This window comes from Accipiter gentilis, chromosome 13 (assembly GCF_929443795.1).
Source record: "Accipiter gentilis chromosome 13, bAccGen1.1, whole genome shotgun sequence".
NCBI classification, from domain to species: domain Eukaryota; kingdom Metazoa; phylum Chordata; class Aves; order Accipitriformes; family Accipitridae; genus Astur; species Astur gentilis.
In genome coordinates this window covers 31,532,183-31,675,793 of record NC_064892.1, presented here as the reverse complement: position 1 = coordinate 31,675,793, position 143,611 = coordinate 31,532,183, and the positions used below count along the sequence as shown (strand labels likewise).

At 44.0% G+C, this 143,611-nt stretch overlaps 3 protein-coding genes across 11 annotated transcripts in view; all 3 read left to right on the top strand.

The window, feature by feature from the left end:
- Positions 1 to 11,231: 11,231 nt before the first annotated feature.
- RUBCNL (rubicon like autophagy enhancer) lies at positions 11,232 to 34,953 on the top strand. Of its 5 annotated transcripts, none has more exons than XM_049815722.1 (16): positions 11,232 to 11,332; positions 11,803 to 11,913; positions 14,093 to 14,201; positions 16,505 to 17,173; positions 21,547 to 21,629; positions 24,743 to 24,950; positions 25,830 to 25,934; positions 28,200 to 28,242; positions 28,607 to 28,739; positions 29,149 to 29,294; positions 30,115 to 30,179; positions 31,274 to 31,512; positions 32,253 to 32,314; positions 33,584 to 33,737; positions 33,851 to 33,941; positions 34,475 to 34,953. In XM_049815722.1, exons 2-16 carry the CDS (start codon positions 11,842 to 11,844, stop codon positions 34,585 to 34,587), a joined length of 2,292 nt encoding a protein of 763 aa, XP_049671679.1. In that variant the 5' UTR covers positions 11,232 to 11,332; positions 11,803 to 11,841; the 3' UTR covers positions 34,588 to 34,953. The 5 variants fall into 5 exon arrangements, with proteins under 5 accessions (XP_049671679.1, XP_049671680.1, XP_049671678.1 ...); XM_049815721.1 differs by lacking the exon at positions 11,232 to 11,332 and adding an exon at positions 11,403 to 11,589; XM_049815723.1 differs by lacking the exon at positions 11,803 to 11,913.
- Positions 34,954 to 69,727: 34,774 nt separating this feature from the next.
- On the top strand, positions 69,728 to 120,003 carry LCP1 (lymphocyte cytosolic protein 1). 5 transcript variants are annotated; one of them, XM_049815729.1, is made up of 17 exons: positions 69,728 to 69,791; positions 99,482 to 99,572; positions 101,301 to 101,452; positions 102,159 to 102,288; positions 103,550 to 103,682; positions 104,260 to 104,341; positions 106,214 to 106,379; positions 107,573 to 107,715; positions 109,416 to 109,439; positions 109,782 to 109,877; positions 110,406 to 110,601; positions 113,535 to 113,613; positions 113,814 to 113,928; positions 114,770 to 114,903; positions 115,910 to 116,033; positions 116,929 to 117,053; positions 118,499 to 120,003. In XM_049815729.1, the coding sequence occupies exons 2-17, from the start codon at positions 99,506 to 99,508 to the stop codon at positions 118,629 to 118,631; spliced, it is 1,899 nt and encodes a 632-aa protein (XP_049671686.1). In that variant the 5' UTR covers positions 69,728 to 69,791; positions 99,482 to 99,505; the 3' UTR covers positions 118,632 to 120,003. The 5 variants fall into 5 exon arrangements, with proteins under 5 accessions (XP_049671686.1, XP_049671687.1, XP_049671685.1 ...); XM_049815730.1 differs by lacking the exon at positions 69,728 to 69,791 and adding an exon at positions 86,910 to 86,932; XM_049815728.1 differs by lacking the exon at positions 69,728 to 69,791 and adding an exon at positions 89,643 to 89,839.
- Positions 120,004 to 131,831: 11,828 nt separating this feature from the next.
- Positions 131,832 to 143,611, top strand: part of CPB2 (carboxypeptidase B2) — an 18,335-nt gene continuing 6,555 nt past the window's right edge. Inside the window, exons 1-7 of the mRNA XM_049815744.1 lie at positions 131,832 to 131,952; positions 135,989 to 136,064; positions 138,802 to 138,926; positions 139,014 to 139,122; positions 139,645 to 139,746; positions 140,248 to 140,352; positions 142,849 to 142,965. Coding sequence (XP_049671701.1) covers positions 131,882 to 131,952; positions 135,989 to 136,064; positions 138,802 to 138,926; positions 139,014 to 139,122; positions 139,645 to 139,746; positions 140,248 to 140,352; positions 142,849 to 142,965 — 705 coding nt within the window. The 5' untranslated portion in view covers positions 131,832 to 131,881. The remainder of the gene's footprint in view (positions 131,953 to 135,988; positions 136,065 to 138,801; positions 138,927 to 139,013; positions 139,123 to 139,644; positions 139,747 to 140,247; positions 140,353 to 142,848; positions 142,966 to 143,611) is intronic.

The window sequence follows — 143,611 nt, the reverse complement described above, 5'->3', positions numbered from 1 at the left end:
CATAATCCACAGACTCTAAATGTTAAATGCTCTGAAAACAACACAACCTCAAGCCCTCCTTCACAAAGCTTTCTCCCCTATTTAGTAGTGTTCAGTACTACAACCCCTAGGTCTAGCTTCCTCAGTGAACCCATACCTGCAACAAGCTACTCTAACTAAGGAGAGAACCAGGCTGCAAGACACATATTTTGCACCAAGTGTCCCCCTGAAGAGCTATTAGCTGCTCCTAATCCATTTTTATTTGCATGTATTCCCCCGACCCCATAAGATGAAACTCATTGCAAGCTAGACTGCTGGTTGACGTTGTGAAATGAAGAGATTTCGTTTGGCTTTTGGCCATTTGCATAGATCTTATTAATGAGAGTTTGGATCTATTTAAATTCTGTTTCCAGCAGACGCCAGAGCCAGGATAAACTCTGTACTTGTGTGCACACAGTGAAGCTCAGTGACGAGCCTGTGCTTGAAAACTTCAAACCCAAACTCATCTGGCAACCTGGGCACACCCGGTATTTTACTCTTCCAACTTCTGCCACCCACCGCCCACCATGGATTTACAAATTGGTCTCTAATTGACAAATAACTAAGTAGACACCTGGATTCTCTTTTCTGTGTTGTGAAAGAAACTGCCTTTCTCAAAACCGGTTGCCCTACATCTTGCAGGCACTTTAGATTTTATCTGGACTAAAGGATTTTGCCAGCTGAAGTCCTGCTAGCACAGGTTTCTGCTGGTGGTTTTGAAAAGCTGCCCAGAAAGGTACCTTGAAGCAGCCATGGAGAGTGGTAGGAGATATTGCCATGATATCTAGCAAGACTCACACACAGAGTGAAACTACACACTAGGGTGGGCTAGTCTGAAACCTTATTTCTTAAATTCTTAAATTTAGTTTGTTCCAGGGCAGTATGTAAATGGTTCTGCAATTTTTAGGGTCTGAAATAGGTGGTGTGTGCCAGGATTCGGTTTCACTGGTATAAGCTGCACGCACAGTAGGAAATTTTTTTCAGTTTAACTGTACCCATCTAATATTTCAGCAAAAATTTTCAGCTACAGACCTGGCCTGAAAAACAGCTGGTTTTAATATCTTGGAAAAATAATGTAGTCTCATGCAATGATATTAGAAACAGCTGATATTCTCATTTATGCAGTAAAAGAAAATTAAAATAATTTGATGTGGTACTATGTATAGTAGTACCTAATATGCTATCTCAATACTATTAAAGTGAAATTTTGGCACTCCTTGTCATTCTTTTCCTTCCACAAAAAAAAAAGGCAGCTAATTTGTTAGCAAAATTGCCATGATTTCTTGGAAATGTTTTTGTTTCGACAGAGGGCATTTTTGAAAGAAAATAATACAAATGGAAAATCATTCTGACATGGTCAAATTAGCAACAAAAGTATACAGATATTTAAGGGAGGTTGATATACATATTTAAGGGAGGAAAGCAGAAGGCTGCTGCTGCAAAATATTTATCCACTGGCATTCGGCTCTGAATTTAAGAGAAAGTGTCAACAATATATAATAAGAATCTACCTTTTACAGGGCATGTGATGATTTTGAGTTACAGCTCAGCTCTCCAATAGATTTAATGGGGTTAAGCAAGAGTAAATACTAAGCCAACAGTTATAAATGGTGCCTTGGAAGAAGCAGTTGAAATTATAAAGGCTCAGGCACTGGGTTGCTTACGCAAGTGTGTGGCTGCTGCAAAGGTCGTTCGCTGTGTACCACTACATCCTCTTTTTCCAGAGCACATCGACCGCGTTTGCAGCATGCTACCCAGTGGCTGCGCGCTCCCAGGATTTGGTTTAGCACCTGAGCCCTGAGAAGATAGTCACGATCCGTGAAGTACCGCAAAGCCTCAGCTCCTCCTGAAAGCAGTGGGATCGAGAAGCTCAAGAGCCCTGCAGGGTCAGACCTCCCCAGTGGCCCTTCCAAATGTTCGGGAGTTGAAAATACTGCGCAGTTCATCCTGCAGGCATGGCTGGAGCTTCAACAACAGGTCTACAGCACCTAAGAGATCTCCCTAGCAAGATTTTCTCATTCATTTAAGTTAATTATGGCCTCAGAGGACATGGTTACACAGACATTGTTTTGAATGGCAATAGTGCCTTATGGAGCTCCCATTCCCCTTGCAAATTCTCACGCCTGTGTTGTCCCTTTACCGAGGCAAATAAGGTGTGTGTGTGCAGCTGCGTGGTAAACTGATCTGGCTGGAAAGCAACCTCTTTTTTTTCTGAATCATTCCAGGCTGTCTCCGTTCCACTGCTTGGTTCACCACCTCGCTGTGCAAGCTGCTGCAAGGGTGTTTCAGGCAGGCGATGGGAACAAGAAGTCATGAACGGAGAGGCGAGAATCGAGCTGGTAAAGCAGCTTAGGCAGTGCTACCACCACATGTGAAACGAGGGTCTGATGCTGTACGTGTTGCAAGGAAACGAAGGGAGACACAATAGCGTGCGAACAAGTGCTGGCTTACAAACCTCTGGCACAGACTCAACCATGTGCAGGACACTTTAAGGCCAAACCCCAAATCCCTCACATAGCTGTTACAGAAGTCCTTGGGCCACACGAAGAAAAGTGGGGGGAAATCAGAGCTGTAACTAAATTCGGTGAAGTTAGGTCACCATATAAGTGACTTCAGCAAGGGAAGTTCTCATGATGTGTCTTGGTGAGGGAGAGACAGCGCAAAGCCTGCAGCTCACACGCTTCTTGCAATTAACTCTAACCACGCATGACAAGCCAGGCCAGCCTCATTTCTACTCTCCCAGTTAGTGAAATGTTTTAAACAAAGTATTCATTCTTTAGAGGCTGGAGCTAGGACCCTAGTTTAGATGTCTACTGTGTAGGTTTCTGATTTCTTTTAGCTGTTTCCTCTTCGGAGGAACTGAATCGCATCCTAGACCTGCACGAGCATCAGCTTGGCTGGCGATGATGGGCTCGGAATCGGGGATGGAGGTGTTGGGTGAAACGTCTGGCTCCTCATCTGGGAGATGGGGTCAGTGCGCACAGCCCCCATCCTGGTGCCGTGGGCTGGGTACCAGCCCCTGATGTGACAGGATGCGAGTGGGAAAAGTGTGAGTGAACAAACTCCCCAAAACCGCCTGCGAGGGCGTTTGCCCCAAAGCGGGTCACGCTAAAGAGGAAAATAACAATAATGAAGTTTGCTTAAGAGATGGCCATCAGCTGGATTAAATAGTAACCAGGAAATTACCAAGAGACTTCTGGGGGAAAAAAAAAAAAAAAAAAGAAAAAAGAAAAAGGGAGTCAGCTTCAAAAGAAGTCTAAACAAAGCATGCGTGTTCATGGTGAGGGAAGAGAAACCTGGCCTGACGATGCGAGACATCGGAGACATTGCCTCGTAGGCATGGGGTACATGAGTTATGGGTTCCTGTAGCTCCGGGCATGTGGGAGGCATTTGAAATTTGGGGGATTATTCACAGAAGGATGTTCAAGCATTTGCAGGTGTTTGTCAACATTCTGGATTATCTGTTGTACTGCTGATACTGATCCTGTATGTGTAGCACACAATGATCAGGTGATTATGTGACATTAATAAATCAATGACCAATTATTAACAAATCTCTGTGATTGAAAGCATGTGAGTAGAGCGGTTTTTCCCTGTGATGCGAACTAGCAAATTCTACCCTTTTCCCACTGGCAAAAATGCAGACTGGAGTGGAAGTAAGGCTAAAAAACCTTAAATGCAGGTGTATTCATACAGTTCATCCCTGAGAGAACCCTTCTGGAATTCTGAACTCCTTCATAATTCTGGATTTCTCTTCTTTTTCTCATCTAGCAGCATTTCATTGTCATTCAAGGCAGACAGGAGCACATTCATTAGCCTAGATCACATGAATGTGTCTATGTGGGAGGAATTTAGCTCCATAACAATGCTGATAATACTATTCTACTGCATTTTTCCCTCTATATTTGTAGTAATAGGCCAGTTTGGATGTTCTGATAATTTTTCCCATGTAGGAAAACATCAGTATCATACGTGAATTTCACTAAATGTTTTGCTTTTGTTTCATGCAAAAAAACGAGCTTTCTCCATCATTACTAAATTCAATGATGGTCCTAAGGCTGTTTTTCCATTTTGAGTTAGAACTACAAAGTTTCAGCATATTACTGATAGTTGTTTTTTTTAAACCAGCACTTCACTGCGAAGCATCACAGAATTTCCGTGTGCGTGTGTGTGCACATTTCATCTATGTTTAGAATGGAAAACCATTCATAAATACCAGGTAATTTTAAAAAAGCACTTTTGGTTTAGACTGTGTTTTCTCATTCCTTGGTACCAGATTTGTGCTACATCATCACCTAAGAGTATAAATTTCATCTGAATGAAGTGCAAGCACACAATACCACTAGTGTTGTGGTCTCTGGGGGCTGGCAGATGGTACCTGATCCACTGTAAAATCTGCTTGGACAAAACGGTCTCTGCAAAATATGTGTTACACTTCAGCCGGCATTATGGTTTTGTACCACTGTGTGTCAAGTAACTGCAGTGGTTTTGATCCAGTGCTTTGTGCTTTAGGACCCAGTTTCTCCTCTCATGGAACTGCAGCCTTGGATGGAATTCAGGTTCCATGAACTGGGCCACCACCCTCAATAAGATGAAGGGCTTCTTGTCTTCATGAAAGCCAGCCTGTTCTTCACCACTGCATCATTTGGTCTAATAAAAGATATTACCTCTCACTGTAGGCATTGCCTCTCTTTTAAGCACTTGACAGTTCAAAAGTTTCCTTCTCTGAAAGAGCATCTTGACATTTCTATGTTCTCTATCACCAGAATAGTGTGTGAGCGGAATATGTCCATTATATGAATAAGACCGTTCTATCACAACAAGAAAACTTCTCTGGGAAGGAGCCTTCAACTGGATTGCTCCCACTGGGTTTGCCTGGGTGAGCAGCCGTGTCTCTGTACACTCCTCGTGATTTCCCAGGGACTCTGTGTGCACAAACGCTATTCCAAAAATGAGACTTTTGTCTCTGCCTGCAATATGAACACCACACCAGTTCATAAGTCAGTCTAATTAAACAAATGCAAGGCTGTCCTGGAGATAAAGTTTAACTGCTTTTGCAAGATTTGTTTAGTTAAACAATTTAGTGTTGCAAATACTGAAAAGCAGAAGTTAATAAAATAACCTCAGCACACGGATTGGTTCATGTTACAGTTGAAAGGACAGTGGATGTCTAAATAGCAGAACTCCTGTTTAAAAATGGAAGGCAGAAGTTAGCAAATGACTAGTCATCTGTTTCAAAGATGCTGAAGTGCGAACATCTGCATTTCCATCAACATTGTTAACCGTGATGAAATGTACCGACTGTAATTACCATCTACGGTGAAGACAGAATGCTTGGAGGAAAAAAGAACTTTTTTGTTGAACTGGTACACATCTTGTGTACTTTTCCATGTAGATAATGACCTAGAAGCTTGATGACAGAGGCAACAGCAAGTTATCTTGAAGCAACTGAAAATATTTTGTAAGCCGATGTCACTTTTTTTGCTTCTGCTGCTCAATCATTCAGCACTAATTTCTTTTTTCATGACACTTTCATACTCTTTTTTTTTTTTTTTTTTTTTTGGTAACAAACAACAGATGTCACTAGGACTTACCTTACAAATTGATCTTTTAAGCAGCAGCCCTGCTCGCTTAGGAAACGGCATGAGAAGACACTACAGAATGCTCTCCAGCATTATGATATGGAAGCTTTCAAGGGTCTGCCTGTGACAAGTGAACATCTCTCAGCAGCTGCTCTAACATTTTGCAGGGTAAGACATCCTGTTCTTCCAGCATGTTGCCTGGGAACTCCTTCCAGCACATTGCCAGAACAGATGAAGCGTCACTTCCTCATCATGCAGCTCCCCAATGCAGCAGTTACACAGTTCAGACGTCAGAAGTCAAACTTGTCATTCTGGGAATAAAACATTTATCACTTATCAGTTGGGTGCTGAACACCTGAACAGAAAAGAGCCTTTTTGTTCTGTTTAAGTGAGGCTGAGACCTTAATGTAAATTTGGTGCACCAACTTCACATTTTCATTTGACTTATGTAGTTTTCCCGAATGTCCCACCAAAGACTGGAGGTATAGATGCTATGTGTATCAGGCTCACCTGCTTTAATGACTTGCAGTGACTAATCCTACTTGATCTTTTCCTTTCTCTATTTGCAACTCCGGTTCTCAGCATTATTTCGGGTGCCTTCCTGCATTCTTTAATTAATGCAGGTGAAATAATTTGATTTGCTACTGAAGTTTTGTCAGAATACCAAATTCTTTCCTAGCAGTAAGTTATTCGGCATCTGTGATCGGCAAAACAAAAAAGGAAAACCCATCTTTCTACAAGTGACTAGTCTGGTGATACAGCTGTAGTTCCTTGATCCCTTTTCTTTAAAGAAAAGGTTAAACCTTTAAAGAAAAGGTTTAACAAGCAACCAGCCCCATATTTTGCCCTCTTCTGCTTTTTCTTCTCACATACACACACAATTCCTCATCTGTATCAGTCTTGTGGATCTGTGCTGTACACTGGATTGCCAAATAATGAAATTTAATAAGCTAGAATACCTCTTTATTTTTTCCATTTTAATGTGTAGTCCGAATTACAGTGGCACTGGCAACTGAAGGAGCAATAAACTGCAGAGTATATGTGGAAACACATAGCTATGGGACAAGACAGGTGGCAGCAAGGACAAGAACTTCTTAAGCCAGTTTTGCCATCCAAGAAAATATATGATGTATGTACTCAGATGGGATATGGAGAAGTACAGTCCACATTAACAGTATCTGCTCTCTCTCTGGCACACTTTTGTGCCAAGAAAATCCACCGTCATCGGCAAGCAATGTGGGAGCTTGACTCTTTAACCACATAAAGAGGACTTAATGCAGTCGAGAGTGAATTCTTAAATGTCTCCATTTCCTGTGTCTTTAACCTCCGGTGTGATTCAGCCTTCTCCCTTTTTCTACTTAATCCACCCTTCCCCACATGCTTTACTGCAGAAATTGCTATGCAAATGATGTTTCTAAATTATTGGGGTTTTTTAGTTGTACTCATAAGGAATAGTTGAGTCCTGAGCTACACAACAGGTTAAAACCAGAAGTTACTTAAATATGCATGTACATATGGTATTTTACTGACTTTAAAGACACCGTATAATCCTTGCCTCAGCAGTTGTATTGGTATAGAGTTTACTATTAAAAACATCCAGAAGTGATGTTTTTTCAACTGTTTCTGATGTTCAGTTCACAGCTACAAGGATGTTGTGGTTTAACTCCAGCCAGCAACCAAGCACCATGCAGCCACTCACTCACTCCTCCCCCCTCCCAGTGGGATGGGGAGGAGAATTGGGAAAAAACCCCAAAGCTCATGGGTTGAGATAAGAAGCTTAATAACTAAAATAAAATGAAATATAATAATAACAATAATAATAAAATATAACAACACTAATAATAATTGTAATGAAAAGGAATGTAAAAAAAAAAGAGAGAAATTAGACCCGAGAAAAGATGAGTGATGCACAATGCAATTGCTCACCACCCACTGACCGATGCCTGAGCAGTGATCTGCCCCTCCCGGCCAACTCCCCCCAGTTTATATACTGGGCATGACGTCCTATGGCATGGAATATCCCTTTGGCTAGTTTGGGTCAGATGTCCTGGCCATGCTCCCTCCCAGCTTCTTGTATACCTGCTTGCTGGCAGCGCCTGGGAAACTGAAAAACCCTTGACTTAGGATAAGCGCTACTTAGCAACAACTAAAACATCAGCATGTTATCAATCAACATTATTTTCACACTAAATCCAAAACACACCATACCAGCTACTAGGAAGAAAATTAACTCTATCCCAGCCAAAACCAGGACAAAGGATTAGCCTTTTCCCAAGATGCCAGGTTTTCCCATCTGCCTTGAAATGGACAATACTGGAAAGCCTTTACAGCCTGATTTTAATGGAAAACTGCAAGGTCTTTTCATTTTTCTTTTTTTGACCTCCTGAGTCCAGCTCTACTCCTCCTGAGATCAGTTCCATGCTGTCCTTTTCTCCGCTCCATGATTTCCACTGGTTAAAAGGACATGTGGACACGCACTTGATTCTGTCTTCTAAGGACAATCATTTTGCTCACTACAGGGTCTTTAAAAAGAGCTTAATCTCATCTAAAACATGAACGTGTGTTAATTACGGCAGTTGCATAGTACTAGTAATGCGCAGAGTCAGAGTTCCTGAGCGGGAATGGCTATGGTGCCTTCAGTCGCCTTGCCCTTCCAACTTGCGTGGCTGAGCCACTCATAAAACAGATGTCAAACCACTAGCATTAAATGATGTTGTCACAGAAATTATGGTCTTTACCTGTATTAGCACTGACTACATATTTGTAAAGAAATATCCACCAGAACAAAGCAGGACATGCATTGATCTGACGGAGATGTGCCACAGCACCGTAAGGTCTACCAGCAAACGGAGGCTGTGGTAGCTCGCTCAGGAGCAGCGTGGCCAGCCACCCAGCAGCTGGGTGGAAAGCTGAGGACACTGTCACAAGCTGTCACCCTCTGCCAGGGTACCAGCATCCTCAGACATGTTTTGTATTTTGACTGGATGCCTGTAAATTAGCATGTCTGGAATTCTTTAGAGGCTCAGCTGACCAGGAATTTCCTGGATGTATGTTTGGCTTGGGATAGTTATCCTATCCTTGTAATTATTTTGGTTTTACATGCAATTATTTTTACACTTCCTTCTTTTAGCATATTGGTGATATTTTTAACTTTAAGCCTATCCCAGGTAGCTCTTTCCTGGACAATTAGGAACAATGAGTCTTTATCAAGGGTAGAATTCAGTCATTCTGCAACATTAGCCTTAAAACTTTAAAAGTAAAAAAAAGGAAAAAAAAAAGCACCTTTGGGGCTTCTCTGTAGAAGTCTTCCAAATTATTGCCAAGGTTGAGCTATTTTAGTTGGGTGATTAAAAATACTCCTTTCCCTGATTTAAAAAGCGGGCCTGTTTCTTTCACACAATTTGATGTAAACATTACAGTAAACATTACAGAGTCAACACTGTCTTGGGCCCTTGTCAGAAACAATGCCTCAAATGTGTTTAAATAAACAGTATTAGAGACACCAGGGATATCTGCTTTCAGTTCTCCCCAGTATACCCTTTTGTAGCTCACAGATCTCACTGCGGTATATATCTTGGCTACTGCTGAAGTTTACAATCCATTTACTTCCATGCCCAAAATGTGGAAAGCAGGAAGATCCCTCTACAGTGAGCTCTTAATCCACCGTCTCTGCTCCCAACCTCATTCTTCTGGTTTTTGACATTCTGCTGGAAGCTTTTGGGCGGGTTTTTGCTGATGCTTTGCATTGTGGCATATACCCTAGACAAAGTAACTTGTTTTTTTCCTCTTCCTAAACCAATGCGGGTCATTCTAGTATTTCAGCAAGATGCCAGTTTGGTGCACTCTGGTCTTGTTGAGTTTCCACCTTGTCAACTTTAAAAACAGTCTGGCATTTCCTTCCTCTTTTTCCTTGTGATTCTGCATCTGCCTACTTTTCTAATATTTCTGTTGGTGACATCCGCGAAAAGTAGAGAGGCTTTTAGTCTCATCCCAAGCAAAGACTCTGACACAATACAAAGTTCCTGACAATGCACATATGCATAAAGACAGCAGCACAGAGAGAAAAAAAAGGCACTGAATGGATATGAAAATCTTTGAAACGCTACCACAACCTTCTTGCACAGTATTGCTTTCAGACGTATTTAGTATTTTGCATTTGTGTAACGACTTTCATGTAGGAAGTTCGGAAAACTTTATGGGAACAAAGCACAAATTCTCTAGCTGATTTTTGCCAGACTTTAGTAAGAAATCCAGCAGAACCATGAATAAATCTGTAGCCTTTCCCAGCTTCCTACCTGTTCTTCCCCACCTGAACATGTAAGTTTCTCAAAAGTAGAATTTATTTCTACACATAGCCATGTGAAATTACCATTTTGTAGCTGGGAATTTGAAACCCTCACCATAGGATAACATCCAGACCAAGTTCAGACAACTGTGCAGCTTGGCCAGCGGCTACCCCTAAATTTCCACAGCCCAAATCCACTGCCCTATTTACTGCCCAAGTTATCATCTGTGTTTAAAAAGGGAGGCAAACACTCCAGAACATTTTCAACTGTTTTGCATTCTGTTTACTGCTTCTACTAACTTCTGCATGGTACCATCTGGATTCTGCCTTTCTACTTCCTCATGGTTTGCAATTTCCTATGTTCCCGCACATATTTTTTGCATTTTATGGACAATCAGCCATTTTTCAGCTCCAGGAGTACAGCTCAGCATTCCTTCACTTTATTTTTAGCCCAAACCGGCTGCTAGAGAACTGCAGTTTGCTAGCTTTGAGCCCGCTAACGCAGCTAACTCAGAGACCTGCCTGTCAGATGGCTCAATCCCTTTCTAAAGATAAGGGAGAATAGATTTTTGTCATTTTTAATGTGCCAGCTGGTTGTAAACCCTCCGATACAGCTGATCCTGGAGGTGTGTCTGCACATGTTGCCTGCGGGCCTCACCCTGACTGAGAAAACACCCTCCACACACACCCAATTGACTTACCTCGGGTTTGTTTGGTTTTAGAATAGAACAGACTGGACTATTTCAGTTGGAAGGGATGTAGGACGACCATCTAGTCCAACTGCCTGAGCAATTCAGGACTGACCGAAAGTTAAAGCACGTTGTTAAGGGCATTGCCCGCAGGCTTGGGGCACCGACCACCTCTCTAGGGAGCCTGTTCCAGTGTTCGACCACCCTTTTGGTAAAGAAATGCTTCCTAATGCCCACTCTAAACCTCCCCTGGCGCAGTTTGAGCTATTTCCACACGCCCTGTCAGTGGATCCCAGGGAGAAGAGCTCAGGACCTCCTTCTCCGCTTCCCCCCCTCAGGAAGCTGTGGAGAGCAAGGAGGTCGCCCCTCAGCCTCCTTTTCCCCAAACTACACAAGCCCGAAGCCCTTAGCCGCTCCCCGGAGGTGTTTTCTGGTGATTTTTGCATTTGTTTGCGCCGGTTCTGTTTGATTTCGTCTGCTTTCCTTCTCCCGAAGCGCCCCGGCAACACCCAGGGCTTCCCCCCCCCACCGCCCACCTCAGCCGCCTCAGGGACCCGCGCCCCGCCCCTCCCCTCACGACCGCCGAGGCCCCGCCCCCGGGGCGGCGCTTCGTTCCCTCACAGCGGGAAGGCGGGCTCCCGCCGCCGCCGCCGCCGGTGGACGATCGCGGTGAGGCGGTGGGACCGTCCGCTGCGTCCCGGCGGGCGGGATCGAGCGTTGTTCGCCGAACCGGAGGAGCCAGGAGCCGCGGTTGACAGGTGGGGCCGCGGGGGAGGCCGGTGTCTCGCAAGCCGCCGCTTTTTTTTTTTTTTTCCCCTTTTTTTTTTTGTTTTGTTTTGGTTTTTTTTTTTTTTTCCCCTCCGGATTAAACGCTTGCGCTACGCGGCTTTCCAGCGCCGGGTTTTATTCATGGCCGGTGCCTTTCCCGGGGCCGGAGCACCGGGGCTTTGTCTCTTCCTCCTCTTACAGCAAACGGTGGGGTGAGACGGACCGGTGCGATCCCCTTATGCCTGTGGTAGGCATTCCCGTTGTGTTTTTTTTTTTTTTTAAATAATCCTAAATTAGGCTGTTTCTGACAGGTTTCCATTGTTGCCGCGCTCTGCTTCTTGGTAAGCACGCAAAGTCAAGACGGGAAACAGCTCGGAAAATTAAATGTAGAGTCTGTGAAACACATGGAGAATCGCGGTTAACGTGGTCGCGACTGTAATCCTTTCTCTGTTGCTTCCAGGTACTTAACAACAACAAAAAAAATGCATGTTTTCCCATCATGTCTCTCCGTGCAGTAGCTCTTGCCAGCTACAGCAGGACAGAAGTCTTCAAGCAGCCCTGCTCCAAAAAGGTGAGGCGAGGAAGGCATCTAGACCTTGGCTCAGGGGTTTCCTTAGCTGGGGGCACTTTTTTTCAAAAAAAAAAAAAGCTTTTAGTTGTCCGTGGTTGTGGTAAATATTTTTAAATGCTGGCGGTTTTGTTACAGAGTTATTTTTGGAAATACAGTCCCAATACCGAGCAGGGAAGGGCTGTCTCATCCTATAAAAGATGTCAAATTGTCAGTGGTTTTTACTGGTTATAGCAGTGTTGTGGTACTTTTCGTGCATCTCTGTTGTCATATTTCCTTATGAGTGCTCTTTAATTGCCTTTTGGGTTTGTTTTGGTTTTTTGTAGTTTAATAGTTATATACTAAAGGAGTTCTTTCTCAATCTGATACAGTTGAAATCATAACATCTTGAAAGTAAATGGAAATATTTTATCTGAATTCTCAGAACACGGGTTGCTTCTGATAAGATCTAAGAGATAGGAGGGTTGCTTAAAAAAGCCAAAATCTTAAAACTTAGCACTCTTCGTATTAATGCTTACAGATAAAGTACTTGCATTCACCCTGGTGTCAGGCAGTTGTGATGCTTGCATCCTAACAGATAGAATCTCTTAACTGCTGATATTAAAAACAATTTTTTAGAAAATAAAAGTAAGTAATAAAAAATGAGTGCCTGTAAGAACTACTTTATCCAGTCACATTGACAATATGATATTTATATGTACAAAGCCTGCCTACCTGATGGGCTCTCTAAATTACTGCAGAGGGGAAAAAAAAGAAATTGCTATCACAGACACTGGAAGGAGTATTTTTCTAAGCACTGGCATAATCAAACACTAAATATTTGAAATTCAGCATACTATTTTTGGCCTGAAATGTTATTCTTCAGTTAAAAGGGAAATTCTTTGTGGGTTTTAATTTCTTCTGCTTTCCGTCAGCCTGAAGGGTATCTGGACTAGATCTGCTCTGAGTCATCTTGCTCTCCGACCGGACCACATGGGGAATGGAGAGGTCCACACAGGGTGGCAAAGGACAGCGCACCTTTTAACTCCCTTCTCTTTGTATGGGATCACAGGGTGCAGGAGAGGGCCAGAGGCATCCTGGGGATGCTTCTGTGTGGAGACATCTCACCGATGTCTGTGAGTGGGGAGAAGGCACGACGTACGCCTTGATTAAGTGCCTTTTAACGATGTGCCCATCAGAGCATGGCACCTCTTTGATTTCCCTGGTTTCTGTGATGTGCTCTGCAGGTCCATGACAAACTTGGGGCACTGGAGAGAGAGCGGGAGACAAATGTATGACCCTCACAAGGAATTTGTGAGCTTGGGGAGGAGACCTGTTGCTTTGCTGTCCTGGGTGCATCTTACTCCCTCGTTGGAATTAGTCCCTGGGTATCTGCGCTAAACTGCTTGCCCTGGCTGAGCTTATGCTGGTTTGACAATATGGTAAATCCAGCTTTGGGTTTAGAAATACCAAATTGGAAGCGTCATGACCACACAAAGCGAAACGCTGATCTGGTATAAGCCTGCCTAGTCAGTTGAAATGCATTCAAAATTTTTGTCAGCTTATACTGGTAGGCTGTATGCCAGGTCAAGTATTATCTATTTGTGTCGCTTCTCACTTTTGGCTGGGTCAGCCAGATCTCTGACATTGAACCACAGGTACTATGTTCTATCAAATTAGGCAGATGTGATTATGTGACCACGCTTGCTCCCAGTCGATACAGCTGGGAGATCAAGCAGCACATGCATCAGGTGCTTGTGGAGTCGGAGCCTCGTAGATTTACCTCGTAGCTTGTATGCATCCAAACAGGCCTGTGCTTCCAGCTACAGATTGGTGGTTCCTTGAATTCTTTTCCACTTCATTGCTGTTGTTTTGACACATATATAGACATCTGATTCAGCATTTTATCTCGCATATGCCTCATACACGTTTAATATTCCTACCTCCTACTGTGGAGAGTTTCTTTTGGTCACGTGCCTTCTGGAGTGAAATGCAGGATGCAGAGTTGAGATGCCAGTGCTCTTCAGGTGGTGCGTGCTTCTGGGGAGATTTTCAGACAACCAGAAATACAGGCAGTGGTTAGGTGACTGTCGGCAGGCCTTAGCATGGTGTTCTTCCTCCTGGGATGTCTGTGAGACTAGAGGTATTACCAGAGTACTGTTGTCTTATAACCAAATTGTCTGCCTGTGTGTTCTTGTTCTAGCTAAACCACGAAAGCCTAAAGGTGGCTTTCAATGAGTCAGCGTATTCTTCAAATCCCTCGGCGAGGATTAGCTGCCTAGCTCCGACACCTCAAATCTCCGTTCTCTCAGGTACGCCAATTTGTTCTAAAATGCCTCCCTCTGGGGAGCTTTGCTGGTGCCTGTAGTGCTAGCAAAAGCTATCAGTGTTTGTGTGCACTAAAGTATAGTCTGGCTGGAGAGGGAACCTTGCTTATTGGCTTTGAAGATGGAACAACATTGAAGTATATTGCACGGCTTGAAAGTATGGGGTTTGTTTGCCTTTTAAAAGTAGTTTGGCCATTTTAGTTACGGTGTCATTTTGAGTGCTTGAGTGAAATACTTGAATTGTTCAGATGATTCTTGGCAGGTTAACTCCTTGTTCGTTCAAGAAATAGCTTTTCGGATTTTAACAGATTACCATAATTACTCACATGAGTATTAGTTGCAAAAGTGGACTTGAGATTTTTTTTCTTATTGGAACCAACATTCTGGTAGTAGCTTAAAATGTGGGTTTTGGTTTGTTTGGGTTTGTTTTTTTTTTTCTTCTTAAGCTTGGCAGAGCAGAAGCATGATTTAAATTCTTAAAACTTGTTCTTTTTTCTCTTACAGTCCATTAAGAACAAGTATTTAGCAGAGTAAGTCATGGTTGTATGATTAGTGCTAGAGATGCTCCATGATGCTGGAGCAGTGGAGATGACAAAGGATGAGAGGGATGGCAAGGCTGCAGGGATGGGTTTTGCAATAGGAGAGCAGAGCAAAAGAGTTGGAGACAGTAAGACTAAATATTTACACAGAAAAGATGCTGTTTGCAGCCCAGGTTAAGGTATTCCTGTGCAACTGAAGTGTCAATAGTTAGCAAAATTGCTTTCTTTTCCTGAAAAGATTTAAATAAGTTTGTTTGAAAGTCAGCTAGCTTTTATTTTCCCATTTCTGCACTCATGCTGCCATAGCTGTCTATGTTGGCAAGGTGTTTCTTTCTAATTGTAGCCAGTAAAATGTGCAGTTTTGCTGCTATTTCTGCAAGACCTTTGTCCTGATAAGTGGCAGGTGGCTGGTCCCAATCGCTGATGAACTCCTTAGCTAATTTTGAGCTGGCTTTACTAGGGTGGCATTGTTAGCAGTTCTTGTGGTATAGCTTACACATGAGGTTCTTAATAATTTTTTCAGCTTTCCCTTGATGAGGACTGCTCTTCATATAGACTTGCTTTTCCAAAGTACGTGGGGATGTTTGTTTCGGTTTTGATCCCTTCATTAGTAAACTTTCTTATCATGCAGTTTGAGTGCATGCTGGCTTCCAGGTGAGTGACTCGTGGAGAGGTTTACTGTTTTCCATTGATATATGTCCAAGGAGAGCAACCTCTGGGCAAAGTCTGCAGCCTGCAAGACTTGCTGCTTTTTTCACCAGCGGTGTTTAACATTCCTTGTGGTCCTAACTAAGAGTTCTTTGCCCTGGAAACGAATCTTCCTGATTGTATCTATTCTTAGAATTTTACAACCAACTTATCTTCCCCAAAGAAGACAGTTGTTAACTTCATTGTTGTGATGTGGTTGGTAGTTTCTTCTTGAACATAGACTTTGTGTCTAATCTCTCCATTGCTTGGGTGATGGCAGTTCCTGCAAGGCTTTTTGTTCAAGGTATAGGACTTCAGTTTATTCTTTAATAGCTACTGGTGGGAGTGTGCACTTCTACATTAGGCTAATGTTGCCATGTTTGCTGCTAAAAGCAGTTTTCCATTTTCTGTTGAACTAAGTTTTGCAGTAGATCACGTAGGATGTTGGCAGGCAGTACTTTTGATTCCTTCAGAGATGTTATAATGAACTCACTGTGACAGAGCTAATTTTCTTTATGGGTTCACGTAAATGTTGCCACCTCTGTGAATAACTGACTGAAGGTTACTTTAGCCTTTTCCACATAAGGAGTGTCTGAACTGAAACGCTCAAGCATGTGACCTTTTATTAATAAGTGTATCTTTTTTTTTTTTAATTCCTGCTCTATTGATCCTCCATATGTCTTGCTATAATGTGACCTTTTACTGGCAATAGAACCAGTACCTGTACAGGTAACTGTACCTCATCCAGTTTTGTAGAACAATGATGTTTTTGAGCATGCTGACAATTGGTCACCATTAAAGTCTTAACTGGTTGTGTTTGGCTAGCAGCAGCATACTTTACTGTTGGTTTATTACCTAGCTTTATCAATGACAGAATTGCTTCCTGACTGCAGAGAGCAAGAGCTTTCTTGCAGAAAGTGGCAGCAGAGAGTGGTGTGTGAATTCAGCTCTTTCCTGTCTTCTTACTATGTCAAAAATAACGTGTGTTTTATTCACGGTTGTAAATTAACCTTTTCTTAGGATTGTTTCCTAAATTCTCGGTTTCTTCCCTTTTCTGAACAGACGAATACTCAAGGCCAGCAGTGATCGGACATGCTGGAAGTTTTGGATCATACCCAGACAGTGCTGAAGCTATCAAAGACATTCTCATGTCTGTTTTAAATGCATCTGGTTTGAAGCACTCTTTGGTGCAGGAGCAGACTACAATGCAGGGAGCTGAGCATCTGGACAGTGACATGGAACAGTGGGAAGAAAGCAGCACTGGGGATAGCCGTGACGACAGCGACAGTGATTCTGCACATCACAGCGCCGCTTGTACACAAACGGACATTCGGTTTACAAGGCACCGAGCGTGTTGGGACAACACGCACTATGATTCCTCTAAACCTTCGCTGGATACTTTCTTTTGTCCCCGTTACTCTGATGGGGATCATGCTGCTTCTTCCTTGAATGGTTTCACTCTTGCAGACGTGTCCCCTCTGAAGCGGGACTGCTTTACCCAGGTGACATTAACAGGAGGCACTGTCACATCAGCTGTCGTGCATTCTGGAAAAGAACATTATACCTCCCCTGAACAAGACTTGACTTTCACAAGGTTTCTTTCTGATTCAGCTGTTGGTAAGCCAGCAGATCTGTTGAAATACCCTGATGCTTTGGAGCCTGCGCCCATCAGCAACAGTGACAGCAATTCTCCCAGTGGACTTTCCCAGTCAGAGCCAGTCAATCAAACAGGTAACTTCACAGGTCCATTTTTGTTTTAAGATTTCTGTGCTAGGAAAGACAACTGTAATTGAAATGGGCCTTGTTTATGGTGATTGCAAATTAGACAAATGTTATCGTACAAAATAGGAGAGAGGGGAGAAAGAGAGAGCTTAAAAATGAAGAAGAGCTGGAGGGTTGGACTTGGTGAAACAGGAGACACTCGTGCTTACAGTAGTTGTCTGTTTCATGATGCAGAAATGCTTCTGTAATATGCAACCTTTGGTAAAATGTAAAAATAGCTGAGCTGTGAGCAATGTAGAACATCCACTGGCAGAGGCTTCCACCAACTTCATCTTGTCTTCACCGTTATCCTTCTTCCGAAAGCAGACAGCATGGATGTGGCCGTTTGGTCGTGATTCATTGGTGTGTGCAGGCTCCCTGGGACATCTCCTTGTGTTTGATGTGAGCTGGAGGAGAGGGAGTCCTTTGATTCTGGCATTTTGGAGGCAGGGCATTAACATCTGTTCTCATTAGGCCTAAATTGGCTTGTGCCAGACCTCTTCCCACCATCTCAGAGACACATAGCCCCATCCGATACAGATCAGGATCTTTTTACCCCTCGCCACTTTCTGACCATATGGATATCCCGCATGTTGCCTGTGAGGAGACGCAGACCGGGGGTTCCTAGCAAAGGGTGCCTTCTGTTCCTGCTGTGGCAGGGGTCTCAGGGCAGCACAGGCCCATAGGCGAGGAGCTGTGTCCTCAAGACAGCTGGTGGAGCAACCAGCTTGGCCTCAGGGCTGTGTGTGCCTCCAGGAGGCCTGCTGGCCTTCCTGCGCTGTCCCTGCCCCTTGGCTAGGACAGCAAAACAATCCCCTCGTGTTTAATACCTGAGGTTGATACGAACAGTCTTTGCTACAGCAAGATGAAGAATTTCTGTTTTATTTATAAAGGGTGTTACTGGTATCTGAGGGCTTATTCTTACTAGGTGCTGAGCCTTGGAAAGATGGTGCAGCTGAGGCCTGACTTTCTGCTGGAAAGAAAGCAAATAGCAGGGAGCACTCAGTCTGCCTTTGTATTATAAATAAAAATGGCAGAGGCTGGGTTGTTTGTGGTTTTGTGTGGGTTTGGCTTTTGGTTTTTGTTTTTTTTTTTTTTGTCTTCTTCCTTTGGTCAATACTAGTCATAGTGGTGACGCTCCTGCCAAGCTCTGGTCCTTCCTAGCTATTAACTCGGAGCTCCTCCAAGGCCTCAAGCTGGCAGCAAGATCTCAAATAGGCACGTGCCATTTGGAGGACTGGGAGCTCTTAATAATAACAACTTTGTCACCTGGGATAGGCTGTCGTCATCAGTTAATATGGTGACGATTATGGTGGTTTCCTTCTGCTAGGTGTTTTGTTGGCCCCGTGTACCTGAGAGGTGCCCGTCAGGGTGGTTGGAGCCAGCTGGGGCCAGTCGTGCAGGTTTGGGTATCTGGGTCTGGAAAACATGGCCCAGGCTCTTTGTGTCAGCGGGGACCGCGAGGCACATGTGTAAGAACAGATCAATCATGCGTGACTCGATCTTCTGGCACGAGAAGGACGTGTCACAAGCTTGCGTTGGGTCAGTAATGCTGCTGGCTCTCCAGAAAGCAAATGAAGGAATATGGTTGGCAGGTGACTGAAGAAGTAGCATCCTTGATTTTACTAATAAATACTCCTCACAGGAGCCAGGATCCTGTTAGACACTGTGCAACGTGGTGGGCTCTGTCTGCGTTACACTTTGTTCTGTATAAAGTGAAAATTTCTGTATTTCATCGTTCCTTGTTGCTTCCAGCCATTTAACTCGCCACTGGGTAGCCTGGGGTGAGGGCAGTGAGATCTCATTCTCCCCTGCGTTGTGTGGGCCTTTGAGCGTAGGAAAAGCAAATGGCAAACTGAAAAAGAAGAAATAAAATGCCTGATTTGAAGGCAGGAATTGCACAAGAGCATCTCCTGACTTGCCATCTTTTCCATTGCTGTCTCAGAGATGGTGGTTTCTCGCTTTTGTTTCTCATAGGAGAATTGGCGAGGGATGCAGAGGACATAAGAAAATGACAGAAGATGACTTAAATCAGCATAAATAATTTTTTTCAGCGGGATTTTCTCCTGGTCCTCTGAGACTCCTGTTAGGCCTTGTTCATACATTTAAGGGCCATTCTCTGGTGGCCTCATGCAACCTTCTTTCTGAAGAGGCTCTGTCACTGTTAATGAAGAGCCTGTGACTGAACTTGGTGTTGTCCGGGGGCTCTGTTGTGGTTGGTGCGTCACTGGCAGTTCACAGGGCTTGTTCTTGCTTCTAACCTCTGTGTGCGTCAAGGTCACTTCCTTCTGTGGCTCTTGAGGGCTCATTCCCCAGCCCCAGCAGCCTCCAGGCAACACTGCTCAGGAGCAGAAGGGCAACCAGATTATTTTTTGCATCAGACCCAAAGTTGCGTCCCATTGCTGGATGCGCTGGGCTCCTTCCCTGCACTCCTTCTGACTTTACGTTCTTTACACTTAAAGATGCAAGAGGTAAGCAAAAGAGAATGCTCCCATTAGATTTCAAATTGATATTTAAGATGAATTGCATCTTGTATTTTAAAGAGAAAGGAATAGTTTTCCCATTTCCTTATTTCTGTTTATTATTTTTAGTTCACAGAGTAATGTTTGTTATCTTAACTGATGAGAATGTAGGCTTTATCAAGCTGTAGAGTCTTTAGCACTTCCCTGTACTCCCCATACACTGCTTATCCAGTAAGATGAATCATAAAATAGGCATTAAAATAACCTAATTGGGTGATTAAATCTGTTTTGAAAAGTCAGATCATCAGCTTTTCCATTTTTCCTCCATGGTATACACAATGGAGGTATTAATAATTATGTAAAAAACACTATGTCCATGTTGCTACGCTGGAGCACAGTATTGCCTTTCCAGCCTGATGTCACTGATGCTCTGGGCAGCGTAACATGGTTTCTATAAATAAGGCAATATAAAGAATCTAAACTAGGCCTGAGAGTGCCCTTTAGTTGGAGAAAAAGTTTTCATAATTTCTCATATTTTGTGGGACCTCTTTATCCTTTCTGTGACTTAAATAAATGTATGAGTGTTTTTCTGTTTTTGTTTTACAAAAAGCCTTTGATTAAGCCGTGTTATCTGCAATGGCTTTAAATGGCATGTGTGGTGGTAGCATTTAGATACGATCTATTTTATCCTGTCAACATCATCACAGTGAAACAGAAATTGTTTGGTTATAAGTTCAAAGAAGTAATAAACAAACACCAGTCAGTGTTAAAACAAACAAACACCCCCCCCCAAAAAAAAAAAACAAAACCCAAAAAACAATCTCAACAAAAAAAATCCCAAACAAAAAACCAAACCCCCAAAAAGCCCAAACAAAAAAAAAAAAGCAAATAGAAAACCAACAAACAGGAGTCATTTCCTTTTGTGTCTCATTAGTGTGAACATCCATAGACATTATATATAATCCTTGTCATCCTTCCAGTAAATTTCTTGTAGCAGTGGTTGTGAGTGTTTTGAAAACAAAAATGAGGGCTTGATCTCACACCTTAAATTCTCTGGGGAAGAAGATGGTGACTATATATACATACTTATATATAAAAAGCAATCCATGGTACATCTAGAGAAAACCAGATGTGTGCTCTGCTGCACAGTGAAAAGATCTTAACCGGAAAAAGAGATGAATTTTGTTTCACGTGCTCATTATACTCAGCAGCAAATGCCAGGAAAACAAAACTGCTATTCTGGGAAGCAGGGAGTACTGTGGCTAATGCGTCTGCCCCAGTTGCACGTGTATTACCATGCAGTATGGGTTGCATTTGGAAACAGGAGGGAGATTTCCTCGAGGTATGGAAACATAACTGCAAAGTTTTTTCAAACTTGCTATAGTCACACAATGCCAGCAGTGATTCAGAGAATCTTTTAAGGCTTATGCATCTCTCTGCATGCCCAGACAGCAGTGAGATTTCTTTTTCTTCCAGCTATTGTGAATGAGCAGAAAAGCAGTGTTAGCTGGCTGTGTTGCAAACTGCAGAGCGTTACTGTAATCCCAGCCTGAGGTTCTGGCTGTGGTTCTGCCCAGCAGCTCAGGCCGTAGCTGGGAGAGGGCTGGTGTTGGGAGCAGAGCGATGCTGTTACCGCACGGCATTTAAACTGCGTTTCCCTGGTAGTTGATACTCATGCTTCAGGTTGCCAGGGTAGTTCAAATGCCAATGTGTTCCTCGCATTTCTCTCTCTTTCTTCTTGACTTCCACCACAACCTCCAGCCCCAACGGTGTTCAGTTTGGGGAAAGAAAATTTGCTTTGCTTTCTGGAAATTACCCTGCATGCGTCCTGGGAGCTGCAGAGAAAGAAGTAACTCATAAAAGTTCTTGTTATACCCACAGGTTCTACTTCTCTGAACATAAGTGCTATACCGTTGAATCGTTCGTTGCAAGACATCTGCATGCTTCCAGAAGATGTGGAGAAGGTGAGGACAATAAAGATTCCTGTCGTCGTTTTTTCTCTTTTATAGTGGCAAAACCAAATGACAGGAGGCATTTCTCAATAACAGAACTCTCTGATGGACTAGTCTTTACAAATACTGTATTTTCCCTCTTCTTCCCCTCTGTGGGTGAACCTACAAACATAAAATGCCTATTTCTTCCTTTATTTTTACTCTTAATCCATTCATTAAATATTTTAATTATTTTAAAAGAATGGAAATATTTTAGAGCACTGTATACTTCTGCTTTTCGTTCTACCATTTTTCCACAAATTCCTTGAGACCAAACTTTAAGATTATTATAGTCAGTTTAAAGTTATGTTAGGATATGTTATGTAGAATTTATTGCAACTACATGCATATGTATGACATTTACCTCATGCTTTTTCTATGAGGAGATAGGGAGAGGTTGGCTTTTTTTGTGTGTGGTTATGATGAGTATGTGAGATTGCTGTAAAAGAATTACAGTGTGATTAACAAGTACAGTAACTGTAACATTTGCAGTAATTTAAGCAGTTTCGCACATAGGCAGCCAATTTGAGCTTATAAACAGAGATAAAGATGAGAAGATAACGCTGTCACGCGTAACTCGGTGTGCTAAATGTTAAATCTTTTCTAACAATTGGAAAAGAAGGGTTAATGTTATAATTGGTTATCGCAATGGGTAGGATTTAAAACAAAAGAGCTTTCAAAATATGCCTAGAAAAGGAGATTTTTTGCTGGACTGTGGATGTGCATGTGGTCCTGTGTCCTGGGCCCAAGAGGTAATCATCATTGTGCACAGCACTGGTTTTACTGGAGGGGCAAGTTCTGCTTTTGATTTGAAGCTCTCGCTGTCCCTAAGGTGCATTTAAAAAACAAACAAGCAAACAACCCCCTGTCGTCCCTGTGTCCCTGTTCATGTTGCTTTTTGTGAAAGGAGAGAATGTTTCTCCATCTGTAATATGGGAACCAAAACCAAAGTAATTTGCTTTCAGTCACCAGGAGACCAGTGAGTAGATGTCTGGATTAGAAACCACAGTCTGAGAACTATTGAGTGAGGCAAGATCGCATCAGCTACTTCTCCTTTGCAGGTGATTGGGGCTGATGTGATCACAGGTTAAAAGATACCAAGAGCTCAGTCCATTATGAGTGAAGCTGCCTTTAAAAAAAACCCAACAAAACAAAACAAAAAAAAACCCAACAAACCAAAACCCAAAACAGTTTCAGGTTGTGAAATAATCTCTTTGAAATTTAGGAGACTGAAAACTAAGGTACTTGTAGTGTCAGCAACTCCGAGCGTTGTAGTCGTGTGCCAGGAGGGAGATGGGCCAGATGATCTAGAGGGACTTTCCACTGATGCGAGTGGGAGGGAAGAGAAGTGAGAAGGTTGGTGTGTCACAGCTGAGTTGGGACTGCTTCCTAGGGTAAGGGACTGCTTCCTAGGGTAACAGACTTATCAGGAGGCAGAGCTGAAAGCTGATAGTCATGCTGAGTACAAGAATGCCTGTATCCTGTTCCATCTTTTTGCAACGCAGCTCTCCCAGGTACACTCATAATTGCTTTTTATCAGTGGGACGTGCCGATATGCTGAGCTCTGCCAGTAACTTGGGGTTAAACAGTGCCATGCAGTCTTTTTGAATCTTCAAAGTAGGAGATGTCGTCTTTATTTCCCAAAAGGCAAAAGGCTGTTTAATTCTTTATTTTGCTAATGGTGTGTCCTGAAGCTCACTGAAAGTTGTCTTGGGAGAAACTGGGCACCAAGCTAAGTGATGTTAATCAGTGTTAGGGAAAAGATAAAAGTCTCTTCAAACACCCACAGGGACTTGTGGGCTCTCTCTCATGTTGAGATTAATCTCTTCTAAATGCATTTGGCTGTGGAGAATAAGAAAGCAGTGATGTCTGTTGTGGTCCTTAAGATTTAGCTATTTGTAAACACTGATATCTGTCTCCATGCTTTCCATACAGGCTGTAGGGGATATCACAAATACTGACGCCAAGCGGTACAATTTTCTAAGCATAAGCCACTTTTAAAAAGCTTTAATTATTCTGCACTCAGAATCTCTGGCCTTAGATGCTGCTGTGGTTTTTTAGATGGAGGTTTAGCTTTGCACAATGCAAACGCGTGCGGTTGAGGGGAGAGGGGGAGAGTATCCTGGGCATCTCTGGGTTTCCATCCGTGCATGTGTGTCTCCATGATGCATCCACTTTTGAGCTGAGCCTGGGCTGGGAAGCTGTGCCCAGGCCAGCAGCTGTAGCACAAGTGGGGCTGGTGGGATGCTCTGTTAGACCACAGGGAGCAAGGGATGCAGCAGTGACATTAAAGAGACTGGATGTCTCAGTGGTGCTGGAGGTGACTTTACAAATTTCCTTTTCCCAGAGAATGGGGGACCCGGGCAGGCAAGATGGTAAGGGACACCATGGGGAGGGGCTGCCTGGCAGGGAAATGCTATGGTGAAGCTTTGAAACATCTACCTTTTATTTAAGGTGGTGTGAACCCCAGGGGAGCTAGGTTCCCACTTATCACAGACTTTCTATGCAGCCTTGAGTTGACCTCGTAAGCTCTCTCGCTGCACATTCCCTACTTCACTGCCTTAACTCTTAACACCTGAAAGCATTTTACTAGCTTCTATACTACCCACCACCTGAAGTTCTATAGTCCTTTCAAAACTTTCCACTTCTGACCCCATCCAAGTTAGCACGCGTGCAAAACTGCTTGTACACACTGACTTGAAATTAAATCCTACTGAATAAGTTACATGGATTCACACTTGCATACTAAATAATATAGTGTAACTAGAAGACTATGTCCCTAAAATGCATACATATTCATCAATTAGGCATGTAATCAAGTTTCTTTTTATCTAATAGATGGGTAAGATAAAAGTAAATTGTATGTTTTAATCAAGGTCGAGAATTATCTGGGCAGTTGCCTTTTGCATGTTGTCTCTGAATTTCCCTTGGGGTAGGGGTTTTTTGTGTTTAAATGAAAGGTGAGATGGCGTTGCATTTTCATTTCTTAAGTTGAAAATGTACAGGGAAAAATTATATATTTAACTTCATCTTAAGGAAATATAAAATATGCTGTGTACTAATGAGTGTTCTAATCTTGTGTCCAGGAAAACGCGCACTTTTTTGTTGCAGATATGATCATAGCATCCCTAGAAAAAATGAAATGTAATATCCTAAGCCAACAAACAGAGTCCTGGGGTGCTGAGGAGACAAGTGGATCAGATGGCAGCTATCACACTGATTCGGAGTTATCTTCTTACCCTGGAGTGAAGAAATCTGATTCTTCTGTTGCCTCGTCAGACAGTGGTTACGAAGGCAAGTTACTTAGTCTATAATGCAACCTTGTCTGACAGCCTTTGCCATTTATTTTTGCACAAGAAAATACTAAATGAATTTGGGCATTGCTTGGAACCAAATCCTCTGTTACCTTCTTTGGTCTCTTGGGAGCTGTGTTCCCTCAGGATCATTATGCCACAAGTATGTTCCCTGAGGGTCAAATTCTTCCTTTTGAATGCTCACATCTGTGTTTTATTTATTATAATTAATTTTTTTTTTACATGAAAAAGAAAATGTAAGGTTGAAGGGCCACATGCCAAGCACAACTCTCCATAGATTGTGCCTGTAGTTGGCTGGTTTTCTCTCTGCTTAAATCCTTTTTTGCAGGATTTGAAGCTTGGCTCTGTCCTTCGGTGCTTACTTCTGCACTATGCAGATCAGGCCACACAACTGATTTCAGTGAAACTGACCAGAGTATTCATTCACATATAATTTCAGGCAAAAAAATAAATGCTTCTGGCACTATAATGCTTGAGTCAGCCCATGCATTTTTAAGTAGATTTTAGTCTCTTGATTAATATTGATCTTGGTGATAGAACTTAAGTCTAAACGATGTAACTTCTGGGGAAAAATGAATGGTGTGCTTGCATGTGAGAAGTGGAGAGACCACTGATAATATAAAAGCTTTTGGTTTAGTCTCTAGAAGCTTCTTCCTAAGAAACTGAGGGACATGCTGTATGACAGTCTCCCAAGAATTGGCTTTCTGTGTGTGTATAAAAATAAATAAATAAATTAAATTGCTCTATAAGTACAGCCTGTGTTCTAAAGTTTTGGTAAGCGAAGACAAATATAAATATAACTGCAGCTACTCTATAAACGCTGGAAATGTTTAACTGGTGTTGCCTTTGTTCTGGACAGGCTGCGCTTTGCTGCCTGTCAGCTCCCCAGTGCATCTACCATCACGTCATGAGATTACTAGATTTCGCTGCCACAGTGACTCAGAGGATGAATATGTAATTATTGGTAAGACTTTAAAACTATACCTGCAGAAACAGCTCTATTGCATTGTTTGGAAAATCCATTGACTTAGTAGATGTTATTGCAGGAGAAATAACATGAGAAAATGAGAAGAATGATGTATGCATGACTCCTTATTGCAACACATGCAGAAATAACTGAGTAGTGCAGGATTTCCTTTGTACAGAAGGATATCTTTGCTGGTTTGAGGGTGTGATGGGTTGACCCTGGCCGGATGCCAGGTGCCCACCAAGCTGCTGCTCTGTCACTCTCCTCCTCAGCTGGGAAGAGTGGGTCAAATTCTTGAGGGGAGAGAAAATAGAATGGAAGGCTCATGGTTCGAGATGAGGACAGGGAGAGATCACTCACCAATTACTGTCACAGGCAAAACAGACTCGACTTGGGGAGATTAGTTTAATTTATTACCAATCAAATCAGAGTAGGATAATGAGAAATAAAACCAAATCTCAAAACACCTTCCCTCCACCCCTCCCTTCTTCCTGGGCTCAACTAGACTCCCGAATTCTCCACCTCCTTCCCCCAGCGGTGCAGGGAGACAGGGAATGGGGGCTGGGGTCAGTTCATCACACATTGTCTCTGCCGCTCCTTCCTCCTCAGGGGCAGGACTCCGCACTCAGCCCCTGGTCTGGCGTGGGGTCCCTCCATGAACTTCTCCAGCGTGGGTCCTTCCACGGGCTGCAGTTCTTCACGAACTGCTCCAGCGTGGCCTTCCCACGGGGTCACAGCCTCCTTCAGTCATCCCCCTGCTCCGGCGAGGGCTCCTCTCTCCACGGGCTGCAGGTGGAGATCTGCTCCCCCACGGACCTCTCTGGTCTGCAGGGACACAGCCTGCCTCACCATGGTCTTCCCCACGGGCTGCAGGGGAATCTCTGCTCCGGCGTCTGGAGTATCTCCTCCCCCTCCTTCTGCACTGACCTGGGGGTCTGCAGGGTTGTTTCTCTCACATATTCTCACTCCTCTCTCCAGCTACTGTTGTTCCTCTGCAGTTTTGGGGGTTTGGTGGGGGTTTTTTCCCCTCTTCTTAAATCTGTTCTCCTGGAGGTCCTACCACCATTACTGATGGCCGTGGCCTTGGCCAGCAGCGGGTCCGTCTTGGAGCCGGCTGGCATTGCCTCTGTCGGACGTGGGGGAAACTTCTAGCAGCTTCTCACAGAAGCCACCCCTGTAAACCGCCCTGCTACCAAAACCTTGCCACACAAACACAATACAGAGACTGAAATTATGTCTAAGGATTAAACCCAATGAATGTGGGTGAGCAAAGTGTGAAGCTGGCACAACCTCAGCCAACCACAGCAGCATTGTTTGAGAGAATTTAGGACTTGATCATTTCCTAATTAAAGAGGTTAATTAGGTTTTAGGCAGCCCTCGCTCTGCTTCAGGACTAGAGCAGAATATGTCCCCTTATGGTCACCAGTGCACTGCTGCTTTTCAGGACTTCCTGAGTTTCTTTGGTTAGCTTCTGTTTTTTACACACACAGAAATAGAAACTCTTAAAAGTAGCCTGAGCAACATTTAATATTTATCTTATTTTTTCCTGTTAACAAATATTCTTTTTTTACTGCTCCCTTTGGTTTTAGAGATTCACAGGTTTTTTTACCTGCTCTCCCTAATCTAAGAATGAAGAACTAGCTCCCAAAACTGCATTTCTAGTAGGAAGAGTTATTTTTGATACGTATGAATGGGGAAGCATTTGTCTTGAGAACGATATGCATGTCCAAAACTAATGCTACCAATGCGAACATATTTTGTCTACATAAACATAATTAAGTAGTGTGTGATTTAATTCCATTAATGTCACCTGTTACTAACACTTTTATAGCATTAGCTGGCATGTTTGTGATCAGTGTCTCCAAATATCTGTCAGTGGCTGAAAAAAATTAATGTGTGCTCTATTGGTTCTGTATATTATTAATGTCTAGTCCCTTCTGGTTGGACCTGGACTAGCAGGCACTTAATCTCTCCTTACGGATTACCCTGCTCTTGAAGGGAGGCTGTTGGTGATGATAGGATGCATTGCTGTTAGGAGTACTCTTCATCAGCGGATGCAAGAGATCTGCAGAAGAGATAAGACTTCTTATGCCTGTTTGCAACCAGGGCTGAGGTTGTTTCCCACATCTAGCAAGGATGTTGTAAAGATGAATATACTTGAAATTGACACCATGGTAACATAGAGGGTAGATTTAAACCAGCGCTGAGTAACATAAGCTTTGCTTCTTAGATGGCTTGATAAAATTTTCTCCTTTACTGCAGAACTTGAAGACCTTGAAAATCTGTCTGTCTCCCCAGATGAAAGGTATTGCTACGTATCTTTACTATAATAGCCCGGTGGCACTACCTTTTCTGCTGTACCAGCTTTCTGGTGACTTGGCTGGCTGGGGCGGGTACAACGTGGGAGTGGTAAATTTGGCCCTCCCAAGGAAGGGGAAGGAATGTTGCTTGACAGCAAATGTCTGTGGCGCTTGGCTTAGCAGAGCGTTTCTCTGGTCCCGGAGTCTTGCTGGAGGGTGGTTGCTGTGGCTCTGCAAGGGCCTGGGTGTATCAAAGCAAGGGGATAGGAATGAAGGGATGGGAGAGACGTTTTCAGGGATGCAGAAGAGGCAGCAGAGCTGCTGCTGACATGCTGCTATTTTTCACTGTCTGTATTGCTTAACTTTCAGATCATCTTTTGAACCAGGCAGCAATTCTGCTGAAGCCACAGCCCAGGAGTTATGCAGAGCTTTCAGAAAACACTGGCTGCAGACAGACTCTGCAGTTCAACTGTCTGGTTGCCTGAGCTCATCTAAGCAGAGAGTGAGTCTGAGCCGAAAACAGCGGGCTCTTTATTTGGTTCCCCAAAATAATCATTGTCTCACTGCAGCTGCTTCACTGTTAGGGAAAGGGGGAAGCTGCATTTTAAAAAAAAAAAAAAAGAGAGAAAATAAATACAGACAAGTACTTACAGTGTATTAGTTCACTTTAGATACGCTTTTAGAAATTTTTTTCTCTTTAGCTATTTTCAGCACATTTAAGATGTGCAGTTGTGAACAGTTGGGATGTACTTTCTTCTGGGACTGAGGTGAGGGAGTTTAACTGATGGGGACTACATGCAGGTGAAAACTGAACTTTAAAATCCTGGAGTGTAAAGGGAGATGTTGCATAGCATTTAACACATGTCCAGCTGATGGGCTGTTCATCCTCACAAGTTTGTCTTTCCCAATAGTTGGTGCTGAAAGAAGAGATTCCAAGAGAGCTTGAGTCCAGTTTGAATCTGGCTGAAGAAATAAAGTTCATATCCAAATTAAGAGGATCTTCTGGCTGGGCCCCACCAAGATCGCAGATTATATTTAATATTCACCCTTCAGTCAAGTAAGTCTAAGGGATCTGAGCATTGTCATTTAGTACAGCATGGGGATTTGTCTAAAACCTCCTGAAGTTGATGGAAGGAGCCTGGGTGATTTAACAGAACCTAAGCTTAGAGCTAATGCATGACACAGCCTTCTGCAGTGTCTGTCACCAGCTTCACTAGAAAGCAGATGGCATCTTTTTCCCTCTGTTGGCACGTCCTGATTAATATGGCACGTGGCCTTTTACAGATGATAATACACATACTGTTTGGTGTTACGGTGGCAGTGTGCTTAGCTGGACTCCTGAAAATTTCATTTTGCAAGACTACCTGGAGAATATTCCTAAGAGTTTCCCCACATCCCTGCTGATATTTTATGGGTAGTAGGTTTTCAGAAAGGGGAGAGAAAACAGCTTGTGTTTGGGGCAGCTATTGTCTCACTCTACATAAAGTGCTGTTACATGCACGCAGTAGGCAAACTGGCCAATTCCCTGTGTTGCTGCAGGTCCAGTTGCTTTTTCAGTTGCAGATGTGTATTTCCCCTCTCCCTCTTGATATTGGTGCCACCTTAGGAAATGGAAAAGAATTTAATTCTTGAAAGAAGCCATATTTAGAAGCAGTAGTCGGATGGTGTATTCTCCACAGAATAGCTTAGAGACTTCCCACTAAAATGACAATCTGCATCTCCTTCCAGAATCCCTTTCTTCATGTGGGGGAGTAGGAGTCTGCTCCTAATCTGGACATTTTTGCTGATGCTAGTGTAGCTTTCTTGCACTTTGGGAGAATGTTGATTAAACTATGTTTTGGATGCTGAAAGGTGTAACTGTTTGCCTCTGTATGCAGGAGAGATGCAGTGGTGGCTGCCCAAAACTTTACCTGTGTTGGTTGTGGAACCCCGATAGAAAGCAGTAAGTATTACCAAAAGGTAAAAAAACCTAATAAGTCCATTACTAGTAATCTGGCTATAATCCTCACCAACATAGATGTACTACAATTGTCAAATTATCTGAGCTAGAAGGAAAATCTCATTGTTGGATGTACCTGCAATAATAAATCAGGCAGTGGGATCTTACCACTGCCTGGAATTTCTCATTGCGGACAGAATATGACACTTGATAGGTGCCTTCTTATGTACAGTAAAAATTCATGACAGTCAACAACAAAACAGGAAAAGCTATTAAAAAAAATAATCAAGCTTCCAGGCTGGAAAGTGCTGGTTTTACATATTCCAATGTTTTCTTTCATTCAATAATTTTTAGTCTGTGCAAATTTACACATTTCCAAAAGTCTCTTTTTAGAGACCTTATGGAAGCTTTATGCAAGCTTATGGAATGTGTGGTTTAAAACCTTTTTTTTTTCCTTTAAATCTTGATCACAAAATCTTGCTTGTGTTTTATTTGTGATATTTTGTGAGAACTGCTTGAAAGCATGATGATTTACAGGTCTGACAACCAGACCTCACCTAAGAAATCTTTGAAGTGGCTTTCGAGACTTGTTCTGGGTCAGCTCACAAAAGAGCAGCGTTTGTGATGCCCTGTAAAGTGTCAACAATCTGTGATGGCACATTAACTTGAGCAAACCTGAGATGGTGAGATAGCTGAGAAAAACCCACAAACCTCTTTATATGAAAAAGTATTATAGAAGTGTGACTTCAAGATCAGCTTGTTCCATTTGGTGGAAGTATTTTGTTGTGTGTTTTATCTTGTGTCTCTTTTTTGTGGGTAAAGCCAACTATGGTTTCTCTTAAGATCTCATGGTGATAAATATAATCAGTTCAGTTTGACAAAGGTGGAAATGAGGAAAGGTTTCTCTTCTAATGCAAAGTACAGACCTTGTGCATGTGTTTACCACAATAATAAAACCCCCTCCTTAAAAAAAAAAATAAATCCCTTGCCCCTTACTCCAGTAGATCTGAGTTATTTAGACAGAGTAGGCATACAGACAAGAGGTACATCCCATAAGTATTACAAACAGTCACAATTTCATTGCTCTCTACCTGCAGAATATATCAGGAGACTCCGCTATTGCGACTACCTGGGGAAATACTTTTGTGACTGCTGCCACAGCTATGCCCAGTCTTCCATTCCTGCTCGAATACTTTTGAAGTGGGACTTCAAAAAATACTATGTATGCAACTTCTCCAAACACCTACTGGACAGCATATGGCAGCACCCAATTTTCAATGTGTCGTGTATTAACAAAGCCCTCTACACAAAAAGTAAAGAAATGGACAGGGTGAGGGTAAGTGTGGCCGTTTTTTTATTGGGAATTTGTGGGTCTGAGACTTTTGGGAAAAACTCCTTAGGGCAGATTGTCTTTTGCCGTATGTGTATGTGGGAAGGAGGCAGAGTTGGTTTCTCCGCACCTGGATGTGTCCCATCACCACTTCTGGGACTTGCCCTCTCTGCTCTCAGATGAAGAGGGAGGAGGGAGAAGATTCCAACCTATGCCAGAGGTCTCATTTCCCCCCTTGTCTTTGGAAGGCGTTTCCTTATTGATTTCCAGTTTTAGTTCATGGCGAGGAGCTGGGCTCCTGCAGTAAATATTTACTTTTGCTTGGCAATTGGCTGTTGGAAAACTCTGGAAGTTTTGAATGACTCCTTAATTTTGTGGGCCATTAGAGAAAAAACCCCTGGCTCATCTAAGGGCTGTACCTCCTACAGCTTAAGGAAGGGTGCAGTTACCTGTTCTTACATGGGTTTGGGTCTAGCATCTTGCTGTGCTGACATTGAGCCATTTGTAGCGTTAGGAATTGCTTCCCTTGTCAGTGAATAAAGCAGCCTTTGCCTTCCTTGGCCTTTTGTGCATTGGAAAATCCATTTGTTTAATTCTGTGCTGAGTGCGAAGTTCCTATTTTTAGGTGTGGCTTGATATGCCAACAAGGGTTGCTGACTCAGATAGTGGTGTTCCTCACTTGTGAATATATAAATGCAATCACTTTTCATTTAAAAATTGTTTTGGTTTTCCTCTTCATCTTTTAGGAGGTGCAAGAACAGCTTTTTCATTTAAAAAAGCTTTTGAAAACCTGCAGGTTTGGTGAAAGGTATGGACTGTGACTGTGCATGAAAAATAGTTTATTAAAATATACCTAAGGTGCTTATAGAGCCGCCTTCTCCAGAGGCATTTGAGTGCACTTTTAAATGAGTTAATATGATCATTAGAGAAAATGCTGATAAATAAGCTTCCTTCTATTGTACTCAAATCTTGAGTGAAGAACAGGTTTTATGTGATAGCTTTCTGTTTCTTTTAACATACTTAGACATTCGGGTTTAAATGTTGAATGATTTTTGTTAGCTGTATAGTTTTTCCTACTCTGTTCTTTTAGGTTCTCACTCAGTCTTAAAAGGTCAAAGATACTTATTTGTATCTCTGACATGATTTGTCTTTAAAAAAAAATAATTAACAAATGTGTTCCTTGAGGATTTAAAGATTTCTTCAAGAAATCTGTCATACTGCTCAATTCAGTTTATTTTATAAACATATTCAGATGAAAGTAGTAACCAAAAGTGATAAATACCAAAACATGGCCTTGCTTGTTGCTTCAGATTAAAGATTTATGGTATTCACCTTCCCAAACTATGTGCATAACTAATAGGTAGATGTGTGAATGATAAAATCTTCACTGCAGAATTGCTGACCTTTTAAAAAATGAACATAAACACAATAAGCTTTAAAAGTAGATGCTGTTCTCTCTTTGGCATGGACCTCTTTTATGCATTAATTACTTGTTGTTCACCAAAATTAAATAGAAATGTATTTTAATGTTTCTCTTCTGAACAACCACCTGTGATTCCATTACAGAAAGAAGCATTAGGATCCTCACTGTGCCTCCTACATTGGTCATAGTTTAAAAGTAATAGCTATATTTTCAGTGTTCACCCACTCAGTACAAGCATAGTTTCACCCAATAGTGACCTATGTGGGATAAAACCCCTCAAAGTTCTCTTTGCAAAAAATAAATAAATAAAAGTAAATAACCGTAGCTTATTGCATTAGATGCTATATGGGATTTTACCTACTGTTCCTGAGGTAGGAGAGAGCCCTTTACACGTTATTTAAGAATTGCTGGGATAACTGCACATGGCAACTCCAATGCCTGAGGAATGCACGTTGAAAGCAGATTTTTTATTCTAAATACCAAATCCTCCAGTTTTTGTTAATGTGATCTCAAATTGGGAGGGGAGGTAGGATTTAACATAGACTTGCCTTATATGATCCCTGGGTGACTAGAGAAGCAAAAGAGGCTTATTCTTCAAATATATTTGAAAAACAACTTTTTGTAACTTGATTTGTTTTTTGTTTCTCTTTGCAGCGTACTGAAAGAATTTGAGCAGGTTCCCAGCCATCTGACAGAGGAGCTGCATCTCTTCTCACTGGATGATCTGGTGAAGATCAAACGAGGGCAGTTATTGCCCCTTCTTAAAGATATTCTGAAGAGCTCTACCTCCCATGTGGATGGCTGTGAGGTAAGGAAAAGCCAGGGCTCTTAGTGTCCTAGTGGCTGCTAGTGTGAGGAATATCCCTGCTGACATTCCCAAATAAGTTTTTCTTAGATTAAATCAACTCTTCTGTTTTGTAGCTCTGTCAAGCGAAGGGGTTTATCTGTGAATTCTGTCAGAGCGCAGATCTGCTCTTTCCATATCAGATTGCCAAATGCAAAAGGTGCACAGGTATGTTCCAGACCAAACATTTTTCTTTCTTCCTCGGGGAGGATGTTGGTGTGTAAAACTATTCAGACTTGTTTTAGGAAAACATTGAGAACTTGCTTCACTGAAAGCGTGTGTATTTGAAAACCTGCATGTGTATTTGAAAACCACGGATAGCATATATCTTTGAAAACCAGCCTGTGGTAGCTGTCTTGCATCAGTGAATTCAGAGAGGAAAACCCAGGGACTTGCTTGAGCATAATCATGGCTGCGGTGGGGGAGGCTGTTTTTTGGGTCTGCACATGAGATCCAGCCTGGGAAAGTGCTATGCTGCTGCTATATGAGATCTTGCCGACATTCATGGTAAATCCTGCAAATCTTACCAAAATGTTTAGTCATAGTTATTACAGTGGTTGTTGTCACGGCCTGGCACTGCTTCTATTTACTTTTATACTTGGGTGAACTAGATAGAACGTCCTTCAAGGAACACAGCTATTGATTCATTTTTCTAATTTGTTTCTTCCTGAATGTTAAACTGTGCGTGTATGGATAAACAGAGTGCAAAACATGCTTTCACAAATCATGCTTCAAGTCTGGAGGCTGCCCCAAATGTCTGCGGATTGCAGCTCGGAGGACGCTTTCAGAAACTCCGTCACTGGTGCCTCTGTGAAACTGGGTTCTGATGACTGCTGATTTCAGAAGATGCTCAATGCCAAATCTTCAGGTGCCTGACTAAGAATTAAATAATGTTGTTTTAGACATTGCTATTTTTAATGTGTGTCTCCTTTATGGGGGGTTAAAAAAAAAATACAAAAAAAAAAGGGGGGGAGAAAAAAAAGAAAAAGATTATGTTAATATCATTGTTGAAACTCCTTTAGGGCGAGTTTTCATGTTAACTGGTGACAGAAAGACTGGATGTTAATTCTGTGAGCAGCCTTTTATTGCTATGTTTCATCCTTGTATGTAAGATTTTTAATATTATATTTTTCCATATAAAAATTATTCTTCTCTGTAATTCTGCAAATAATGTATAGATAGTAAATGAGTGTTGGAAATCCTTACCTGTGTCGGACTTTGGATATAGTGATAGGGAAAAGTGGTAAAGTACAAAATCATTCTCGCAAAAGCTCCAATAGAAGAACCTTGTCTGCAAGTTTTAGGCAGATGCTGGTCTGAAATTCTGTTCTGACAAATGCTTAATGTGAACCAGTGGATTTTAAGCTTCTTTTAAACGGATGTATGCAACAGCTTGTGGTGGGTTGAGCTTGGCCTGCTGCTAGATGCCCACCCAGCTGCTCTCTCACTCCCCCTCCTCAACAGGACAGGGTGAGAAAATAAGATGGAAGAGCTCGTAGTTCGAGATAAAGACAGGGAGATCACTTACTGGCTACTGTCATGTAGCAAACCAGACTCAAATTGGGGAAAATTATATTTATTGCTAATCAGAAATTGAGTAGGGTGGTGAGAAACAAAGACAAAAACTTAAAACAACTTCCCCCTACCTCACCCGCCCTTTTTCCCAGGCTCAACTTCACTTCTTCATTCCCAACTCTTGTACCTTCTCCCCTGCCCCAGGCAGTGCAGGCGGATGAGGAATGAGGGTTGTGGTCAGTCCATAACAGCTCCTCTCTGCTGATCTCTCCTCCTCACGCTGTTCCCATGCTCCAGCATGGGCCCTTCCTATGGGCTGCAGTCCTTCAGGATAAACCTGCTCCTGCGTGGGTTCTCCAGGAGACGTAGGTCCTTCAGGAAATATCCACGTGCTTCAGTGGGGTGCTTTCCACGGGCTGCAGGGGAATCTCTGCTCTGGTGCCTGGAGCACTTCTTCTCCCTCCCTTCTTCACTGACCTGGGTGTTTGTACTGCTGTTTCTCACTTCTCCCTCCCTCCACCGCTCCTCCTCTACCTATGTGGTGTTTTGCGCTTTCTTAAATACATTTTCTTCAAGGTACCACCGTGTTGGCTGAGGCGCTCCGCTGTGTCCTGCAGCGGGTCCATCGGAGCTGGCTGGAAGCAGTTGTGTCTGGCATGGGGCAGTCCCGACCTCTTCACACAGAGGCCACCCTGCAGCCCCCCACTGCCAATACCTTGCCCCCTACACCCAGTACACCGCTCTAGAGGTTTTTTCCAGAGCACTTAGAAATGTGAGGAGAGGCAGGGAGTGAGCAGGAGAGGTGCTTCTCTTTTAAATCCACCCTCACGCTTGCAGACGGGCATCCTTGCCTAAAGGTGAAGTGCTGGAAGTTGAAAGGAGCTTTGTTTCCCAGCCTGGTTGGTTACTTGTGATGAAAGCAGCTGAGGAAGCAGCCCCTGCCTTCAGAAACCCAGAGCAGCTGCTTGAACCTGTAAATCCATTTTTCTGTTTGTGCCACATATGAAGTACCAAAGAACAGAGAAACCCCAGAAATTGGAAAGCACGTGCCAAAGTTCTGATCTCTCCAATGGCGTGCTCTTAATATTTTGAATTTGTTGTTCTCATTTTGTGTTCTTCCTCTCCTCACCTGCTAGCTCCAGCTTTTAGCAAGGAGATCAGTGGTCTGTGTAAGTTCCCTTCCACGGTAATGCTTACAGTACTAGTAAGCTCACTAACTTCCATTTAGCTATTTTTTCTGTGGCCAAAAAGAGTTTACCTACTTACTGCTCAGAAGCAAGATTCTAATCTCTTACTCAAGAGCACCAAATGGATGCTGATGTAGGGTAAGACGTGGTGAGAAAGAGCCTGCTTATTCAGCTGACTGTATTTAATGTTATGCAAGAGTAAATTCTCATTTAAGTTGGGTGCACATCTAACTGAATCACATGAAAGGCCTTGCTGTAGGGATTTTCTGCTTACAGAGGAGCTCACTTGAATAATCCTTCTGTGGGATAACCTGCAGGGCAACTGAATACATCTTTTTCATTATTCATGAATTTAGAAGAGCTGATCTGGTTTCTGGCTGTGCTTTTCACAAATGTTCAAGTCTCACTAAACAGTAGTGGTAAGCAGGAGGGGGAGCGTCAGAGTGAGTTTCTTGCGTCAAGTGTTGATATTTTACATCCATTCAGGCCAGTCCGGGTTTCCATCGAGCCTGTACAGCTTATCCTGACTAATTATTGTTGCATTCCACAATGTGTGTTGCAGTAAGAGAAGATCCTCGATAAGTTTGAGGAGCTGGCGGAAAGTGGAAGACCCAAGAGCATCAGCACGCCTATAATCCAAGTAAAACTAGTTAAAATGTTCTGCCGCTGAGGCTAAAGAAAGAAGGACCAAGTTGCGAGGTGCCAACAGGCTGGTCACAAGTCGGAAGGAATAACAGAGGCTGCAATTTGCTGCTTTTGAGGGGGTGGTGCTCTCGACTGTTAGGTCTAGAGGAGGGTCATACCAAAACCACATTCATGTGGGCTGGTGTCAGCATGAGATACTGCAGGAACACACTGAGGCCGTTCACCCTGAACCTCTTCTCCGGAGAGAAGCAAGACATGGGTGACCAGACCTGTAGCCACAAGGTATTCTCAGTGCTGAGGTGAAAGTTTCTTCCTATTGGCTGCTATCCTCAGCATAAAGCACCCATGATAAACCTGAAAGCATGCGCTGTATATTTTGTATTTGGTGATAAAAGTGGATTGGACAGGAAGGCATGACTTCCATGCTACAAACCCTCTAGGTGTCTTCAGCCATGTTCTTTGAATCAAGTTGTGAGACTCATTAAGCTTCTTAGATCAGTACTCTGTTCTTCCTGAGCATATCTCTAGGGATAAGTACTGAGTTTGATCATTTTTGAGGGTAAACCAGATAAGGCAGATCCAAGGTAAGAACTTTTTAAGAAACAAAACCTGTATGGCTGCAGTGAACTTCTTTGCAGGAAGTAAAACCCTACAATTGGAAGCTCTGAATTCCTTGAGAGAAGACATAGAAGGGTTAGGCTGTCTTGCCGAGGAGTTGGGCCAGTTCAAAATAAGCAGCCTGCTAGCTAGAAAGTTGAACATGTTTCACAGAGAACAGTGACAAGAGACGTGACTCTTCAGCTAGGGAAAGAAAGGGAGTTGTCGCACCTTTCTGCCTCGCTCCGCAGGGAGAAGTCAGCTTAAGACAGTTTTATTAGTAATTTCCATAGAAGCAGGTTTTCAAAGGAACACAATACCAATATCCCCCTCTTGCTGCTAACAATTTTATGTGCTTTTCCACTAGTTATTTCTTTATTTGTTGTATTTTTCTTCTTAGTTTCAGTTGTGAGTTGTCTGGAGGTGGAAGTGCTTTGCTAAGACTTTGTGCAGTGCGTTGCAGCCAGGAGCTTTCATGATACATCATACAGCTGTTACTGTAAATAATAGAATAATACTAATTGCCAGGCGTAGTACGGACTCACAAATACAGGTCTTATTGCAACTGTAAGCAAGTGGGTCAAGTAATTAAGTAGTTTTATGGGCCCATCTAATTCCAGGGATGTCTGTCACACCCATTCACTTTAAGAGAAGAAAACATCTATGTGTTTTACGAGAAATGGTATTTTGTCTGGTTTTGCACACAGAGTACACAAACTCCTTCAGCAGAAGTCTTCTACCTCTTGATGTGCCTATTTCCATGTTTTTAATTTTTTTTAAAGGAAGTTTACCACCATGTACCCACATTTGGTCTGTAACTGCTGCTTCACACAGTTTTTCTTTTAGGCCAGCAATCTGAATACTCTGGAAAACATCCCAAGTCTTCTCTGTAAGGTATCCGTTGTACTTAACGTGGTTCAGCATTGACATAATCATTGGTGTCCTTTGGTCTAGAGCATTTGCTCTCCCTCGCTATTCTGAACAAAGCTACAAGACCCTTTCATTTTGTACATGTAAGCACCATGCTCGATCACACATTGCGTATCTGTCTGACCACAGACTGAAAAGTCTTCCAAAGATTGCAAAACCAGGAGGTCATTAAGGGAAGTTTGACCAGTAAAGGAGGGAGAGGAGCAGTAGGGAATAGATTTACAAGAAAGGCTTGGGTAGTCTATGCTTTAGTGGAGTGTGGAGAGAGCTGTGCCAGACTGGCAGTAGTAAAAGCAGTTCTGCATCGAATAAATCATCCTTCCTGTCGACAAAGGATGATGATATTTTACATTTGACTAGATTAAAAATAAGAATGCAGGTTAAATCTGTTACCAGTAGATTAAACTTGCCCAGGTCTGGTCTCTGGTACTGAGGGCAGATGGTGCAAGATGGGCCAAGTTCAAATACTCTGCACTTTTGTTCACCGTAGGGTCACCGAATCCAATGTGCCTGTTGTGAATGGCCCCGTGTCCATGCTAATTCCTGATCTGTATTTGCTGCCATGTGTCAGAATTGTGCCACATTTAGTCTTAACAATTTGCCAGTGTAGACGTCCATGATTTAATTAGAAAAAATCTCTGTGGCTGTCATTAGTTGGCGTAAACACTCGTACGCTCAGGAAAGTTTACAGCTTGGTAGCTGCCAATTCCTCACCTTCCACAAAATGCTGGCATCTCCCTAAAATTATTTTTCCCCACCAAATTGCTGAAGGTTTTTTATTTTGGGGCTTTTGACTGAGTATGTTTTAAGGCAGAAGAAAAAGGAAGTATTTTTTCTTTCTCCCCACTATGCAGATTTCCCGCCAGCATATCATTTAAGGTTCATTTATTTGCAGCCAAACCCAGTACCAGCCTAATAACAACCACTCCAAGGATGGGGCTGGACAGCAGGGCCATTTGGGGGCCAAATAAGATCCCTGAGTGTGCTGGATATACAGGGGAAAGGGTACCAAAGCATCTTCTGCCTGAAAAAACAGCTGGTTTTTACAGAAGAATCGTAAGCGGTTGAGGAATTGCCCAGCTGTTCTGGTGAGCAAGAGCCCGATTCTCCATGACCCTCATGGACTTAAGGGTGAATATCTGTGGAAATACCGTGGGGTACCCGTGTAGGTGCAGGCATCGGTATGAGCAGATCGCCACATAGACAGGGAAATCTGACTCGAGAAGGCAGCAAGAGTTAGACACCAAAGGAACACAGCGTCCAGCTCGAGGGGTTATATCCATGGCACGGATTTTTGTGGTGACAGTGCCCATTTCTACTGGTGCAGTGCAAAGGAAGCCAGACACCAATGGCCTGGATCCCATAAAAAGTGCTGAAATCAGGATTAAGGACGAACCGAGTGAAAAATTGCAGTCTTACGGCAGCCTTAATTTGATGCTGCTTTCCAGTAAAAATTTTTCTGTTGCCTGGAGATCTCCTCCTCCTCAGGCCCTGAATTGCCCTAGTCTGAGCAGCTTAATTCTAGTTTCTTGCCTGTGTCTGCCTGGGACTTGGAAACGGGGAATTCTGCCTGAATGGTGGACAGATGCTCGCTATAAGAGAGAGCTCAGGGAACAGGATGAAATGCTTGTGGAGCATCTTTCAGTGTCAGCTCTTAGGTGAAAAGATAATTTTATTCAAAGTGCCTGTCTTGTTCCCCAGCACTGTGTTGCTGATGCTGGGAACGGTGCAGGGTCTGGACGCACTCAGAGCTGTTTGAACAACGGGCATTTGCAGGAGCTGAGCTGGACTGATTTTTGACAGCTGCTCCCGCTGTCCCTGTGTCACTTATCTGAAAGGATCTGACTTGCCTTACTTCCCCAAGCAGCAGCAGCAGCACCAGTTCCTCTTGGATTCGTTTCTCTGCTATTTTAGTCAAGGCCTTTCCATTGAGGCAAAACGAAACTGAGAGGTAGACCTCCAACGTCACCAGCGCCTTTTCTCCTAGGCCTGTTTTATTTACTTTCTAAACAATTTTTACCTCTTTACAGCTCCGATGAATTTCTTTGAGATGTGTTCCTTATGATAAAATAAATAATATAATAAAATACTTTTGCTATTCCGTAAGCGAAGGCTGACACTGAGAAAGATGTTAGCAAAAAAAAAAAAGGGGGGAAGCAAATTCGTTGAGGTGTTGCCAGCCTAAAGAAAAGAAAAAGTGCTGTAGAGTAGCACAGACAGGTCCTTGGAAAGACCTGCCTGCTGCCTTAGGAGACAACACCAAGAAGCATTCCCTGGAAGAAGTCGCAGTGCCTTGCATAAAGCAGAAGGAATGCGGTGTTGTGGTCACTTCAAAGCCAGTCAGTGACTCTGCTGAAACGCTGCTGTTGCTCATCAAGGAGCGTGGTGTGGGAAAGGAGAATTTATTTGCCTCACCTGGAACTGGGAGCCATTCTACTGTGCTCTCATCTCGGTCCAACAGTTACTGTAAATCAAGCTCCCCCTCCCTGGATTCTCAGAAGGTGAAACTAAATCAAAGTGAGAATGGTTTTACTGGAATAGGGTATGTTTTCAGGCCTCCTACACATTTCATGGATGAGACGTGAGTATGTGCTGACACAGCACAGAGGATATATCCATGCTTCTCCTATAACAGAGGATTTCCTAAGCTAACTCGGACCCTAGTAACATCTGGCTGCAATAGCAATGCTCCTCTTACAGGAAAAAGCCTTGGCACAGCATTTTCTTGTGCCAGCGAAGTGCTCATGTGGCCAGCGTGTCGTGCTGTCTCATGCTAGAAAAAAGTTTGTGGGTCTATGACTGAAGCAGAGCACCGGGGCTACTTAGAAGTGTAACAAAAGATTGAGAAGTCACTGAAGTAGGAAAATACGGTGAGATGATACGATGAGCAATTGGAAAAAAGTGTTTGCATCGCTGAGCTGAGGCTGAAACAGCCCTGAGGAAGTTGATGGTACAGATGGAAGCACACCCCAGATCTAGACCAGCATCCTGAGCAGAGGAGCATCTTTCTTCTCCAACCCTGAGAGACACAATGATGGAGACAGACTTTCTCAGGAAGGATGAAGTGCACAGAGAAGGGTGAAGAGACCCTGTCTGTTCCCTATAGTGAAGAAAAATTTGATTATCTTACGTTTCGTCAATTTATTAGTTAACACCACCACTCGTCAGCCTTCCCTCTCAGACTCTGCTTAACGTGGAGGATCTGGTTGCCCCAGACTCCCCTCCAAATGCCTTCGAAGACACCTAGCTCGCTCTCCTTGTTGAATAGCACTGTGTTTGCTGTAGCAGGGCTCCTTCAGCAAGTCCCAGCGGTGAGGCACGAGCTCTGTACCGGAGTTAGACAGGCTGGACCCCCGCGACCCCGATCCCCAGGATTTCTGTATTTGTCAGACTGATGGGAAAGCAGAAATAACTACCAGCATACTCTACACACTTCCTATTTCAAAACTGCTTTCTGTCTAGTTAATACACGTGCTTCCCCTTTTAAAGAGCAAATGTGCACAACTGCTGCTTCAGCTGGAGATGGCCATGACACTTCCCCAAGTCCACCTTCCAGTTGCTTCTGCCAGGAGATGGGACAATCCATGAATGGCCCATCTACTGGTTCTGGATCTGGCCTCTGATGCTGGGTCCAGGGCCTGTCTCCGTGACGGTCTTGTCCCAGCAGTGTGCTGAGTGCTCAGCAAGGGAAACTGATGACCTTACTCTCATTTTTTCCCAGCAATTTTCCTCACATTTTTGTCTTCCCAGATCTCCTTTCCACAGGGAAACTCCCTAGGCCACCCTACCCCATCCTTTCCTCTCTGAGTTCCTGCGGGAACGCCGCTCACTCCTACCTTCCCAAGGGTTCCTGGCTTCCACAGCCACACCTTTTCCCTCTAGCTCTTCCTCCCCTCTTCCTCTCCTCTTCCTCTAGCCATCTGCCACCAGTGGTTGTCCAGAGCCTTCAGCATTCCCTCCTTCACCCCTTACCTGCCAAGAAGGCAGAAAGCACACCTCGGTGCCTGCAGCTTATTGCCTCCCGTCGCGGTCTCTCCTGGGCACTCAGGCTCAAGTACTGCCCTGCTCTCTATCCCTGTTCCTCCTCCAGAGCAGCAACCCGGCACATTTTCCTTGAATTTCTATTATTTTCCAGCACATATCGCATGAATTAGCCTTTGACGATTACTAAGAGACTTCGCTTTCTCTGTGACTGAAATCCCCACCGCTCTGCCAGGCACCCTTTCACCACTCCTCCTTTCTTCCAACTGGACCTGACTGCCAGTGAAGCCTGAAACACCTTTCAACAACTTAACTATGACTCTGTTTCCCATTGACCCTTGTTCACCCACAGAACTTCCCAGTCCAAGGAATTTAGAATTCCACTCAAGCTTACAGGAAAAAACCTCTTTCCGATGGTGTAAGACTGCACTAGCTCACACTTTTGCTTCCCACATCCTATTGAGGTCAGAACACAAGCACGTGCTTTTTTTTTTTCAGAAAAAGGAATTGATTGTAAATCTTCAGATTTTATAATCCAGGGAGTCATACCTGCTCTAGATCTAGAAATGCCGTTTACCATGAAAAAAATGACACTTCTTTGTCTTCAAAGGTGGGCTGTGACCACATGTCCTTAGGGCGTTATTTGCCAAGTCAACAAGTCCATTGATGGTTCCAGTGTTTTATATGCACTGCGTCTTACCAGGAAAACAAATGCTGAAACCCTGCCAGCGCCTAAGGGCAGATTTCTCAAACAAAACCCATCATCCAAATTTGACAGCAGATGGCACAAAATTTACCTGCTGGTCCTGCCGCTCTGCTGTGTCATAGATCATTTCAAGCACTGCTCGTGCAGGGACAGGGGACACCTGGTATTTACACTTGGTCGCTAACTCATCCGGACTGACCGAGGATGTTGTACAAAACCCTGTCTAACGAATAGACGACTTGTGGCTGCACAGGACTTCTCTCCAGAGGTCTGCCTGAGTCAGGGGAAGGAGGAACAATAGGAAGGTTGCTGACACTGAATCATTTCTCTTTTCCACCCCAGTGAAATAAAAGCTGACCCAGGGATTTCCTGCTTTTTGCAAAAAAAAATCTTTCTCTCCTCCCTCCTCTCTGCTAAGCAGGCATCAGTAGGAGGGTGGGGGGGAAGAAGGGGGTGTCGATCCCCGTGTTTGCGCTATGTCATGCATTGCTACAGCATTTGGCACCTGGAGGTCCCAGGGTCACGCTGAGGCTGAGCGGCACGGGTGCCGCTCGAGCAAGAGACTCTGGCACGGCATATGACCTGCCATGGGGGGGGTCATGCACTGGAACTGCAGGAAATTGTGAAATTTTTACATAAGCTTGAGCTTCTAGTTACGTGTGATGGTTGTAAGCTGCTTGTAGAAACCCCGGGTGGCCAGTCTGGCATTTAATGGTCAGCTACGTGCCTGCACAAGTAGGGATGTCGTCGTGCCAGGTCCTGGGCTTCTCAGCCACAGGCAACTGGACACTGAAAAATAAGACACCGCTGAAGTTTTGCCCTGTGCGCTGCCCGAGGACTTTGCCCTAAGCCAAGATGAGGGACAAGAAAGGAACGAAGAGGGGTGTGTTTCACATGTCGGTCAGAAAGATGTGCCCTGACCTCCCAAGGGATTTGGCACAGTTCACGGGCAGGAATACTGAGGAGAGCAGTGACTTGCATCTGTTCACCACCTCCTTCTCCCCCTGCTTCAAGCAATAAAGCAGAACCCTCAGTTTTCCTCTCGTTGTGAGAGGTGCGAGATGCTTGCCTAGCTGGACTCCAAGAGACGGCTCAGTGTCGATGGCACAGGAGATGGGGCCGAGAAATAGCCGAGAAAGTACCTAAGTGCGCCGAGACCAGTGTGAGGACAAAACCGGGAGCAGAGAAGCGTGAAAAAAACCAAAAGCTCAGAACAGCAGGAGCAAGTCTGTTGGGAGTTTTGTAAATCTGATGGGGCAACGCTACGGTGCCGTTAAGCACAGATCGTTGCAGGTTTTTTTCCTGTTGTAAGCCTCACTTCGCTCCTCCTGCGCGCACATCTTGCCTAACGCACGACCGGGCTGCGGCACGTGGTTGCTTCCTGGGGGAAAGACACGTTCCAGAACAGATCAGGCCCAGCCCCGTGTGTTGGCCTCAAAACCCACTGTATTTTACAGGCACGAAATGCCACGGGTGTAGCCACACGACCAAGGAATGCAGGGCACGCTCCTCCGTCATTGTTTTTTCCTCCGTAAGCAATGGGAGAGGACGTGCCTGGCCCAAATCCTCCCCACTGGCTGGGCAAAAATCAGTGCCCTGGGTGTATGTCGCTCACAGCTACCTTATCCTCTGCATCCAAAGGGAAGAGCTCTTGGAATGTCTCGCTACGCCATCCATAGTACCTGAATCCTTAAACCACCTTCCAGCTGGCCGGAGCAGCAAATTGAGAAAGGACTTGAAATAAAAACGTTCCTTCTCCTCTAACCCTGCCTGCCCGTACAGGTATGTCCACACACACACACACACACTCGTGTTTAAAGGTGCAGGGCCCAATACAAAAACCATCCAGAAATGCAAAGTTTAACTTTGGCTGAATTACAACCGCTTGCGTCAAGTCGGGCCACATCTGAGAAGTGGGAATATTGTGTATTGATCACCCAGGAACAAGCCATTGCTGCGCTATCTAAACATGATGTGAAAGTCAGAGTTATATTTTTAATGATCTTTTGATAAAACAAGATAAAGATTTTTCTTCCGACCTCACCGAGGCTTTGTTCTCTGCCTTCGTGATGCACAATTTCAAAATCCCGAGTTAGTGGGAAGATCAAACGGAGATCCCCAGCACAACCTGGCTGTAATTTTAAGCTTTTCCAGCCCTCTATTTTTGAGGGCTGTGTAAGCACGAGCTTTGTACACAGGCCGTCCCATGTAAAATATGCTGCCTATGCTCCAGCATGTGGGTCAGATGCCTTAAGTTAGTTACACTGCGGTAAATACTGCTAGTAAAATGTTCAAGTATATTTTTAGGGGTCAGATCTCCTCCAACACTAGCTTTACGTTTAAAGGTGTGTTTGGAAGTGCCCTGGGTGAAGAGGAAGGCAAATGAGGCTTGAAGACTTTCACAGGGGAGATGAGAGAAGCGTTAGTGTCGAACTGGAAAGCTGTGAATTCCCAAGCAGCAGCTTTGCTTTTGATCATAATTTTCATTTCACTCCGTCCCAGAAACTTCAGAAGAGGACTTGCTCCGTACGCCTTGCTCTGCCGGGTAAGAGAGACTGTAAGCAAGTCAAACAGTTTAAGCCTCGATCGTGTCACCATCTCGCCACACCGTGCTGTTATGTATAAAATCAATAAATAAAAAAAAAAACCCCAACCCAGTTTCGCAAAGCTTTCAAACTTCACGGGAAAAGAACCACTAGAGGGGGCTGGTTGTCCATCACTTAATTTCGGTTTCTACACTGCAGGGGAAGGTACAGCGATGCTGTCTCGGTGCAGGTTTGTGGGCAACGCAGCCCTAACAGACACCACCAGCCTCCGCAAACACTCCTCACTTTAGCAGTAGCCACAAAAACCCCAAAACCTGCCCAGAACCCAGAGTCTTAACCTCAGCCTTGTTGCCTTGCTGTGTTCATCCCAAGGCAGCGACGACCATGCGGACCAGCAGTTGTAGGGTCTGCAGAAGAGCTGCGCCAAGCTCCGGCTCCTCATTCTCACATCTCCAAGCTTGCCCACCTCTCTTCCTATCGTCCCTCAACTCCTTTGGCTAGTCACATTTTTGAAAGACAAGCCGAGTGCCAACTCTCGCTGCTGCTGCCAAGTTAGCAAGGCGGAGATGTAACCTTCTGCCCCTGGAGCCCGGCGGAGAGGCTGGGAGTCTGGTCCAGAAATCCTGAATGCATCTGGAGCTCTTTCAGTCTGGGGACACTTTCTATTAATTAGCCCTGGGAAGCTTTACAGCCGTTCCTAAAATAATGGAAGAAATCGCTTAAAGGTATTCCTAGAGCAGCTCAACGTTAGCGAACGTCTTTTCTTTGGAAGACACAGGGCTGTTGGTCCTTAAACGGGTATCGAGTCAGGCAGGAGCTGACACAGCCCAGCTCTCACTTGGAAACCAGAGAGTGAAGCAGTGCTGCACTTGAGATGATAATCATAATAATAAATAATAATAATAATAATATCAATTTGCATGGAAGACAATGTAACTGCAGCTCACAGCTCCTCCTCCGCCAGCCAACTCCAAGCCCAGAGAACGGGAGGTCATATATGTCCGTGTTTATCTGTCCCTGCATCCCACCTTGCAGAAGCACGTACTGTACTCTGCAGTGCCAGAGTTCATTTTCCTCACCATGAGCAGCCAGGAGTAAGTAAGAGAAGACCAACGGCTGCTGGTGAGTTCACTGGGGATCTTGCTAGTTCCTGGATTTGGGGATGTTTTAGAATTGTTTTGAATTTCAGCCACGGGCTCTTCAGCGCGCACAAATCTTCTGGACTATATCAGTCCCAAACATCTTTAAAGAAAAATAAAAATCTCCTTTCCTCCCGTAGCATGGAGCTTTTCCCTCCTGCTCCTCTCAAAATCACAGGGTGGTTGTTCAGATCACCGGCTCTATGGTAGGCACTGAAACTGCTGTGGTGTCTAAATCAATTTTCTACTCTGGTATGTGAAGGTTTAACACTTAGCAAACGGCAGTCTTCACACAAGTGACACACTTCCCTGTTTTCTGTGTTTGAATAACACTTATTTCAGATCTTCTCTCTTCACTGTAATGCCTGTGAGTTCTACTAAACCTCTGAATTCCCTCTTTTCAGTTCTCTTTCTGCTACATCCATTCCTGCTTCTGCATTTAAATTTCTCTAACTTTGCTCCCAGTCCACACTGCTGCCTATCCCCGTTTCTGGCAGCCGGTCTGTAGCTGGGTACTTGCCCTGAGAGAACATTTCAGCTGAGTTAACTGACTCCAGCGAAAATCCCAGCAGAGACAAAGCGGTCTGAGGTTTTTTGCTATAATTAGTATAACAAGTGGAAAAAGAGTCACGGAGCTACTGTCATCCTCCAGCTCCACAGAAACCAGATTTCAGGTGCGCTGAGCTAACAGAGTGCAGCCTAGCTGCATCCTTGGTTTGGCCTTTGTCCACAGGCACCTAAATTCTCCTTGCAGCTCCCTGAGGCACTTGAAGACTCGTTGCTGCACATCCTCGGATGGGTTGCACACCTTCGGATGGGTTGCACACCTTCGGATGGGGTTACCGTTCTGTGGGAACCACACGAAGACAGCGCTGAGTTCACTTGGAATTGCTGAGGAGGAGGGAGAAGGAAAAACTGTGTTGGCACAACCGTGCAAAGGTTGGAGCACCTACCAGGAGGTGAGAAGCGTTCCTTCTTCAGCTGAGGTGGTTTCAACTCCTTGTAACCACACCGCAGCAGAGCTTACCAGCTTGATGTTACTGATGCAATTTATCCGACAATTATTTTGGGACAAATTCTGTGTCACTGGAGCAGAGGTGTCCATCTGTCCGTAGGAGTGCTTGGGTACAAAGAAGGTCCGTGTCATCAGTTTTTCATCTCTCCCTTAGCATTTCCCTCTTCTGTCTCTGTGTCCCAACTGCCTTTACAGTGTCGTGTATAGAACTTCCACGGAAAGCCTTGCCCGTCTTTCCAACCTCAAGTCACGCAATATTAAACGGCTCTTAAGACACAAAACAAATCCAAGGCGCTTCCAGCTGAAGGTTTTGGGCAAGTCCCGTGGGGCCAGACCAGGAGGACAAGGCAGCAGTCCCTTTCCCCTGCTCGGTCCAGGTTGTAGCCGTCGGCGTTCCACAGTCAGGGAAGACTCAGGCACTGACTTCAGAGCATCCAAAGTCCATTACAGACCCGTGATAAAAATCCTTGAACATAAAAAATGTTTGCCTTGGAATAGGCACAGGTACAATGGTCGTGACAGAGATCAGAACAAAATCCTTGAAGGGCAGCTGTGAAAAAATGCTGGATTTTTGTCATTTAATGAAAAGACATGAAGATCTGTTGCACTTAATAAACCTGCATCTGCTTAGTTGCCAGCTGGGGTTAAACCATGACAACCTGTCTTGTTAAGTGAATGATAATAAAATCAGGGGGTTGTGGGTTTTGGTTTTGTTTGTTAAAATGGCAGTTGAGTTTCACTATTTTTGTATATTGTATCACTTGCACTGATACAACATGGGAAACAACATAAAGCATCAACTAAGCCCTTACCGAACAGCACTGTGGTTAAGGGGAACCAAATCAGAAGTTGGAGCTCTGATCCCAGTTGTTGCAGGCTGTCTTCATCAGCAAGTCACTCAGGCAAGGCGTTGTTTGTTTGTTCGTTCGTTTTACGCTTAGAAAAACATCAGGCATTTCAGATTTGGGGGCTGGAACTCATTAAACAAATATGGGGTTTTTTCCTACAGTAAAAAAAGATATGTATTTACAAGAAATACCAAAATTTATTTACAAGACATTCTACAGCTTGCAAAAATGTTGCAGTTTTGACAAATCGGTCCTAGGTGTAATTTGTAGTCCAGGAAAAAAGTTACCCTTTTTTTTAAAAGCAGTGACACGTATTATGAAGTAAAATGACATATTGCTAGCACTGCGGAAGAATCTGATCCCTCGCCAGGTATCACTGGAGGAAACACAGGGTCAGCATATAACTTCATTGATTTTACATGGGGCTGAGCCTGCCTTTCATTTTGATTCAACTATGTATTCATTGGTATGAAACAGAGCATTCAGAGCTGAAAGCACTTTAAGAAAGGTATGGCAACAGTGCACAGCAAGTGATCCCATCACTCCAGCTGAGTCCCAGGTTGTCCAAGAGAATAACATAACATGAGATCTTGTATTTCTGAACTATTTCGTCCCACTCGCAGTTCCTCTGCTGTAATCCAGATCACTTTCCACAAACTACTGGAGCCAAGCCTCTGTCTGAGACATGAAGCTCCTATGGCGTGATGATGAGCAGGCATGGAAGTAAAAGGGAAGCCTTCCAAACCTAAATATGTTCCTGTAACGTCGGATGAGCCAAAGTCCTTTGCCGTACCGTGGTCCGCTGCAGCAATCACGGACAGTAATGGGGAAGAAACTGGGTCAACAACTTTGCGTCATCCTTCTGAGACTATAGACACCCCCCAGCAGTTCAACCTCCTCACTCACAAATGCAAATTAAAGAAATTATCTGGCCTCAAAATGACTATGGTTCATCGCTGGAGCAGGTGCTGAAACCTCCTCAGCTCTGTTTTAGCAGAGGCCCACACTATTGCAAAGTAGTAATTACTCCAGCCTTAATGCACAGTCTGCATGGCTCCCGTGGGGAAGAAGGAGACAGACACGTCAAAAATAGAAAGATGTACTGCACAGTGGAGTGGGGTGGAGAGAGAGGGGAGAAAATGATTCTGCAATTCCCAGAAATGGAGCCGATATAATTTTTGTCTCGGCTGTAAGCTTCAGGTCCGAAAGGAAGCTTCCAAATAGATGCAGCCACAACGTGAAGCTGCATCAAACATTTTGTCTGTAGGACACTCACCTGAAATACAAGAAAGTATCTGCACGCCTGATAAATCTCCTTAAAAGTAGTTTCATGTTCACTCAGATACACTCAAAATCTGAATTGAGCATACCTGCATGGAAACCATTATATACTCCATGTTGGGTAATAGCAACCTTTGATCAACATTAATGTCGTGAAATTGTGGACCAAGTATGAACTTCCACTTTCCTAATACTCGTACAACTACTGATTAGGGGCCATATGTGCATATTTCTTGCTTACAGTACTCCGCGGGGGGCAAGGGAACAGGACATATTTCTGTATTACTTACTCATCCAATATTTTTTTAATATCTTCTGTGAAGTCTATGTATCTTTCCTTCACGTTATTTCTGGAGAAGCGAAGGGCAGCCAGGTGAGTGAGCTTCTGAGGTTGGTTCTGAATCTTTTCATTCCACAACAAGGGGTGTATGAAGTTATTTTCTATTCTGAGGAATTTTAGTGGAAGGTTCAAAATCCCTGATGGCCAAGCAGAGAGCTGGTTCTCTTTAATGTTTGAACATTTGAGCTTTCTGTAATTTTAAGGACCACCAGGCATTTATAGGCTGTTCACACCATTTCCTACCTTGACCACAATTATATAATGTCCTAATTCCCATTTGATGAATTAACAAACCCAGATGGCATGTATATATAAAATGCTATGTATTTCTCACAGCGCACTTCATGTTCTAGACACAATTGTACATACAACATTTTTCTAACTATAATTTAAATACCTGGGTTGTCTAGAAAGACAGGGATGGGTGCCTCTGAACACATTAGACACGTACACAGAGAAATCAATGTTCAGGGCAACAAACAGCAACAACAGTCTCGTGTATGAATAATTCCTTTTCTACAGTTTCTTTTGGGTGGGTCCCACAGAGCTACTTTTTAATTCTTATCTCACCAACACTGCTTGAAAACAACCACACATGGTTTAGAAATACATTTTCTTTTTTCCTTATCATACAAATCAAGTGTGGTGCACATATATGGCCCAAATGAGAGAATGATCATATCTTGCATGGTGATATTCAACTTACAGCTGTCATCAAGATGCTTGCAAATAGTGGGTGGCTCTACTCCATCCGCAGCAATTTCAGGTATGCAATTATCATCTACTGGTTTTGTTTAAATGAGCCTCTTGCGCAGGACAGGAGGACTAAGAAGGGAGAGAGAGGGTGCAGTGAATCTTCCCAATGTATTCAGTGATACAATTAATATCCAAGCATGGTGCACAGCATTATGAGGTACAGACCTGGTTTCATTTTATGCTGCTTATATAACTGAGGTTCTTGACGTCACCAGGAATAAAGCTAATATCATTATTATGTCCAGATACTAGAGATCTTCTAATAAAAACAACCTACAGTGAAAGAAAACAGAATGATGAATTAGAAACACAAATGACCAAGAATCATGTAGTCAGAATAATTTAGGCTGAGGGAGAACTCTGGAGGTCCTCTAGTCCAACCCTGCAGCTCAAACCATTTGTAACTGCTACACAGTGTGTAGGCCTCTATGGTTTTTACCTAGTATGGAAAAGTACGATGGCTTAGCCTACTTTCAGCATCCAAAGCCGTGGTCCAGCTCTGCCATGAGCTGAGATGACCTCTAGAGGTATTCTCTCCACTCGGTGTGGACGCTGAGATGGGCGCCTCAGTCAAATATCTAAAGCCAGGAGGATGAAGCTAGGTCTTAGCATTCCAAAATATTCTAAAAAGGGACTTTTGCTTCTGTACTCCTGAGTCTCCACAGGACAGTCAAATTTAAATGTATTGACTAAGTTTTAAAATGCTACCTATTTTTTACTGCTAAAAAAAGGCAGACAGTAGAGCTAAGAATGGAAGCCACAAGACCATTCTTCCTCACAATGTTTTCAGCAAGAATGTTTATTTACTGAAAATGAGCCACAGCCCACTAATACGTTTATGTAGGGAAGATAAAATATGGCAAGGTATTTTAGCAAGCATTACACTTAATTTTCAGTACTTCTGTCTTCTGCTACTATGAGAAAGTCTTTTTTGTTCGCATTAACTGCGTGGCTAGAATGGAAATTAGCGAATGATTATATTGTAGGTCAAGACAGAAGTCCTTGTTTGTGCTTATAAATGCTGCAATCCTCTCAGTTAATAAAAAATACCTCACCCAGAAGGAAGATGTGATGGCAAATTGAAGGAAACTGTAAATTTCTTCAGTGACTTCAGTGTGTGAAGGGATTTCTCTGATGGGGTTGTTCTGGAACACCAGGACTTGTAAGTTTTTAATATTAAACACCTGAGGAGGGAAGGGGACAGTGAGCGGAAAAAACAATGGCCATCCATCACAAAGCATGTCACAGTTCTGTTCAAGTAGTCTGTATTTCTAGTATCAGGAAACTATGCTGGAAGAACTGGGAAATAAATATTGTAAGATTAGCTAGTACAAGTACTGTATACATAGATCTAGCCAACTGCGGTAAGCATTACTGCAGATACCGTGTGAAATACAATTCCCAGTCACTTACTGTATCGCTTAAAATACCGTGATGGGGAATTGCAAAGCAGAGCTGCTAGTGCTGCTGGCTGTAAAGACTGTCCAGCATTTCCCTTTATAAGCCTTGGCCTTGTTCCTGGTGTCACATCCTAACTTTTTGAGATTAAATTCTCCATTTTTATAACGTCTGCTTGAAGGATGTTTTGGCTAAAACCATAGGAAAGGAAATCAGAAGAATATTTTGTTTGGTCAGCATTTGAAAAAAGATCTAAAAAACCAACCTGTTAATATTTCCTGCTTTTGAAAGGGCAGCTTTTTTCAAAGCATGGATCAAAACCACAAAAGGAGCAGTGGAAGTTTTCAAAAGAGAGGTTTGACTATTAGAAGTACCTTCATTTAAGTTACTTATCTGACTTTTTAAGGTCTTAGATTGTTGGCTGCATACAGATGGTGAGTCAGAAAGGCAGCGACGGGGAGTATTAAATTTTAGAAAAGTTTGAAAAATACTGGTTTAGCTCCTTAGTTCAAGAGCCCTGTGCTCCTGAGGGAGATATCTGAAGCATGGCAGTGCTACCCCAGGCTTGTAAAAAGAAGGAGCAGGGAGATGTCCAGAGTCCCCTAAAATGGACATATCTGTCGGCATCACCAGGAATTTGCTTAAACCACAAATGTTTGCAAAGTATATATTCAGCCCATGTTCACTGAAGCTTTTCTAGGTTTTTAGTAGCTTCTCATTCCTAGTGATTGTGTTGACACTAAGGCTGCTCTAATTGAGATTTTCCCTGTAACTGCAAGTGTTTAGCTGCTGCAGATCACGTCTGGATACCATAAGTGAGCTGGCCAGGCTGAGACCACTGGGAATTGTAGCTACAGGTTGCTGGGCTCTGGGGGAAGGTTGTGGATAAGGGACAGCAAGACCCGTGGGAGCAGACAGGAGACCAGCCATGAATACTTCTGTGATTCTTACTAATTACCAAATAACCAAAAGGGTAAAGAAGTTGAATATTGTACATTATTGTTTTTCATTTCTTTTAAGTATCTGTGCTATGCCACTGATTAAATTGTGACTCTTTGAAAGTTTTTTTAATGTCTAAACTGTAAAAGTTCAGCCTTACGTCATTTTAGTGAAGTCATGGAATATAAGCAGCACATACCTCTACAGGAAAGAAGAGTAAATTATCGAATGACAAGTTAAGGTAGACCAAGGTGTCCATTAAAGGCGTCAGGTGGGGAAGGTGAAACAAAAAGTAGGCCTGAAAGATACATAAAAATGGATCAGCTTCATTAAAGAAACCTCTCAGCCTTTTCATTTAAATGCAAAAAAGCAACATCCTTAAGAACAATTCCTCAGATTTACCATGAAACAAAGCCCGAAATACACAGTTTGATTCCCCCCGTGGATGGAGTCAGCTTGAGCAGTGTCAACGATACGCCTGAAGGCCATATTAGCATCGCAAAGCCCAGCGCACTTGCCCCAAAATCCTTCAAATAACCTGTTCTCTTTTCCAAGGTGGACGCAGCAGACTGCACCTACGCTGCACAGCACTGGGCCACGGTACCCTCTCTGCTTTCGTGCATAATTACTATTTTGCAGGGAGGGTTAGCGGGTGACAAGCGCTAAAGCTTTCAATCGATATGGAAAAAAGGGGACAAATCACGTGCGGTCTCGTCCATACTGCCTACGAGGTTGGGCTCCTGCGATGAACCACAGAGTTTTGGGGTAGAGGAAGGAGTTTGCTCACACCAAGAAAAAATGGGGACGAATGAGTATTTTTGCGATGTAGATGACCAGGGAACCGAGACGTAACAGGGCACAGAGAACGCTGACACACAAGCTCTACACCTGCAGTCCCTGAGAGCAGCCAGGTCTTCTCTCTCATCAGTGCCCTCGTTCAGGCTTTCCTAATTGTGCGATGAAGTAGGTGGCCCAGTTCTGCAGCTGCCTCTAAGCTCTGTCATTTTGGGCTTGTATTTGCTTTTTATCCCACTGTCGTGGTTTAACCCCAGCCAGCAACTAAGCACCACGCAGCTGCTTGCTCGCTTCCACCCCACCCCAGTGGGATGGGGAAAGCATTGGGGAAAAAAGTAAAACTCGTGGGTTGAGATAAGAACAGTTTAGTAGGACAGAAAGGAAGAAGATAATAACAATAACAGTAATAAAATGACAATAATAATAATAAAATATTTGGAATATACAAAACAAGTGATGCACAACGCAATTGCTCACCACCCCCCGACCGATGCCCAGTCAGTTCCCGAGTGGCGATTCCTTCCAGCCCCACTCCCCCCAGTTTCTATACTGGACGTGACATCACGCGGTATGCAATACCCCTTTGGCCAGTTTGGGTCACTGCCCTGGCTGTGTCCCCTCCCAACTTTTTGGGTCCCTCCAGCCTTCTCGCTGGCTGGGCAGGAGAAGCTGAAAAATCCTTCACTTAGTCTAAATACCACTTAGCAACGACCGAAAACATCCGTGTGTTATCAACTTTCTTCTCATACTGAACCCAAAAGGTAACACTATACCAGCTACTGGAAAGAAAATTACCTCCATCCCAGCCAAACCCAGGACACCCACTCTCCCGTGTTGTTCAAACTGTGTTAGACTTCCCTTTGGAACTTCCCTAAAGCACACTGGATATATTAGCTCAAGCAGCCTAGTCGAGTTCTGGACTATGCTCATCCTCTAGAGAGGATCCAAACATGCAATCCAACGCATCTCCGGAGCCCAGGCAGTGAAACTCTTTTTCATTTTATTGCTCCTTTATTAAACTCTTTCTTTCATTTCTGATTACACAAACTCTGCTAGGAGAACACTGCTTCTGCATTATTATGACTCCTCCAGAAAGTATACAGTTATTGTTACATACACCATCACAGACGACATAGATGCTGAGATAATATTTAACTGTTGTCACATATAATCTCAAATACACTTTAATATATATAATCTAGCAACTAGTTCCTTGTAAACCAGCCTTAATTCATCATTTTCATGGCAGATACACAATAAAGTATATCTATACAACATACACTACCTATTAAATTGCCCGTAGTCATATCAAATCTACATCTCAGGGCTCCAATACAATGTGATAAAATCTAAGAGTTATAATAAATAGGTACATGAATGTAAATAATGAAGATTATTATAATGAAAGAGAATGTATGCATGTACGGCATTGGAGTTCAGAATTTTCTTAGATTCCTGGAATCTGTTTTGCAAGAAAAACAATGCGTCAGTGCTGAAGATTTCCCAGGGTAGTAGCAGATGACTGTAGTTAGAGTAAAGGAGCATTGTCTCTATTTCATTAAAACTGAAAACCAAAATGAAAAGTCTTCTGGATGTAAACAAAAAGCTACAAAATGTGTTTCTAAAAATGAAAAATACTTCCAGCAAAAATGAAAATCCAGTGCAGATGTTCTCATTGGTAGCTCTGAAACGAAGAGATGTAGTATGAACAAAACTGTCTGAGATACTTGAAGGATTTTGTCCCGGAGTTCAAATTTGTTACGCTGATGAATTGTTTCAAACTGTGCAATTCATGAACAACAGAGAAGCGCTCTCAAGTATCCGTTCCTCATATGGAACAAGGTTCACTAATTTAGCAAAAAGAGCTGCAACAATTCCTTCTGATTTTAAATAACTACCTTTGAGGATGCAGAAGCAAAACCAGAAGCACTTTGTCTTCTAAGCAATACGATAACCCCAAGAACAAGTATCTTCACAGGACATTTACTGAGCTGTGTGAATTGTGGCCCTGCCTCATGTGCAAGCCCTTCCCTTTTTCAATTCACAGCATTTCTGTTTCTAAGTGTGTGAACGGTCAGAGTATCTGAAACAGCAGCTGAACCCTGGAAATCTCCCCTGTTTTGGCTTAAAGCAGACGATGGCATCGGGATCCCTTTGGTGAGCCTAGGCAGGAGGGCTGGCAGTCAGGCTTCTGTTTTATATAGAGTAAGGGATGCTTTTTGCTTTTGCAAAAGAAAAAAAATAAATCAAAACCCGTCTGGAGAAGAGGTGCACCTCTGGCCTTCCTCCCCTCTCCAGAGAGTGCTGGGGAGGCAGCAGGTTCTGGGCTCTGTGCTCAAGGGGGAGTTTGGCTCTTCGGTCACATTCCCCGTTCAGACAGTTGTCTGTCTGTGATTCCTCCAAGGACAAAATAGTGGGCTGGATGCTTCGGATCAGGATCATACAAGCTTAAAAGCGGGGCAAATTTAGGGTGGTGTTTCCTTAGCAACAACAAACTATGGTCAGATATCACTTACTTAAAGTACTGCTTTTGCTGGAGTTTGTAATTACATCTTCAAGCACAAAAGCAAAACTTACGGTACAGTTGAATGAAAACCTGTCTCCGTATCTATCTAATACATTTCTAAGATGATGAAAAATATTTCCTGTTCCATAAGAAAGCAATGTCAATAACATTTAGGATTGTTTCATATTGAGCAAATTGAAATGTCTTGATGACTTAGGAAGATTTATTATTATTTAATCTTTTTATTAATCTGCATTTCTGCTTTAATAAATAAGCTGACATTTCAGGCAATGTGCCTTAGACAAATAAAAAATGTGTTTTGCAAAATACAAATGAAGACTTTAAAAGAAAATTGAAAGTGTTGACCACTTTTATAATTCAATTCAATTGGAAAATTTTGGACCAATTTTTAATGGCGGCCAAGAAGTATCTGGAACACCAGCATACTGACTCTGAAATGAGGTCCCTCCCCAGTTTTCACTTTTGAACTGATGTTTGGCATGACTGCCAACTTCTTTACACGCCACTCTGAAATTTCTTTGCACACAGATCTTCACTGCTGTACAGCAGAGCAGCACACAGTGACACAGACTTCTGGAGTTTCTTTCTGGACATGGTGGATTTTCAGGAACAGAACCCCAACCTCAGCCAAGCATCAGGTCTCTCACTTTTCCTACTGACAAAAAAAAAAAAAAAAAAGCAATATGACAAATCTTTATTTCCCTTACTGCAAGCCTTAGCAAAGCTGCAGAGATCTTTGCGTTTAGCTGCTGCATAAAGTTATAAAAGACGCGTATACTCGGACCTCAGGCAGCAGTGGGGAGACTCTAGGAATAACTGAAGTCAGCCTGCTCCAGAAAAGGACGCAGCACAACCACGGCAGTGCAGGGTTGTGCATGGGCTGAGAGACAAGGCTGCCCTGACGTGACCATCCTGCAGACCTGGCCTGGGTCCCTGCACGCGGCTGCATCTCACTGCGTGGATGTGTCAGCCCACGCAGAAGGTGAATAGGCCCTCGTAAGGTTGGGACGATGGTATTTAAGTCCTTTTAAGTAATTTAAAATAATTTAAGTAGCTTGCCTCAAATAAGAACGGCTGCAGCGCAGCAAAGATTTCACTGGTGATGACCACGAACCAAGAATCTTTTTAGTGTGTGGCAAGGCCTGATTGTCTACTAAAAATAAGTTGACTAGACCAGTCTTTTCCCTCTCAAAAAGTCAGCAAAATAATAGCAGCGTCAGCACATAATTCTCTTAATAAACAGTAGGCAAAGTGTAGAGAAGTTGAATAAAATAAGGAGGAGGGGTCATCTGAGGATCTCAGCTGGTAAAGAGGGGAGTAGCTCAATTGATTGGGATGCTTTGGAGACAACTTATACAGCTGAGGACTTTATATACTGTACACTTTTCAGCAAAGAGAAAAAAAGATCTATAAATACTTTTCTCTACACCCACTTAAGGGTATTGCTGGCAAGAACGTGAAAAATCAATAACCGGTTTTTATAGTACCAAGAAAGAGAACTGCCAGCACTGTTTGCTTATGAGGATGGTTCTGGTATTTCCATCTCTGTTATTGCCAGTTTCCATTTTGGTCACACTTGCAGAAATGGATAATAAAGTGACATGATCTGTTTGATTTGATTATTAAACTTCTTACACATGTGGTGCCAAAGAACCTAAAAATGAATAGGTATCAGATGAAATAATACCGTATTGCTACAACAACATGGGATACTTATTACATCTTACAAACACAGTCATATCACAGCATAACGTTTTCAGGTACCAAGGAAGTTCACTGTGAATACTGACATTTCAACAGGTTTTCTAGATCATAGAACAGGAAAGGGAGCAATAATACTAATTCTTTCAAGGTCATGGAAAAAGGAATGGAATATTTACAGTTAATTTATACAGAACATGTTAAGATTGAGGTTCATTTAAAGCAGAATGTGTCCAGCTAGAATTATTCCCCAAATCCCTAATCAATTATTCCTGATCCACCCTCTCACTAGATATATTTATTCTGAAATATTAAAGTCCATACGTGAAATCTACTACCTACCTCCAAGGAGGAGCTTGCTTATCCAGATAGCAACTCCTATTCCAATGGAAGCCTGCAGCAGACAGCTGGATGAAGCCGACAAACTATTTATATAAAGATGGCTTAGGAAACCATTTCCTCACGCCAGCTGCCAGAGATTTGTGTTCTCCATGAAAGCAGAAACATAAATTCTGGCAGAGGATCCCACATGGGAGTTTGGGTGAAGCTTCTTCTGGTTTGTCAGCCAGGAGCCTAAACTGCTGGTTCAGACCCACCAATGGACAAAGTTTAGATCAGCAGACAAATTCCCAGAAACCATGAAATATTAATTTCTGGTTCCTTGCCAAAAGCAAGAGGCACCTTCTCTCATTTTCTGCATCTGACAACTACTTTGTATGGTGCTGACATAACTTGGGTTGAATTACGCTTTGGCAATAGGTGCAGTGCTGAGCAAGTGCCATGAAAATTATGCAGGATGCATCAGAAAGAAAATGAGACACAGTAAAAGTACAGAGGAAATAGTGAAAGAAGGTGAGACAAAAGAAGAAATAAACAGTGGAGAATTTAAGGCAAGGGAGCTGTAGAAGAAAAGCATGTAAATCAGTTATCCCTACAGCTACTCTAATGTTAACAAAAGAATTTTAAATCATTCTAAGCACTTCTTTTTCATGCAGTGATACAGTTAGAAATTTCAGATCATTTTTCTGTGGATGAGGTTACAGAGCCAAAAGATACTTTGAATGAAAGCTGCTATTGACTATTAAAACACAGCAACATGAGTAATGCATCTTTAAAGGATATACCTGAAGGCTAAGAGCAATCTTCTGGTACAAGAAGCAACACAATACTTCCACTTGGGACCCAGCCATCAGTTTTTCCTCTTCATCCTGCTTGCTTGCTATAAAATGGAAATTAGTTTCTCAAACATCCTCCACGCTATTGCCATCAGGGGCATCATTAGAGTCTATGACATAACAAAAGGGTGTCAGGCATTACAGAGCTTCTTAGGGGAAAGCAAACATTAGAAAATAAAGACTGAATGAGGAGTGCTCTGCAAACCTTCTACATCTGATCCTTGAGATCCTCTGTTGCCATACTCAGACAAAGCTCTCGCACAGTAATCAACTGATTCATGAATATCTGCATAAAGATATAAAGATTGCAGGTTTTTTTACAAACACTTCCTTTCTTTTGCCTTTAGTGGGAGAAGAAGAAGTCTTCACATATGGAAAAAAGAGGCCTGTGAGTAGAACGGGATTATGGCCTACAGTAATGGCAGTAGTTTGCCTTCCTCCACAGCTACTATTTGGAGTTACAGGCCCCACAGGCTTCTCTTTGTGCTGGAGTGTACTCAACCCAAAACAGTTCAGAAGTGGCATCCCCCTCCTGAGTGCTTTAGGTCTCGTACCTTCAACCTCACTGCCGCTTCAATGCCAAATCAAGACTGCAGATTAATTTGTTACATTATAATTCCACTATTTTGCTAACGCAACGGGATGTAGCGGTTGTAGTCCTCCAGCGTCTACAAGTGGCATGCTGCATTTCTGAGAATCTTGTTTCCCATGATGCCATTTTATGACTGTCAACCCACGTCATCCATCTAGTTTCTCTCTCAAAAGTGACATATACTTCCTGATCCTACCCGTAAAGGGTCCTTTTTCTCTTACAGGTTCAGGTAGCGTTAAGTAATATACAGCATACACTTTTTCTTTCTTTTCTCTTGCAAAAGTTCTTCTGGTGAACCAGATTTTCTCATTTTCTCTTCCAAAGCCATTTCTAAAGAGAAGTGCAAAATAATAGTGGAAGACATGTTGCGTGTACAAGAACTAGATTCCTTTATACATATGGCTCAGAATCTTAATGCACAAAAGCCCTATATATTATTCAAGTGCAGTAAGAAAAACCTTATATGTAAGACATTAATTTTTAAGGTTCTACAGCTTCAAGAATGATGTATAATCATAAAATAATTCATGTTGGAAGGGACCTCTGGGAGATCATCTGATCCAACTCCCTGATCAAAGCAGGCCTAGATCAGGTTGCTCCGGGCCTTTTCCTGCTGACTCCCGATGTGGTTTTATAAGTTCTCACTACGGGTTTATTATCACCTCCCTCAACGTACTGGCTATGCTGTTGTTAATACAGCCAGCATGGTTTTCTTTGCCACAAGGGAACGATGCTGTCTGATGTTCAATTTGTCATCCACCAGGACCTCTGGTTCTTTACTACAAAGCCACTTTCCAGCCAGTTGGCCCCAGCCTGGTGCATGAGGGGTAATTATGGCCCAGGAAATCTAGGATTTTGTAGTTTATCATTGTATTGGGTGTACACGTACCCATTGTATTGGGTGTAAGAAAATATGTTAGTCTTTTTTTTCCAAACAAATGGAATTCACCTACACACTGTTGAATGATGTATAGCATGCAGTACAAGAGTTAGATAACATGCAGGACGGAAAGGGCAGGTTTTCAGAGGTATCTTATGAGTTACATAGTTTAATGAAGACTGCATGAGCAATGTTCTACTGCATGTGAAATATGGCCATTCGTGTTGCTGACAAGTCCCTGTTTAGGGATCCTGAATCCATTCTGCAAGGCGCCACATGCCAATGCAATGAGATCTTTCACCTGGGAAGTAGATGGTGCTTCTTCGGTGAGTGTTCCTCTGTACGCTCCACAGCGCTCCCCGTATCACCTAAATCTCATGCTAACCCTACTGAATGGGAAAGGGGCATCATTCAGGCTACTTCCACGTGAAAAAAGCACCATGGAGTGGACTTGTTTAAAGTATGATGATTAAACTGAGGTCAGTTGTGGTCAGACTGTGCAAGGAACAGGGGAATCAGCCTCTGGGAATTGTCTCAAAAGTGATTGCAGGATCTTTTACAAGTCATAGGCAGCTTCACAGAATTTATCATGCCTGTGCCGAAGCACCGCTATTAGGCCCTGAGGTCTGATTCATCCTTCAACTGTTAGGCACCCAGCTGAAGGACCTGAGTCCAAAGCCTGGCTGCTCCTGTCCTGGGTCTTTTTAATAATAAAACAGGATATACAGTTCCTCTCTTCAGAAGAGGGGTAAGACTCTTCAGAGGGTGAATCAGATCTTCGGCCAGCTGAACTATCTGAAATTGCTTACCTCTCTTCACTGACTACCGAGAGGCTTATAAATTCTATTTACTTAGTTTACTCACCTCCATTCAATGACTAGGTGTGTGGTGGGATGGCACTGAGCCCTTGTTTCCCACACCACTGAGGCAGAGTTTCATTCCATACATCTCACACTACAACTGGACTTGGACTTTGCTACCAGGGCTATTCCCAAAGACCTCATTCTGGAGGTCCATTGGTTCCTTAGCTAGTCCCAAATTTCCAAACGGTACTGCAGCAAGTGGTCATTTAGTCCTGAATATTTTTATCAACAAAGAAATACTTAGCAAGTTATCCTTCACTCAGCCTGTGTAGTTCCACAAAGTTGATGCTCTGTTCCCTTTGCTAGGCAGACTCGTTTCCAGGGACCTGCTGAGGGAGAAGTTACTCCTTATAGCTCTCTGCTGAAATTCAGCTCTCAAAGAAAGCTGGGACCATTGGCTTATCTCCCCGGCTTTCTTGCCCTCCACCACAGCGGTTGACAGCTTCCAGCCCTCTGCAGGGCACAGTCCACCCCTTGACATTTCTGCTGCCTTTTCAGTCAATTGCTTCATTGTGTTACATCCTCACTTTCTATACTCCCCTGCAGGGGAAAAGACACTTATGCCACATCACGCTATCTTTTTTTCCTAGCCCAGGGCTCCCGCTCTCAGGTCGCAGACTCACACTTCATGAAGCACAAAACAATTCCATCCACTGAGATGATAAAATTACCATTGCTGAAGAGTTGCTTGCTGATCAATGGGCATGCTGCTGTATAAATATCTTTCAGGTGTAATGGTTACATTTGGAGAAATGATCCTTGAAAAAACTTTACTGTGCAGCTTTTAGATTCTTGTCAGGTTTACTATATAAATACATAACCTATAAATAGCATCCATCACCAATATGTACTACTACAAGGAGAGCCATCACAACAGAACTTTGTTTCAGGAGAAAAGGTTTATCTATCACTTTTAAAATGGTTTAAATCATTGAAGCACAGCTGTGGTAGTGAGCCAGAAATATTTACATCTGTTTGGACAGCGCCAGACTGGAAACATATTGTACAGAAATAGATTTTACCAGCCTTTCAAGATAATATTCGGAAGGGCTTAATAATATCAAGGGGCCAATAATTGTATCATCTGACTTTTCAACCTTATTTCTCTAACTGAATTTTCTTTACTATTTTTAATACTGTTATAAAGCTATTACTTTTAACATATTATTGTTGTTCCTTTTAAATTAATATTACATAATGGTAATATCAAATACAGTATGACAGTATTCTAACAAAATAAAACAGAAAGTCAAATTATTTCAAACATCATAAAAATTATTTTGATTTATTTTCTTTCTGTTTGCCTGCTTTATTGACTATGTGAAGATTGAGGAATTTTAGCTATTTGGACACTCCTGCAGAGTTACAGAAGCTAGATGGAAAAAAAAAAAGCAAGCTTGCTTTTGTCTCTTTAACCCAGTTCGTAGGGACAGCACTGTTTTTTCATGCTACCACTTCATTCTACCGTGCTGATCTGTGAAAAAAAACCATTGTAAAATGTCTGTATGCTATACTTCTACAGCAGATTCTGGGGCCTGACATTTTTGACAGAAGTTAGTGAACCTGTTCAGATGCCAGGGTCCTCCTCTGCAGATCCGTTTTCAGGATTGGTGCCTACTTTCCAGCCTATTTTTTTTATTACTTAGGTTAAAAATGTTTTGATTATAGATCGTGTTATTGTTTTTCACTTTTCTTTTTAAAGGTTAGTCCTTAAATTTTTAATCAATAGCTGATATTAAAATACCCTCTCCTGAGATAGTCTATGCCAAGGATGCACGGAGCCTCCGGGCTGGTCACACTGGGGTGTTTCTGCCATTCATTCCCAGTTAGGCTTACTTCAGCCTCCAATACAGTTAATTGCTGGGATCCCCCGTCACACCAGAAATACAGATGGGTTCTGCCCCTTTATAACTTGACGGCATTAGAGTGCACTGTGCACCAGTGCCTACTAGAGCCTTGTACTCCTGTGGGTCTAATGTGCCAGGCCATCGAATCCATACAGTCCAATAAAGCTGGTTGTCCCTTTTCCAACTGCCTTGTCAATGCCACCTTTCCTAGAAATCGATCCCGGCTGCTTGGCTTCCCTACCCTTTAATTCCAGGCTACTAGCCCCATTGTCCCAGCATTGGAGCAGCCAGGTGATGTTGTGCTCACATGGACGATGGCTGAAATCTTTTGGCATATCCTGCAGCTCACGCAGGGATAGGGACGGGGTGATTACCTCTGGTTCTGCCTCTTCCTCCTCTTCTCGTGATGACCCTGGTTCATCTTCACCCCTCACTAAGCGAGCTGATTTTTTTGTACATTTCTTCTTCTGTATGGGGGCAACTGATACTGGCTGGGGTTGGTTCTCTGGTTCAGCTGCAGTGCCTGTCGCCAGGGTTGGAGTGGCTCAGGTGGACCTGGACTGGCAACATAAGGGTGAATTATTTATGGCTCGGTGGGGCCATGACACCTCAGGCCATCAGGGAAGAGATGCAACATACAGATGGGCTCGGGACTGAGGGGTGGAATTGACCATGGATACTATCGCACGAGTTATCCACGAATATGAAACGAGCTGCAATTAAGCAAGCCAAGTGGTTAAAGCTCCTGTGGTATGGAGGGTGATGGCTGAAATATAAATATGGGGAGGCCTGGCAGATGATTGACTATATCACACTCCCACAAACCCGTGACCTTGGCGTTATCAGCACCAGCTGATACTTTATATAAACTGGAAAGAGCTGTTCATTCACATAGACAGGCACACAAAATGCCCATTTATTTCTGAACCATACTGCACTGCGAGTCCTTTGTTTTAATTATAAATCCCTGATGTCTTTAAAATAATATAAGCCAAGACATGTCTTTTTACACGGGTGTATATTCTGAAAAGAGCAGGACCATCCCCCAAAACCTCATTTCTTTCATTTTGTCTGAATCAAAGTTGTATCTCACTTCCCCTATGGTTTGACTCCATGCGATCTAATTTAATTTTTCTTGATGCCAGCAGTTTTTCATGTTATCATTCATATTTTGGGATGAGCTAAAGGGAATGCCCCTATTATCCGGTGGGTAGTCTTCAAGTCTGATAGGTGGAAGACCCAAGTTCCAGGACCTGCCCCGATGACTCTTCCACTATTTACACAAAGAGCCTCCCAAAGAGATGCAGGTCATACAGGTCGTACTGCAGTCTTATTTACACTGGTTTGCACTGGTAGCTTAACTTCCAATCTGTTTTCTACATTAATTTCAGAGAACACGTGGAATTTTTAACTATGAACTACAGGAACTGTCTTCGTACAACTCACCTTTACCAACATTCTCCCCTGGTGCAGGCAGTTCAGATGGCAGCTTAGGAGGCAGAGCTCTACAAAGCAGTTTTCGCTGCTCAACCATTTTCTGCTTTGCTTTTGTTTCTGCCGGATGACTGAAGATATTTCAAAAAAATCAGAAAAATCTGACAAGGAAAAACAAAAGAAATAGTCACCTCTTGTTTAAGGTTGCTGAACTATACATGTCTGCTCAGATAAGCCAGGTGATAAAAGAATCATAAAACAGGAGAAGTGGCCCAAAAGGGTATTTGTTCCCTTAGTGACTGATTCAACAGTTTTTCTAGTTATCCTTAGTGTTTCAGGAAATAAATCAGTGATACTATAAAAAAAAAAAGTAAAAGAGCTGTTCTATTAACTTTGGAATGCTTGCATTAAATAATGTTTTTCAGCACCTCTGTCACAAAAGGTGAGGCAATTGGAGTTTTTAATCACTGAGCCAAAGGAGGAACAGTAAAATAGAGAAACGCCCCATGTCAAGCATTCTGAAAGCTCCCAGAAACAGTTTTCTGCTGGATAAACAGATTTAATAAGAGCAACAGTTAACCCTGGTAAAAGGCCGAGTCTGCAAGTAGGAATTTTGTGCTTCTTTTTGGTTTCCTATCAGTTTATGAATGCACACAACGACACTACTTTCAATCAAAGAGCCTCTGATTTGGTTTCAGAAATCCTCTTATTAGTAGCCAAGTTTAGCAAATCTCTGATTCGCAGTAATTTTCAAGATTATCTACATCCTAAATTGCAGAGTTTGGCGGGGTTTTATTGGTGTGAGGGCTAAAAACATGTAAGACATCACAGTATAAAGACTCAGTCCTGAAGAGCTGGAAATCAGAAGGAAAACACAGAAGGGAAAGCACTGATGAAGGTGACTTTGAAGAGAAACTGAAAGTGCCATCAGGAAACTAATGGCACACAGGAAGATTTACGAAGATTAAGAAAATTGTCACATACAGCTAGAAGCAAGGACATTTCTAGGCAAAAAATATTTCAATAATTTAGTTGGAAAGTAGATAAACTTGAGACTTCAGTGCAATTTTGCATGTGGACAAGATTACTTTAAATGAAGTGTAGCATTACATAAAACCGTGATGAAAAGAAAAAAATACTGTGGTGAAAGAACAAACACAGTCCTGAAGCATATAAGCAAGAGTGAGTTCAGATTTAATACTTAGTTAATGGACTCAAATGACAGTTAAACACGGGGATGGAGAAAGGAAGAAGCAGGGGAAATTTGAAAAAGAAGCCTGGAGTTCAGTTATAGCCACGCTGAATTTAAATAAATGGTCAAACATTGCAAGATGAGCTACCACTACACAAAAGTAACTGGAATCTGGCATGGTTCATGATGTTAACCAGAGGCTGGGGACAGCATCCTTGCAATAAACTGGAGGCACAGGAGGAATAACATAATATAATACCCACCCCCCCCCCCCCCCCATCCAAGCTACCCAGTAACAACAACAAAAAAACTCACAATGCAGGACTTCTTAAAAAGCCAGAGAAGTCGATTTTCAAGAACAGGAACAAAACACTCTATAGCTACGTCTGGACTTTCCTGGTGATACACTGCATCTCATCAGTCTTTCCCTCTTCAGGATAAGGGTTCTGGCACGTGCTACACGGATCATAGCGTAGGGAATAATTCAGCTTGGAAGATACCTCAGGAGGTCTCTAGTCCAACCTCCTGCTCGCAGCAGGGTTGACTATGAGGTCTGAGCAGATCACCCAGAGCTTCACCCAAAGATGGAGACCCCACAATCCCTCTGGGTCTCCTTCCAACACTGATAAAAATGAAGACGTAGAGTGCACGCCCGGTTAGGGCACACATCTAAAGATAGAGAAATGTTCTTGTTTTCTCTCATTTATAGATAACCTGTGTTGAAACTGGCTGACAGATCAAGGATGGTGAGAAGTGTTCACAGATTTGGTTAAGAAGAAATCATCAGTGCCTTGAGGAGCACTGCCTGCAATTTACCTGGGGGCAGAACAGACTGGAAAGAAATGACCGCCTAGGGTGAAAGTGGAGTGAAAAAACTCCTGACAGCAAGTGTACACAGCACATTCAGTTGCCTCAGAGCCAGGGAAAGAGATGAAAGGACCAGAAGAAACCTGAAGTTATAGAGATGAGCAGGGTGGATAAGAAAGAAAGCAGGGGACTGGGTGGGGGCAGTGGAGGAAATGCAGGACAGATAAGAAACTCTAGTGTTTCTGGCAGGGAAGAAAGATAGAATTGTTCAAGCTGCTAGAAACAGGAAGGATAAAAGCAAGCCAAAGGGAGAGGGAACATGATTTTCTCATTAAATTAACCATTATAGTTGGTGATATTCTAGGTAAAAATCAAAATGAAAGCAGAACCAAGAAGTATGAGGGCTGTGGCCAAAAAAACGTCTGCGGTCACTACTGCAGGTGTAATTTAGTTCAAGACACCAGACAGTTGAGCCAACAAGACTCATCAATGCTGAAGAAGTGAAGAAGAAAATTAGTAGTGGGGAAATTCAGCCTGGTGAATATGCAGGAGCAGAGCAAAGGATACAGGAGCAGAGCAAAGGATACAGGAGCAAAGGAAGGAGTTGTCTGTGATGAACACTGCCAGGCTGAGACCTTGCTGTGAGAGAAGAGCAAAGTCAGGGGCAGAAGAGGCGGGGGGGGGAAGCAATTCACAACAAACATACCACGAAGAGGGACAGTGGCACAGAGACACTGCAGACGTGGATCAAAAGAAACCTCGATACAGTTGTATTCTGCTCCAACCATGGCCAAAATCAGTAACTTTCTGCTGCATGGTATCAAAACCAGGTTAATGTTGATCAGGAAAAAGCATCTGTTCTGTGTATCAGCTTAGAGCAAAACTCTTTACAGAGGTACCCTTTTAAAAATGTGTTTTCTTGAGCAACATTGTAACTGTACAGTGTAATACACAATACCAGTAAGATATAACATAGTGCTTGGTTTTATTCTTCACCCTGAATCTTTCCCCCCTTTAAGCCGAAATTTTCCCTTCTCCTTATCACAGTTTTTACATCTTTGTTTAAAAGGTGCCTTGCACAGCACTGCCCGACACAAGCAGATCCAATGAACCTTTGACCAGACTTCAGCTCCTGCCTCTGATCTCAGAAGGGGTAACTCAGTCACCCCATGCAAACATCTCCAAACACTGTACACACGCTCCGGAATTCTCGCTTTGATTCAGCCTGACCCCTGCTCCGGGCACCCTCATGCTGGGAGCTGAGGTGCTCTCTGGGCAAAATCTCCCTGAAAATTCACTTTCCTCTGGCCCACAAGGGCAGCACGGGAACCCCTCAGTCAGGACTCCCCCTCAGTCAGGATTCCCTCAGTCAGGATCCCCTCAGTCAGGACCCCCCTCAGTCAGGATTCCCTGTCAGGACCCCCCCCCTCAGCCAGGACCCCCTCAGTCAGGACCCCCCCTCAGTCAGGATCCCCTCAGTCAGGATTCCCACAGTCAGGATCCCCTCAGCCAGGACCCCCCCTCAGCCAGGACCCTCCCTCAGTCAGGATCCCTTCAGTCAGGATTCCCTCAGTCAGGATCCCCTCAGACAGGACACCCCCTCAGTCAGGATCCACTCAGTCAGGACTCCCCCTCAGCCAGGACCCCCTCAGTCAGGACCCCCCTCAGTCAGGATTCCCTGTCAGGACCCCCCCCCCCCCCCAGTCAGGATCCCCTCAGTCAGAACCCCCCTCAGTCAGGACCCCCCCCCTCAGCCAGGACCCCCTCAGCCAGGACCCCCCCTCAGTCAGGATCCCCTCAGTCAGGACCCCCCCTCAGTCAGGACCCCCCTCAGTCAGGGCCCCCCCTCAGCCAGGACCCCCCCTCAGTCAGGCTCCCCCTCAGTCAGGACCCCCTCAGCCAGGACCCCCCCTCAGTCAGGATTCCCTGTCAGGACCCCCCCCCCCCCTCAGTCAGGATCCCCTCAGCCAGGACCCCCCTCAGTCAGGACCCCCCCTCAGTCACATCCCCCTCAGTCACAGGCCTCTGGCGGCTCATGAGGGCAGGAGGGGGGGAGCAGCCAGGCGTCCCCCACCCTGCTGTAAGACCACCACAACCCCAAGGAGGATTTGGGGCAGCCGGGGGTGCCGGCTCCCTCTTACCCCCCCCCCCCCCCCCCGGCCAAACCGGGGCTCCCCACCACAACCCCCAGCCCTCGGCCACGACGCCTCACAACTCCCGCCGCCAAGCCAAAGGGGCGTGTCCGGGGGGCGTGGCTAAGGGGGAGTGGGCGGGGCACACGCCGTGGCGCCGGCGGGAGCAGGCGGGTGGCGGGGCGAGGGGGGGGGGGGCTGCGGCAGCCTGCCCGGCCGGCTTCGCCTGTTGCAGCGGCGCGCCTCGCTGGTAATTAGTCTTTAATAATTATAATCAATAGATGATGATGATGATGATGATGATGATGATGATTATCGGTGCGGGCGTCCCGGCGGCGGTTCAGCGGGAGGGGGTGTGTGTGTGTGTGTGTGTGTGTGACACGAGGGGCTGGTGCCGGTGGTGGGGGGGGGCCGAAGGTGTGTGTTGGGGTGTGGAAGCCTTTAGGGATAACATACATCATCGTGGGGGGGCTGGAAACGGGGCTCTGCTGGTTTTGGGTTCACGCTCTGCCCTCCCAGAGCAGCACCCACGGAGGGTGGGTGGGCTGCCTGGGTGGGGGAGCGGGTGTAGATCTGGTGCTTCGTCGTGCAAACTGGGTCGAGCTGAGCCAAACCTCTTCGAATTCGTGTCGGAAATGTAATTAATTTCAGAAATCAGCCCCGTACTGCAGTCCCGATTCAAGCAAACCCCGTTTTGAGCAAGCGTGAGAGAAATCTCGCCTGGGTATAAAGTCTGCTGTGAGTGACTTAGAAATGTGGAATAGGACAGAGAGGGGACCGGACAGGACAGGGAGGGGTGGCATACCGAAGTGAAGGCAGTTTTAGCATCTCTGTTAGCTGAAGATGATCTCATTAGGTTGCATTTAGGGACTGATGAGTAGGCTGCATCCGTCTTACGTGAACGCTGACCACCCGGCATCGTCTTCTCTGTCAAAAACTGCTTAGCCGATACATTTAATCTTACTATTTATTTTTTAAATTCCTTATCGTCCACAGGGTCCCGCTAAAGACAACTTCTTTATAGCGGTAATAGTTTTGAGAATTTCTGAAGGGCATTTCCTTTGCCTCACTATGGAAATGAAGAAGCTGTTTTGCACGTTGCAGATGACTCTGCTGTTTGTCCCCTGCCTGCAAGGTTAACGTTTCCCTGCCAGGCTGGCAGCAATCAATTTCCCTCCCTTGCCTCCGCTTCTGCTCTTCCTTTGCCCATACTCCACTGCATAAAGTGAGCGGAGTAGGCTGAGGGAAAAATTTGGATGTCTTTCCTCAAAAGAAACTGTGTAAATGAAGTTAAAAGTACGGCTGCAAGGTGCATAATAGATGCCAGAGGGGAATTATTTATGTAACATGCCAAAGCATTTACATTTTTTTATGTAATCGTCATTCAAGAATCAATACTGTGCGCAAGTGATTTATTTTATCACGGCCTTTTGTGCATAGCGGTGCGAGATTCAAAGCAAAGCGAAGAAACACACGTTACGCGCGCGCCGTGTGACGTTGCGAGCCCTCCCCCGTTAGGCTGTAAGCTCGTTTGGGCAGGACCTCTGGTGTCACCGCCTTTGCGTGGTAGAGACGGTTGCACCTTCACCGTGGTGCGGCTGCCTACTGCGTGGTGCTCGGGGCTGGCGGGACACCTCACATCCCACCCCGGCACCCCTTTCTGTGGGAGGCGGAATGGGGGTATTCATGCCTGCCTTTGGGTTTGGGATTAGGGTATGACCAGGGTGAACATCCAGACCTGGGAGCGCAGATGCACTCCCGAGTCCCCCGGACAGATGTAGGTGCATGCACTGAAGATGACACCCTGAGAAGGGCTAGAAGGATACCCCAACATACCAGAATCCTCCTCCTGAAACATTTTGTATGCGTTCATACCATTGGCAGCGAAATACTGGGTTGCAGTCTTCCCTTGGAGGTAAATGTGGAATTTTGTGACTGGCAATAGGGACGATCCAACAAATTTTTAATTTTTCTTCACCGGAGCACTGACTTCAGCGGGGTTAGTTGCAGGAGGTAGAAATAAATGGACGCCTGTAATCTTGAAAGCAGACAACGTTTATTGCTAAAACACACACATATTTATAATCATATATTCTGCAAAGTCATTGTACATGCGCACAAGCATAAAATATGATTGGTTATATCAGCTCTGTACACATGCATAAATGTAAGGCATAATTGGTTATACCAACTCTGTACACGCACATAAACATAGGATATAATTGGTTATACCAGCTCTGTACACGCACATAAACATAGGATATAATTGGTTATACCAACTCTGTACACACGCATAAACATAGGATATAATTGGTTATACCAACTAAAACATGCCAAACTTGTCTCAGTCTAATTGGTCAAGATAAACTGCCGAACTGAGGTTCTTTGTGCCAAGTTCCCTTTATTGTGGAATGGGCACCTGTGTTCTAATTGGCATCTTTCTTTTTTTGTCTTCTTGTTTATTCTGTTCAAGGTCTTCTAAAGGTGTCTGGAATGCTCTCGCGACCGTTAGCTAAATATGTGTTAGTGATTTCCCCAAGATGGACTAAGCCAAGCGTTTGGCAGGTGGGATGTGGGGTCGACCCGGGTACGGAGATGATGGTATTGCGCTTAGGCTTGGCTGGGTCCTTTTTGGCAGGTCCCCGCTGGCGGGGAGGGCAGGGGAAGCCTTCCCTGCCGTGCCGTCTCCTGGCTCTGCAGCGGTGTCCGTATGTCCGTATGGACCAGTGCTAGGTAGTATGTGGACCCCAGACTGAAAACCCTACGCGGCAAATACCGGAGTGTGATTTAGGCTTGCTCTCCCGAGGAAGTTTCGTACCTTGTATTCTGCAAGCGGGATGAAATTTTGCTCTTTTAGGAGCGCCCGGCAAAATTTCTCCAGGCTTCAGTGGCATTGGGTTTTTCCTTTTTTTAGATGAAAGGACTAAGGTGGCCTTTGTGTTTGCAAGATCAAGGCCTATCTTTTTTTCTTTCAGCATAAAAGACGGTTACAAGAGCTGTGCTTCAAATACTATCTCAAAGGCTTGCGTGAATTTTCCCTGGTGAGGAGAGAGGAAACTGGGAAATAGCGAGGCAACTGGGAAGTTCGCAGTCTTAATTCTTCCATTTTCTGTTCCAGACCCTTCCCACGGTGATGTCAGGGGCCGTGATGGTAGCTGGGTGGTGGCACAGCCGTCCGGGTGGGTGTCTGGAGGGACTGTGGCCGGCATCCCCAGCAGTGTCTGGCACTGATGGCCATTGGCGATCTGTCTTGGGTGACTGGTTGGATGGTGCTTCCATCTGCTGCTTCCAAAACGATCCCCTCTGTTCCATTAACAATTGTTAAGACATACTAATTGTGCGTGAGAAGGTCAGCAGCGGTGGCAGCCCAGTAATGGAGGATGCTGTAAAAGTTATTCCTGAGTTAGAAAACAAGATGAAACTCAGATGAAACTCCGTTTTCCACACCACCACATCACACGGTGCTTCCTCACCGTTAACGCTTTCTCTCCTGCATCCCACCGCTGTCTCCCTGGCAGACCTGCAATTCCTGAATTTTCCCATGTGCAACGCACGCTTCAGGTAGCCCTTGCTAAAAAATAAGTCCTCAGAAAACTCATACCCTCTGATCATCCATGCAAAATCAGAGAAAGGAGCAGCGAGGAGCCATGGGCAGGGTTGTGTTGGGAGCACGTGCCGGGAGATCAAGAGGAGGAACTCGTGCTCCTCTGCATGCACCTGTGTAACCTGTACTATTGCTAAATAACCAGACTTATTTATTTTACAGATAGCCTTTAGGTTTTTCCCATGAAAATACAATCATTCATCAGAAATTATATTCTCTTCCTTGTTGTTAGAGAATCCACATTTCAGTTCTGAGGGTTGGATGAAATAAGTACCAATTGTAACGGTGTGGGTTACCAAAATGGAATGATTTTCGTCAAGAAGAAGCTAGGACCATGCTGCTAGTCCTTCTGCTGACCTTTAGTGTTGGCCACACAGGGAGCACACAAGTGGAAAATTCACAAATTGGTAATAGCATTACAAGGTGGGCTTGAGGGATGGATTTCTAAATTGGTGGTGGACTCTGCAAAGAAAACATCTCCTTCTTTTCTCTCAGTATTTTGCTTTTCTCAGGCTCTCCCTGTGCTGCCTGTGGGCAGAGACCCTCTGGAGAGTGCCCGAGCGAGCCCTCGACCCAGCCAGCTCTCGGGAGCCCTGGAGTTGGTCCTGCTGCACGCAGGCTTGGAAGTTTGAGTCGGATGCTCAGTGTTTAGGGAGGGGAATACTCCCCATGATCATCCTTATACTTCTTTTTTTTTTAGGGTTTTATTCTGAATCAATATTTAAAATATTTCCCTATTTTAAAATTTATTTCTCTTTTTTGGTTTTCATTATTGAACCTTCAATATTTACTCTTCCTTTCCTGTTGTGATGTTTTAGCACTAGTAGACCTTTATTAGATTGTGAACGTACAGCCTTGACTACTACTGTTTCAGGAAGCCACCGAAGTTGTTTTGTAGGATTTTTTCTTTAAAGAAAATCTCAGAAGAAGGTCAACCCATTTCATTTTGCTCTTTCAAGCCCTTATCCTGCAGAAAGTGGACTGTTTTAGCTGGGAACACTCATACATACGAGCTAAGTATGCATGTGTGCTTTTATGCGAGAAAAGTTTCCTTCCTTGTAGCATTGCATTTTAATGTAACCCACTGAGCGTGAGATTTGGGTAATGAACTCCAGGGGTCCCTTCCAACCAACAAACATATCCACGGTCCTTTCTTCTCAGCCTGTTTAAACTGAGTACCACAGGATGGAAAAATGTGGTTAAAACACTAGTGTCAAAGTATTTGGGACAGCAGAGTGGCAGCATGTGCCTTTCACATCACACTTAAATCAGCGAGTCCCAAAGTTTTTCGGGAAAGGAGGTCAACATCATTCTGGAATTGATTTCCCCAAAGATAAAGCACTGCAAAACTGCAGTAGAAAAATATTTGTTTCAGAGACCTGAGTATTTTACAAAATGTTTTTTTCCTTTAAGCAGAAATAGCCATATTTCTTAACAAAGTGGAATTTCTTTCCTCATTACAGTTCCTGTCACCATGCTGTTATGTTACCTAACTTTAAAATGAAAGCAGTTTTTTTAACTTCTTCTTACAAATGCTTGTTGCCGTGTTGGGATTGAATTGCCTATCCCTCTCAGGGTGGAAAAAAAATACAAAAAATGTTTCATTTTCTTGTGTGTACTTGTAAAAGGGAGCTAGTGTGCTGGGTAAGAGTGGAATTGAGTCAAAAAACAAATCTGAAAAAAAAGTGCCAGAGTTACTTCTTCTTTTTTTTTTATAACAGTTTTATATGGTCGTCATGTTAAATAACAAGGAAAAATACAAACCCCAGTGTCTGCTCCTAAGCAGAAGTCTCAAGTTGAATCACTGAAGACATACCTAAAAATAGTATCTTTAGAAACAACTTATTTGTTTCATGATTATATAAAGATACATGGGAACGTTCTCTAGTTTTTATATAAAACAAGTTTCTGAATGATTGACTCTAGGAAGTTGTCAATATAATTTTTATTCTATTGCTTATGGGAAGAACTCAAAAGATGAGATTTCAGGGTACCTTACAGACAAATGCTTCTTTGCGTTTACAAGAAAATAAATAATTTATGCCATATACCAAAATCTCTTTACAGTCTATGCTACTTTTACCTTACTTTAAAATTTGGAAGTGTCTTCCTAAGTGTCAGCAAACTTTTCTAGCATTTATGCCCTGTTGTTTTGTATACAGTCCTTGCTTGCCTGACATTCTGCAAAGAGAAATATGAAAATCAGTTTGTGAGATTTTTATCACAAAGTATTGGTAATAAACTCTTGAAAATGTAACTGGCTCCTATTAGTTAGCTTTGGCAGACTATTTTTCTCTTCTTCCCCTCCCCATATGTTTGCAGTCTTTATGTACAGGTGTCATGACTTTGCTCCTCATTTTTTTCACCTGTGTATCCAGGCCAGAGTCTTCAAAATAAAACTAAGATTTCAGATTACCCAGTTGAAGACGTAAAAAAAATAGAGCAGTCTCTGGAAAGTGCTGAGCAGCTACTGTCAGAAAGCTGTACCGTACTCCTTAAGGACCCAGGGAAGAGGACACATCCAGGCTTTCTGGAAAACCTGCAGACTAGAAGTTTGTGGAAGTCCTCGGGTTCTGGAAGTTCCACTCGGGGTTAGAGAAGACAGCAAGGACCACACAACATAAGTGGAAATAGTTTGAATTACGTTTTGCAGGCAGAGTGAGGTCATTTGCATGTTAGTGACTTGATCAGCTTGGCTTTAATGAGCAAAGTTAATCAGAGCTGTGGTTAACACAGGAAGCGTGAGCAGGGACACGCAATGAGCAACCATGTCAGAACATTTGTATTTGCCTATGAATGAAAATGAAGTAGTTTATGCATTCTTTAAAAACCCCTTAGTTTCTCCTGACAGCTTTATTTTAAAATACCCACCTCGCCATTTCTCCGTGAGCATGCTTTGCCATCGGCTTCGACTCTGCTCATCGGGGGGTCCTCACCGACTGCTCTGTTGTAAGGCTGGGCAGAGTAACTCCTAGCTTGGACGAGCTACCCTTGCTAAAAAGACCAAGAATCGAAGGAAAGCATCCTCCTTACCAGGTACCCAAAGCGAAATGCCTTGCCGAGCTGGCTGGTGGGGTTGCCCCCCGTAAAGAAGCCATCTCTGAGTGTGGGAACAGGATCCCCTGTACCTGGTGGGAGAGACCTGTGGTGCCATCAAGTGATAAGTGATGCTGCCCGCAGAGTGGTGTGGTAATAACATAGACATCACACGGGTAGATGATGCGAGGGGACACTGGGGCAGAGAAACACTGTGCTACTTGCTCCCTACCTGATGAGGTGGGGTCATCGGCCGCTGAAGGTCTCCCGCGCTCGTGAGAGCGTGTTTCTTGGAACTAAAACCAACTATAAACTCTTTAGAAAGAAACTGTCTTCGAATATGTGTCTCAGTAGGACGCCTCATATTTGCAAAAGTTGTTGGGTTTTAGGTAGTACCGGAGGTGTCGGTATGGACAGGGTATTTGGGACAAATAATTTAAAAAAAAAAAAAGTCCTGCAAAGAGAAGATAATGTTTTGCACATTTTGCTTCTTGATGATGGTAAATATTTTACAGGATGAGGCAGTAATCAGTGTCTTTACTCTTGTATTGCAATGACAGTTCTTATATTGTCGGTTTGCCTGAGAGAGACTGCTAGGTCCAAAAAGAGATACCAAAGGAGAGAGACTTCCCAGAAAATGAGAAAGGGATTTATAGTCAATCAGGGAAAGAAAATGTCGTTGTGAAAGATCTTTTAGACCCACCTTCAATCTCCTGAAAGTAACAGGATAACTGACACATTTTACATCTGATTTCTAGTTTCAGAATGAATCAAAATATTTGTTAATCAATTTTCTTTAACAAATACCACCCTTCCCCTGCCTTCTATTCATTTTGGGTGTTCATTCAGTTGAAAAGGCAGTATAATCTTAATGCTGTGATACACCAGTAAGCCCCCGTATTTTTGTGTGGATGCTACACACATAGATGAGAAAACAATTTTTCAAGTCCATTCTAAAGCAGCCCTCAGGTGAGGATTGCCATTTTACACTGATATTCAGATACCCCTTTTGGCTGCTCTTGATGCAAAGCTGCGAGTGTCCAAGCATTTGCCTTTGCCTGCAGTTTTCATTTGCATCCCAATGTCCAGACTTCATCAACACCTACTTTCAGAATTACATGCCCCACGTAGACAAGCAGAAAGTCAGAAGGGGAAGGACTGTCCAATGGTTAGACCACTGTTTCAAACCGTGGGAGATCTCTCTCTGATATATATATATGTATTAAAAATATGACTTTTTTCAAATAAGAGAAGTAGAATACATTAGTCAGCGGCATGCTACCAGCATTTGAGCTAGCTTCTTTAAGCAAACACGGTTATTTCTGCACTACTTTGCCTTCAGTGTTTACATGCCCTTAGTTAAACGGGTTTGTGCAACCAGTGGTAACCAGAAATCCCAGCAGCTGTAGGAGAGGTATCCCCTTAGGCTGTGACCACCATGTATCTGCCATGTATTTATCCTCTCATCCCTCCTCTCGGAGCCTTTCTTGTGGTCAGATTTGAGGACTCTCCTGTGTTGGCCCAGGTACACAGAACCCATACAGTGGCGTGTCCCAGAAATTTTGGACAGAAATGCACAGCCTTTGCTTAAACAGTGACTTATTTTGCAAGGGCAGATAGGAAGACCAGCTGAAAAGGCGGCCTTTAGTAAAAGCTGGGGTTTGTGGCTGCAGATACCTGTGTGCTAGGAAGGAAGGGAGACCATGACGCTTTGTGGGGAGGCTGCAGAGCAACTGGTGCACAGGATCTTAGTAAATGCACAGTAATTTCTCTCCTTCGTGAGTCAACATCTCTTTGCATTCATTGCTGGAACATAGCCTTGGGCATGGAGTAGCTGGAGCATCATAGTTCACGTGCCAAATGCACCTGGCAAAGGTGTCCCTGAGCTTTAAGTAGAGAAAGCCCAGAGTACTGAAATCTCACTGGGATGTGGAAATACACTTATTTTTAAAATGAAAGCTAACAGCTCTTCAGCCAGGGAGGAAACAGATTACAACATACATAGCTGAAACTACTGAGGAAATGTAAACAGGCTGAACTAAACCTAGTCTTTGCAAAGGCGCCTGCGAACCCTCTTGTTTAAATGTGATTTGCAAGTCAGAGCCTGCAGCACGCAGTTGATGCGCGTACCGTATCAGCGTGCTGCACAGGAGCATGGTGGGTCTTACTTCTTTGTGAAATGAATCAGGAGAAGATTGGTTTGTAAGGAATCGTCGCAGGCTGTCAGAGCTGGTTTTTTTCCGTTTTTTCTTCCTCATCTTTGCAGTTGCAGGAACAGCTCAGAAAGCTGCAGAGCGGGGAGAGGGACCAGGCAAACTGGTGGGATTTTCTTCAGTGTGAGATCTTTGGCTGTGCTATCGTTGGGCTGTCCAGTATTTCTGACAGCTAAAATGGATACAGCTGTGAAGAGCTGAAGAACATTATTTTGTTACACCTAAAACTTAGATACTTTCCAGACTACTGCTTAGAGAAGGATTTAGAGTTACTGTCATGTAGGAAACTCATTGCTGCTCATGTGAAGCTCATAACTCACCAAGTTGGAAAAGACAAAGAAATGCCTGAAGGAGCATTAAACCAGCCAAAGCAAGTTTAACCAGCAGGCAGAGTGCTCCTGCCACTCTTGGCCCTGAACCGTCTTTCCCTTGAGCTATTTGGTGGTTTGTGCTAATCTTTTATCTCAGTCTCATTCCACCTCTCCTGGGTACCTGTCCTTTGGCCCTGGCTAGCCAAGGGGATTGAAATAAAAACTGAAGATGCCCCTGCTTTCTTTAGCCTCCACCCTTTGCAGCTCTCTGATGGTGGTAGAGCAAACCGTCTGTTATATCTGGGAGAATGCAAACCCTTGGGGGAAGCTTTCTTTTGTATCCTCTTCATTCCTGGAACCACAGTGTCCAGAGGCTCCAGGAGCTCTTGTAGAAACCAGCTCCAGGAACAAAGGAGACACAAAAATGCAAAGGCAAAAAAGGTGAGTGCCCAGAAGTGTCCTGGAAGCAAAATTCCCAGCTGCATTACCCATTCCTCTATGCCAGCTTGAGGTGCCGAGGAGGATGGTTTCTGGCCAGCACTTCACAGTGCCTGAGGCCATTTTCATCCTCGAGCCGTAACACGGCTCATTGTACCTGGTCCTGAGTTTTGGAGTGGACTCCACGGCCAGTCCGTGCATGTTATCCAAGACAGCGCTTGCCAGGCGCATCGTTGCCACCAGCTTCGGTGGGAACATGCCCGGCAGAACGGGACCGGCAACCCCAGAGTGGATGTGTAGATACTCTTGCCTGTGGAGATCTGCAGAGGACTTACACTTCAGACTTACTTTGGCTCGGTCCTTGTGCCCGTGGAGCACACAAACTGCCGCCAGCGCTGCGGGGTGTTGGAGAGGCAAAAGTCATCTCCTACTGACGGTGCACCGAGAAATCCTACTGTTTGGGTGGTGTTCCTGGTGCTCACCCCTCCTCCATGCGCCTTCATTTAACCCATGTGGGGTCTGCAGAGGAGACCGAGGCAGAAAATAAGCTTCCATGCATGGTTCACGCCTCGGTTGTCCATACCGGCCAGTAGCCCGCTTCCAGGTCACGACATAAGCTGGCCAGTGGTATCATCTGCAGAGGTTTCCTTCATCTTGAATGTGTTTGGGGGTCTATCTCCCTGCTGTTTGGGAACAGCTGAGCTCAGAGGTGATGGAGTTCACCATTTGTTGCATGAGGCACTGATAAATATCCGAGAAGGGGCTAAACGGATCTGCCCAAGATCATCTCCAAAGCTGTCCCGCTCATCGGCTCAGCTGTACAATGAGGGATGGAAACTGGGCAGCAAAGCCAGCTGAGAGCAGGACTAGTGACACTGTCCCTTTTGGGATGGTTTAGGGGATGGGTTGTATGCTCTTGCTCCCTACAGGTCAGTGAGTGCCTGGGAAAATGGACCTCACTGTTGACTTGGGGGTGAGCTGCAAGGATTCCGTGGCCTGTGCATTTATTTAGTGGGATGCAGAGCTGAATATGGCCAAACACTATTGCTCCTTGGGCTGTTTATGCAGGGGATTTCTGGGCAGCTGCCTGGAAGAGTTTGTTCTTTTTCCATGATCTGTGAGAGCAAAGAGGGCACTTGCTGGATTTACTGATGTGTGTCACTTGGATAGCACAGGGCTTGTCTCCCGGCTCTGCCCTGCAAAAGACCTTGGTTTCTAAATTCCTGACACCGCTGACAAACACACACACAAGATCAATACAGTTGTGGAGTTTTCATTTGCTATCGAGTTTTTTAACATTCCAGTTTCCCCTGTGCCTCTTGTGTGCTGTGTCAAAAGACCAGTTAATGTTTGTTTCAAGTTTATCTGTCTTTTAGATAACGCTCAAGAGCTTATGTTTCACGCTCCTTTTCAAGAACAATTGTTTAGGGGCTCTTTTGAGTCTTCTGGCATTTGAAAACACACCTGATGACTGTGCCTCATTAGCTTTCAGGTGTGCATTTGCCAAAGCAGCACAGAAAATGGAGCAGCTAAGTGAGGATACAGAGATGAGAAACTCCTCTGCTTGTCTGAGGATGTGCTCTGCCCCTTTCCTAGCAGTGCAGGCAGCTCCTGTATGATACCCACTGCTACCAACACAAGCAGCATCAGTGTGAGCAAACTCATGCCACCTGATACGGACCTGACGCTTCACACTCGGTACTTGCTTTAGAGTGGTGGATCTTCCATGTCTCTGTGTTCCCTCAAAGGTCTTTCTCTTTAAGCAGTCAATAAAATTCAAGTTTAGTTTTCTCTTTTATAACATGTGCCTTCTGTATGACTGCTAACTTAACTACTATCCCAATATAGAAGGTCTTCCTGACCATATTTTAGCCAGGTGCTCAATACGTTGTTTGCTAAAACTTGTCCAGGCTGCTGCCTCAAACTTTTTCTCAGTTGTGCAAAGCCTCACAATCTTGGCCACTGTTACAGTCAAAGCCTGGCTACTGCTTTATACAGACTTCTAGAATAGGAACATGTCTTTGGATTAATACCTTTCAATTGCCTTGCAGAGCGTATCCACATCTCTTCAACCTTATCTCAGCTGAGCTTCCCAGAGGTATCAATGCCAACCACTAGGACAGGAAACTGTTTGACCAGCAAGGTGGAAAAAAAAAAAAAAAAAGCAAGGAAAAGCTTGGTTTTGCTTATTTGGGATAAGCAAAGCTGATACGGAAAACATGAAGGAATCATAAGTTTGGGGAGTGCTTGGGCTGAAGCAGAATTACAGCTAAGACCAGCTGTAATCTGTGTTCATGATTGCTAGCAGGCAGAGAGGGGCAGAAATTTCTCCCCCTTCCCAAGCTTTTTCCCCTCACATTTGTTAGTTTATGTGTGTCATGGAAGGGATTCATCCCAAATACAAGCTCTGACTCAAAAGTTTTCTTAATCATCATGTAAAAACATTACTGCGACTAGATTTGTCTGGAAAGAGGGTGGCCTTGTATGCATTCCTTTTCCAGAAATTGAGATGCACCAAGTAAGATTTTGTTGGATTCAGGACCTTTGCGGAAAGCCTGACCTCACATACCTCCTATGTTTAATTTCCATACCAATGCCTCCACCAAAAAAACCCCACCCAATCTTTATTTATCTTCTTGCAGCTTCAGTTGCTGCATTGTTGTCCTAAAAGCAGATTTGTTTACCCAATGTGCAAGCCAATAACACAGAGAGTTGAGGTATTTTCAAATTCATTTCATTGATGCACATGAATGGATGCCTGTCTCAAGACAGCACACCCTTTTCTTAAAAATTCCCACAGATATATACTTAAGTGATACGTATTCATTATTATTTCCCTTAATAATAGTTCTTCTTTCTTCGCCTCTCATGCAAATTAGCGTGCAGACTCTGCCTTCTTCTTTCATTGTCTTCTTTCGAGCAGGTAGTATCATTTGAGTAGGTGGTCAATGAGTTGGTGGTTGCGATCTCCCCTGTAGGAATTGCCTTTTACCTACTTCTTACTCTGTCTTGGCAGTTCCAAGCTGTTCTTCGAAGTTTGTTGATCAGACCACATTCTCTTACCTTTTCTGACATAAACATAAAGCCCCATTGTCTAACAGTTAGTTCCTAAACCCTAAATCATGCCTAGTTATTGTTTCCCCATTTTAAATATTAACTGATGTGGGCTGTACACAGGACTTTAGCAGCTCCCTGGTTATTTCAGTCATATTATATGTATTAATTGATAACAGTAGGACATGTTCTTTCTGAGCAAAAGGCTGTCACCCAGGGCAGCGCACGGTCAGCCTAGCTCTGGCTTTCATCCTTCACCCGCGGGAGGGTTTGCAGGGCTGGCTCCGCAAACACAACAGCGGCAAGGCTGGAAACGAACCCCCCTCTGTTTGGGCATTCGATCTCCAGATTATGTACTGAGATTTTGGGGGTTTTTTGGATGTGCTGTTAGAAACACAGCAAGTTCCTCCTGGGGGAAGCAAACTTCCCCTCCCAACAGGGAACTAGTAACTGCTTGTATGGGTTGCTGAGCAGCAGAATTTCAGGCCAGTGACCCCCCCCAGGCTTGGAAAATGCAGGCGGGAGGCTGCAAAAAAGAAGTGGGGCTTCTGAGATGAATACCCTTAGAAATATTAGGAAGAACGCTGGTAGAAGAGCACCACGTGAGAGCAAGTGAGCAGAAACTGCTAGGGTAGAGTCAGGGAGTGAGGAAATGGCTAGAGGTAGAGGGAGAAGGGGAAAGAAATAGAGAAAATGTGTAAAGGGAAAATGAGAGAATAAAGGGAAACATGCCTAAAAAAGAGGAAGAGATACAGAAATATTGCTGTTAAAGATGCTGAGTGAAAAAAAAAAAAAAGAAAAATAAGCTAAAAGCAAAGCAAACAGCCTAGGGGGTTAAAATTTCTAACATTTAAAAACATAAAATCAAATCATAATGATAGCGTATTCAAGAAGGTACATATGTGAGTGAGCCTGCATGCACATGACATTTTGTCCAGTCCTGCAGGTGTTTGTGTGTAGATTTCCATCTGGAGCCAAAGGAAATTGAATTATTCTTTTCTTGGCATAAAGCTGCCTGTGGAGAACTTGTTTGGGAGAGCAGCTTCAGTTAGAATCGTGGTCGCATCAGTTTGCGGCAGAAGACAGATACTTGAAATTCTGGTGGTGGGATGGCGGTGCCTGGGTTCCCAGTAGAAGTGCTTTATCTTTGCTGTGACGGCCACCCCAGGAATGCGGCGAGCCCTGCACCCACGTAGCAGGCAGGGGAGGGGGTCTGGGGAAGCCCATTTTGCTACCATACCACAGCCACCTATGCTTCACTTGCCAAAAATTGAATTAGATGGGAGCTGTGAGTGTCACAGATAAATGAGAAGGCTGGTTAACTATGAGACAGCTTTTGCAAGATCCAGATTCTCAGAAATCGTGACTTTGTTTCCTCTCAGCTTTGCAAAAACAACTGTCATCATAATTATAATTAAAATTTTTTTTCCACCTGTTTCTCCATGCTTTTTACTCCTGTAAGCCTCTGGCCAGATAAGCCACCAAAGTCATGTTTTCATACTTTTCCCCCCATCACAAAGATGAAAAAAACCCCAGAACAGCAAGGAAACAGATTTTGGGCTGAGTCAGGGTCTAACCAAGACTCTGGTTTTCTAAGAGTGCAAAAAAACCCGCGAGACCCAGTACTGTTGCAACAGCCTCCGCAAATGACACTTCTAGACCCGTATCCTTCTGGAAACGGGTTTATCAGCTGGGTCTGATGAAGTGCCAGTATCTTTTGGAGATGCGGGATTCGGGCACTTTCCCGGGAGAGGCAGGGGCACGCACTCTCCTCCCGCTGCGGTCGGACCTGGGGGCTGGCCGCTCGGTCAGTTAACAGTGGCCAGGCTTTTCCAACCTCTTCTTCTCTCTCCCCCACCAAGTAAAACCTAAGATTAGCTCATGTACCGTTATCAATATTTCACTAATACTCCCCGTTGCAGCAAATGGATGGTTCTGCTCAATAATTCATGGCTGGGTGTAGCCTATTAAATTTGTAGCAGGGTGTACGCTTTCCTGTTATTTATTTATCATTGCTTTCATTTTACGGCTTTTTTTTCCCCCCTGCTATTTCATTTTTCACTTGCTTAAATGCCTCTCCTTCAAAGTTCAGACTGCTTGCAGGAAATTAATCTTGTTCCTTGTGCCTTTTAAGTAAGGCTAAGCTCTTACTCTGAGGGCCTGGGCCTGGGCCATAAGGAAAACTTTCAGAGAACACTCAGTCATGTCGGTGCGGGAGATTTCTTTGAAGCAAATTCCTTTGGAAATTTGGTAGCAAGTCTGACAACCCGAAGTTCAGCCGTGGCCTCAGAGCTATCTGCTTTTTGTTTCACGGGCATGTTCGGCTACTTCTGCTGAGGGAACAACCTTCTCCAAGACCAGCAGTTGATCGTTGCCCCATCTCCTCCTCTGCCAAGCCAGCACTGTTCTCTCCCAGGCCCCTGCACGGATATTTTGGGGAGTGTAAATCTTTCTAGGCTGGTTGCAGGTTGTACCCCCTGCTTAGGAGTGACCTTTTGCTTTGCTATGTGGAAGCAGCCTACCTGTAGCTTATTTGATCTTCATGGCTCATCTCGATTCCTAAATAAGACAGCTTGACAGCGAAACCGAAATAAAGATTTCCTCAGAAGTCTCTCAGACAGGTTTTCAGAGGTAGGGGTTTGGAAACCAAAAGCTGCACAAGCATGTAAGGTGATAAACCAGTCTCCTGGCCTAGGTTTAACAGGACATTTACCCTCCCGGTTGTTCCTGTGCCCAGCTCCAGGGGAAAGGTTGAGGTTTGGAGAGCCACTGCTCCTGAGAAAGACCCCACCAAATCCATGCTTTTTGGTACAAGAGGACTTCTTTCTACATTCCTCTGTCTCCAGACGTGTCAGTAGACAAGCCCAGGTGTCCCTCCTTGCCCAAGGGCAAACGCCTTGCTGCTGATGGACGCTCTGCCTTGTGGCAGGGGTTTCCCGCCATTTTCCTCACACCTGTGGAGGCACTGGGCCATCACCCTCCACGCTACCTTCTCCCTCCTCCTCTGGCTCCACACGGCAGATGTGCCGGGAATTGCCGGTACGAGAGGGTCCACGGGGGTCGGTGGGTGCTGGTGTGGGGGGCGGTGGGGGCATGGGGGTCAGAGATGGCGTGTTTTGGGGAGGGAGAGCATGGTGGCAGACTCCAGGTGGAGGTGAAGCCCTGCGGGGGTAGGTCTGCCCCACGCCTTCCTGCACAAATTGAGACAAAGAGCGAGATGCTCTTGTTGCATCAACAGATATTTCGTGATACCGTGGTTCCACCCCCAAAAGACCCCAGTATCCATCTTGGGACAGGTTCAGTGGGATCACCCACCATTGCTTTGCGTTCTCGAGGCTTCTTCTGGCAGCTGTCCTGCGGGAAGAATACTGCGTAAAAGGTATTATTTTCACATGCGTTCTGCAAAGCCCCCGGTCTTTAGCATTCTCTCTCCTGCAGAGACCACACGTGGGATTTCAGAATACATTGCTAACATAGACAGTCCCAGCAGCCGGTCAAATTACCTCCCCCCACCCGAGCACAGGCCATCAGAGTAATGACTCCTGCTTCACAAAGACTCATTTACCTTTCAACAGCATTTAAGTTCTCAGGGTCCATTTTCAGAAACGAGGCGGGTGTTTCAGTACCTAAATCACTAGCGGCTACAGGAAGCGTCACTGACTTTAATCAGAACAAGAACAGGGTCACACGGAATAAAGGTGTGATTCAGATCACATCAAGCCATAGTGGGAATTAGATTGGGTCCTCTGTACTTACACAAGAGCAAGATGTTATTTGTTTAAATGAGATTACTTTAAAATAATTTCCATTAATTTTGATTTGCCCTGGTTTTCCATGAACCAGGAGGTTCCCCTCAAAGGGTTCGTTTAAAATTGTGCTGTCGATAAAACAAAGATACTTTGCAAGGTCCGCAGGAAGCTTCCACTGTCAGCGTGGAAGATCTGGGCTGCTGTCCCCGCCATGCCCTTCCCATGCTGTGTATATTCGTGGGTGGAGGACACGTCCACAACCCATGACTGTATCAGCAGTGGCAAGGAAGGCATTGCATTATACGAACGTGATTTTGCAAAATAATGGACTCATTCCCTGAAGCAGAAGCAGCCTGCAGGAAGGCAAAGGTCCTGGGAGGCTGCAGCGGGCAGTTAAAAATGCAAAAGCCAAGAGGTGGTTGTGCCAGAAGAGGCCATCGTGAGAATACCCTTCCCTAGTTCCCACAAGGAAACTGCTCACCCAGCAGACCCCAATTCCCTCCTCGGTTGGGGATCCCTGCAAACCCCCTCCGGGTTGCCAGAACACAATGCTGCCAAGTGAGATGAAGCTGCTGTACCTCTTCTTAGGCAGATGCCCCAGTTCCTCCGAATATAACTCCCACAGCAATGGGATCAGCGGTTCCTGCAGGCTTTTTGGGTTGCCGCTTACCTTGCTAAGAAATAGCCGAACTTGATGATGGGAGAGAGGGGGCAGTCGCTGCCCTTCCTAAGGCTCCCCAAGGCACCTGGGGGGTGAAGGGGAGGAAGGTGGCAGCCCGTGGGCAGGCGAGGAGACGGGAGCGAATGCGTGCTGCTGCTCAGAGCTGTGGGGCTGACACAGAGGCAGAGGAGAGCCGAGGCTGTGGGAGAGGGGGAGAAAAGTGGTGGAAGTTTTTGAAGCCTGTGGTGACACGGTCTGGCTGACCTGCAGTGAAGCGTGGCTGCATTACACGGGCAGCAGGATGAGAGCGTCAGTGCTGCGAAAGGTGCGTGGGAAGAATGGTGCTTCGGGCAGGGGGGACGTAAGGGGCAAGGCTTTTGAAGAGTTTTAGTGGTGGCAACAGAGGGGAAAGGATTGTTTCTGACCTGTTCAGCTGTGGCTCAGGGGCATGGTCTGTTTGTAATTATAGTCCTCCCTCTGCGAGTGGTGAGACACAGTGCATGTTAATTTACGGTACTTAATTTGTAGGCAGTCATCTTCGCTGTTTCCTAATGTCTTTGCCTGTAACTGGAGGAACACCCCTCTCTAACTCTTCTGCCTTTCATGCAAGTAAATCTCAAACTAGCTGCATTGGGATTTTGGCCCCAAGACTGGAGCTGTAGGCCAAGTGTATTATTTTTCTAATGCAGGACAGTAATCAACATTTAACTCAGTATCACGGTACATCCTATTGTAACACCGACTAGCCTGTTGCTCACCGTAAGCATACATTACTGCAAAATACAAGCTTTTTATATTGAAGACTTAACAATTCAACACAGTTCTAGAAAACTGATACTATAATGATTGCCTGCAGTATCCTGCCCTGTGTAAGAAATTACATTAGAGAGATCATTGTCAGCAATACATTGTCAGCAATACCACAGACGAACATCACACAGGTACAAGTTAACCAGGTACAGGTAGGAGTTAACTATTGCACCATGCCAGTTAAATGTATTTTAATGCTGCCCAATAAAATTGTTATTTGTGTGATGCTTCAAGGATACACAGTGCAGAATTTAAATAGTGCGTTGTCATGACAGGAGTTCAGCTGGGGTTGTATGTAAAGACTACCTAAGTTTAATAACGTTTGGTGAGATAGCATTATTAGGTATAGACAGCGACATTCCAGTGGGTCTTGAAATAGGGCAGAAAAAGGGAAAGGGATTCATGGTCCACATGGCAAATATATCAAAATCTTTTCTTTATACTTGCCTTATAAATCCATCATACTTTAAATCGCATCCCTGCTGTCCCTGTATTTCTAAGCTTGTTCGAGCACTGGTTTAGCACAGCTAGTGCCTATTGGTATGTACGGATATGAATCAGTGCTGTGTACTAATGACGCAGTAGTGAGCTCAGTCTAAGTGAGATGAATATAAAATATCATACGCTGGGGTGGAAAATCTGAGTCCCTCACCTGCCTTCTGCATAAGCTATAATAACTCAAGAGAGGACATTAAGACTGCTTAGCAAACATCTCTGATAAGGAAAACCCCACCCTTAGTTTTCCTGTGCAAGAAAGATGTTAGATTTAAGCCACGCATCCACTTGGTGCCCTCTTCCCTATCTCAGAAAAGGTATCACAGCAATCAAGGAGATGTCATGGAGAGCAACAGAAATAATTAAGGATTTGAGAAAGGTCTGTAAGAAAAAAGTTGGGCAAACCATCAGGCTGGCGTTAAATATCCTAGAAAACAAAGAAGAGGAGCCGTGGCACAGTCTATCAAATAATGAAATACCATAAGGGAGGTTTTTTTTCTAATACGAGGAAGTCATCCAAAATGCCCAGAACAGGTTTCAGTGTAATTTGGAATACAGCCAATGTACGTGTGCTTCAAGGATGGATCTTAACTATGGGGATTTGTTCATGAGAAGGTTTTCCGGAAGCTCTCTACATCAGCCTGTAGCCGATGGTCCAGCTGGTTTGATGAATCGTGAATGACAGCTTTTTCATTAAAGCCATTCAATTTGGTTATTTTTTCAGCTGCCTGTTTTCAGAGGTAAAAGTTAGAACAGAAGTTGTTAAAAAAGCTGAAGGATGATTCTTCAGCCTGTGGAAAGTTGTGGGAATTTTGCTGTTAAGGCAGGACATTTCTTAAAATCCCCATGGGGTTGATAAATCACTTTTCATCTATTGATGTTGTGTTTTCAGTTCTGTTAAGGCTTCTGCAACGCCGCATCATCAGGGTTGAAAGGTAGCTAAAGTTTGCATCCATCAAGCAGTTTTACGCATGAACCTCAGTGTAGCTGGGAAATGTGCCCTTGAAATCGGTGTCTGTTGTGAGGCGGCATGAGGAGCACTGTGTCCTGTTTGAGGCTCCCCCGTACGAGAAAGGCTTTGACAAACTGTAGAAAGGCACCAGGATGGTCACGGGCTGGAGCACACAAGATCTGAGAAGAGGCAGAGAAGGCTGAACTTGTTCAGGAGAGGGCTGAGAGGGATCTTCTCGGTGCCTATACCTACCTAACCTTAGATGCTTATAGAGAAGACGCAGCCAGCCTTTTGTCAGAGGTGCGCGCTGAGAATAAAAAGGTCACAAGTTGCATCAAGGGAAATTCCAACCACACACAAGGAAAAAAAAGTTTTCACAGCGAGGACAGTCAAACGTTGGCAGAGGTTACCCAGAGATGCTGAGGAGTCTCCATCCCTGCAGACACTGCCCCAGGAGCCCCAGCCTGACTGTGCAGCCAGCTTTGTGTTGAACACAGGGTAGGATTGCAGACCTTGTTGTTATGCAAGTTTAAAACATGGCTGCTTTTATCGCCAAAGAGAGAAGGCGTTTTGTGCATGCGTGTGTGCATGCATGTGCTCAGTGAAGAGAGAACGGAATCAAAGAGCAGTAAAACTGAGAGGAAGTGCTACACACCAGTGGACCTATGGTAGGAGTACCAAGGTGAAAAGGGAGACCAAAGAATGCTAAATTTCCTTATAAAGACAAAATATTTCACTATGACGTTTTGTCACCAGTCACTTCCCTCTCCGGGCTCAGTCTTGGGCTTACAGTCTTGGACTTGACTAGTTGCTCTGCAGGAAAGGAAGATCTTCCTTAATCGTGCTGCAACTACTTCGCAGTTCCCCAACCTACAAAAAGGTTGCGTTTTTTTAAGAAGTTCTCCCCTTTCTGTTGGATTTGCAGCTGTCGAGCTGTTGCTCCGGCAGTTTGGACCTACAGCTTGAGCCTGGGAGGTAAGATCACAGCACCTGATGTTTTTTTAGCAAGTTGCCCTTGCTGAGCATATGGTAGTTTAACTGCACAGGAAACTGTGGTCGCCATGAAAAAAAGCAATGCGGGTTCTGTATTATTGTGAAACATTTTTCAATTGTCTTGTGCACGGCATTTCTACTGACCTTCAGGGAAGTGTTTGATGGATTTAATTGGGCAGAGTGGTCTTTGACTGAGTAGTCTTTGAATTTGCATCAGTTTGGCAGGGTGTGATAAAGTAAGAAGCCATTACTTAGATTACAGAGTGGATCCCTGTAAGAAGGGAATTATAATTCCAGTGATGAAAAACAGTGATTCATAAAGCTAATGTATTTTGGCTTGTAGTGTTTACAATATACTCTGCTGACTGTTAGGACATTTATACTAGGCTTTTATGGATGTAATTTTACTCTCCAGAGAATAAATAAAACTGATTCATGATGGAGCCTCATTGTAGTAGGGACTTCTGCTTTTAAAACAGTGATAGGGGGTGGTCCTAACATTATATTTGCCTTTTAGGATCTTGACTGTTGAAGCTGGTCAGGCTTGCCCCTTGCCTTCTTTAGGATTTCAGCCCAGGCTGTAGATGAACTGTGACTTGCAAATGTCTGCAGACATTTTAGGTTGTAGTATTGTGAACAAGAGCCTTTGGGCTTAACTTTCTGCTCTGTAGGAGCAGTAGACTTGCTGGTTTTGTCAGGTAGTGGTTTCCGCAGCATGTGGATTTGGTTTGAACACTGTACAACTGACCCTTAAGCCTGTGAGCAACTTGACTTTTCAAGCAAATGGGACCTCAGGTCTTTGTTAGAGCAGCCAAAGTCACAGACAACATTGGTTGGCTGACCTCTCACTGCTGCAGATATGAAGATGATCTTTAGCAAGTGGCAGGTGAGATTGTGCCATCAGAAGTGCAGATGGGTGCTCAGCAGATGGCTGTTTGATTGTCTTAATAAAAGCAGATCCTGCCCTGAAACCTCTTGTGCAGAGGAACTCCATCATGTATCACTTTCCCCCCCCTTCTTCCTTGTCACGCAGGAGCCATTTGCCCTCCCAAAATGGGGCCAGAGGGTCTGCGGGGGGTCAGGGATGGGGATGGAGACGGTCTCCTGAGCAGACAGGAGATGTGGAAACTCCCTCTGCGGTGGGAAACTCCATGCAGGAGGGATGCTGTGGCCAGGAGGGACTGGGAAGTACCTGCCTGCCTGCTGGTCGCGAGAGCGGGGATTTCTGCTTCCATCCTGACCATGAGGTCCAGATTTACTGAGCTCAGAAGATGAAGACAATGCTCACACAATAAGTCAAAAAAAGGTTGTATTATGATACTGGTTTTGAATCTGCTTTCTCAGCTGAAACCAAGTAAGGGTTTGGACTGAACACTGTTATGGTTATGAAATGTTTGAGAGTCTATATGAAACTCACTGTACTTAAACAAGTCTAGTGGTGTTGCTTCTCTTCTCCCTCCCTGCTCACAGAACATACCATGCACTCCATCATGTTGTATTATGCTACCAATTTTTTTTTTTTTTTAAATCCTGTTTCCTTCTGATTTCAGTCATGGGCAGCTTAAAACACAGCTGTGTAGCATGGAGCAGGGCTACCTTGATAGAAATCCTACAGTAAAAGTCATCACCATATATTTTTCTAAAGTATGAAAGAACTTTAGAAAGGGGTTGAGTAAAGGGGAAGGAAGGAGATGGGGGAGATCAGGAGAGTACAGTGCATTCAGAAATGTAGCTCATTTTCATATTCTTAGCTTTTTTCATGCAAAGCAGCAGTGAAACGCTGATACAAAATGTAAAATATTTATCAAAATGAAAAATATTGATAAAAAAACTGAAACTGTATTCACGATACTGAAACCAGCTGTGCTGCAAGATGGAGCAGGGGGCTCTGCATTGTTGGCTCTGTGCATCTTTGCAGTTATCAAAGGGGAAAGCTGTAGGACGGGAAATAAATCACTGCCTTCGGGTGAGACAAGTGGGGTGTCCTGGACACAGAGCCCATGGGGAGGAAGAGTGGCACGCAAGCCCCGGGGGATGCCTGGCAGCAGGGGCTTAGGGACCATGCCATAAAACCAAATTATTCTTGGGAGGAAAGGGGCACGGGAGGACTGTGCCTCCCGCTGCTCCAGTTCCTGTTTTGGTTCCCCATGGCACGCTCAGAGACCCTACAGCTCCCAGCAGGGCACCACCGCAGGAGGGGGTCCCAAGCAGCAGGACAGCCAGTAAGGAGGGCGATGTTCAGATGTTGCTCTCTGTTTTCTGGTCTGTTTTGGTGGGTGGAAGGGCCCGATCCTTCAGGGGCTTGCTAAGCCCCTACAAATCCCTGCTGGCATCAGCGAGGAGTCCTGCAAAACGGAGGACAGAATACAACTCCTGGCACGAGAGCAACAGCAAGAGATTTGTAAATCCAGGCAGAATCAGTCAAATGCAAATATACATTTGTATCTAAAAAAAATATATCCACCTCCTTTTTACAGCTGGAACATGTTTTTAATATTTTCCATGCACAGAGGAACTCTTTTCCTGCTAACAAGCCGGAAACCCAGGCCATGTTCTCCTTTCCTTGTGTCAGATACCAGGCTTTCACAGGACATTTGGGACTGAGTCAGTACTTCATGACCCGACCTTCTGACATCGGGCTGCAGTACGGTGACTACCTTAGAGGAATAGGAAGAGATGCTTTTATCTGTCTGCCCAGGGTTTTGTGTCCCACCTGCCACCCCAGTTGTGATGGGGCAGAAGTGGGGTAGCTCCTCAAACCTGTATCCAAAGCAGCCCTTGTAGATGCTCTCCTCTTCCCCCACCTCAGTTAACAAAGGTGGAACTGGGGGGGGACAGGGCTTTCCCTGCCAAATAGGGCATCTGTTTAATGACTGAAGCTGTTTGTCAATTTGGCTTGGTTTGAAAACCAGCTTTGGACAAAAAAAAAAAAAAAAAAAAAAGAAAAAAAAAATCAGTGGAAAGCATTTGACAATCAAAATGCTCCTTTTTCTACAGAAAAATGTTTTCACTTTAAAGCTAGCTAGCTTATGTTGGTAAAGGGGTAGAAAAGAGGAGCAACCCAACAAAAAAATGTAGCGTACTGGATCTGATTGAAAAATAATATGCACATATATGCTGTCTCCCTAGTAAGATGCATCTGACAGATAAAAAACACATAAGGAGGGTATTTATGAGTTCACAGCTCTGCTTCTTCAATGTCTTACTTTCCTTGAAAGATTAGCCCTCCCTGCCACAGAGTGGTACATTGGAAAGAGATTTCCATTTTGCTACAAACCCTGTGGATTTTCCCTTCCTAAGTCCTGTTGACTCATATTTGATTTAAGACTCAGGCATCGCATTGACAAATAAGATCCTTCATAAAATGGAACATTAAGAAAATAAATCATGGGCATCACCATGTTGCTTTCTGAACAGTGATAAATGTCTTTTCTCTGTGTTTCTTCAATTTGTATACCAAATAATATACGTGAAGTGCAACAGCTTAATAATTCCAGTGCCTGCATACACGGTAAGGTTTTGCTGTTGCAGGCAGCAGTCATTTTAAAATACCTTTGAGGCAAAAATTGTCATTTATTGTGGGCTGAACTGTGAATCTTGATCGTGCACCAGGGAGGAACTATTTGCCATAACTTCAGAAAGACTCCTCTCTGTGTTCTGTATGCCGTTGTAAACAGCAAGATCCCACCCAGATTGAAGGTACTGTAATCCAAGTTACATTTTGCTAATAGAGCCAATATGTTTCTGTCTACTTTAGGATTTAAAATTTAGCTCGGCATCTTTCAGGAAATTAGAAAAACCTCTTATCCATGGGTATATCTATAGCTATTTAAATAGGAAATAGTCATATAACTAAGTGCACAACTTGAAAAATAGACTTTTTTTTCTATGAACGTGTTCCAAGATGTTGCAAAGTTGTTGTGTAGGAAATCCATCTAATTGACACGTGGCTCAAAACCTGATGGTATTTGCTGATGCTGTCAGTCATGGTGAGTCGCTGGCTAGCTGAATAGCTCACCAGCAAGGAAGAGACATATGGATTCTAGTTTTTATCTTATATCATTAGCAGAAAAAAACCTATCACAAAAAAGATATGTCCATGCAATCTGCCTGGAAGCTGTGATGCTGAACAAGAATAAAGGACATGGGTGAGATTGTTTGTTTGTCTAAGACGGCTGGAGACCCTAGAGCCATTGCTGCAGATTATCACTGCTCCAAACTAGCAGTAAGGCTGGGGAAATTTTTCATTAATGCTACCGTCCTACTTTGCTGTGAGTGCACTCTGGATCACCCTGCTAATGCAGGGATACAAACACATTGTTTTGATCAGAACTGTAATAACAATAGGTAATAAACATTATATGAGAAAGAAGCAATATAATAGCAAGTATGCTGAGACTATGAAGTTTAATTGGGAGATAAACTAGTACGGATTATGCAAAAGAATATGTTTGGCCGACTACCAATAAGATGCCTTTGCCTATTGCAAATGTTAGTTGAATTTTTTTGCACAGGATGAAACTTTAAAATTGAGGAACTTCTAGGCCACACTGTTGTGGTTATAACATTGATTCTTCTTTCAACATGAGATCCACTAAATAATTTCTCTTTTTCTCACCCCTTAGCGAGGCTTAAAATGACAAAAACTTGTCTCCAGAAGGCTCTTATCAGAGCCTAACTCGTAAATCTTCTCTTTCTTCTCCTCAGCCCTTCCATGCTGTAGAAAATTAGCTGACTGAGACACATAATTTGAACAGAAATGCATATGTATATATGGACTTACGTGTGGGACCTTATGAGAGAAAGGTAGAGGGAAATATTTCTTGGAAGAATTATCCTGTCAGGGATATTCCACTGAGCGACTAGGAATGAGGAGGGCCCCAAAGGTGCAAGAAATATGGGACAAAAATTGAATATGCTCAAGATACTCCCTTTTCTCTTATATTTTTCTGGTGTGCAAGACGCTTCAGACCTATCACAAGAGTTTCTGCACAATTCTGAGGCCACTTCTCTTGTTCCTGCGTGCTGGTGGCATTGGGCAGGGCAGGCTGTGCGTTGGGGGAGGATCGCTGGTGACACCTCTGATATCAGCTAGGAAGGCAAGGTTAATGCAGGAAAGAGCTGGGGATTTATTACCCAACCATTACGGAAAGCTGGACATTTGGAGATTGAGTTTGTGGATGAGACAAGAAAGAGGAAAGAAAAGGAACTGGAGCTGTGAGCTCGGATAAAGTAAAAGGCAGAGTTTTGTGTACGATGGGGGACACGGTCTCATGCTGCCCCACGCAACCCTAACAGCTATGTTTTGCAACAGCGAGCGTCTCTTGCTTCATCACTTTCAGAAAAAATAAACAAGTTTGAAGAGAAGATAGCAGAAGAAATAGGGAAATTTATATATGACAGGGAACACACGTGCAATCCTTTATCTCATCACTCTCCAACAGCTAGAAGGATTACTGTATTATTAACAAAGTACAAGTGCGTTAATAAAATAAAGCCCTGATGGTAGAAGGTAAGTAAATATTTAGTAATTTATTCAACTACCTCAGCACCAAATTCACAGTTAAGTTACTCCTGATGACTTAGAAATGTTGTTTGTGAAATGTAATGTTGCCCCACGAAATTTGCTTTTTTGCCTTGGGGAAAGGTACGATTTTATGTCTAGCTGTAAAGTGTGGTTTCACATCTTTAAGGTTTTCATTGCCTTGCTTGCAATAAAGCTTAAACACCAGAGAAGTGGAGGAAAATATGAAACAAGGTAACCATTTAATACAAGTCTTGGAAACCTTTAGGTTTTAATGGCTTTGCCATTTATTATTTATATTGCGTGGTGGGTGCACACTTTGCCAAGTAATACATAACGAGCCAGCTTCTCAGACTATGCCTTCAAAATCGAAAAAGATGAAAGAACATCAATACCGCTGTGTTTCAATTTAGCAGTATCGTTCAGGTTTGAGATTATTTTAGTTGTTCCTTTATATTCCAGACTGAAAATAGTTTGTTATTAGTTCTCTTAAAACATCAGTGGAATAGTAGGTTCTTCTGAGGATAAGGTCAAAGGAAAGGAGGCTTTACGGCACGGCTGTAAGGTATTGGCTTGGAAATGACGGCAGGAAGAGGAGTGCTCTTTTGATATCAGTTTGTAGAGGCTCTTTTGATATCAGTTTGTTGCAATTCTCAGCAGCTTAGGTGAGGCCATATTCCCTTTTCTACATTAACCTGTAACACAGCAGTCTTCTGGGGAGGAAGGAGTGTATTTGCACAACTTCATTTTTGCTTTTGCAATAGCAGGTTTATGCTGTTTGGCAAACAAGAATGAAGTGTCAGTTCCAGGCAATGCGTAATCCGGATGCCCTGATGCCCTCTGAAGCTCAGTCTGTCTCAAGGAGTGCTTTATTTTCCTTCTGAATTTTTATTACCTTCCATTTCTTTCTTGTTGGCAGTTCCACTGTCTTCCTTGCTCTGACCTGTGGATCTGTCTTCCCCTCCTCAGCATCCTGCCTCCACATCCAAACATGTGCTGACTTTTATCTTGTTCTCTCTAAGGAACTTCAGTTCTTTCACTGATCTTCGATCATGCCAAGTTCAAGATCCTTCCTCCCAGCTGCTGCTGACCTTCGAAATCTCATTTGTGCTGATAGCTAAGCTGTTTGCATTCATTCCTTCTCAACCCCCCCTCCCTCTTGCCGTGCCTCCCCCCTGCCCAGCTTTTCTCTTTGCTTCTTGCCGTACATTTCTGTGCTCAAAGCCATCACCTGGTTCTCATCAGCTGATTTTCCCTTTGCTCCTCCCTCAGTTCCTCAACAGTTACTCCCTTCAAAGAAGCTCTTTCAACTTGTTCATATTGCCTGTCATCTCCACATATTCTTCTTTGCTGTTACACCATCCTCTGCATTTTTTTCTCTGCATCTGTCTTGTCATACTGATTTTGCAAACGGTTTGGAGCAGAGCAGTGCACCGTATGCTTGCAATGCCTTGTGGATTATCAGTAATTGGACTATTCACCCAGGGTTGTTGGATGCCCTCTTGATGGGATGCCCAAGGTATTTTCAGTTTGTGTTGAGGATGGTGAAGTGCTGGAAGTGTTTGACCCCTAGAAGCAAATAACTCTCCTCTTGTCTGATAAAATCACAAGGAAAATATTGGGCCTGACCTCCCTCACCATTATCCAGAAGCATTTTACATTTCTGTGTGCCTAAATATCATCATTTACTTTTAATAATCTAAGGAAAATAAGCAGTTCATATACTGAAAAGTAGCTTTTTGAAACTGGATTTGCTCCTTTTTTTGCTGTGTGTTGCTAAAGCTTTGGACTTTTGCTCTCTTGATTTCCCTGTTTTGTTTTTACTACTTGAACAATTTAAAAAAATGGCAGCGATTTTTAATTGTGAATAACTCTGAAACCTTGAATCTGAAAATTCTGTTTTTGATTAATTGAGTGTAAATTTGAGGGCTTTCATGCACTTGCCAGAGGTTTTCTGGCTGCAGGTGAGCCTAGAAGACCCACAGTGAAGACTTTCAACTCTTTCCCTGCCTTTATTGCAGTCCCTTGCCAAAACTGGGACTAGAGGTAACCCTGAAACTGTGTAGAGGTGGTGGTTATAAAGGAATTTTCTTGCTGGTATGGACTTTACGTGGCAGATGTACTGTGATGGGCACCAGTATCAAACCCTCAGAGAGATGATGGGTTACAATGAGCTTGACCTGCCGATAATTTTTTCTCAAGGTTATAAAATTCTTTGCAAAAGTCATGTTATAAGCAGCAACCTGTGGTGTTTCTTACCTGTTCAGCTCTAGAACAGTCTTAACGCTATTAAATGTTGTGTTGCAAATTATATTGCTTAATCAAGTGACTGGACTGGAAGGGATGACTTTGCAGTGGAATATGGATTTTCTTGCTGATAGTGCAAGATTTTCATGTGTCCAGGACTATTTTAGGTAATCCACATGTTGCAAAAACACACAGCATGCAACTGAAAAAGAGTGGTAGTGAGGAATCAGAGGCAGGAAAGATACCAGGATGAAGGAGGAAGACTATGATCTAATTTTGTCCTAGCATACATAACCCACATTTCTAGTGGATCACAGGGATTTTTACAGGTAATCCTTGACAGTAGGGTGGTTAGAACTACTTTTATATTATATTAGTATTTCAGTAGCAATCACCAGCTCCGTTGTGCTGAAAACTGCACATGGGTTCTCATGCCCCAAGAGTGACTGCATTATGGATTATGCTGCATTTCTCTACTTATGAAGGTTGGAATGAATGAACAGATTTTTCTCTGGAAGCTGTCCTCACCCTAAAAATCACAGTGATGAGGCAGATAAAGGGTGCATGATACTACAGGGAGACAGCAGACAAAAAGCCAACCACATAAGATCGCCTTTGGGCTATTTCAAAGCCATGTCCATAGTGGTTCTCACAGATACAAGGAATCAATGCATGAGTTCAGGAGAGCATTAAATCTGAAGCCCAGATAGGCTGTACACAACTCTGTGCCTTTGTAGAGGGCTGTAGCAAATCTGTAATTTTTCAAATGTTCCCTGTATATCTTTCTATAAAGTTTGGAATCCAAGCCCCCAGGATGCAATGTTAGCTTTAGTTCTGGGAATGAGATATTTCTGATTTTTTTTTTCCCCTCATTTGAACACTGTAGCTACAGCAACCACTTTCCAGGATCAACTCAGGTTTCCATTCTATTCTATTTAAATAGTTGCTTAGTTAATTAATACTTAAAGAGACATAGGACACTAGAGTCATTCTCACAAATATAGAATAATAGATAGTCTGTCTCCTGAACAGTTTGCTCATGAATAGATGCAAGGGACAGTAGGTGCATGAAAAAGCAGAGGAGTATAATGTGCATCTTCTGGCAGTGTATGAAATGATGTGACAAACCAAAGTAAACTTTCTGATTATTAAGAAAGGTGCCTAGAATGGGAAAGCCTAATCCTTCCTCCTGTTTTTTATCTTTGATGAGAGGAAAGGCAGGAAAACTCCTTCCAGCCACCCATTCTTAAAGTGCCACCCAACCTCAGGCACTAACTTAGGTACCTTGCCAGGCAAGTCCCTAAACTCTCCCCATAGCCAGGAGGAGAAGTATCCTTCTGGGAAGCCCAACCTGGTGCTCTGAACACCTTGTGAAGGAGCTTCTCTCCATCCATCCACCCCATAAGGGTGACCAGTGTCCTCGTTAGGTATCCAAAGGTTGGCGATACAAATATCCCCCCGGGGCTCCAGCTCCAGCCCAGGAACAAGCTGATAAAGAAGCACATGGTGAATTGTGTTTCCAAAGGGGGAATAACGAGAACCAGCACCATTTTGTCCGCTTTCTCCCTGAGAAACAAAAGTTAGCAGAGGTAGGATGCAATTCCAACTAAATTAGTATAAATAAAACTTGGGATTTTGAGGAGGGCCTGGCAAAACAGAAGGGATGTGGATTTGTATCTCATGTACGCAGGATTTTACCCCTTCTCTTGATTTCGGGATACAGAGAGGAACTGGATTTTCAGCTATGGGGAGCTGCTCCAAGACTTTGAAAATCCAAGTGAAACCCTCTCTTTTTCATCATGATTACAACCCCAAAAAGGCACCAAATAAGAACAAGTGCTTTCTTCTTGCAGACCCGCCACTCGGAGAAATAAGAAATGGCGTCAACGGCACACTTCTCGGAGGAGGAGGTGGCAGAGCTACGAGAGGCTTTCAGCAAAGCTGGTGAGTACAGCAAACAGGAAAGACGCTGCAGAAGTGTGAAGCTGTAGCAAGCTCTTTTCTCGTGGACTGACCAGCCGTGAAGAAACAGAGCTTACTCCAGCACCGATCTGCTGTGTCACTGAAACCACAGAAAGTCCCTTTTCCTGCCGCTGCGGGCCTCCTCGATGAAACCACAGCAGCACGCTGCAGAGCAATGGCTTCTTACCGGAGAGAGGTGGCAGGGCGATGAGCAGCAGGTTTTATGAAATAACCTCAAAAGCTGTACAGAAAACCACGGTGGAAATACTCTCAAGTGTTTTCCTGAGAATATTGTTTATTTCTGACAGATTACTTGGAAGGCAGAAAGTTTGTATTTCAATGTAAATTGAGTACTCTGTCTGGGGAGGAAGAGTCTGGAGAGGACGAATGTGCAAACAGCTACAAAATTTGTAATCCCTTTACTGTGACCTTTCAAGCCCCATATATTTTTAAAGTGTGTGTCTCCTTCCCAAGCCTTTAAAGGTTTCATCTGATTTGTCTCCTTTAAAGTCACGCAAACCCATCACTGTCTACCCAAATTCTAAGAAAAGGTCCTTGTCACAGCTTACTTTTATTAGCAGATCTGTCAGCCTCACTGGATTATGTGTTAATCAGTTGTCCTTGCTGCTTCAGGAGATGGTGGTTTGATTTCTGAGCACACAGTAGTGCAGGCTGGCAATCTTAAACATCTGGTCACCCTGTGTGCCCCGTACACCCTGTGCAGTGACAAGGCAAATGCTGGAAGGAGGCTCATTCCTCTCCCAGACATTTCCCTCTCCAAGTCCAGATCCTTTTGTTGTACGACTTCAGAAACAAGTAGGATGCTCTTTGCAATCTGTATGAATCTGTTCTACCGATGCTGAGAGCCGAGTGCCTTTTTGCAGTGTGGAACAAGTGACTCACAACTTAGCACGCAGGAAATCGGCACACGCTTCTTTGAAATCACCTCAGCCTCTGGGCTGGGGAAAAAGAGCCTGCAGAACAAGGAACACACAGATATATAAAAACCAAATATAAATATTTAACCATATATAAATACATACATATAAAACTATGTACATAGCCATAGTGTTTTAACAGAAACTCTCCGTGTGATAGATTCAGTTTCCTTTTTTATCTGTGGAGATTTTCACAAACTGGTGGAGAAGAACTCTGGATTTTGCAACAGGCTCAGCAGGACTGTCCGTGTTAACACCATTGCAGAGAAACACCCGTTTTTATTTTAAAGATGACCATATGCAGTTACAAGCCTCTAAACTCATGACTTCTGATGATACTAGATGCAGAAAACAGGCCAAAATCACAAGGTATATCTATGAATATATGCACATGTAAGCTGTAACTCTGTATTGCACCAACTCCATTTTCTCTACCTGTTCTGTAGGCAGGATACTCCCTCTATAAATCACGTTTGTCTACATGTAAACCTTGGAAAGTCAATTATATGCATCTAAACCTAACTTTGTTAAGATATTACTATAAGTCTAAAACATATAAATTCATCACTGTGAGTTTTGTTTGTTAAGTGGTGATTGTAATTTTTTCTTGGGTGTGAATGACACCACAGTGGTTGAAAATACTGGATTTCAGGATAACAAATCTATATATATAATATACCCTTCCCCAAGTAAAATAAAAACAGCAGCCTTTGTGCGCATAAAATTTAATTGGGCTGATGTAGAACCTAAATGTTTGCTTTAATCTTTGCAGATATCGGTGGGAATGGCTTCATCCACACCAATGATTTAACAGACGTGTTGAAGGCAGCCAATCTCCCTCTCCCAGGGTATAAAGCCAGAGAACTCATTCAGAATTTGACAACCACGGGGGATGGCCGGATCAGTTTTGATGAATTTATTTCAGTAAGTAAGATGCTGGTCCCCAGGGCACAGCAGAGGCACAAGCACAGGGTCTCATGGGCACCTAGTTAATCCGAGGAGTCCCCTCACTGGAGAAGATGAGAGGAGGAGCTAACCAAACTAGAAATCCTGCAATCAGCTAGGACAAGTTACGTGAATGCAGCTGCCTATTGAATAGACTTCATATCTTGCAGTTTAGCTGATGCAACAGGATAAAGTTTTTTTGGTTATAAGTTGCAAAAAGATTATGTTCTGGTTACAAAAAATTTCAGCAGATTGTAACTGAACACCTTATGGGGCATTTTTTCTATTAAAAAAGCTTCTTATTTTTCTGGTCTGAACTGGGACAAAAGCAAATGCTGAAAGAGTGCAATTTCCCTTGGGATGGAGAAACAGATTTTTACTTGTCCTTTCTTCAAACCCAAATTGTTAAAGGCCCTCCTCCTGCACATTTTAGCCCTGTAGTTTCATACCATATACATTTCTGTTACTTAGCTGATCTTTGTTGACTGCTTTGAAAACGTAAAAGCTGTGTACAATCCTGTTGTACCACGGCAGATACACAGATTTTACACAGAAACCCAGTGAATAATATGCAAGCTGTGCTTCCCTACGTATGAAGCAGAGATGTGTCTCCTGGCCCAAGAGCTCACTGTTTTAGCTTGGTTTAATTCTCAAAGATCTTAAAACTGTCTCTTGTGCTTGAAAGATTTTCCAAAACCTGAAGAGCGATGATGTTGCTAAGTCGTTCCGAAAACAAATCAACAAAAAGGAGGGGATCTGTGCTATTGGTGGGACGTCCGAGCAGTCCAGTGCCGGCACACAACACTCTTACTCCGGTAGGTACAGCTGTCCTATGCTGATAGCAACTGGGAACAAGTGTGCCCTTGGAGATCATCCCCACCTTATCTTGGTGCAAACCCAGGTGCTCTGGCCTCGGTGAGCTTCAGCGGCTGTTCAGGCAAGGCTGCTGCAAGGCAAAGGGTGTGAAGGTGACAAAGCACTGGAGCAGGGTCTTTCCCAGAAGTAGCTTTACTGGGGTGGATGGAGCTGTGGCTACGGGATGAAGCTCCAACCAGCTTAGCTTCCCTTACCTTAAATGCATTGCATGCCTGCAGCAGCGCAGAGGCTGGCCCGTTGCTGTCCCTGCTCACCAGTAAGGCAAGGCACGGGTTCCCAGCTACTGCTAACCCATTTCCTTCTACATTTTACCAGTAGCATGGTAGTCTCTCTGTAAACTCACCTGTAACCTAAATGGTTCCTGACCCTTTTCTAAGAGGGCACAACCCCATCAGGGCTCTTCTCCCAGCCCGTTTCTCCAACCTGAAGGTTTGGGGCGGCCATGGTTCCTTCTGCCCCGTCCTGCGCACTGCCCACCTTGAAGCAGCTCCACAGGGAAGAGGTCCCACCCGTGGCTGTCTTCTCCCCGGACAAGGGTGGGGAACTGATTCTCTCCAGGAAAAGGAGAGCAGAGGATACTTCCAAGGTTCTCTGCCCACCTGAGCACAGAGGACACCTTCTCTGAGCTACTGGGAGTGGTGTGAGCTGCTGCTGGTACAGGATGGCTACATTAAAGCCCTGTTGGACTCTAGGGAACTTTTGCCCATTACCCTCTGAATGCTCCTTGTCAGAGTCCAGTCCTGGCCAGGCTCTTCTAGATAATCCACATGCGGCGGGTGTAATGTACAGTACAGAATTCACTTACTTATTTGAAGTTACATGGGATTTCGATTTAGCAGAGTGATACAACAATGCATTCAAATCACGGCGCAAGGACAAATTACGATTAGCAGACCATAGCAACTGCAGCATACAGCTGAATCGCGTGAACTTCCTTACCAGGCTCTATAATATGCCTGCCTACATGACAGCAGGCAACCCCAGTCAGTGGGAAGGAGTATGGAGGGAATATTAACCACCTCAAGCCCATCGCTGTCTTCTGCTCATTTGCGTCTCCTCGGAGCCTTCTTCCTTTGTAGGAGTTTGTTGATCGGTCACGCTGGTGGGAGAGTCTTCTCCCCCAGGAGTTCTGCCTTTGTAAGTAAAATGATGGAAGAGGTATTGCACGGCAAACTGATGGATTTGATCTTGTGTCCACAGAGGAAGAAAAGTATGCCTTTGTCAACTGGATTAATAAAGCCCTTGAGAAGGACCCTGACTGTAAGCACGTGGTCCCAATGAATCCAGAAACAGATGACCTCTTCCAGGCGGTCGGTGATGGCATAGTGCTTTGGTAAATAATACCTATCTTTCCGACAAATGGGAACCGTGAGTCTGCAGAAACGCACGTCTCTGCTTAAATAGAAGCTGCTGACTTTACATTAAACTCATGAATCTTTGCAGATTCAGGGCCTTAATAATGCTAGGTTTTTTTCTTCTTTTATCTTTAAAAATATAAAGCTTCTTTCATGTTAAATGAGAGTTTTTCCTTGCCTCTGGACCCTTGCAATAAGATGAAGTCAGTGAAATTTGAGGAGTTACTTGGTTTTATTTTTGTCCAAGGACTTTTGGACAAGAAGCAGCAAGAGATAGCGAGTGCTTTCATGGAAATTTTCTTCACAATAAACTTCTTGCACAACTTCACCTTGTGGCTTTCTTGGCCTCCCACCTATAGTACAATCTGCATGTGACCCAAAAGAATTGCTCGAGTGTTGCGTGTGTGCCTCTGTGTGTGTGTGTAAAAACAGAGGCTGACTATATTTGTTCAGTAACTCTCCAGCTCTTTGACTTGTAGTGACAAAAGCTGTATCCGTATTTTGTGTGCACGTGGCTAGTAATGTATTTTTTGTTGTTTTTTCTTTTATTTCCAGTAAGATGATCAACTTTTCAGTGCCAGATACCATTGATGAAAGAACAATCAACAAAAAGAAACTCACTCCCTTCACAATACAGGTACTAAAATACAACAAGAGTCTTTGCTTTTCCCCTCAGGGTGCTTTGATATAATCACTTAGAGCAAAGGCTGGAGATACCATGGTCCTGCCCAATGCAATCAGGCAAAGTTGTTTGTGGCAAAGTGAGATGCCCAGGTCCACGTCATAAAAACATAAAGACTTACATTTCTGTTTCTTTCCAAACATATGAACAATCTGACTAAACAAACTGTGTTTGCATTTGCACTTAACCCAATGTATAATGTTTACCAGTTCAAAGCTTTAGATACTGTTTTGGCAAACGCCATACGAATGCCAGAGCAACTAGATAATACGGTGACCGGTTCCAGCTGGAGTAGCTCTCAGAGTCTGGACCACACATCCAAGGTCACAGAGGCATGGCCATGGACTTGAATTCACAACTGCTGTGTTGTGCTCTCATGTCCTCACCAAAATATCAACTGTGATCCAGGAAGTACTGTGGCACGCAACGTGCCTGAGATGGGACCAGAGCCTTTGCCTGCCTTTTACAATCTGTGCTATTTCACCTTGGATACTGAATCCCTTCTTCATTTCTATTACGTGTCCATGTATATGATTTAAAAATTGGACAAAAAAGCTGATTTCATCTATTTAAAGTTTATTGTGTTTTTCACACAGCAGTATGTAGAGAGATAATTTTTATATGAACAGCATCTATGTATCTGGGTACAGAATATAAATAGATGTATGGAATAGATGTGAACCTAACCCAGTTTAGCCCTCAGCTACTCTGATTTGATGGAACATTAGCCAGGCTCAAGTAAGCTCAGAAGCCATTAAATTGGATTTTTATGCTGTATACCACATTTTTCAGTTCTAATCGCTTTGGTCAGCAGCATAGCTTAGTGATGCAGCTCAGATCAATCCCTGTCACACATAGCCATGATTTGATCAATATAGCTTCCACTTTAACTTAACCCTTTTACAGCTGTCTGGTGGAGAAAAGGTAATTAATTTGAAATGCTACAATTTTTCTAGCTTATGAGAATTTACACTCTGTCTCTCTCTGCATTTTGCATCTAATTGAATCTCTCTGTCATGTCAGCAGTGATGAAATTCATGTGAAAAATTGCAAATCTGTGTGATAAATTGTATTTTCCAGGCTTCTTTGCCTGCTTTACTTGCCCTCTGTTTACCAAGCCACCTTTTGGAATAGTGCAAACCTGTGGGACAGATTTTCTTACACACTTTGTTTTAAATGGGAAGGAAGTGACAAAGGAACATAACATTCCTGAAACATTACTTTCTTTTTGCCCCTCACTGTGAATCACAGAATCCCTCTGCTTCCACTGAACACTCCCAAACCAGGACTCCATACTCCAAAGTTCAAAAAGAAAATACCCGGGCTTGACCACTTCTGACCTTGGCTGAACTGAAAGGTTAAAAACTCAACCGGTTTATTCTTACTGATTCCTATGACTGTGTGTTTTTTGCAGACGTTGCCAGCTAGCAACTTATTTGTATCTTAGGTGTTACGGATTTGCATAGTTCTTAGGGAGAGCCGAGCCTGGATATAAGGAAGAAATTTTTTACCATGAGGGTGGTGAGGCACTGGCACAGATTGCCCACAGAGGTTGTGGAATGCCCCATCCCTGGAAATATTCCAGGCCAGGTTGGATGATGCTCTGAGCAACCTCGTCTAGTTGAAGATGTCCCTGCTCATTGCAGAGGGGTTGGACTAGATGACCTTTAAAAGTCCCTTCCAACTCAAATTAATTTATTATTCTATGAACATAAATGCATTCACAGTGAAGCTGCTCACAGATTTCACTAGTTTTGGCCATGCTCCCTTCCTGTATCCTCAGCTCTCCAGACACTGCATCATTCAGAAGTTCTCTTCTTGCCCTAGGAAAATCTGAACCTGGCCCTGAACTCTGCTTCAGCCATTGGGTGCCATGTTGTTAACATTGGAGCTGAAGACTTAAAAGAAGGGAAACCTTACCTGGTTTTGGGTCTTTTATGGCAAGTCATCAAAATTGGACTCTTTGCCGACATAGAGATCAGCAGGAACGAAGGTATGTGTGGCTCTTCATTTCAGTGCTCTACTGTTATCACTGAACAGTCTTTAGGATAAAGCTCTTATAAAAAAAATTTCTTAATTAAATTTTTTCTTCAAGTATTTGTTGCCTGTCTTCTTGACTTCTCTAATTTCCCTTGCTCTTCACAAGTTCCAGCACTCCAAAGTCCAAGGCTGTGTGTAGGCTTGTATGTGCAGAGGCAATTTCACTTCTCATCTCAGACTTCAGTTTGTCAGGGTAGACAAGCCAAGATAATTTTGATTTCTTTTCAGGTTTTCTCTTTCCCTGATAGCCCTTCCTTGCAGCTGTTCCAGGTGAAATTCCCCTTTCTTGAATATGGGACACTGTATTTCTGATGAGCTCTCATGAGCACATGGTATCAAGGCAGTAATACATCCCAAGATCTACAGGCAATACCTGGGATGCACTAACATCGTGTTTGGTTTTCCCCTGGTCATATCACATGGTGGCTCAGAGTAGCTCAGAAGACATCCAATACACTCAAGTTGTTCTTATCCTCTGTTCATATAAGCTTTTAGCTGATAGCAGTTATTCATATTAATTCCCTAGTGAATGTCTTTGAACATGGCACTATTGAATTACACTCCATTTTTATTACTGTCATCTAGTTCTTTCTGTCTGATTTCCTGATTTTCCTCTGTATTGACTATGCCACCTAGTGAATAGCATCATCAAATTTTTAGCACATTGCTAGAATTTTTGCCAAGATAATTGATGCAAAAAAAATGAAAACATTAATCCAAAAATCAATCCATGATCAACTCCACAAGAATCCTTCTTCCAGCCTACTTCTCTCAGTGTTAACATTGTTCTTTTCATAAAATCCACTGTCTACTTTCAAATGCTTCTATTATCCCTTTCTGGTTCAGTTTAACCCCATAGCACCCTATATCAATTCATCTGTGGAACTCCAGATATAGTAGGTCTCCACTCTTTCCTTTATGTAGCAAATCCATATTTCTTTCAAGGAATGACAAAAGGTATCGGAAGGAGATCAGACTAGTGTGACACACTCTCCCTTTTTATCACATTAACAATTAGTTTGCGACACTTTGGTTGCTCACTTTTAGAAACTTGGGTAGCAAAATATCTGAGAGAGAAAATAGTTATATATTCTCCTCTACAAGTTTTCACAACATCATCAATTTTTTTCTTTTTTTCCTGCTTAGCTTTGATCGCTCTTCTGAGAGAAGGAGAGAGCCTGGAGGATCTGATGAAGTTGTCTCCAGAGGAACTGCTGCTGAGGTGGGCAAACTATCACCTGGAGAATGCAGGATGCAACAAAGTCAACAACTTCAGCTCAGACATCAAGGTATGAGAAACACTGACCAACAACAGCAAAACAGCAGCTCCACACCCTAATCCCTGTCCTCCAAACAGGGATTGTGCACTGAAACAATCCAAGCAGTGGAGACTGCTCTGCTGAACACATTGAGCTGGGTACATAAAATCATTTTAGTGGGGTTTACCTTCCTGCTCAGTAGTATTCCTCTTCCTCCCAACCTCCCAGTCATCACTGCCAGCCCCAGCCCACCAGATGCCTGGGAAAGGAATGGCTGCTGGCTCTGGACAGGGCCTATGGTCTCTACCACTGTATTTTCAGTTCCCTGCCTCTGTTGCTCTCCTCCTTCCTAAATGTCCTTGAATGCCTCTTGACCTGGCTTTGGTTTGGAAAAGGCTGGACCTCACCCACATACATAACTAGGTGTAGGGGAAGAGGATAGGGCTCTTCCAGTTGCCCCGCTTGATCTATCCTTCACCTGAGTTATGTGCTCCTCTGTCCCAACCTTTGCTATAACCCTGCATGCACTCACCTGCAAGTTTTAACTCAGTGGGACTATTCAAAATAATATAGCTAGATGGGGAGGCACTTGCAAGGATAGGTCTCTAGTCTGTGCAGTGTATTTCATGTACTTGAGACTTCATGGGCTTGTGGGTGCAGATTTCAGCAGAGCTTTCTCTGTAGGACCGTCATTCTTCCTAGACAGATGGATTTGAACCTCCGTGGTGCACACTGATGAGTTTCAGACACTAAAGCTACTAAAACGTGAGGCCCAGCCACCATCTCAGGGCTGTAGGGGGTATGTCAGGGAGGGTGTCCGAGCTGGGTTTCAGGTAAGCCAGGGGCTGGCCAGCACACCGATCTCACCAGCCATGACCCAACCTGCCTGCTCCCATCTTAGCATGGGAAAAGCCCCACTCCAGAGATGCCTGGTCGTAGACCTCACCAGGGATGGAAGCGTGAGAAGTCATTTACCATGACTTACTTGACATACAGAAAAAAACACCAGGGAAGGCAACAGGAGAGTCTGAGGGTCACATTCGACAATACAATTTTTATTGTAACAGATTTTTGGTTCACTGGGTGGAGGTGACTGGAGACTATCCATGGAAATGGAAGGGAATGGAGTCTTTCCCATCTTTCTGTAGGCTGGCCGAGAGGACTGTCATGCAACTGATTAAATCCTGTCTTCAACTGAAAGATAAATTGCACCTACCATACTTACAATTGGAAAATAAGGCACACATTTACCTCTCAGAGGCCAAGACTTCAGCCTTTACAGCCATTCTCTAATTAAGTGTGTCTCCCTACCTCACTTTGGTTATAAATAACCACTTTCTAGATATGGTGGTAGTAATGCAGGTATATAAGATTTAAAATAATTCAGGTAATCTGCTTTATGTTTTGAAGAGCATTAGTTGGGTTAGTCAAGTCCCTAGACACTATCACGTAGCTTTGTTTTCAGTTCTTTGAGTTATTTCTGAAGTGAGATTAATATTTTCCACACATGGAAGCCGCATTACCTTTCACAAAAGATTAAAGACACAACATGTTAAATCCTTGTCTTGTTCCTGCCCTTTTGCCTGAAAAATGCTGATACTGTTGTCGGTTTTAACTTTTGTCCTTGAAAACTATGCTTTCTCTTCCATAACTGTTCCAGCATTGCTTTGAAATCCGCTTTAAACATCTGCTTTCTCCTTCTGCATTTTCTTTTATTAAACGCTCTGCAGCCTGACTTCTACAGCATTATAAAGGTATGCATTTTCTTATCTCTAATTAAATGTTCAGATTAAGTGAATTCTAAAATCTCTTTGTTGTTGCTGTCCTTTTTCTAAGTGCAATACACAGCATTTTGTCTCATGCATTGAGCGTTTTGCAGCATATATATATTGGCTTAGGGAAGAAAAAGATCTGGCAAATACAGCATAAAGTAGGAATTGCTAAGTGCTTCCAGCTTAATTAATTTAATTATGTAGCCCAATGATTGATGTAATAAAAATGAAGCATGCAGGCACATTGTTCAGGGGGGCACTGGCATGCAAAACCTGAGCTTTAGATGTAATTTTTCCTCCCTTTAATTTCTCTGTCTGTCACAGGACTCAAGAGCTTATTACCATTTGCTGAACCAAGTTGCCCCCAAGGGAGATGAAGAAGGCATTCCGGCTATTACTATTGACATGTCAGGATTAAGGGTAAGATGAGATAAGTTTAGAGTAAATGCCGATATTTTCTGTCTGCTACTTGCATTGCTGGCCAACACAGAGTTGCACTGGGATGCCAGAACAAGCAAACTCTTTTTAGCATTGCAACATGATCTCGTATTTCAAAAATCAAAGCTTTCAGAGAATTAAATGATGTGTTTTGCCTTTTGTTAGATATTATCGCTGAAACTTCAGCAACCTTTGAACCACACTGATAAACTGCCAACATGTAACAAGTATATTTAAATACATTTATTTGGGAATTTTGTCAAGCCGTTCCCTATTATATGGAATATAACTGTAAAAGCAGTATGGTGAGATGGCTGGATTGTAGGTAAAGCCCATTTGAAAACACAGACCTGCCGTTAGTAAAAGTGGGAAAGAAAATAGCTGTAAATCCGACAAGGACCGGCTTTAACAGCCCCACGCCTAGCTCCGCACACAGAGATCCCGAGCGGATCTCTCGCGCGGTGCCAGGCGCTGGGGTGAGGCTGACGGCCCCATTTTCCACCGGTGCAGGAGAAGGATGATGTCCAGCGAGCAGAATGCATGCTGCAGCAGGCGGAGCGGCTGGGCTGCCGGCAGTTCGTCACAGCCACTGACGTTGTCCGAGGGAACCCAAAGCTAAACTTGGCCTTCATCGCCAACTTGTTCAACAAATACCCTGCCCTGCATAAGCCAGAGAACCAGGATATTGACTGGAGTTCTATTGAAGGTAAGGAAAATGCAAATAAAGGATATTTCTGGCCACCCGTGCCACAGTATCCCCAGCTCTAACCTAACCTTATGTCCTTCAGACATATATTCACTGCACCATTAGCACAGGCAGCCTTGAGAAGGGGAGACTGCTATTGCATGTAGCTTCTGGTATTTTGGGGGTCTGTTCTGTGGATAGCACATGTTAAAAGGCAGAAATGTTTGTGGGATGTCTGAACTAGCACGGGCTACTGAGCGTGCTTGTTAGTTGAAATTAGAGTGGATCTGGCATCCCCTAAATTGAGAATATAATTTAAAAATCAGATCTTGCATAAACCTGCTGCCTGCTTGCTCTGGGTTGGGGTCAGGACCACCATTGTATGGATCATTTGCTGAGCGTCAGGTCCTTCGTGCTCAGCCTCATAGGGGAACTGTTCATGCTAGGGCACAGGCTGCTTTTGAATTCTTGAAGGCAACCCGATCTGCTCCCCGTATAACAACCAGCACAACCAGAGAAGGGGAAGACCGTCTTTGGTCATAGGCTTGCCAAGCTGGTGAAGAGGGCTTTAAACGAAAGCTGCCAGGGCAGGGGAACCTCAATCCATCCCACTCTACCAGTTTGATGCCAGTGCCAGCAATAGATGCCCAGACCCTTCACAGGTCAGCAGGAGAGCAGCACAAGAGCAGCACAAAGGAATTCCAGCCAGTCAGTCAGCTTCATCGGCGGGGGGGGGGGGGGGGTGGCCAACTTAAATGCCTCTATGCAAACACAGGTAGCATGGGGAATAAACAAGAGGAGTTAGAGACAGACGCATGCCTGCAGGGCTGTGATCTTATTGGCATCGTGGAAACATGGTGGAATGGCTCCTATGACTGGAGTGTTGGAATGGAAGGATAGAGGCTCTTTAGGGGGTGTCACCCTCCATGTCGGTGACCAGCTGGAGTGCCTGAAGCTCCGCCTGGGGATGGATGAGGAGCTGACTGAGAGCTTATGGGTCAGGATTAAAGGGAGGGCAGGGACAGGTGACGTTATAGTAGGGGTCTGCTACAGGCCACCCGACCAGGAAGACTGAGCAGATGAAGCCCTCTATAGACAGATAGGAACATCCTTGCATTCACAAGCCTTGGTCCTCAGTGGGGACTTCGACCACCCCAATATCTGTTGGAGGGACAACATGGCAGGGCATAAGCAATCCAGGAGGTTCCTTGTTTGTGTTGATGATTGATAGCATTCTTCTCCAAGTGATAGAAGAGCCAAGGAGGAGAGGTGCTATGCTGGACCTTGTTCTCACCAAGGAGAGTCTGGTGGGGAATGTGAAGCTCAAGGGCAGCCTTGGCTGCAGTGACCATGAAATGGTGGAGTTCAAGATCCTTAGGGCAGCGAGGAGGGCGCACAGCAAGCTCACTACCCTGGACTTCAGGAGAGCAGACTTTGGCCTCTTCAGGGATCTGCTTGGTAGAGTACCATGGGATAAAGCCCTGGAGGGAAGAGGGGCCCAAGAAAGCTGGTTCATATTCAAGGACCACCTCCTCCAAGCTCAGGAGTGATGCATCCCAACAAAGAGGGTCAGGCAAAAATGCCAGGAGGTTTTCATCCTGCATGGATGAACAAGGAGCTCCTGGACAAACTCAAACACAGAAAGGAAGCCTACAGAGGGTGGAAGCAAGGACAGGTAGCCTGGGAGGAATACAGAGAAATTGTCCAAGCAGACAGGGATCAGGTTAGAAAAGCCCTGATAGAATTAAAACTGCTCATAGACATCAAGGGCAACAAGAAAAGGTTCTATAGGTACCTCAGTGATAAAAGGAAGACTAGGGAAAATGTAGACCCTCTCCAGAAGGAAACAGGAGACCTGATCACCCAGGACATGGAGAAGGCTGAGGTACTCAACAACTTTTTTGCCTCAGTCTTCACTGGCAAGTGCTCCAGCCACACCGCCCAAGTTGCAGAAGGCAAAGGCAGGGACTGGGAGGATGAAGAAGGCCAAGTGCAAGGTCCTGGACGTGGATCGGGGCAATCCCAAGCACAAATACAGGCTGGGCAGAGAATGGATTGAGAGCAGCCCTGAGGAGAAGGACTTGGGGGTGTTGGTTGACGAGAAGCTCAACGTGACCCAGCAATGTGCATTTGCAGCCCAGAAGACCAACTGTGTCCTGGGCTGCATCAAAAGAAGCGTCACCAGCAGGTCAAGGGAGGGGATTCTGCCCCTCTGCTCCGCTCTCATGAGACCCCACCTGCAGTACTGCGTTCAGCTCTGGGTTTCCCAACATAAGAAGGACATGGACCTGTTGGAGCAGGTCCAGAGGAGGGCCACGAAGATGATCAGAGGGCTGGAGTACCTCTCCTATGAGGACAGTCTGAGAGTGTTGGGGTTGTCCGGCCTGGAGAAGAGAAGGCTCCGGGGAGACCTTACAGCAGCCCCCCGGTACCTAAAGGGGGCCTACAGGAAAGCTGGAGAGGGACTTCTTACAAGGGCGTTGTAGTGACAGGACAAGGGGTAATGGCTTTAAACTGAAAGAGGGCAGGTTTAGATTGGACATAAGGAAGAATTTCTTCTCTGTGAGGTGCCCAGAGAGGCTGTGGATGCCCCATCCCTGGCAGTGTTCAAGGCCAGGCTGGATGGGGCTTTGAGCGACCTGGTCTAGTGGAAGGTGTCCCTGCCCATGGCAGGGGGGTTGGAACTAGAAGATCTTTAAGGTCCCTTCCAACCCAAACCATTCTATGATTCTATGATTGATTTCAAGGCCAATCTGCCTAAATACTAGAATATATAGGCCATGAAGAAATATTACATGCTGCACCGTACTCTCTTATTTCACATGTCAAGCAGTGTCTCCTTCTGTTTATGGTTCAGTGCACTGTAAATTCTGAGTTATGGTTTCATCACAAGACAGTTATTTTACTAGTGTTGTGTTTTGCAGGCTTGTTGATTGATGTATCTGTTGTTTTAGGTGAGACAAGGGAAGAGAGGACGTTCAGGAACTGGATGAACTCCCTGGGTGTTAATCCACGTGTAAATCACTTATATAGGTAAGAGGAGGTATTACACTTCCTTCAGATGATAAATACAGCCAGCAAATTGTTTATGAAAACATAAAACCTTCTGGAGCCTGTAAGAATATATGCTGCTTTTTTTTTTTTTGGAAACTAAGTTTACCTCTACTAATAGTTTAGTTGCGTTCCTTTTCTCTGTTCTTTGGAGAATGATATATCTTTTTTATTGTTTTTAGTGACCTGTCAGATGCCTTGGTTATCTTCCAGCTCTATGAAAAGATCAAAGTGCCAGTAGACTGGAACAGAGTGAACAAACCACCATATCCTAAACTGGGTGGCAACATGAAGAAGGTACAAAAAGCTGGAATAGCTCCAGTAGCGATGCCTTATCCTCAGAGAATGTCTATATAATTTCAAACAGCAATGTGGGCTCTCATGTTGCTCTCAAGTCCCAAGTACAGCACATTAAATGATTTTTTGTCTAGTCAGTGAATAATTTTTCATCCTGAAAAAGAAATACATTTGACTCACTAGCTCTGTTGACACGTGAACAATGTTTGTAAAGTAAAAAGATTTGACACCTTTTGTGTCAATATTTAAAAATTGTATTTGCAGACCACTTTTGCTACTGTTTTAGTCACCAATTATAATGCATCTTCACCGTGAGTCATATGGCACCAGCTTAATTGCAGCTGTCTGGATCACTGCCCTCCATGTCAAATGAAGACAGTGATGATAAGCATTCTTGACCAGATGCCTCAAGAACCGATCACGGAGTTGCTGCTAAATACAAAGCTTTCTCTCAGCTATCTAGATGAGTAATTCCATCCAGTTAGGCCAGAGTGATTAACTGACCTAAAATATTGACTGGGACACTAATCCTTTGTCTCAGTGCAATGCCATGATGCTAGAGGTACCCATGAGCCATAGATTTGTATTTTCCACGGTAATCTGTTTTTCAGGCCCTGATGATGAAGTATAATATTTCCTTCTACGTTAACTGTTTCCCATGGTATTTTGGGGATGGAACTGGCTGCTGGTGGTCAAACAGCTGTGATATCACAGAGCCCCAAAGCTCCCGTTTGCCCAGGAGGATCTGGCTTAAGCGATCCAAAGAATTTAAAGTAACAGTGTCTTGTCTTTTCTTTTTCTATATTTTTTAAACCTCACTAATTGACTCTGTCATTAACAGCTTGAAAACTGCAACTATGCAGTGGAACTGGGAAAGAATCAAGCCAAATTTTCCCTTGTTGGCATCGCTGGGCAAGATCTGAATGAAGGAAACCGTACGCTCACGCTGGCCTTAATCTGGCAGTTGATGAGAAGGTATGGCAGTCAGACACAAACTTCGGAGTGGTTTGGTGTACTCAGTTTGCATTGTAATAGTTTCCTGATGCTATCAATCACTGAGGAGGCTCTACAGGCTTTCTCACTCCTCTGTTTACGCTTATATGCAAAGACAGAGTAACCTTTTGCTCACTCCTAGTTAGGGATGCGATCAGGAAGCACATTTTCCTGTGGGCAAGGCCATTACAGTCAGTTCATGCAGAAGATTGTTATTGTCACTATCTCTATAGCATGAATAAATGTTCATTGCATGGAAGACAGAAAAAGAAGTTTAAAGGCCTCTGTATCAGGAGAATGTACCGGAGACAAGGAATTGATGCGGAAGTTTTGTAATCTGCTACCTGAAGTGGATGCAACTCAGTAGCTCTCCACGCTTTAATGTAATTCTGTGTGTGTGTGTGTGTGTGTTTGTGTAGGTTTAAGAGCTCCATAATTGGATGTAAAGAGACCCAGTGGTTAGGAACTGAGTACAGACTAAATTCAGTCTATAAAGCAAGGTATAGGTTTATCAGGCAGGTAATTAAACTAGGGATGTTGTGATTCCTTGCCATCAGTTTGGGATGTCTTTCCAAGGTGTACGCTGACATATAAGCAAAATATTCCAGGCTTGTGTTTATGCAGAAGGTCAGTCTTAGATGAGCATAAAACAATTCCCTTCTGGCCTTGAAGTCAGTGATTACTTTTTTAAGCACTATGAGAATGACTCGTTTACACTGAGATCCACTAAGAGGGACCTTTTAGGAATTTTGAGTATCAAAAACTTTTGACGCTCCCAAAACAGCAATTAGGGAATTGGGGATGAATTAGACCCATTAGATTAATTATCATGTTATAATATAATTCATATACACTGTGAGGGTGTGGGAGGCAGGTGAATATCAGGTCTAAGAGAACTGTTGAGGTGACCCCAGTCAAGCTGTGCATGTACAGGATGGTTCTGATGGTTCATTTAAGCAAATGCAGGTGTCCTGACTTCCCTCTTAAGGTACACCCTGAATATCCTTGAAGACATTGGTGGTGGAGAGAAGGTCAATGATGAAATCATTGTCAGCTGGGTCAATGAAACACTGACTGCAGCTGGGAAGGATTCAACCATCTCCAGTTTCAAGGTATAGTTTTTTGTTAGAGGTCTCTGCTTAGGAATCTCTTATTCAGTGTGTTTGTGTTATGTTGTATAAGTTGCCTGTATGTAGATGTATATAGGCATATACGTGGACACACTACATTATGATACAACTGACTACACAGTTTGATTATTTTTCACTCCCTTTTAAAGGCATGCTCAGATATACAGATTTTATTCAAGGGGCTTTAGTATGAAAAGGTAACAGAAAAATGAAATGAACATAACAGGAAACACCTTGAATGCCAGTTTGACAGAGGAAATCAAAGTATGGAGCCAGAAATGATGACTGGAATTAAGCAAGAACTGCTGTGCTGTTATTAAACAGCAATTATAAATGACAGTATTAAAGACAAGAATAGCAATACGTTTATAATCTGGTAGTACCATTTAGGGGTATCTTGCCCTGTTTTGCAAGGTACCGTATAAACACAGAGATGCACCAATTCCAGAGTGCTTCCCATTTTGCTAATGTACCTGTGACACTTCCTAAGCTGGGGATCACTCAGTGGATGTAAATCAGCAGTTTGCACCGGGCGAGGACAGATCCTTCACGTAACGAGCTCAGGAGTCACATGGCTGGTCCCCCTCGCACCTCCCATCAGTAGATGTGTATCGGTGTCATCTCCCCACAGGAGGCAAATTCACTAGCTCAGCACCCCATCTTTTGCTTTAATGATGTCTCATCCATTGGGGGGAAAAAAAAAATCCTTGAAAGGGTTCTTAGCCTGCCTGAGATGAAAAATGATGCTAAGCAGCCCTTTGTGAAGATCTAAATGGTATTTGACTGAGCTGTCCATTGCTTTTGAGCCTAGACTCTGTGCTTTGTGGGAGATCTGTCATCCTGTTCTTGCATCTAATTGTAATTTTCATCTATGCAGGATAGCAAAATCAGCACCAGCATGCCAGTCCTGGATCTCATTGATGCCATTCAACCAGGATCAATCAAATATGACCTCTTGAAAACAGAGGACCTGAATGATGAGGAGAAACTAAATAATGCTAAGTATGTTCATGCCAAGTGACACTTAACATGAGTTACCTGCTCAGGCTTGCCTGACTCTGTCTTTGAAAACTGCTCTGCTATCATTCTCATCTGGCACAACCTCAACTGAGAAATACCTCCAGAGTTGGAAGCATGAAGACTAGGAGTTAAGCAGTAAAAAAGACTATCAATGGAAATGAAGTGTGTAATGTTGTAATTTCTGCTTTATAATTCCCTTGAAGGGATCAAAATCAGTTGGCTTTACAAGCTCCTATTTTCTCTTATTGAATTTAAAATTCTTTCAGAGATCAGGGAACAATGCCAACAATAGTGATCCATGGAAACCAGTGATTAGAGGTCATGATACCTCTTTAGTCACATACAGGTGGAGCTAGGGCATATTTAAGAGAGAAGGGGGAGGACGGGATTCATGCCTGAAAAACTGGTTTTATGGATGTGGATACTGATTTTTTTTTTTCCTGAGCGCAAACCATTTCCTAGCAGAGGTCCAGTCTGGGGAGCATCTCCCTTTCCTTTCAGAATTATACAGATCACCTCCCGGTCGATCATCAGTTTAGCTTCTCCTTTGCGATGTGGCAACTACAAAAAAGAAAAAGAAAATGATGTAAGGCAATCAGAGCTGCCATCACTTTTATAAAGACTTTTCCCCAGTTCTATTTCCCACCATCTGTTCTCTTTCTTTCCTTGCAACCCTATCCATGCTTCTCTCCATACTTAATTTCTTCATCCTTCTGCTGATGTTTTCCTCTTTTCCCCTCCCTTTCTCCCCCTACCCCCACCCCCCAACATGTTTCTCTGCATTTGGGGGAGAATTTCACAAATGTATGTGCCCTGCAGTGGGAAGAACCTGGGGTTTGCTAGATTTTTTCATGCAAAAATAAGAGACAAGAGCCATACCCACTGGAGAACAGCCAGCAGCCGTGCAACAGTGCCCTCTGAGCAGGGAGATGGCAAGGTCAGCTTGCAAATTCTGGGTATGACTCAAGCAGAAGAGAAATCCCTGAATGTTGATTGCCAACAACACTGATCTCCACCAACATCAGCCTTCTGCTTTCCATCCTTGCAAATTTGTTTATGTGCAAAGACTGACTCGCAGAGATTGAGGGGGAGCAAAATCAGAATGGCTGGTTTTAATGAAAATCATTCAGGGGATGGGAGACTAAATGTTTCATACCAGAGTTTGACCTGCAGTCTCCCATGCTGCAGGTAATCAGTGCTCTAACCATCAGGGAATACGCTCCACCTTTTACTAGAAATGTAGTTCTCTGTGAACCTGTCTCATACATTCCTACAGAAAAGTTTAATTTTGATGAATCAGTAAGCAAGTTGCGAACCCACTCTGGTATTGATCACGTAAAAAACTTCTTAACAGAGGGAAAATTAATGCTACTGCACTAATTTATTTCTTTGTGTTGTTTGGTTTTTTTTTTTCCCCTGCAATGCAGATACGCCATCTCTATGGCGAGAAAAATCGGAGCAAGAGTCTATGCCCTTCCAGAAGACCTGGTTGAAGTAAAACCCAAAATGGTCATGACAGTGTTTGCTTGCCTTATGGGAAAAGGCATGAAGAAAGTTTAAAGCACAAAAGACTTGTACTGATGCCTGGTATTCACCCTTTTGATTCCCTCAAACTGGATGCTCTTCTCCGTATGAAGGAAATATGCAGGGTGCTCATGCTTTTAAGGCATGAATGTTATACACCGTTCCAAATCGTACAAAAGTTGTGTATCCATGTGTATCCAGGAAATGTTTTGTTTTGAACAGTGATATGTGCTTGATTTCTTTGCCTTAATTTTCCACTTTGCTAGATATATAACCATTTCATATTCCTGAATAAGTTTTCAATAGCAAGGCCTATACGTATCCTTTTATTAATGGATACCAGGGTTTTCTGTCAGAGGTCACCGGGAGATCTTTGTGTTGGGAGGTACAGACAGTTTTTAGGATTATGAAATGTTATATACTGCTTCTGCCTGAAAATGTCTTCATGCTTTTGGTAGCATTTCTGCCATACTTCCCTTCGGTTTGCACCTGGGGTAACAAAAGGGGTTTCCCCAAGCCAATGCAAGTATTAGTGACTATATTTTTGGAATAGTAGGATCCTCTTGGGAAATTCTTGTGGAAAGAGAGAAGTTTTGGGGGTCTGCGATGTGTTGCTGGTATGTGAATTGAGCAGCACTTTCCCCTCCAAGTTATGCCTCTGCCTTCAGTGGCATTACCCACAGAGTACATTACTACTCACTGAAAAAAACATACCGTAACCTGGTCCTCCAAGAACACCCAAACTCTGGAACCTTTGCAAGAAGTACTCTCCAAAGGCTAATTCATTTTTATGTCATAATACACTTAAAACATAAGCAGATTGCAAAGCATGATAGAAATGAAAACCATGTTAAAGAAGCTAAGGGGATAGACTCAGTCAGTAGCAATATGATAAGACGTGAACCAAAGGGATGCAGAATGATATATTTATATAGTGAATAAAAATTAAACTCTGTTAACTTCACAAACTTGCACTCAAAGGGCTGTGGCCCTGATTCAGGAGAGCATTTAAATCTGTGCTTGCATATGAAACACATACTAAAATGCTTCCCTGAACCCAGGCTGGGATCCTCAACGGAGCTAAATCAGCATAGCTTTGCAGCTAACAAGGCGCTGTCAGTTTGCTTCAGTCGAGGACCTAACCCCGTCTACGGATAGTCAGTGGGATATATTTGCACTGAATCTCTTCCTTGGCATGAGTCATTTACTGTTCTGGCCTTTACGTGGATTTTACTGTGGTGAAATGCAGAAGGAGGGAATTTTGCCTTAATGCAATCCCGTTGACACAGTCTCAGTTCCCTCCCTCTCCCCCTCCCTCCCCTCCAGCCCCTTCAGAACTGCCTTAATAAAGAACCAATATTCAATGACATGAGAAGTCTCTCCAAATAAAATGTTCTATAAAGCCAAATGTGTAGTCTTTGCTTTTAGTAATGGATGTGCTAATGGGGAAATGTGTATCGTATAGCTGAAATAGGGACAGATTTAAGAGAACCAACTGTGGGCTCGCTAAGGATGTGTCTTCCACATTGTTACTGAAACCACAGATTGCAGAAAGCAGGAAGAATTGTTTCCTAGGTAATTTCTGAACATGCCACTCTGAGACGCTGCCAAAGGTGGGACAATCTGCTGGCTGGACCTGCAGCCTGACCCAGTATGATTATTTTCCCCATTCAGCACAGTACCCATCACCCTCTTACTTTGCTTATATACCCATAAATTTTGCTTCCTTAAGCATTCCGCGATGCAGACTTGGTCAGATCCTATTCCTGATCAGATCTGGCTGCCCTGTTCCTCCCGTGAACCTATGTATTTAATACAGGGTGGGAAAGGTACAGCATCCTAAGACCCATTCCATCTCATCACATTATTTCCCAGCGCTGGCAGAGGAGGAGAACATCTCGAGTGTTAATACGACGGAGACATCACCCCAGCTTATTGCCTAGCAAGGGTGAGTTACCGGAGCGTGGTCCCTACGCTGTTCCTCCTCTTTTCGGGTGTAGGACCCGCCGTTGCCCTACAAGAGGGGATGCACTGAAAAGGCGGCTGCTCTTCCCTTACGTTGGTTGACTCGGGAGTCCTGCAGAGGTAAACCAGAGAGAGAAAACCGCAGGCAGAAACGGCGACCGCGGCATTTCTCTCGGGCGGGATGACCGTGTATTCTGCGTGTGTGTTTGCAAACTGCAGGGGCCGTATTTCAGCTGGATCGACAGTTCGGATCTGAAACGGTCAGATAGCCCTGCCTGGAGACAGCCCTGCTCCGGGTTCCCCGTCTCAGGGAGATGCCCTCACCCCAGACTCGGGGGTGGACGTGAGGGATGATGTAGATGATGGATGGGAGATGGCAGCAGCACCGGGGGCAGCAGGGGGCTTTTCCCTTGGTCCCGAATGAATGCAGGCACTTGCTATCCCCAGAAAGAAGAAGGGATTTTCAGGCATTTCCCATTCACCGGCCCTTAGCAACTCTTTTTTTTTTTTTTTTTTTTTTTTTTTTTTTTTGCATGGGGCTAGGATTTTTAGAGGAGGCTTTCACGCATGTCCCATAGGCAAGATGTAGGACTTCAGGGGCCCTGGAGATCGAAACCTGCCTCTAGCTCAGACTCTGGAGAGGGGCCAAGGTGATGTACGCTGTTATTCGAAGCATGTTTTGGGAAGAGGGCTGCTCTTCCTCCTCCTCAGCATCCCGCAGGCACCCTGCCATACAGCCCTCCCCGTTGGTAGTCCCCTGGTCCCCAGGCTGCATTTTTGGGACCCTGTGTCTGAGCCCCAACCTGCAGCTCTGCACCAACAGCAAGCCCTGGCACCAGTGCAGCAGGGAGAGCTAACCACGAGATGGCAGTCACTCTATCTGGAGTTTTAGAGACTGGCGTGCATCAGCTCTGAAAATACTCTCCTCTGGGAAACGGAGAAAAATTGGGGTATTTAACCCTAAGCAAAATGCTAGCACCTGCCAGCGTGCAAAAGGGAATAAGTGCTGTTGGCAGGGATACTAGAGTAAATGTCTTACCAGATCTTCATCCCTATCTCTGTAATCTCCCTTGAAAAATAAAGCTGTCGTGCACCCAAAGGTGTGGGAAGAGCTGCCTGCTGGTACAGGAGTATAAACGTTTTCACTCTTCAATGCACCTCTGTTTAATTGGGTATTCTTGTTTATTTGGTGGACTTGAGGTTTCACTTTCATCAACTGGGAGTAGGAGCCTGTAACAAAGGTCCCAGCAGATGCCGAAGGGGTTAAACCCATGACAAACATCACAAAAAACCAGGATCTGGAATTTCTTGCTGTTGCTTTTCTCCAACTTTTTCCATCATTCTTGGAGAAAGCAGCTGACTTTGGGATTCACTCCCACATCAAGCTGGCTTTGTAAGCACTTCCATTATTGACTTTCATTGCACAATTAATCATAATTTTCAATGCTTCAAAAAGGCTTAGACATTCATATGAATAAAAATAAAGCATCAGCAGTTAGACTAACTAGGAGAAAAAAACCATGAGGGCAATCAATCCACATGCTTCAGGGTACAGTCTGATCACCAGATGGACTCAGAAGGAAATGTCCCCCCATAGTGCAGTAAAGCATAATTAGGTGCATGATGAGGATTTTACACCTTCTTGTAAATCACCTATCCTGGCTAGAAATCATCTATTCCGGCCTTAGAAAGGGGGTAGCAAGCAGTACGGCTGGCTGCTGTGCTCCTCTTGTACAGCTAAACTCATGTTTCTCCTTCCTCCAGAGATGGAATTGAACCAAACCCCCAACCCGACATCGCTCCTCCTTCCGAGCGCGGCTTCATCCTGCTGTGAGCCTGATGACAAACTTCAGCTTTTGGTGCCCATTGCTGCCTAACGGAGCGGGAGCTGCGGTCTGGCTCCCGCTTGGAAAACAGGACCCCGTCTCTGGCAGATGGCTGCAAAAAGCACGCGAGCAGCACCGGTCCTACGGCAAGTACTCGGCTACCGCTGCTTTCACCTTGATGGACACACGGATCCCGGCGCCCCTGATCTTGCAAACCCGTGTGTTGAGTTGCTACTGTGACGCTCCAGGTCTCCATCTTCTGCCGCTTCTGGCAGCCTCCTCCACTACCCGGAGAACGGACTTGTGAAGAATTGGGGAGCGTTTTCCTCCAGGCTGCTCAGCCACTTGAAGTCCAGTATTTTTCAGGCGAGCAGACAAGGCGAGCAGCAGCACCACTGAATGCCTGAGCCTCATTGCCTGCTGTGCGGTGAGCAACGTCACAGTTAAAATTTATCCACAAACCTAAGAAGCTGTTCGTTAAGCGAGATAGTAAACAGAGGAGCTCTGCCTACTGGTAAGGTGATATCTGTGGACTTTGTATAGCTTAGTGCGGGCAAACTCTGAATTAGGACCAATATCGCTCGATGACGTTCTCGTTTTGTTCCTATTTTTTACATCAATCGGTGCTCGGTGGCGGTTCTCTTCTGCCACCAGGAAAACTGTGTCGTTCCCCTGACGGTTCCTTTGCTGCTCTGAAAGTAACACACAGCTCTGAGTCTTAGTTCTCATTAGGTAAAATGACTATCTTTTTAAAGCATTGTTTTTCAATGCACCTTATTTACTTTTTGTGCCCTGATCACTTTTTAAAGGCAACAGTGTTTTACAGAAAACCTAATTTGCTCCCAGGGTGCGAGCTCCTATTGCTGTTACAGCTCCATGATAAATCGATCAAAGCCGAGAAGGGCCGGAATTCCCACAGGCAATGATATGTCTGAAATTTGTGAAAAGAGCAGAAAGCTACGCAACCGATGATGCATAGAAGCGCTGAACTCCCTCAGGGCAAGCGCTCATTTAGTGCATTTAGTGTTAAGGATCTAAAGGAATACGGCAATGAATATCCGTAAACACACAAAGCGTGGAGAGGAACCCCACGCGTCCATTGGGAAATCTCCTAGCAGATGATTGAAGTGCACGGTGCCGCTTTGACTCACACAGGTGGAAAAACGCCGTCCCATTGCCGGGGACCTCCGGCAGCCCCTGGAATCGTCCTGGCTCTTCCCTTCAGTGAAGCAAACCGGAGACCTCGGAGCACGTGTGGGTTGGTCACTGAGGTGGGGAGATGTCTTCTGACCAGCCCCCCCCCAATAACATGCCCTCCTTTCATTTTGCAGCCCTGGAGCAGAACACCCTGCACGCCTGAGAGGTGGTGGATAAGCCTTAGGAGCATCGACCTCTCCATGCCTTCTCCTCAAGACCTGCGTCTGCTCGGGTGCGAGTGGAACAGTCCCGTGGTTAAGCAACGTGCCAGCGAAAGGCTCAATCAATTCTCAGCCACGTCAGTGAAAAGTAACAGGAGATCTCCGAGGAGGGATGCTGGCCCTCACCACCAGCCCTACCTCCACTGCTTGCTGCACTGTCAAGTCACGTTTCACGTTAAGGTGCCCACGTGCTGATCAGACCTTGCAGAACGGTCAAATGCCTCTAGAAACTTCCCAAATTTGCTGTTGGAGCCACATTCTAGGAATAGAAGTTCTGCTAATTTTAGAGGGTTTGAACTGTGCTAATGGGACCTGTACTGTCAAAAACCTCCCTGGCTTGCCAAGCTTTCCAACACATGGGAACAACCTACTTAGGGAGAGAGGAAACGGCCTCAAGTTGCACCAGGCGAGGTTTAGACTGGATATTAGGAAAAATTTCTTTACTGAAAGGGTTGTCAGGCATTGGAACGGGCTGCCCAGGGAAGTGGTGGAGTCACCATCCCTGGAGGTGGTCAAAAACACGTAGACGAGGCACTTCAGGACATGGTTTAATGGACACGGTGGTGTTGGGTTGACGGTTGGACTCGATGATCTGAAAGGTCTTTTCCAACCTAAACGATTTTATGATTCTACGATTCTAATACAGGTTCAGCCTCTGCTGACCTGGTGGCACCCATTCGGGAGCATCTGCAGGCTTTGAGCTTAGTAGAGGAACAAATTCTCACAAGGTTGTTTCACTCCACACTTCTCGTACAAGCTCTGGGGATACCCAGAACCGTGACAGAAATCCCTCTCTAGCCTACAGTGCTCTCCTAAAGGTTTGGAAATACCCCAAAGAGGAATCACGGGGCTTTCAGAGCATGGTCCTTGGGTGCAGATTGCAGAAGCTTTCAGCACAGATGCCCTCAGTTGCCCGAGTGGTCACACCACGCTGGGCTGGAGCAGCCATACGACGGTGTCACCGCTTTGCTGGGGGTCTGCAACTGCGACACTGAGAACCCACCGTTGGAAAACTCACCTCTCCCCTTCCCCGTCCCGGGGCGGACAGAAGAAAAGTCAAGTGCCTGTTGGATGCATTTGCTCCGCTGGGACAGCGATGCGTGGGCTGCCAGTGAGATGTGCCTCTCCGAGGTGGGGACCACAGGGGTGAAAGAAAGGGGGGCAGGAGCTTTGCTCCATGGAGTTTCTCTTCACCAGCACCCTCGAACAGGTCCTGGTGTGGTCCTAAAAGCGGATTCTTTAGCCGGTGTGCGACAGACCAATCTCACACACTCGGGAGAGGTACTGCTTTCTTCTGCGCAGGGTGCTCCGTGGACTTTCCACAGATCAAGCACACCAGGTTCATCAGGTGTGTTCCTTTTACACACTAACAATCGCATCTGATTTATGAAACCCCTCCTACCTGCTACGTATTCAAACTACCTGATGCATATGCATAGGATTTCGTAACCACGACACATCAGATGCCTTCTCCGCATGCGCGGGGGTCTCGGGTGGTCTCCGGTGGTCGTTTGAGGAGGTATTCCCTCCTCGCTTTGACCGCTAAGTCGCTCTGTATTGGGTCAGTAGTTCATTTTCCTGCCAAGAGGGATGCACCATCGATCAGGAGGAACAGAAAGGATCAGAATTGGTGCTCCAGGTGAGGCATGATTAATCAGGAAGAATAGAAAAGATCGGAGTGATCTTGGCTAACTAATTCAATTTAAAACAGGACTTTCTAATCTACCACGGGATTTTCTATACCTGACATCACTGGCATCCTCCAAACCAATCCCGGCATCTTCCAAAAGCCCAAAGAAAGGGCCCACTCTTCCAACCTCTACCAGATGCCATACAAGCAACGTGAGCAAGTGCGAGCAACGCAGAGAAGAGCAGCAAATGCTGCGGATGCACTCAGAGACAGGCAGAACGCATCGCGGCTCCGGGGCTAATTACCCTCCTGATACGTACATACATACCTATGGACGGAGAGAGGGGGAGAGGTGTGCATCCCTTCCCTTGCACCTTCGCCAAAGCGTGCTCTCCGTAGGTGCTACTTGGAGCAACTTTCTCAAGTGTTCACTGCCTGGAGTGCTACGGCTCCCTTCGAGATCCCCTGTTTATCAAAGTTAAACTTGCTTTGCAAGTGCTCCTTGGTAAGATGCTGGCAAAGAAATCAATATCTACCGGCAATAAGAAAACATGAGTCACTTGAACAACGTGTTGTTCGGGTGGGAGTTGGTAATAGACCTTCAGGAAACAGGGCTCATGAGGAAAGTGTTTAACCAGGACAGACACCTCCTCAGCAAGCCAGAACGGCACAAACACTACAGCATCTTTCTCTCTGCTGCCCCTGGGAAGCTGAACAGCAAGGAGAGTGGAATAAAAAAGGAATAAAGTAGGTTGGCATAACCAAGCACTCAAAAATGTGAAGGGAACGCGTATTTTCAGCCTCTGCCCGTAGCGCTCACCTGGGGATGAGAGGTCTGTTTCCTCCCAGGTTAACCCATCATTTTCTAGCAGAGGTAGCATCTGATTTTTATATTTGGGAATGACGTGAGGGAGAAATGCCAGAACCACGGAAATTTAGACACAGTCCAAATTTTCCCCTCCTGGTGGTTTCACGGGCTGCAAAATTGTTTCCAGAATGAAATGACAGAGGTTGGTGACATTGGCCATGTATGTAAATGATCACAGTGTCCTATGGAGATTAATTGGTTCATGAATAAAGATGAGGAGCTGAGGTGTGCAGGGAGAAATCATTTATCAATTATATGCCTTGGAAAACTGAAAGATGATGCGGCCTTAACGGCTGAATGGGTTTGAAAGGGAGACTTGTAAATTGAGTTCTAATTCTGTTCTGCCGCATTCATAATAAAGAGCTGTTAAACTAATTGCATCTTTGTGTGGTTCATGAGCAACGGCACTCAGCTGCATCGCACAGCAAGCAACAGAGATCAGAGTTTAGTTAGATTTTAGTCGTCCTTTGCCTCATGTAGGAAGGATGCTAACCGGTTTACCTTTGGCCTCACCGGTAGCGATAATGCACCAAAAAAAGGGCAAGAGCCTGTATATATTTTTCAGAAGATTAATTTTGCATTTGAATCTGAATTTAAAGGACCACGGACAGCACAGGCTCACTTGGCTTTTGTGTTCCGCTTCAGTCACATGGATCCATCAGCGTGATTACCCATCCCTGGAGGGACTCGTTGCTGATTAACTGGAAACAAGAAGATTGTGGAGGATCAAAACAATAGCAGAATATGCTAATCCCAAACAGGGAAAAGGATCTGAGGGATGTGGCTGCTGATAACAGCTGACCTCCCCTCCTCCTGCCCCTTCTGCATCCCTGTTAACAGGTTTTACTGTTACAAACAGAAGGTCCCAACCTAGCGTGGGCTCTGGCACATGCTGAAAACCAGACTCAGATCTGAAAAATCTCGATGCGGGACAAGGCTCCTTATTGAAAATCTTGGTACTGGATACCGTGCAAGCCCTGGGATCAAAGAGGACAGCCCCACTTAGGACCTGGTTGAGCTTCGTGGAAATCTCATGACACTTGGTTGCTGAAAGCCAAGGGTACCACTGACGGGAGATTATTCACTGGCACTGCTGCAACCGCTCGACACCATCTGGCTGCAGCAGTTCCTCCTTTGACTTGTTTTATCTGACCTTTTTTCTAGGGTCTTCTGGCTCTCCTTTACCACCAAGAGCAGCTGCAGGAGCCCAACACACCAGCCAGGCACGGTCCAGCATCTCGGCGCATGCTGGTGCAGAGGGTGCTCCGGCAACGATAGATAACCCTGACTTAGGTGGGACGCGGGTTCCTGGCCTCTTCTGCTGCCACCTTTTTGGGCACCGACACCTTGTGTGCCCAAAGATGTGCCAGAGCCTGGTCTGGGTGAGGTACACCACCTACGCAGTGTCCAGAGGACACTGGTGATACTACACGTGAATGCGGAGAGGGAGGGGGGAGACAGCAGGTTCAGCCAAAAGGGTGGAAATATCTCTTTAGAATTGCCTTTAAAGTGTGATTATACTTTAAAAAGCAATATAGTAACGGCACCAGGAGGCTTTATATCCTGCCAGTCCTAATTCCCACACGCGCGGTTTTCAACAAAGAAATCAAGAGACTACTTTGTTAATGATCTGCTCTGAAAACTAGCACCTGATCATCCCTTTTCAAATAAAAGCCTGTGCAAGTTCTAAAGCTACTCTAAAAGTTAACAGAAACCAACACAGATCAAACTTCCCCCCCATTACTGCAAGGCTTCTCGTCACATCTGCCACAGTAACACTTGGCAGGCACCAGTTCAGCATGGCCCATGGTCTACCCAGTGTAGAATTAATCCAGGTGCAGGAAAACCTTTGAACTCAGCCAGAATTTTTGACCGAGCAGCTCTTCATCAGGGAATGCTGAGTCATCAAAAGCAAAAAGGGTTGCTGGAAAGGATTGGTCTTGATTCATTTCCCGATTAGAGAAAAACATATTTGTTGAAGAAAGGAAGCTTTCAGATGGCTGAAATCTCTGCTTGCAACAGTTCCTAACCTTATTTCCTCCAGGTCTTAAAAAAAAGAGCATAGCAATGCGAGTTAATTTTCAATAAAATTATGAAAAAGCCTTGAAATCGAGTAAAAATCAAACAATGGTTGAAATAATCAAAATGAAATGTTTTTATTAACTCAATTGTTTTTATATTTGCCCTTCACAGTGTTTTTTAAGACTGCATTTTTCTTCTCAGCTTATCTGGGAAAAACTTCCCAGGTTCTCAGAAATTCTTGACGGTTAATAAACAATTTACTGTTGTAGGTAGAGCAAATATATCTGAATTTACAACTTTTGTAGCCCGGAAGACCGCATATTACTTCTGATGGTAACAAGGACCTGAAGTGTCCAAGCTGAGGGAGGGAGATAAGAGAATCCATGGGATCCACTGGAACAAACGCAGCCTCCTACCTCCAAGGGGTTCACCCTAGCTCCGATGGCCGTGACGAGGACCAGGCGTTTCGTCACCCTCCGAGATGTCTCCAGGAGGTCACAGATGAATTGCTCCCAAAAAGCGCCCGCTTCTCTGCAGCGCCTGTGCGAACGGCACAAGCCGGATCGCTCGGGTATAGCGGTCCGCGCCGATTTTCTTTTACGTTAGAGGAGATGATTCTCGCTTCCTACGCGGATGAGACAAGCGCATGGGGGAATGTCAACCTAAGTCAAAGGATAAATGATAAACCCTAGAGCTGGGTGGAAGCAGGGAAGTTAATGCTTAAGTTTGGTGTCTAGATACATTCCTGACCCTTTCCATTATGTCAGTAGGGTGGTTTTTTTTAACTGATGCTCTTCCTAGGCACAGCTAGAGCACTTCTCACAAGGCTTTGGGGGTAATCAATGGATAGCTGGTTGCTCATTAGAGCAAATCGCAGCAACACAGTATAAATCGATGGTATCAGGAGAAGAAATCTGACCTGCTCAGAGACTGAGTTTTCACTGAAATTGTCTTTGTGTGTGACGTGTGTCACAGCACACGCTTGAGAGGCAATGGGCTTGTGTCCTACCTTGAGTCGCAAGACCTCTGAGGCTTTCAGACAAGCAAGAGGCATGGGGATAGATATTTTTGCCTCCTGGTCAGTCACATCTTCCATTTTATTTTTTGTTTATTTTTTTGATCTTTCATCCTACATTTACTTGTCCGTTTATCGTGTTTTAACCTGTGCAGTGCCTTAACCACCACAAGACTCTGGTTTGTCCCTCCCTCAGAATTTCCTCTAGTGCCTTTAGTTTCCTCAAACACTAATTTTTTTTTCCTTTTTTTTTTCATGTGAAATATTTCCAGTGCATAACAGAAACCAAAAAGCAAGCAGGAAACCAGCAGCTTTCAAGCAGCTTGTGAACCATCTCTTTGCAACATGCCAGAGAAGCCACAGGAAAAGCAACCAACGTACAAAAATGTCTGACACCTACCATTTGTCTAAAACTTTCTTCTCAGGTAGATAGCAGAAAGTCTTCCCTTTTCCCACTTAATTAACACTTTAAGACACAGGGAAATATGATCCTTTTCTTTCCTTTGTTACCAGCAACCCCACTCCATCGGCTTTTCAATCTCCTCTGTTACACCTGTCTCAGTGGATCCAATTTTTCTTTAAATTCATATTTGTGCATCAGACATTTCCAGACGAAAGTGTGCCTGCATGACCGGGTTTCACCTCCTGTATTTTATTCTCTGTTGGCAGCTTCCTTTTGCCTACGTGAGGTAAGATCACCTGAACCATGGGTTTAAAAATCAACCCGTGGCAGAGCGCTGCCCACTGCCCTTGCTGGGAACAGCCTCTGTACTTTACCAGAACTTCGTATTTGTTCGAACAACATCTAGAAAAGATAAAAGAGGAACTTGCAAAACCTAGGTAAGGTGTCGGTGGTTTAGCCTCCTGTGAGCCTTTTTCTTTTTTTCTTTCCCTTTGGTGTCCAGTTTATGCTCAACTCCAGTTTAGGGATTTTCAGTGTTGGTGTATTTTCACAGACATTAACCCCAGGCTGCTCACTGGGGAGCGTGATTCACCTCTGCTGACTTCAGCCGTCTAAAACTTAGCTGTCTGGCTTCTTAGGGCAGGTCTGCCCTCCTAAATAAAAAAGAGCCAGGACTGAATTTGAGTTCTAAAGTCCTGATTTTCTGCCTAACTGGAGCACTTGCTCTGATCCAGACCACTCCAGAGATGTTTTAGAGGAGGTTAGTGGATGCTTTCTAGTCCAAGTTACCTAACCTTAGCTCCAGGGCTTGCTCCCAGGAATTTTTCACCCAGTTGTATAGCTATAATCCTAAGCTACACCTACAGCGTCAAATAATTTAGTTCCCCCATTCACGCCCAGGTTTGGCTCCCTGGTGTCCCCATTGCATGTACGTTGATTCGCTCCTCGGTCCTCTTCTGGAATGAACTCCCTCTGGAAGAAAACCATGTTGTGTTTCTGGGGACCACTCGCCTGAAAAACCTTTTATATCAGGTTTGGTTCCGCACCTATACGACATGTTCAGCCAAGAGCTAACATCGGGGTGGATCTGATGCTGGAGATGTAAATGAGCAGTTCTCCTCCACATAAGGCTGCCATTGGGGTGTTCTCTAACCAGTGCCATGCCTGGAACCGTTATGTTGGTGCATGGAAGAAGAGGACTTGGACCATGATAATAAGTTGTGTCCTAGCCAAGTTGGATTTACTGTTCAAGTGCAGAACGTAGATGGAGATCATCTATTCTGGACATGTCAAATCCATTCAGCTTTTTGGCATGTCCTGTCTGGACAACTGTGGATAGAAATATGGGAGGCAAATCTTGGGGTATGCAAAAATTAATAATAATGAGATGGAGCGTCACTGGTACTTTTTCTTGAAAAGCTAACCCGGTGTGACACATGGAAAATACATGGATGTCAGAACGTCAGAGAAAAGAGGACACGGGGCAGCACAAGCAATCCGAAATCCTTGGATGGATCGGGTGTTAACCAGGGAGGTAGAGGCCAGCTGCTGAAGACGGAGACGCAGTTGACGTGCTCCATCCTGAACTAGAGGAACGGCCCTCAATAGCAAGCAGGTATCACGTCCCGCTTGCTCCTTGTTTTCTCTGCTAGCAAATGCCAGCAAATGCAGCTTTCCTGCTCACGATTCTTCCATTTGGACTTAATAACCTCACTCCCACTCCTCTCACCCAGCTTCATGCTTGGCTGTGATGTTCTAAGGAGTGCTGAATGCAGAGCACGCTCCTGGACCTCCGTAATTATTAGAGGATCAAAAAACTTCGCGCTTGGTGTTCTTTCTTATGTCTATGGTTCGTTGCCGCAATGAAATGACACAAAAGCTGAGATGACAAAAAGTGACTCGTCAATATGAAAATGTCCAAAAAGTACTTTACCCTTTCATAGATGGACGACATCAGTATGAGCAGGACCTCCCCAGGGAGCCCTGTTGTATTGACTTAGCCACCAGGAGCTTGGGGTTGAGGTGAGAGAGAGCATTAAATTTTAACCACTCTTTAAATAACATTTTTGAAATCAATAATGTGGGTCCTGAACCCTCGGCTTTCCAATTGCATTTGGTTTCATTGTGGATGCCGTGAAGATGAAGTTTTACCTGCTCTTTTTTACCCTCTTTAGCTGGATTCAAGAGAAGCATGTCTTCACTCTTCCAAGGTAAATACCTGCTGGTGCTACGGGGCTTTTAGTGTGTAGTGAGCGGGATGGGAAAGTATTGAGGCAAAATAACTCCAACTTGCGTAAGAAAACATTTGGCAAAGGTTGACATTTATTTATTGCTCTTGTAATTGGATATGTGGTTCAATTTAACATATAGATGGTGGAGGAAATGAAATTATTCTAAGTCTTCTTTGCATCCATAAATCCTATGTTTTTAATCATATTAAAACTATTCTTTTCGGTCTAAGTGCAAATCAATTCTGTTCATTCAGTGCTTTTGAATGCCAATAAAGGGCATTCTGAAACTTAATGGGCAAAAATAATTTGCTTCATTTGCCTTAAAACAAGATCTTAAATGAATTACTTCTTGAGGTAGAAAGAGAAAACATTTCAGAAAGTGCTAACAATCTGTTTTCTTTCTACAGCAGCTTTTATGATTGTTTTTCCAGTCATAAATCATTTTTGAATAACCATTTGGTATTTGTACAATGTTTCAGAAGCAGTTTTATTGTTACCTATCGATAAACTTCAGAAATGCCCTGAAACCAAATGCTTTCTTAAAACATGAGAACATATGTCAGAGATGAAGACAGGCAAAGTGCTTTTATTTGCTACATGTACAGCTGGTTTAAAAACCTGAAATATTTTAATAGGTAGAACTAAAAGGATAAGCCCCTCATGTGGTGATATTAGGCAAGCTGAACAACCTACAGGAATCACGATTAAATACAGCCTGCTCCCAGGACTGAAATACCTACACAAACAATAACGAATTATGTCTCACAGCCCTTCTGCAACTCCGCACCACACACCAGTGGCAGGACCTGTGACAGGTGAACACCAGTGAGTTCATGCCTTAAAAAGAGGATCTTTCATCTCCGTTTGTGTTGCAATCGTATTTTGTTGTGGATTGCTACAGGGGTGTGAGGGTTATAGGAGGGGGGACAGCTAAACAAGTTTTTAGGTGAATTCAGTTGAGCAACATTGCTCTGTGCTACTTGAAGGTTCATTTATTTCATGTTTAAATAAAACACCGAATATCTGACCCTTACAGAACAATATGGCATTTCCCACTGGAAAGCACGAGTCTAACTCTCCCAGCCCTGGTTATGAAAATGGCTAAAATAATGAGATTTTAAAGGTGACATATTGTCTCTGGCTTTTTACTTTTATTTGAGCGCTAGTGTCGGAGGATTTAACGGTCATGTATTAAAGCTTCCCTTTGCAAGGTTACGGTGTGATTACTGCATCCGGACGTCGAAAAAAAACCCCCGAACATTGTGAGACTTGTGAAAGAGCTGATGGCACTGGAAAGACACCTACCTCACTTGTAGGGAAAGGGCAAGGCTGGAGGCTGTTGGAGACCCAGCAAGGTGGGAAGAAAAGAGAGCCCGCAGGCAGACATCTGTGCTCCAGGCAAACGAACAGTTTCCATGGTCCAGGAGGACAGGAGAAGATGCTGGCAGCACTCTTCCAGTGACACTACCTGCTGAGAACCTGGGTCAGACGTTCAGCTGGAGATAAGTAGGGAGGTCTCTCTTCTGCAGACGTTAGTCAGAAAGAACGTGCAAGGTTTAAATGAAGCCTGGCTATGAGGATGGGGAGATGCATCCACGCTGATGGCTTGTTTTGGTGGGTCTGTGTGGTACGTGATGCTGACGGCCTTCCTAGTGACTGAGAAATGCAATGGAGAGGAGAGGTGAAGAGACGGAGATGCCTCCAGAGAACCAGCGCTGGTGTATGTCTATCTGTGAGACGGTGGCCAGGGTCCCTGGACGGGATTCACCTGACTATACAGGCTTTCTGCACAGTTCTGCATAGGAACAAGTCCCCTTCACCTTCCTGTACAGCTAGTGCAGAAAAATATGTGTATTTAGATTATAACTCATTCCAGTTTAGCACACACATCTAAATTAGCTCAGGTTAACCGGACCCTGAAAGTGCCTGTTTCTTTATTAAGACAGCGATTAGCTCAGATGAAGATATCAAAACCAGCTAAAATGAACTGTAATGCATCACGCTCACTCTGTCATAACTACAGGATAAGACGTGAGCACTGTAGTGTGGGGATGGCAGCTGGAATTCTACTTACCCAGAAATAAGAGGGAGAGGAGAAAGAGATGGGAAACAGTGATAAAGTCCAGTGGGACCCCGCCAGAAAGCTGGAGGAGGGGAATGAGAAGGATCCTCTTAAGGACAAGCTCAAAGAGCAGCCAGGGAAGAAGGGCAAGAGGACAGAAAGTGAAAGAAAAGAGGTGTGTTCAAGATGAACATGTCCAGCCGTACCAGGGCAGCAGGCAGGGCAAGGAAGCTGGGGATAGAGGGTTGTTTCTGAGATTGGTATAAAGGCAGTAATTAGAGCTTTTGTCTGGGTGTTTTCTAACAGGAGTGGGGCAGAAGACAGATGAAAGAGGGTATAATGACAAATCAAAGCAGAAGAGCTGAGAAGCCCAACGACTGCGATTTCTGCTGTTAATACTTCCCACGTTAAACATGACTACAAGAGCAAGGGCAGAACTTGGATCAGCTTGTGCAGTGTATTCAGGTCCTACCGACGAGAGCTATAAGAGGAATCTCTGGCAGCTACCACCGACCCAGCACTTAACCACACTCAGCTGAAATATTTGGGCAGCAAATGGTGGGGTACAAGCACATACCAGCTTCCTCATTATGGTACTCTCAGGCTGCGGGAATCATAGGACAAAACCAGATGCAGCCACACTTTTCTGGTCTCCCCTGTGAAAAGGCTTCCCAGGGTACAAGAAGACAAATTCACTTTTAAAGTAGCCCCAAACAGATGCCTAAAGAAATAGGCAAACTGCCAACCCTGCCTACCCCTGATTGCTTTTTGATGCTCTGTCAAATGATGGTGGAGGCAAAAACAGGGCTGGCATATTGTTGGTTCTGCATGAGAAACAACAGTGATTGCTTGGAGCCTGCCTAAAAGTAGAAAAGATGAATCACCTGGTTGCCAGATGCTGTCAGGTCTTTGCTTGAAATCAGTCATGACAATGAGTTGTGACAATCATGTTATGCAGCTTGAAAACACCAGTTTTGAGAGCCCTGCCTGTTCTCTTTTCAGAACAATCTTTGCAGACAGGACTGGCAGGGACTTCCACGGTGCCTGGTTTGTGCACTGACACCAAATCCACACGATCAGAGGGCTGAGAGCCACCCCAGCCCAGAAAATGGAAATAGGGGTCTGACGTTCCCCTGAGTCTCCTCCTTCTACACACACAAAATATTTTAATTACCTATCCAGTGCAAGTTTGAACTACATGGCTTGCAGGGCACTGAAGATCAGGGCTGGATTTACAAGGCAAAGTGGTATTTTTTCTGTCCAGAAAGTGAATTTCACTTCTGTCACCGACGGTGGGGTCAGGCATGGAGTAGCTGGGAACTGCCACCTTGCGTACAACACGTCCGGACCGTGGGTTTCAAGTCGAAGGGGAATGTAAGTTATTGGGCAAAGACGGGGAGGACAGTGGTATAGACCAACTGAATCCGTACCCGGCAGAGGGACAGAAATAAGGAGATGAGAAAAACTGGACAGGAGTAGGAACAATGATGGTAGTAGTCTCTGCACATCTACAAAACCTCATGCTTGGCTTTTGCCAAACTGGGAGGGCTTTTGCCAGACTGGGAGGGCTCATGTCTCTGCTGAACAGTGACTGAGACCGAGAAAATCAGGGGAGAACAGGAAAGCTGTCTTCCTGGTGGAAGCTCGTTTTCCACCGGTGCTGCCGCGCTCCAGATTAGCTAGGGCTGGTTGCCGTTGTGCTGGAGCGACCTCAGAGTCCAGCAGTAGATATTGGCTACCAAAGCCCTTCACCACCTTTTTCGTGGATTTTACCGACTGGCAGAAGCAGAGGCTGGAACGGGGTTCACTCAGCATCCTCACTATTGAATCTTCTCTGAGTTCACGGCAGCCAAGCCAGGGAAGAGGAGAGAGGCCAAGCCTGCTTCTCTACTTTTGCATGACCTAGATTAGTTCCAAGTACCTGTGCTTTACCCAAATACCCTTGTTTTTCAGGGATGAAGTTTTGTGGGCTCTCCCACAAACAGACAAACAGGCTGAAGCCCTTCAGGATTTACTGAACACCACCGAGGTAAACAGATCCCTCTGTCTCTCTGGTCTCTAGGCCAAATTCTTCCCTAAAGTGCATTAATACCGTTTCCTTCCACCCCCCCGGAGAAAGATTTAGCCCACTTTCATTCCTCCTAGTACAGCAACTCAGAAAATGCTTGGTTTTCATTGCTCCGCTACCTTCTGTTTTCCCTGAGGAGACCCCTCCTTCATAATGTTACAGTAGTGCGTTGTATCAGGGCTCAGATTTCTGCAATTGATTTTGTGTATTAAGACACTGCAAAATTGGCAAAGCACCAACACACAGTAAGTAGAAATACATTTGCTAGGGAACCTCAGCACTTTAGACCAATGCAATGTTGACCTATATGACTTGCAGAGCCTTGAAGATCAGGACTGGGGTTTTGTGGCATTTTTCTTAAAGTAGCATTTAGGAGAGAAAAATCTCTTAAGCAATACTTTTTTTTTAATTATTACTTCTTTCTTTCATTAAAGAATAGAGTATTTAATTAAAGTGAGGCATCTCTTCCCTTCAAAAGCATTTGTCCAATCACACCCTCCCAGTTTGAAGCCAACACTTTGCAACAAAGGTGTAACCATTCCCTCAACCAACGTAATTTACAGGATGACTGAGGATGTGTCTCAGATGACTGAGAGCTTTTGATGATGTCTATGCCCAGTCTTTCTCTGTCTTTCTTGGCTCCTTTTCATTTTATGTCCAGCCCAAAATCCTACTAGTCTTCTGCTGCCCCTTCTTCTGATCCTTCCCTTCAGTTTTCACATTGATAACCTTCCTTGCTCTTTTCCACCTCCACAAGTCAACTCACATATCCATCTCCTTTGCTGTACCAAAATAAACCTGCCCTCCTCCATCTTTTCCTCACCACCGTCATTCTTCACTTTCTCGTACACAGGAGCCCCAAGAAGTCATGAACAACTGCGGTACATTCAGTCCAGAGAGAGCGTGTGGTTTCTACCAAGTCACTTATGTGAATATGCAAACTGAACATTTTTCAAGGGTTATAAAATGGCCATTTTTTTTCCTATGGCTATAAATTGGGCAAGAAAAGGGAAAGGGAATCGGAGAAGGAAAGCCAATAGGAAAGGGAAAGGGAAAAGGAAAAGGAAAGGGAAAGGGAAAGGGAAAGGGAAAGGGAAAGGGAAAGGGAAAGGGAAAGGGAAAAGGAAAGGGAAAGGGAAGACACAAACAGTACCTCCCAACAAATTTTAATGGTTACAATCTAGCAAAAGAAGCAATTGAAAATTAGCATCTTACAAGAAGAATTATCCCGCTAATTATAGGTGTTACTCCTGTAAAAGTTGGAAAGCAAAAACTTAAAACAAAGGAAATGCTTTGCTCTTACAGCACACACATTGCATGTAGCATCCATCAGAAGACCCAGACGCGGAAACATCTACAACAGAGTCTTTTGTAGCTGCCCCTGGGGCAGTATTGGCCATTGCTGATGATGGGTCAGGAGACCAATAATCATCTGCATTATCAAAGTTTCCCATTAACCCCCATTCTTTGCTCCTCTGCCACCTCCGCTGTGTCAATCCAGAGTTCCTTAATTTTCCTTACTGTCAATTCAAAGGTTGCCTACACCAAAGAGAAACTAAATCTGAACTGGTGCACATCCGTGCGGACAGCAGGCTAGCCAGGGCAACAGGAAAATTGGCGCTGGGGAGCTAAGCATCCGGGTTGCTTCTTGGATGGGTTTTCCAAACGAAGCTGAGCCATGCGATGCTGCCGCTACCCTGCCAATAATGTCTGAGATGGCTACACGGAGACTAGCGAAGCCACTTGTATAGCACATTGCACTCATGTATCCAGGGGCCAAATGTTTTACCATTTATTGTTCCAAAGTCCTGATTAAAAGCATGGATGAGTTTCCTGTATGATTCTGCAGACACATTCTCTCTGAGAAATAAGTGAGGTAAACAGCTGACAGCTGATACATGCCTGAAAACATGGTGCCCTAAGTCAAATATAATATTCCTGGTGCAACTGCACCAGAAAGGAAAAAAATAAGCCCTATTGTCTGGTGACTTCAAGCTGTATGACTTCAAAAATGCATCCAAGAATTATGTTGACCTTTTTCACATTGTAAATTCATGCCTGATTTTCTGCTTACTGTTACCCCTAGATCTTTTGGTATTATTGGTTCTAAAGTTTCAGCCTTTTATTGAATATGTTGGCTTCCGATTGTATTATTGTAAAAGATTTAATTTTACCAAGAAGAATCTCATTTTCTTATTTTCCTCCCATTTCTAATCTCTGTATTGCTGCTTCAACTTGACTTATATTCAACCCTCTTCTGGCATTTATTTCCTCCCCGATCAAAGTCATCAGCGAATACAATAACTACAAAGACTGGTCTGATCTTCATTAATTCTCCAAATACCCTCAGGGAAAATAAGTCTCAGCAGACTTGAAAACATGTAACATAATAACCAGCTAAATATATCTATTATACTAGAAATACTATCTCAGAAAAGGTTATGTTCCTGTCTTTTTTCTTGATTTATGAATTTATGTGCAGAAGTCATTATAAACATTTCTTAAATACACACATTTCATTTCCAGCAGTAGCAGAATGCTATAACACAACACAGGGAACATTAAACTGCTTGTTACAAGGGGTGTCTTAAATTGAAAACATATGCTTTGATTATTTTCAAAATACTTATTAAATGTTAGTAAGAGTATTTTTTCTTTCCTCGGTAAAAAAAATAAAATTTTTTTGGAAATTTTGCAGGTCATTCTCTGGCAACCTGTTGTGGTTGAAAACATCAGGAAGGACAGAGAAGTCCATTTCTATGTCAGGGCATCCAGCATAAATAGCACAAAAGCTCAGTTAAGGCAACTGACCATCCAACACAAGTATGTATTTTTAATTTGTTGTCATGAATGTTTCTGTAAGGTTGCCATTTATTTAACAGGAGGTTGTGCTCTTTCTTTGTTATTCAGAGTCATGATGGCAGACGTTCAAGGACATATTGAGAAACAGACTATCAATGACACAGTCAACCCACGCAGCTCTTCATCGTACTATGAAAACTACCATTCGATGAAAGAAGTAAGATATTTTTGTTGTAATCCTCTGTAGATTCAAGGGGTGAAATTTGTCTCATGGTTGAGAATGGAGATAGGGAAAGAAATCATCAACAGGTAATTACCATCGTGTTGCTCAACCATGGAGTTGTATTTACTGTAATGCCTTCCTAGAGAAAGAAAGAAGCACCAGGCAAAATCTCTCATACATGTATTGCCTCAAGCTGCCATTCAAATGCAGTAAATACAGAAGCAAAATGAAGTTGCAAAACAACATATAAATATTTAAAACATGAACTGAATAATAATTTAATCAAAGAGAACCAAAGAGGAATTTCAGGGCTATACTTGGACTGTGTTGTGACTGTATCTTACTGTTTGTTTTAAGAGAAATTAGAGTCAGGCAAGTGGGCTGAATTGGTAGTTTTTCTTTCCCATCAGCTAAAGAGGCAGGATTTGGGGAGGAATTAATTTTAAGTCTAGACTGCTTTCAGGGATGAAGGAAAACAATAGGGAGGAGATCTATTTACTAACTTCATTCTTGCAGATATATCACTGGATGGAAGAAGTTGTAAGAGTCCATTCTGACCTCCTCCAGAAAATATATATTGGCTCATCATATGAAAAACGACCACTTTATGTTCTGAAGGTACAACTGTGACTTACTGCAAAAACTTTCCAAGCACTAATGTAAGCAAGTGATGGGGTTTGGCATATTTTTGTGGTTTTTAGAAGTTTCCTAAGTTCTTCTAGTAAGGTGCATTACCTTTGCAAAGGCATTTGACCACAAAAAAGTTATCGCATCGAGGCCATCGTCCAAAGGCATGAAACACTGGCAGGGTAGATACCTTCCTCTGCTGACTACGAAGCCAATTTAGTTTGTTGCCCTGCAGAGTTAGTGATCTACTCACTTGACCTCAGGTCTTGCTGTAGTCTTGGTGTCTGTGTTAGGAGCTTGCTGCAAGCAGTCTGGATATGGACTCTGACTGTATGCAAATGGACCTGACAGCAGTATCCCTGCCCAGTACCAGTCTAAGCTCTCCCTACAAGACAGAAGCTGCTTCTTCCATCTGGGTTACCCTTTTCACTTCCACTTTTATGTGGTACGCTTTACAATGGTGACAATTAAATACAATTTCTCTTTTGTCAGCTTTCTAAAAGCCCGGAAATATCCAAAAGTGCCATATGGATTGACTGTGGTATCCACGCTAGAGAATGGATTTCTCCTGCTTTTTGCCTGTGGTTCATAGGCCACGTGAGTAGCTAATCACATCTGATTACCGTTTTCAAAGCAAAGCGAAAAATCTTGATGCCATCTACCTTCTCTTTCCAATTGCGCTCTAAGCTGCATAAAGTCTTAATCCGTTTACTTCCACAACACCGACCCATGAGATTTGCGCCTAAGCTGCATGCACAGCAGTGAGTGTGTGTGCACGTGTGTGTGTGTGTGTGTCAGTAGATGGAGGGGGAGTGTGCGAGAGAGACAGAAAGTCATATGGATCAAATGCAAAAGAGCTCAGATATATTCTCAAGTATGAAAGAAACTTCAAAGTATGTGCAGCAAATCCAACAGAGACATTTACAATTACGAACGGTCAGGAATGGAGGGGGCATGCCAGGAAAAGCAAGTATTTGGTAATCTGCTAGAGCTATGTCTATACTGCTACATGGATCCAAGGAATGACCTACTCCACTGCCTGGAGTAGATCAGAGGACACCCAGAGTGAGCTCAAGCTGTCCTACAACCCTTGGCTCTTCCCTACGTGCCTTCCTAGAGCAACAGGTAGCCCACACTTGCCTGCTCCATGGCATAGCTCCACACCAGCATGCGCTCCAGCAGTGTCTCCTTAGCACTTGCTGTGTTGTGTCACCTGCTGCTGCATCTGCTACTACTGCTCCTCCACCTTCTGCTTCTGCGTTTTCTCTTTGTGCTCTTGCTTTTTTCTGGATCTGCCTCATTCGAAGAATGATGCCACGCAAGCCGCCTTCTTCTGAAGGTACCATCCCTGCTAGAGATACCCTCATTTCAGACCTGCGGAACACGACCAACGACTGCCCAGATGCATAGTACCAGTTCGTGGAAACTAGTAAATCACTGATGGGATGAGACTGGAGTATGGGCTTAGCCCGACCTTGTCTTGATGTGCAGCCGCAGACCAATGGTCACATCTGATCTTTAATATCTACACGGCTCAGGGTAGTGACCAAAGGTATACCAGAAGACCCGACATCCATGGTTTGCACCTGGTTCTTAACATATGTTGCCTTGGTCTTTTTGAATTTAAGGCATCTTTCCTCAACTCATTATGCTGAGCTGCTGGCCCAGTTCCCAGTACGGACCAGGAAAAGGCTCCTAAAGTCTTTCTGCCCCAGACAAGGTTGCCCAGCTTGCTCAGTTAATGTCCTCAGATATTATTTACTGTTATTTTTTCGCAAAAGCAAAGTTCACAGTAAAAATAATCTAGATGAGATTGAGACTTCACAGTCACCAGTACTGTAGCCAGAGAAACAACATAGATGAGTCCTTGAAACATGAATTATGGTTTGGCCGTCGCGGAACTAAATAATGATGATGATAATAATAAGAAATGTCTTTATTTCTGTCCTCAGTCACAACTATAAAACCTCAATGACTATAACATTTGAAAGGAGACGGCAGGAGTTGGGGACAGATACAGCTGAATGTACCTTGTGACCCACTGATAATCCCAGCCTTCAAGGTTCCCTTGGAGAGAAATGCATTTGCCCTTTTCATGCTGCTCCAAATAATTACCAGCTGTGCTGTCACTTTGCCAGTGACAGGTCCCTGCAGCATTTTTCGGAAGTAACAAGCTGAACATTTAGGTCCTCCAGCCCCTTGATCTAATTTACGTGTTTTAAATTCAAATTTTATTTCTATATCACTTCATGAAGTAACATTCTAAAATCTGACATTAATACAAGTCTGCACACACACATTAAAATCACTAGCTCTCTCTAGCAAATCCTAGGCATTCTTTATAATGTGTCCACTCTTTATCATTTAATTTTGTCACTATGACTGTGGAAATTTAGTGAGAGAAAGTCCGTTGCCTGAAGAAAACTAGGAAGGATTTAAAATGAAAGAAGGTGGTTTAAGTAAGGCATGAAGAAAAAAAAGATATGATTAAAGACTTAGTCTATTCTAATAGTAACAAACCCACTTATCTAGGTTAAAATTTATCCCTGTGTTGTGGACCAACAACCAGGCTAGGTATCACTAAAACATTCAAAATTGGCTGTGAGGCAAAATTAGCAATGTAGATCTTACTGGCTCTTGGCACAGACGTGCACTGAACTCACAATGCAACAGAAGAAATAACATTACGTACAGCAGAAATGTTACTTGTTATTTTGGGGCTTGCCTTATTTTATGCTACTTTTGTGGGACTTTTGGTGGGAGGGAGGGTTTCTATCATTTATACAAGTAGCAAAAGCTCAAATCTTCCTATTAATAGGCTTCCACTCTATCTCATGACCACCTATTAACATTAAAGGACTGCGGTGTACCTGATTGACTCTATCGGTTTGATTCCTACCCTCTCCCTGGCACTTCGAACCGAAGAGCTCCTTTGCTATTTAGCAGTTTCTGTGATGTGATGTGCCTCTATCAGGAGGCAGACTGGCCTGATAATTGCACAATTATTTTACATATGCCATCAGGTGCCTTTCTAGGAAGATAAGAAAAGCACTATTACGAATGCTTTTAATAAGTTTCCTCTGTGCTTTACAGGCAATCCACATGCGTGAGAGAGACCAGACCATGACAACACTTCTGGAGCACTTTGATTTCTACGTCATGCCTGTGATGAATGTGGATGGCTACGAGTACACGTGGAGCCATCCCTCTGTACGTAGGGCTTTTTTGACAGGCTGCGCAATGTACTGATGTGCTATTTATGGGAACTATCAGTGTGCATGCTTAGGGCATCATTTCCATCCTGGAACTGCACACCCCAAACTCTTAATCTGTGCTTGGAATTTCTGCATCTCTGCCCTACAGACCACAAAAAATGCTGCAACTAATTGGCATTTGACCCACAGTACCTTTGTGTCTTCCAAGCTGCTGGAAATGCATTTGGAAATGACAGAATTTCATCTTGGGATTTTAATACTTCCCGGTGTCAGGGAACGCCTGTGTCAGCCTTCAGCAGCAAGGTTACAAATAGCGGCACAATCCAGCACAAGCTGAATAGCGTGCTGCATCACACAGAGCACAGCCAGTAACTCACTCCTTCCTCCTGCAAGGTAGCCCCGTTCTCTGAATACTTTTTGTTTCAGAGAAATGAAAGTACAACAGGTATCTTTTGTCCAGGATTTTATTTATTGGTTGGAAAGTCAAAGCCATTGAGATGGTTCTTTGATTTTTAGATCCTTCACTCAAATTAAAAAAAAAAAAAATCTCCACTCTTTTACTCATTCAGTCTTCAGCCCAGCTTGGCTGACATTTGGGTAACTATGCATATACACCTCAACCGCTGCACACCAAATTTCCA

Excerpts from the sequence above, each read along its gene's own strand:
- RUBCNL (XM_049815721.1), top strand. Across the intron at positions 17,174-21,546 it reads AGAGCCAGTCAATCAAACAG|GTTCTACTTCTCTGAACATA; the intron begins GTAACTTCACAG and ends TTATACCCACAG. Across the intron at positions 33,942-34,474 it reads CAAATGCAAAAGGTGCACAG|AGTGCAAAACATGCTTTCAC; the intron begins GTATGTTCCAGA and ends ATGGATAAACAG.
- LCP1 (XM_049815729.1), top strand. The coding sequence starts at position 99,506 with ATGGCGTCAACGGCACACTTCTCGGAGGAGGAGGTGGCAGAGCTACGA. Across the intron at positions 99,573-101,300 it reads AGAGGCTTTCAGCAAAGCTG|ATATCGGTGGGAATGGCTTC; the intron begins GTGAGTACAGCA and ends TAATCTTTGCAG. Across the intron at positions 113,614-113,813 it reads CGTGTAAATCACTTATATAG|TGACCTGTCAGATGCCTTGG; the intron begins GTAAGAGGAGGT and ends TATTGTTTTTAG.